We start from the raw sequence: 144,179 nt of genomic DNA, 5'->3' as shown, positions 1-144,179 counted from the left end.
TTGTATGAATAGGAAAGTTGACACTACCTTTTTCTTCAATTGTTATAGACTTCATGCCTTTATCCCATCTTAAATACAAAATTAACTGAACGCAATTTATTTGACGAATAATAAATTAAGTGTAGATTTTTCTTTTTATCTCCTGTACTTCACAAAGTTAATTTAAATAAAGGTATCTTAAAAGTGCGATTTGAGGTTTACAACCAAACTAATCGATGCCAATATTTTACCATAAAATAAATACTTCCATTATAAAACAGGGAAGTCTTTGTTCGAGAACCATATTAAAAAGCCACAGAGCTAACACTTTAACAAGAAGCTGCAAATAATCATATCAACCTTAAAGACTTTTAAATCAATATGTGGTAAAAAAGTTTAAAAAGTTCGCATGAACTTATCTACATAGTGAGTAAATAATAGTACATATTACGAAAGTTGTCCAAAATAAGTTCACAAAGGTTGGATATATATAAATGATCTTTTCTTCGGTGTTTAATTCAATAGGGAAATAATGAAGAGTAGCCCTTCGTGAATAACTATTGCGATCTAAATGTACAAAAGACAAAAGTGGTGTACATATCGTTTAATCCCTCGTGTTATTTTGCAAGTGATGATGGAAAGCGTATTAAAAAGAAAATCAAAAGACATCGGAGTTGACCAATACTGATCGCAAGATATTGACTTTTATATCTACCTAAAAAATAATGAACATCTAAAATATATATCTAAGAGAAAAAAACCAAATGAACGTGACGCCTTTTCCTATTGTTAATTTCCTTTTCTTGATTGTTATCTTTCGTTGACTCGTACATTTGTTAGGTTTTTTAGGCCGTTTTTTATGTATGTTCTTGCAGTGACGTTACAATGAACATTGTATTTCACTGGTTAATATCGTTAATGGATCATATGATAAATGTTATTGCATGAATGTACGTTTTTAAATGATGGTTAGACTGAACTTGCAGAAATTGAAAATACATGTATATTTTACTGTTTACTGCATAAATCGAACACATTTGGAGATGTCCCCAAAATCTTTATGTTTGGCTTATTATACGTATAAGTAAAAATTCAAAGTCTACTGCTGTTAACCTTTTACGCTTGAATTTTTCGGGAGTAATATAAATTCGCTTATTTCAAGACCGGACATATTTTCCTGATAAGTTTGTTTTCATTAATCAAACTGAACACATAAACAATGGACATTATACAAAACCGTGTGTTCTTGTATTGTTTTGACAATTAATCACAGTTTTTTGTTGTTTTTTTGTTGTTTTTTTTAATTACTGCTTGAGATCCCATTGACGTAATTTAACGTCATTATTAAATATCTTATTAATAATAATAAAAAGTAAAAAAAAAAAAGTGTGTAAATATATGACATTGGTCAAGCTCAATTTCAAATGAAATGTTTCATTAAACCAATTCAGGTACGTTTATCAGCCTTGATCTACGTTTTAATCATAAAACCAGTTAGTAACAGTGGTGTTAGCATAGGGCACAAACCAAAGACTGTCACATCCTGGATTTCCGTGTAATCTTTTACGGTACTTATACATAAACGAAAATACATATCAAAATGGTGCTTGGGTTGAAACAGTACCAAAATAAGGTGATTGTAGTTTACAAATGTTCAAATCACCTAAATCGATTTAAAAGAGACAAATCAGGGTCGCAAACAGACACTAGCCTTAAAACATTATGTACACATACATATATATATATAGATTTCAAAATAACTTATACACTAGTATTAGATATATTTGCCAAGAACCATTGGTCCCCATTTTACGAAAACACATTGAAGTAAAGTGTACCTGTAGAATAATGAGAATTTACTTATATTATATTAAGTAATATGTTAATGTCAATACAACCATTGCCGTCATAAATTTACATTAGTTTTTAAACCAAATATTTCGCCCTGTTTCTTCATTTTCTTTTCTTAACGCTTTAACACATTAAGTAACTAAATAAATTGATACTATTGTAAGTCATTTATAAAGTTTAGAAGGTAAAAAAGCGATAGCTGTATGTTAATTTGGTTACATGGTAAAAAGCCAGTTTGAGTGAAAAACGCGGAAACTGGATCTGAATTGGAATTGATGGTATTTTCTCTCAATTTGTTTCTTTGCTGTCTCGAAAATCATATCAATTGCAAAATAAAGCTCAACTTTCAAGACAAAATAAACCGCTTTTTTTTTCTTTTTTTTTTATACAAATCCCTGACATTTAACCAACTAAAGTTTATGGGAGCAGACGTCAGTGTCTACCCTGTTATAGGTTCTCCCATTAACACATTTGCTCGCCATGTCTACAATTATAAATCATTTGTTTAAAGAAGGTCTCAGAATTTTAGGTGACCTTCAGACACCGTTATCAACTGAGAAGCGATAGTGATGGGTAATTTCATGTCTCAACGACCATTTTATGCGTTTTAGATAGCCATTAAATAAAAAGTGCCATCGAAAAATTACGTAAGCGGCAATATAAACAGCAGGGAGAGCTCATTAATTGAAATAATAAATTTGTTTAATATACACGATCGTCGTATTAATGATAAAGAATATCAATGTTTTGTAGATGCCTACATTTGGTACTTGTACGAATTGTATTGCGTAGTTTGATTGATTGTTGGTTGCTCCACTCCAGTGGCAAATATTTCATACATGAGGCTCCCACAGGGTACCCCCCTCAGGTCGCAAGGTCGCTTTTAAATTCGTCGAGAGGTCGTTTTTAAGGGAAATGTACAGGTCGCAGGTCGTTTTTCCCAACACAAGAGGACGGAAGTCTGTCGGAGGTCGTTTTTTCCAAATTTTACAGGCCCTCAGGTCAGAAGTCGCCTCTAAAAAGCCCAGAGGTCGCAGGTCGTTTTTGACCCTGCGGGAGTCTCATACATGTGCAGGACGCTGGAGAACATATTAGCACATATCTTAGGTATATGGGTCCTATTATAGAGGCTGTAATGGATAAAGGATGTGGCAATTTGGACTGCTACTGAAAAATGAGAATTTTGGATAGGGGAGTGCTTTAGAATGGCTACAGGGCGCCTAATGACCTCTGAAATAGTGTTTGCACAGTTTCTCAACGTTCAGAGAGAGAGAAATACTAGTATAGACGGGATATTAAATAACTTTGATACAGTTCTGTCTTGATTAAAACAAATAGCATATAAACTCAAATCTGGGATTTTTTTCTATTTGCATATAGATGAACAACAAAAAAGGAGAGTTTTACAACAGTACTGTGTTTCAAAGGTTAATTTGCTTCGAACGAAGTCTCCAAACCCGTTGACTGTGTTCGCATTTATTATCTGGTAACAACGGCAATGTTGCAAAAGCCGTGTTTTCTTTCTGCTTTTATCTACTAAAAAATAAATCATGTTTTAAGGCGAAAACGCGAATTGGTCACAACCGGTCACCGTAGACTGAGACAGCTACCAAAACAAAGTTTTATTGAAAAGTACGCTTTGACTTAATCAATACGGACTATATGCACACCATCTCTGAAATTGACTATTATATAATAATTCTAATTATGCATTTTCAAAAGTTAAATAAGATTCTATTATTAGTTACGCCAGCATCATGCTCAGATAATTCCGAAAGCCTCACGAATTTTATGGCGTTCCATCACATAGAAATGTAAATTAATAACCAATGATTTTACTTGCTTGCTAAAAAAACATGTATTATCTTTCCAAACATATCAAGTTTATTTTGTCAACATATTGTAAAGTATTTAATAATTGCCAATTTTTGTACTATTTATGTTCCAATAAAATCAAGTATAAATCTTTTTATAGCCAATAATATATGGATGCATTTTCAGTAGACAATAAAAATGCAATCATTTACTATTGAAAATATACTGTAATGGTGAAAAATTATACCCCAATTTCCATAAAGTAGACGTTAAAATACCCGGATCAAAATACAAAATAAAGTATGTGGTAATTGTCAAGAATTTAGGTGCGTATTCCTATGTGCACTGATGAAGTAGGAATATTGGCACCTAAAGTATAAAATTTCATGTATTCAAATATAATTTATTTATTTATTTGTTAACTTGTCTTTTTTTTTCATTGTGTTTGATTGAGTGTTTTTAATCATTTTGTTGTCACGTCGACACGAAGGGTGTGTGTTTGTGTTCGCGATGTCCGTGTTGTGTTTTGTGGTTGGTTTGGTATTTTGATACACTTCACGTCATTTACGGGTATCTGCTTAACCGGAAGGTGTACTTTCGTAAACAATTTTTTTTTGCTTCTTCAAAAGACGAATGTCTAAACGCTTTGCTCGATCTTTATAAAACATAATAACGTGTTTCTGTCATTGATGTTTGGAATTGGCTTTTGAGGGGATAATCTCAATTTGAATGCTTCCCAACTGGTGACACTGCATTTATATGTATTGCCTGTACCAAGTCAGGAATATGACAGTTCTTGTCCATTCGTTTTTGATGCGTTTTGTTATTTGATTTTGCCATGTGATTATGGACTTTCCGAATTGATTTTCCTCTGAGTTCAGTATTTTTGTGATTTAACTTTTTGACGTACACCTGTTACTGGTTCAAAACGTCATGTCGACCTCTTGGTCGATCGATGTTTGTTTATTTTTTGTGTAAATAGGTTGCTGTCGTACGGACGTATACGTATATTACGAATACGTATATTACACACCACGCCCTTTTTGTTTATTGTCAACAACCATCATTTAATGGTATACATGTTTTTTTTCGAAGTTGAATAAAAGATCCATGATAAAAGGCCAATATGAAAGTATGTTTAAATCTTGATAAGTGTCCTGTTCGTATGCAGGGATAAAGCAAAGTTTGGATCACTGTTTAAATGGTAAAACTCATGCCATTATTATACAAACTTATTGTATAGTAAATCCAAATAAGGTTTATAGAAGAACCAGATTTATCATCTAGATCAATGTCAAGCTGAGGTCATGAGATCAGGTCAATGTGACACAATTTCAATCTTCATAAAAATAAAAGTTTATTGGAGCTAAAATGAAGTGGTTCTTGAAAAATGAGCGATACTGACAAGACACCTATCGAATTAAAGTTATTAATGGTGAGATTAAAGTCATCTGTTCCAAGATTGTACATGTACCAGTGTTCATAAGTCGACATTTTTAGAAATACTTGTAATGACTTCCAACCATCCGCTTGTTGATGATTTAGGGAGCAACTTCAAGGGAGTTATGGTTTTTCGATAGACTTTTTGTGGCGTGAACATTTTTATTTGTTTTTTCAACGCCATCGATCAAATTATTATTTTCTATATTCAACACTAACTTTGAAAATATGGGGAAAATATGGATTCAGAATATTTTTTGGATATCTGCTAGAAACTCTTGAACATATGTGAACGTGATGCATGGGATATATGCTGTTAACTGACATGTACAAAGCATATAATCTGATTTGAAAATATATTGTACGCACAAAGCAACACTAAAAGGGGGGAGGGGCTAGGATGAAATTTGAAAAAATAGGCAGGACAGGAGTTTTGAGTAAAAAAAAGGGGCAGGATGAGCAACTTGGCACTTGGCAAAAAAAAAGGCAGGATGACAATTTATGTAAAAAGAGTCAGGATAAACTCATTAAAAAGGCAGGACAGAGATTTAAACTAAAAAAAAATGCAGGACAACATTTTTCATCCTAGCCCCCGCTAAAAAAAATCAAATGGTAGCTCCCTAGTAGAAATTCAAACATAACAAAACGAAAACAACAACAACAAAATATTAATTCACATGCCGCTAGACTTAATTATAATTATTCTATTATGAAATAATGAAAACAAAATAAAAAAGAACTTAATTGGTGGTCGATCGTTTATCTTATCAATGTTAAGATGATAGAGTGAGCTTTCAAATTTGGTGACAGACGGATAAAAACATATATCAGAATATGTCAAAAGGCAAAGACCATTTACATTTTCTGGACAAAATTTACATTTGTTTGAAAATGATAATTTGAAAAGGCATTATAGCTTTGCACGACATTGAACCAGTCAAGGCTACACTATTTTATGATGACCATTCAAGGCTACTCGGCTAAACGCTTGGCCTGGCGATGAATTTATGAGGCCCAAAGAAGTCAGACAGTACATATTTATTGACAAAATACTAGGTACATATGTATATATGTATACATATATGTGTAAGAAAAAAAACGGCAAGTTCTAAGCTAACACCTCTACAAACAGTTATACTGCTGGATTTTAATCCTTTCTATATTTTCAGCAATATTTTTCAAAATTTTCAATCTTGATATGTACAACAATTAACTTTGTTAATCCTGTTTTTGGTCTTCTCAGCGAAATTTAAATAGCAGATACAATAATCATACAGTATGACTGTAGAGCAGTCTATTTGGTTTGTTTTAGTTTGTACTTTTTTATTTGTTTTGTATTTGAATGTTTTAATGTTAAGATTTTGTCAACTACACCCCAACCTAGCCCCAATCTCCGTTAGCTATGCTTATCATAGAAGTTTAAACGTCTATGTTCCTTTTAATTTAAAATGTGCTTGAGTAGAATGATATGATGGATACACGACAATGTTGCTGCAACCGCGAACGAAGCCATTACATAAGACATATAGATGTCAAAACAAACACGTGTATGTTTAGATTGACTAATTCTTGAAAAATACCTTCCCATGTAATGGTACATTTATTTTTTAAAGCTTATTGCGATGCTTATAAATATGACTTTAAATGATGGGTCGACCTTATGTTTATCTAAGCACGAAGAGAATTTAGTAGGTGAGTAAATATAATAAAGAAGATTTGGTATATATGTTTGCCAATGAGACAACCCATAACTAGGGACCAAATGACACAGAAAAAGAAAAAAGTTATGAAACACAGCGACAAACGACATCCACCGAATTACAAGCTACTGACTTGGAACCGAATATGTAAGTAATTATTGATGGACAGCCTATTGTTGTTCACATCCTCGGCCTTTGTGTTCTCTTATCGACATTTGTTGCTTATTGCCATATTGACAAACATACCTCACATTATGTTTTTTTGTGTCTATCTTGAAGGTATTTATTGTATCTATTTCATTTTCTTAGTATTCTCATCCACCAACACACATTTATATTTGTTTGTTTTCTAAGTACTATGGGAAAATAGAGAAATAATTATACCTGTTTTTAATCAAATTAAATTTGATGTCAAAAGTATTATGGTCATTAGTCTAATGGTCATTAGTCTAATGGTCAGGAAACACCTTAATGTCCACTTGAAAATTGATGACCAAAATTATCAACCCTTGACTTATTTTATGGTTTAACACATAAGCGACATAATTTAGACAATGCTTTGAAGAAGTCAAACTTTTCAAGTTCAAAAGGAAATCCCTCTTCCATACGTCTTACTCACATCTTTAAGTGTGATTTTCAGACCAATCAAACACTCTTCAGCCTATTCTGAAGCATTTGTAAAAATCGTAAGAAAAATTTGATAATTGAGTAAAAATGATTTTACAACGAGAAAAGTACCGGATGATTTTAAGTAAATTTACAGTCATTTCAGCAATATCACTTTGATCTGAAGAGATGTCGTTAAATCATAAATCTCGCTACGTTAGACAAATATACAACAAGAGAATTAAAACATGATTAGTATTTACATCGTACTCTTGACGTAGCTAGTTTTCTTTAGTATTGTCCTTTCATAAAATGGTAAAGAAGGGATATCAGTATCATTCGTCAATGTATTTTTAACCAATATTTTTCTTATTAAATGGAGTGATTGCATGAGTATGAACGCACTTAGAAAGTAAAGCTACAGAAATCAACCAACTATTGTGACATTAACCCAAAGAACGCATAATAACATCGTTTAAGTCACCTTATACTATTTTTAATAATGTCATTGAATTAGAAGGGGGAACGATGATCTTCCGATGATGTAGTAAAGTGGTTTTATAGCAATTGGGACAAACTTATCAACAAGAGGGCGAGGGTGTTAACATCTGTAGGACACGATACGAGCTTCAACAATGAACAAAAGATATTGATCAATCAACAGGTTTCTACATGTATGAGGATCGTCCTCTAGCTTGATTCTAATTCTGTAAACCAACTGTTCTTTGTTTTCCTATTGTGCATATGCCAATACATCGTTGCATGAATATTTGAGTTATGTCCTTGTTTAGGTTGTCTGTAAATAAAAGGTTAAATGTAACGTTGTAATTATACAACAAATCAACGACACAAACCAAGAAAAGGGCATCTACGAGTGATTCCATTACCTGTTGAAGCTACCACGATTTATTTTGTCAAATAAAGGACGAGTCTATGTTGTTCCTATTATTGCATTGTTGTCTTTAAATGTCTTTGATAAAATGAAACATTTTGTGGCTGACAAGGATATAAAAATAAGAAGATTACTAATTTCCTTTGGTTTTTTTCCTTTATCGTTAGGTTGCTGTCTTATTGACTTATACCGATATTTCTTTTTGGATGTTTTTTTCTAAAGATTGGCTTCTCTTTTTCAATATTTAAATGAACATCTTAATAAAAGGCTATTGAATAAAGGTAATTTAACCCAATACATTATAGCGCACATCCGCCGTGCCTTTTACAGATGATCATGGCTATTACAACTAGCTATATATCAAAAACGTGTAAACTTCAATTGATGAGTCTATTACTAGTAATTCAATTTGATTGGGGTGGTCCAGTTGCTATAATATCATGTTATATCCGGAACAATTCAACAACTTCGGAATAGACATATTGTCTAGATAGAAGTTACAATACAAATAATAGAATCTTCTTTCAAAATTGATAGTTTTTAACTTTCGGACCGTTTCCCACGAATATCCTTTAAACAGAAGCATAATTTGATTGTATCTCAATAAAATTTACAATCTTAGCTAATATTTGTCAACGAACTGTTAAATTTAGAAAAGAGCTAAAAGACGTACATCAAACATCCGGCTTAAACTTGGTAAACACATTGATGATTTCGAGCAATTTGATCTAGTACGCATTAAAAGTCATGCATAGAAAATACACCATATTGAAATAAAATTTGCGGATTTTTTTTGCATAATCTATATAAGCATTATTATAATTACATTAATTTTGTATAATTTTATAACCATATATATATATTTATATATGCTATTAAGATCGTACGGATAAACAAGAACTCACTCACCTCGCATCGTATACCTCTTCATAAAAGTGAAAAGTAATAAAACAGACAAAAAAATCAAAACCTGAAAGTCCCTTATCAAATGGAAAAATCAAACGCATGGAAAACAACTGCCATATTCGGGCTTGTTACTGGAATTTCTCTATCTATAGAAAAGGGACAGGTTGAATGCTCACGCAGAACTCAACTTTTTTTTTCTTATGAAGAAAGTATGATACAACTGATTTTTTTTAGACCTGGTCAGGTTTATCATATTTTAGTTGCCTCTAAAGAAAAGATTTTTTTTTATATTGTACAATAACGTCCCAATTAGGTCCTAAGAGTATGGTCTGCTTTTGCTGAATTTGAATGCCGAAATATAATTTGAAAATCGGCCATATCTACATTTATAAATTGTCCGAAGACAAATAATAATACCATTCCTTCATTGATGCTTTACCTCTGTGTTGATTTTTAACGGTAGTCATGGAGGTAGGTTGGTTGCATGATTTCATACAGTTTTAGAATAAATGATGAATTGATGTTCATCAGACTGACAGTTACCTTAGTTTGGTCCAAATTCAGAAGAGGTATTTTTAAACAAAGTTGACTCCGCAAGACGGACACAAAGTGTTTATAATAGCCCACATTTGCTTTTTGAGCGAGCCTAAGATGCATAGAAACTCGATTGTAAGCTTCCGGTCGTTTTAAAGTGAATAAATTTAAAATTTGCATAAAATAATATCATTTATTGAGCTTCAAATTTAAAGTATGCATATAAATTAAGTAATTTCATAACCTGCAAACTGACCCTTTTAAAAGATGATTATATTTATGGAAATTTCAATATTACCGTATCTATTTACTTAAACTACCTGTAAATTTTACACCTTATAAATGCACATGCACTAATCTGAGTCATATCAATCGTATCTTAGCATTGTCACTAAAAATAGCGTAGCTACTCAAAATCTCAAGATTTGCTAACTGTGGTTTATTGATTTTGAAAGGAAATTCATTCTTAAAATTCAAGGCTTGATAAGGCAAGGTTAACAATTATGACAGGAAAACTTAACCTTTAATACTCTGGTTGTGAAGGCAGTAGAAATAAAGACCTTGGAACACGTGTTAAAGAATATAGCGACCTTGCCACGAGCGGCAGATACACCCCCCTTTTTATATTAATTTTATTTGAAGGTTTAGTGAACAGACAGCATTTGACATATCGGTCATTGATACGATATCTGTATGATGGATTTTAAGACAGAACTAGTTTCACATCGAGATATATACACAGATTAAAATTAGATTTCACCATAGATGATTTGACCAAGGATGTTATACAAGACTTGACAGACATCCAAAGGCCTGCCATCAATCCCAACTTAATTGTTTACCAGTAAACAAAAAATCCAGTATAAATACAATATGAATTCGTAGAATATTTAATTTAAACTTGAGTCAATGAGTAAATTTGGAACTAGGGAACATACGTTTTTTCTTGATATGCCATTTGAATACACCCTTTAAACGGCGACATGTAGGAATCTACAAGAAGCAATAAACAGTTACAAGAAACAAGCCGAAATAGTAACACCGCAGCTAACACTGAAGCATGGGAATTTATTTTTCTTATAGGCCACTGTACTTATAGTGCACTTTTCATGACAGTCCCTTGTATAAATTGTATATTAGCAAAGGATAATAGGAAGACGAATATGAATACCCATCAGATCCAAATAAAGTGCCCGTTTCCGAGCATTAACATATACTAGTATATATTTAGGGAGCTACCATTTGATTTTTATGGGGGGCTAGGATGAAATTTGAAAAAAATAGGCAGGACAGGAGTTTTGAGTAAAAAAAAAGGCAGGATGAGACACTTGCAAAAAAAAAAAGTCAGGACGACAATTTAGGTAAAAAAAAGTCAGGATTAACTAAAAAAAAAAAAAGCAGGACCGAACAGAGTGAAAAATAAAAAGGCAGGACAGAGATTACAGCTAAAAAAAAATGCAGGACAAAATTTTTCATCCTAGCCCCCCCCCATAAAAATCAAATGGTAGCTCCCTTAGTATTAATTGTACAGCAATTTAATTTATGAGAGTTAAAGAAGAGATTGTAATAAAATGAAACCTTGAATTTTATATCAGTTTTTTTTTCAATTAAAACCTTGTTGAATAAGGACATGTCAACTTCTTATGTAACACCCTATTATTCTTTCCTTTTCTTTTAAGTATCATAAATATTATGTTACCCCAATCCCACTGTGAACAATAATCAAAATAAACTAATACTATTCACAACATTAAAACTTTCTTAAAACTTAATTATAAGACCATTTTTTCGTCAAAATGATTTTAAATGAGATTTAAATACTGTTTAAAATCAATTAAGTATACCCGCTCTGTAATTACGGATAGTGTTTATTCTATAGACTTGGAGCCAGTTTAAAACCTTAAATTGCTACCGGAAAAGCAATTATAGAATTATCATTCATGTTTTTACCAAATGGATGGACAATGACAATATTGAGACAAATAATATAGGGGTCACCAGAGATCGATACAATATTTTGTCATTCAGTTTTGTTACTGGGTGTAATTTTCAAAGTACAGTTAGAGCCTACAGTTAATATCAAAGGTACTGTTAAAGTACCAAAAGCTTGTGTAATTCGATAGGACTATATTACAAGTCAAAATAATCGTATCAATTTTCAATGTTTTTCGCCAATTTGCGTTCATTGAAATAAGCGAAAGTCGGAAATGAGAATGCTCTAGATTCCAGATTAACCTTGCTGAGACAATTCCTCAAATATCAAATTCGCAGAGTTTTTATGATAAAGGGACGACCCTTGGGGTGTAAGTAGGACTTTTTTGTCGATTGAACATTCAATTTCATTTGTTGTCCCTTTTTTTTTTGGCCGCGCGAAAATATATTTGTTTTTTGTACTTACTTGTTTTCTATATTTTTGTCTTTCAGAAGAATAAAATTGAGAAAGGAAATAGGGAATTTGTCAAAGCGACAACAACCCGACCATAGAGCAGACAACAGCAGAAGAAACATTTTTATCAATTTGTTTTCAGATTATTACTTTAGACCCCCTAAAAAGGTTGATAGATAGATTTAGTTATTGATGACTGTTTGTTAACCTTCAAGTTGAAATATGTTTTGCGTATTCGGGACGATGAGCAAATTTCTTTATGTGAAAACTCATAGATCTACAAACGAACAATATGGGAAAGTGTCCACAATAATGCCCGCGTCACACTGTCCCGATTTATATATACGATGGACACCCGAAAGCGAAAATTGTAAGTTCGTACGAAGTTGGTTCCGATCTCGTTAAAATACCAAAAAGTGACCGAAGCAAGTACGATGAATAACGATGTCTATACGATGGTGCCGAAATTATATACGATAGCAAAAGATGGACATACGAAGGTTAACCGAAGACGGGTATTTAAGCTTCATATCTCAGCCGAAGCCTATACGATGGATCACGAAGGCTACACGATGGATTATGATGATGCGCGATGGCCATACGATGTCTAAAAGACGTCGTGTACAGCTTACTTTTTTTATGATACGAACAGAATTTCTACAACATATCGTTTCTGTACAAGTCTGCCATGCATGTCGGGAAATCGATCTTTTTTTTTCTAATTCTTATAAAACTTAGTTTATTATCCCCTCGCCTACTACATGTAAGTTGCGTGTAAATAAAATTGTTATGGACACTCTAGAACCAAAATGCTCAAAACTTTGTATGGTGTTACTCATTAAGAATATCTTAAGCGCTATTGACTTCAAAGTTCAAAGGTCAAGGCCACAGTGGCAGTTGTAATACAAGGCAGTATCACCATTGTGGACACCCTAAAACCAATATGCTTCAAAAGATTTTAACCACATTTGGTATATTATTCCTCCTTGTAATGATCTGACATTTTTTACGTTCAAGGCCAAAGGTCAAGGTCATGCAGATGGACTTGTTTTTGCTCCTTGAAATAGCATAATGCACAGGAAATTGGTTGCTCATTTTTTACCTGCTGGTTCTAAAGACAATATTAAAGGTATTTCCAGTTACTGAATGTTTTGGTTGATTTCTAAAAAATAGTTTATGTATCAAATATGCATATTCAATTTACCATTTTCTGCATGTTTCATATACAAATATAGTGTCCATATTTGTCCCCAATATGTTACATACGAGGGGATGCCACGCTCGGCATTGCCTTGTTTGAACTGTAAAATGTGTGCTAGTCTGAAAAATCACCCATAATTATGCCCATGTTTACTGATCGGTCTTAAAGGTAAGTTAATGGGTTCGTTGGTCACTTTTATTCAAAAAGAGCTCTTTCCAGGAGAATATCATAATAATATAGACAAAAGGAAGGATGTGGGGAAAGCAGCAAATGCGGCAAAATATGACGTATAGAAAACAAAAATGGTTATGGAGTAAACATTCGTGTGACAACAACTCATACGATAGATAAAAAATCAGAATAATGAAGAAAAAGTTGGTTTCCCTACATACATTTTTGTACGTGTACCTGCAGTGTTGATGTACGAGGCGCGTTTAAGATTTTCATTATGTTACTTGATATGAAAAATTGACAAGAAATAATATTTTACTTGTAAAAGTAAATCCTGAGCCTGTAATAGCTGCTATTCTTGTTCCATTCGAATTAATAGAAACAACGCTGTCGCCTTTCTTGTTCTCATAGAATCAGATGATATGAGCTCCATGTTTTGTGAACGTCTTTCTTAACTGTCGTATTAGACTGACCAGTGCATTTCGCGCATGGCACTTTAAATGTATTTTAGCGCGAAAATTAACTTACATTTAGCTGGATTTATTGCCGTCGTAGTTCCATCTTGTCGCCTTCGTACTTTTATTCGATGGCAACACGACTGGATTACGAGGTCTTCACGAAGTCGTGTTGCCATCGTAAGACCGTCGGGTAGCTTCGTGATTCATTCGTGTAGACATCGTAATGTCAAAACTGCCCGATGGAAACGATGGAAACACGAATGCAATACGATGTTCAAAGATGCATTCCCGGTGACATTACGATGGTGATGATGGTGATACGAACTCAATACGAACCCTCAACATCGGACGCACCTTCGGGGATTTTTTAACATGTTAAAAAATTTAGAACCCTTCCCGAAGTTGTCCCCGAAGGCTAGAAAAGGTGGCCGATGGTTCTACGATGGTTAAAGATGGCACTACGAATAGCCCGATCTGCATACGATTAGTCCCGATTTTGAAAATTTCCATAATCGTGTTGCAATCGGCGTAAAAATCGGGACAGTGTGACGCGGGCATAACAAAAAATCCTGCCGAATCCGGCACTGAGTAATTTTGTGATACAGTGATTTTTTTGGTGGAAAATGGAAAAAAAATATGATCGTTCTATATATATATAATGTGTTTCTCGTTTTTATAGATTAGACCGTTGGTTTTCCTGTTTGAATGGTTTCCCCCTTCTAATTTTTGGGGCCCTTTATAGCTTGCTGTTCGGTGTGAGCCAAGGCTCCGTGTTGAAGTCCGTATACCTTGACCTATAATGGCCTTTACTTTTATAAATTGTTACTTGGATGTAGAGTTGTCTCATTGGCACTCATACCACATCTTCCTATATCTATCATAGAATGGTTTTTGTCGTAAAAAAAACCTTGATGTTTTATTCAACAGGTATTTTGAAATGCCTTTCTGTCTTACTAAGCAAGGAATGATCACTTAAGCAGAATTAAGCGATCTTATTGTCAAATATTAATTATGGATAGAAAGGTATTTTTCACCCGTTATAGTGTTTTATCATATAACTTTTATTTTTAACCCTTATAAATTTCACAAGTACTATTTGTTAATGTACAGCTCGTTGAAATGTCTTTTCCCGTCCCCTCAACGTCCACAAATCATACATCTTAGGACAGCAACAATATTGTATAATATAATGTGCATGCGTCATTACGTTAACCTGTTTTAATCTTTTAATCCATAAAAAGTTTGTTATCAAAGGGAATATCATTCAGTCTAAGTTGGCAGCAACTTAACCATAGGTTTCTAGGGTTAAAACTGCATTTAAAACGAGTACCACAATTTACTTTACCGCATTAACTTTTCATATTCGGGTGAAAGTTTTCCATATAATTTTCAGTTAAATCATTGCCTGATGAAAGCCTTTCTTTAAGCTACCATTACTATTAAAAACATTATATTTCTGTAGCGATAAATAAGATTGGTACATGGCTTAATGGACAAGTTTATATTTTATGAACGTCTTATAGTAATTTATCATAACTATGACACACGTGGTTTGAAGGCCGTATACAATTACCTTTTAAATTACATCTGCAGGCATGAATTCATTAAACGTATACTTTCAAATCCTTTTTATAAAAATAATGTGATTTCATGTTAGTTTTATGATAGTTTCAGCAGCTTTTTGGAGATTCATAGCTTATACTATAATAATAAGAGTCGAGGTAGGAACAGACCAGTACGAAGCCTCTTTTGAGGTTTTTGAATTACGTGGCGTGATTACGGAATTTATTAATTTTACATTATCTTTTTAATATTTAATAATGAATTGATTACAATAGCACAATAGCATCAATTAACATACTTTTCGTAACCAAGATTTACAATATGTTATAAAACAATTGAGTGTGGCCGTTTTTTTTTTGTATTACATTATTAAATGCTGAACTTAAGACGAATAATATATGTTCAAACCATAATCCCGACCTCTTTTCCTCGAAAGTGACAAAAAAAAAAAAAAAAGACTGACCACCGGGTTTGACAAGAGCAACACAACAGGTACCACCGGTTGAGCAGGATCTGCTAATCCTTCTCCGTTTTAGGTGGGGTTTGTGTTGCTCAGTTTATATTATCCATGGTGTGTATTGTGTACTGCTGATTGACTTTTTATCGTTCCGTTCTTGTCATGCATTGTCAGTTTGTTTTCGAATTAATTTGTCAACTTTGGTATCTTTCGATCCTGTTATCAGTACCAAATATACTACAACCCCATATGGCATATACTTAGGAATTCTGATAAATGAACGTTCTCCTTTCCAAATTTTAAAAATTTGCTCCACGTTACTAGTTTGTATGTACTTGTTCACTCTACCAACAAGTAAATGTAAACTCTCACTGGTTCTCAATGGCAGCGCAGAAATTGTAACATACAAAATCTGTAACGCTTACAATTTCTGGTCCGGAATCACTTGCGATTTCATTACGATTTTTTAATAAGTAGCATTGTCATGACATCTTCGAGTGGGGTAAGGCATTAACGCATCTTTACAAACACTCGAAAAAAAAAAAAAAAAAAAAAGAAAAAAACAATCGGACCAAAAAATATTATTTTATCAGTTGTAAGAACTTGAATTATTACAGGAAGAATGTTTGCTTTAACAACAGTTTTTGATCAGTTCATCAGATATATACAATTTCAGCCTTTGATGTCGTGATTTGACGTCCATACATCGTTTCCGCTAAAAAAATATCTGATTTACCAACACGTTAGTATAGAAGATGTAATATTATGAATAATACAAACCACAGAATTTAAATTACAAAAGAACAATTTGACAGAGAGAAGAACTTGAATATCAAGATATGGCAGGAGAAAGGAGCATGTTTATAAATAAGTGTTGAATACAACGATTGACAGATAATAACCGTAACTTTGATGTGGTATTATAACAATCACAATAGATTAAAAAAACTCAGGCAAATCAGTATCTCATTTTAATCTATGTATAATTAACAAATTGACCTTGTGTGGTCGTCTTGTCTGAAGTCAATACCTTTTTTATATTAATATCTAACCAATTCTTTAATGACTGCTCTGCGACGATTAAAAGCTAATTTACTCAGTAACTGAAACAACTCCACTATCCAACAGAACAAACCACAGAGTCGTTTTTCTTAAATCTTTTATGTGATTTTATTTGTACGTTTCACCCCCTTATCCCTTCTATCAATAACAAAGCAAAGTCCCTTATATCAATAATAAACCACGGCAATTATAGAAGTGCGATCTTTTTAAGTAATAATTATTATTGTGTATCAGTAAATATTTGAGACCAATTAAACTTTAGCAATCATCTTTCTGATGACAATGGTACGGTTGTTATCTATAAAATTACCGCTAAATATAGGACTTCATCAAAATGGTTATAAGTCATATGCTTTGTAAAAGATCAACTCGATTACGAGGTATATTTGTAATGCAAACAATAAGAAAATTGCACCCTGAAACTGCAAACAATGCGTATATTCTTCTACAAGCACACCTGTACTATTCGTTTCTATTAAAAAAAACTCAATCTATAGTATTATTTTAGGACTTAAATGGAGTACTAGGCGATCGTCTTATCTTTCAGAATGGTCTGAAAATAAACAACTTTGAAGTACGAATGAATTCTTTCAAAAAAATATACTATCTCTCAAACGAAGTTAAGACATCATTTAAATGGTTTTGCGTAAACTGGATGAAGCGTTATTTCTGATTTCTATCTTAAAGCAATAGACCCAGCAACACGAACCCCACCATAAAACCAGAATAAAGCCAAGGAGCTCTGGAAAAGAAAGTCTAGCTGTGAATTAGACTTAACTGTATCTATAAGGTATGATCCTTAATTTCAAATTCAAAGGGATAAATTAGACTAACATATAGCAACCGAGCTTTAAATTATTTGGAGAATCGATCGCCATCTGTATAGCATGCAATCTACATTGAAAAGGGAACAATTCGAGATAGAGGAAACAACCGGTTTCCGCTAGAATGCCGATTGTTTGTTGAAAAAAAATCTTTTTACGAACGTAACATATATGCTGAAAATATTTATAATCAAACTATTCCTTACTCAAACAAGACACTAGTTTATTTGCGTTTGCCATTCTTCTTTTTTTATTGAAAAAATATGTCATTAAAGTTTGAACAAGGAATGCGGCGTGTCCCGATGCGCCAAGATAATCTAGTTATCGGCCACTTTCCGGATTCCGAAAATGTTTTTTTTTAATAAATTTACTTTATCGGTGAGAAACCTGCCCAAATGTTGTTGTTTTTTTTTCGTGTTTATTTCTGTATCGGTTGTTTTAACTTAAGTTATATCAGCGCATTCGAAATCCATTAAAAAGATCTTTATCTGGTATTGAAAAAGTAGTTGACAAAACTATACCATTAACTGCGCACCTGAAACAGTGCAACATCCGCTTTATATTTAATTTGTACTTTTGACAGAAGTAAATAGAGAAATTTAGTCAACATTCTGTGACCTGTGTCGCCTGTTTACTTTGTGACGGAGGGTAACCACAATCGGTCTTTTTCATGCTAATTTACTGAATAAAAAGGTAGATGACTTAAAAAAAAAATTGTTTGTCTTGTATCTGGAACATTATCTGCTGATAGAAATTCTTAAGACTATCATTAGAGCAACATTTCCTCCGTAAAGACAAGATTTTGTAGAAAGAACCGTACAGAAAATCTTCAACAGGGGAAAAGACAGACTTGTTGTGTAAAAAAAACACATCCTGCACATAAAGATTAGTTGAGAAAGAATGGTGTATTGAATAGGAAGCTTGTCATAATTGTCCAACTGTGATATGCTTGTTACATTCTATAGAAAGTGCTGCTATTTGAAGGAAATATCATTATTCTCAATCTTTTTTTGGCATATTTTTTACTTTTTTTTGTAAACCCACGTGCATTCCCTTCCATATCCATTCGTATATCAATGATTTTCGGGAAGTGATGCACTGAACAAAATCTGTTTTCTTTTGGTTTGCATGTTATTTTTTCAAGGTGAGGAGAGATGCCACTTTCTGTAAGACAAAGTAACCCTATATCCACTTCCGGTTCCTATAGAAATTGGTGAGTAATATAGATCGCTAACTATGATCACTCCAGAAACGATTGTGGGAAGAAGTATTCGAGTTATGGTGGAGGATAATATACTGAAAACTTGTGTGTTCACTTATCGCTACACTTCAGCTTCGGTGCGGAGATTAAGATGAAGTAGTGTACCAGGTTATGTGAATTACATGATACGTATCCACCTTCTGAAAAGTATCATAATATATATTTATATTGTTTAACTACCTGTAATAGATTGTTTTTGTTATCATTTATTTCTTTTTTTTCTAAATGTTGTTTGATTGATTACCTATGCCAACGTTTGACAAATGATTTATTTAGTCCATTAAAACTTAATTAAAACACAGTGGTCAAACATTTTCCCTCTATTTCTAAAGTAAATAATAATACTACACTATAAAGCAAACTCTATAAAAAGACACTGATGTCTTTTTGTCATGTAAGACATTAAGTCAATAATACAGAACGAACGGCCATTTACGTAGATTTTTTCTATAGATTGCGCTAAATTACAGTTTTAACGCATAGGCGATAATAACTTGCCATGGAGCCAAAATCCCATTAGCATCTCTACCTACCTTTAAAAGACAGGTAGATAGGTGAAAATATCAGGTAATTAAATGATCAAATGACAAATTATCACGTTTTCTCTCATACCTGTTAATGATACTAATTGACAGAAATGTCAAAATTAAATATCAAGTGAAAATTCTCAAAAGACTTTAGGCACATCTTCTTTCATTCATAGTATAATAAACAAACGCAATAGCCCTTTCAAGTTCGAAACTAATGCACTTCAACAAAACTTATTATTTTTGGTTGTTTCACAATACAAGATTGTTGTTAAAATGTGACTTTGATCATTTCAAAACATATACTTATTATTAGTATAAATCGATTTTTTTTAATTTACTTTGATTTCAACCCTTACAGTAGAGAGCCTTCAAATGAAAAAAAAAGTACAAACACAATCGTAAATTATACCTGTTGGAGAAGAAAATGCGCGAAACGATAGAGATTCCGTTTTTTATTCCAAGACCATGTTGTTATTTTACGAGAATTTCGGAACATAAAATATTAATTTGACTATCAGAACAGGAGATCTGCATGCACCATCTGAACAGAAGACATACATTGCACTGTGGAACACCGTAAATTGGTTAACATACGACCTTCAACAATGAAAAAACCCAATATATGATAAAGTAAGCTATCATAGACCCTGAAATACAAAAAAGATGTAAAACAATTCAAACGAAAACCCCAACTGATTGACTTCTACGAGAGACAGATTACTGGAACTGGAATCAGTCATACGAACATGTGATCACGTCACATTGTATCTTATGTATATTGTTATATCTAGTATAACCAAAGGTTAGCAAAACTGTCTCGTTCTTTGGCCAAAATATACAGTATACAAATAAGGTTTGTATTAAATAAACTTGTACAAAGACGAACTGTATAATCCTATATTGAAACATACACATATAAATTGGCAAAGTTTCTACCCGATATAATACTCCGTAGAATTCGTCATGAACAGTATATAGTCAGAGTATTTAGACACCAAATTTGAGGTTTTAATACTTATTGAAAATATTGTATAGTATTCAGTTTGTATCAATGAATGGCAGTTGTAATGTTTGATAGACTTTTAAGCAACCTTGAAGCGAGACCAATGCGAAGTTTGACTAATTCAAGGTTCTAAAGTTTAACTAACGACAATTTAAACACCTATTTTATATATGTTATAAAGCCATTTATCTGATGATAAAGGGACATCTTATGACAGATATTATTTTTGTGAATAATCCTTTTATATATAGGAAGCCGCAACCGATTTTTTTTATTGAAACTCGAGTTGCAGTTTGACTGACTTTCATTTGACCTTTACCGTAAAATCAAACCCAAAGAACGACTATTTGACTTCTTCTGTCAGATGTACATTTCTCATTCAAACGAGGCTATCTTTTAAAAATAATAAAGACACTGAAATCTATGAAGACTGTGGAAATGTATAGGGTGCTGTTATAGTTTTTTAAATATTGAGTACAAATGTCATCACTTTTGAAAAAGAGGTGTGGTATGATTGTCAACGAGACAACTACACATCAGAGACTTGGCGTATGACCTTCAACAATGAGAGACACCCCATACCGCACAGAAAGCTATGAAACTACACTGTACTACAACTAGTAATGTACTTTCCGATCATTACAACGTATTTCAGGAATTGAAACTCAACCGAATTATATTTGGTCAATAATAAATACACTTTTACATACTAATTAATTTGAATATAATTAAGGATAAATAGTTTATTTCTATGATGTCATCCACGAGTTTGTTAAATGAGAAAATTCAAATTTAGGAATACTGTATTACGTAATAGTATTGTTTATAGTTTTTTGTGTTTTATTTTGGTGATATATATTTTGATTAAGATTGAGTTCTCACTGGTTTGAATTATTAAAATGTATTTTAGTGCATCTCTCAAAATGATCAAGATTAAAAGCGGGTTAAGTTATTTAACCCTGTCATATATTTATGCAATAGCAAGAAGATGTGGTATGATTGCAAATGAGACAACTATTCATTTAAGACCGAGGGATAAATATATGAACAAACAAAGGTCACATTATACGATCTTTTAACAATGAGTTAAACCTATATCTTATACTTAACCATAACAAGTACAGTGATGTCATACTATGACACAAAACAAAATAGAAAGTTAACGTCCTCATAAAACAGTTACGACAGACAGCAACAACAAGTTCACAAATAGAACATGGGTTCCTGACTTGGGACAGACACATATACACCCATATTGAGTCAAGAAACTCGTCTATTGACTGTATATATAATTGTCTTTTTAAGATTTTTTAAAATGAAGATTTTATGTTGATGTCAATAATTTTTGTCTTATTCTTTCTGTTTTACATTTCTATTGGTTCAGTATGATTTAGTACTTGGAAAAAAGCATTGGTAATTGGTGATGACAGTATATGGTGACCTGTAGATGTCAATTGGTGATGACAGTATATGGTGACCTGTAGATGTCTATTGGTGATGACAGTATATGGTGACCTGTAGATGTATATTGGTGATGACAGTATATGATGACCCCTAGATAATTTATGAATACAGTCTATGGTGACAACTGGATATTTATTGGGAATGGCAGTATATGGTGACCCTACATGTTCATTGGTGACGACAGTATATGATGAACTCTAAATGTCTTTTGGTGACATGTGGTGACCTCTACATTTTTATTGGTGATGACAGTATATGGTGACCTCTAGATTTTTATTGGACACGAAAGAATATGGTGACCCCTTGACTAGATGTCTACAATACATGGTGATCTTTGTGTCAACCACACTAAGAACAGTGAATTCATTGTTTTATAATGCTAGTGTCCTCCAATTTTAACATTTCAAGATGAATATCAACAATAGAATTTTTTTAGATGAATTACGAATCTGTACGCTGGGTGTTTACTTTGAACGTGGCATTGCTAATTTCTGTTGCATCGTGGTAAATGTCATGAATGGGAATTAATCATTCCAAAAAATGCACTCAGTAAGAACCGAATTTTGTAGGCGGTATAAACACTATATATGTTTAATAATCTAAATTGTTACTTTTTGTCAATGACGTTCACCTTTATTGATATATCATTAAAATCAAAGGACAGCAAGGTCGAGTTTTAACAATATTGCTGAATATTAATAAATACAATTGTTAAGTTCTGTTTAATCTATATCAAATGAATAAAACTCCTTGAAAAATGTTAGTTTATATTCAAATAAAGAGTTTTATCTTTAACGTAAACAATATGCCTAATATTTGGATAATATTGTTCAAATTTTTTTTTATGTTATATCGCATTATTTCGGTACAAACAAATGTGAGCAAAGAAATGTCATTTAAAAAAACCTCACAATCAGATCAAAGTAACTTTTAATTTTACACTAAAAATAGATAAGAGAAATTGAAATGTTTTGTTCAAATTAATATTTTAATAATTAGTATGATTTTGACACGAAAATGATATAAGTTATCCAAGGTTCATTTTATATAGAATAATCAAGGTTCAGCGAGGTTACAATATCAGCTCATCTTACTGAGTACACAGTAATGTACTGACTTCAAAGATACAAAAAAAAAAAACATTTTGACTATTGATAGAATGGTCTTAAGACTCGATCATCGATCGGTTCTAATTTGTGGCTCGTTTAAAACTAGTATATCATGCTTTTTTTTATCAACAGACAAAATCTTGAGTATAAGACCAATTAAGTACCGGTTGGCCCCAACCATAATATGTCCGCGGATATTGTAAGTGTGACTATAACATAGCCGCGTGACAGTAAAATTTGGCTTACAGTTTCGGTCAAGAAAATATATCGGTACTAGTATATTATACAAAATAAGAAAAGCTTTCATTAAGGGCCATAAGAAATGAATCTCAGTTGCTGTTACGTATCAGTATATATTGTAACTTTGGAAAAAAGAGTTTTGTCTTACGAAAGTAAGGACAGTCTGAGACTAGGATATGGTCCCTCTTTGCTGTTAGCGAAGATGGCCCATCCGGAACCCAAAGCGGCAAACCAGTCTTCAAATGTATACTCATCATACACACCCTATATTGTTATGGTCATCTGAATGCACTGACTCTAGTTATTCAATAATAAAATAAGAATTAAAATTGAACCCGCATAAATCATAATAGCAGCCAATCAATTCGGGCGTTTCTTGAAGCTTAAACTATCTAATGACCGAAAAGTTCAAGTTAGTGTGCTGAAGTCATAACAATTAAATTAATAAACATTGTGCATTAAATGAGGCAAACACATCAATACTTTTAAATATTGTCCTTCTGATTTTTATGTTAGAGTGTGACACGCCCGATTCAGAAAAGTAACATTTGCACTCAGTCACCTTTTAAAGTTGACATAAAAAGTCAGCTGATTCGCGGTAACTGATATATTTTTCAATACTACAAACATTTTTCATGTTAAAAAAGAATATAATATCCGTGTAAAGCCGCAATGTACTTTTATTGTTTGAAAATTCAATTACCGATTCATTTCATTACTAATTTATCTTGTTTATTTTATGTATTTGAACGAAAAACCTTAAAATGAAACAGCCCAAGTTTAAGCTGTTACGATAAAAAGTGCTTTTTAAGTTCAATATAATTATAGTTTTGCAGTTAAATTAAAGAAATAGTAAACATGTATTGTTTTTTGGTACAGGCCCGCGGAAACCAAGAATAGACAAACTCTTCCAATTGACGTCAAAATCACATCACGAGAGTAAAAATTACCGAATTAATAATTGTACTCGCTCACGTTAAGATTGGTTACTGAAATGACTGAATGTACAATGTACTCGCTAACGTTACGATTGGTTACTGAAATGACTGAATTTACAATTCAGCTCGCTCACGTTACGATTGGTTACTGAAATACCTGAATTTACAATTGTGCTCGATCATGCTACGATTGGTTACTGAATTGACTGTGAATTTACAATTGAGCTTGCGCACTTTAAGATTGGTTACTGAAAAGACTGAATTTACGATTGTGCCCGCTTATGTTAAGTTAGGTTACTGAAATGACTGAATTTATAATTTTGCTCACTCACGGTAAGATATGTTACTAAAATAACTGAATTTACAATCTTGCTCGCTCACGTTTATAGATTGGTTACTGAAAATTCTGAATTTACGATTGTGCTCACTCTCGCTAAGTTTAGTTACTGAAATGCTTGAATTTATAATTGTGCTCACTCACGGTAAGATTGATTTTCTGAATTTACCATTTTGCTCGCTCATGTTAAGATTTATATTGGTTACGTACTGAAATGACTGAATTTACAAACCTTATACAATTGGTTGCTAAAATGACTGAATTTACAATGTTCACCACTATAAAAGTAAATATAACTGAAATTTGAACTGTTCTCGGTCACGTTAAGATTTATTCTTGAAATGATAGAATTTATCATTTGTGCTCGCTTGGTTACTGCAAAGGTTAAAACTAAGATAACTGTAGTTTGCAATGTACCCTCTCACGTTAAGATCAATGGTTACAAACCGTCGAATAAACCAGTCGTTATATTCCTTTTGCTCTACGATGGATACATCGTTATTGGCAGAGTAGATCACGGGAAGGGAGTGAATTATTTTCGGGTTAAAGGGCAACTTGAATACTGCTAACTGTTAGGAATTTTACGAAAATTTAATCATTTTTTGTAGGTGATTGTTTGTGTTTTTAAGTTTTTTTGTTATCATCCGCTTCATTACTTTTTTTTTTTATTTAAAATTCATAAATTTTCTGTGATAGAGAATTGATCAAATAAACGGCCAAAGTAGGAACAGAAATCAGAATTTGATGTCTTTTATAGGAATGAGTATCAGGATTTTAAATCCTTTTATTGGAAAGAGTGTTAAAATTTATGTCTTTGTACAGGAAAAGGTTTTGGAAATATACGTCTTTTTATTGGAAAGAGTTTCAGAAATTTAAGTCTTTCTATTGGGAAGAGTTTTAGAAATTTACGTCTTTTATTGGAAAGAGTTTCAGAAATTTAAGTCTTTCTATTGGGAAGAGTTTTAGAAATTTACGTCTTTTATTGGAAAGAGTTTCAGAAATTTAAGTCTTTCTATTGGGAAGAGTTTTAGAAATTTACGTCTTTTAATGGAAAGAGTTTCAGAAATTTAAGTCTTTTTATGAGAAAAAATATCTTTTTTTAGGAAAAAGTATCAGAAATTTACGTTAGATTTTTGTAAGTATAGTATTATGTTTTGAAGATCTAGTGGATGTCATTTGTTTGTTAATAACAAATAACAATGCACAATAGAAACAAACAAATATCATAGGCTATGGGATAAGTCAAACGACTTTTAATAAGGCTTGTATAGGAATTCAAAATCCCTACCACAAATTAATTTGCAGTTTCCACACACAATCCGAAACTTTCAAACTCAAATTAATGAAAACAGAAAAGTACAAAATAATTCAAATCATATTAAAAGCTATGTTCCGGTTATTGTAAATGGACAGTGGGAGTATCGAGTGCGCCATTAAATTCAAGTTCAACCGGTGCATAGTGATGGCTGATCTTTGAACGGTGTTGACAAGACCTGGTTATCTCAATGTACAGGGGTGGACTCAATTTAACAAACTAGAAATGAAAGTAAATTTTGATACATACATTGACACAATAGAAATGGTTTGACACCACAATAAATATACAATAAAAGATTTAAAAGTCTATCATTAAAATCTAAATTAAACTTAAATTTCTTAATTAAATAATGCATCTCAAAGATCAATAAGTTCAAGTACTAATTTTTTTTTTGTGAAGCTCTAGTTAAGTGCAATACAAAACATAATTTGTGCTGAGAATAGGGAAAGCTTGAGCCAATTAGTTCTGTAAATAAAAAGTCCTTTGTTGAAGAAAATGTCACTTGTATATATTTGTTGCACAGTTTAATAAAGTCTGATTGCATCTGACCTCAAAGATTACTGTTAATTTCTTTCACAATTAATAATAATTTCTGTACAATAAGAAGCATTGAACTGCATTTTCTAAACTGTTAACCCTTGCATGTAGCTCATATTTTTTTGCCATTTTCAAACATTCGAAATTCATTTTACTTCTTCGTAGAAATTAAAACAGAATAAAACTTCCATGCTACCCAAAACATTACAGTTTTTCCTCCTTCGTTTTTTTTTTCTCTCTCTTTTCGGTTTAAAAAAAATAAAAAAAAAATATTAACGATTATTAATTTCTGGAAAATTCCAGATGGAACCAGTTATCTTGGGAAGGTCTTCTAGTCGACGACCTGCAGCCCTATATTGCGACACCTACATGTAACACCTGCTGCACGACCATTTTGCGTCATAAATTCTTAATTAACAGTTTGAGCGGGAATACCTCACTGACCAGTTTTGTGTAGGAAGCACGGGGGGTCAACTTCCTATTATTGGGTATACGGGGATGTGCCAAAAATATGGGTCATAGTTTTGCGAGATTTTATATAAAAATGACCCTCCTTTTTAATGACATCTTATATTAAAATGCATTTACGTTTGATAACTATATATTGATTCGGGGTATGATCTACATATCATATATAAATATGCTATTGAGAATCATACATTATTAATGGTCAATTATTATATTAAATTAAATCAATTCATTTGAAAGTTCACCTTTCAAACAAAGTGCTTTTAAATAAGTTCCCAAATGAACCCCGGTGAGTTGGTGCTTATATAAGCATGGGTCATATTTTAAATATTGTATATAAGTATGGGTCATTCTTTCTTAAATATTTATATAACTATAGGTACTAAATTTCAGTGAATGTTATATTAAAATGGGTACGTTTTTTGAGGCAAAAATGGCACACCCCTACCAAGAAAATATCGAAGTTACCCCCCCGTGGTAGGAAGACTTCACAGTTTTAGGAAGACCCCACTGATATTATTTGCAATCAATTGCTTTCTCCAGCATTTGTTGCCAGAACAATTTATTACACGTGTGATAAAAAATGTGTTGTTATTTTAACAATTACTTTAGTACATGTACCATACAATTGAGAATGGAAATGGGGAATGTGCCAAAGAGACAACAACCCGACCATAGAGCAGACAACAGCAGAAGGTGACGTTTATTCGTCATTTAAGGGTAGCTAAAGCATGCTCCGGGTGCGGGATTCTTTGGCTGACTGTTGACGACCCAATGGTGGCCGTTGTCTGGTTTTTTATCTGTGGTCGGGTTGTTGCCTATTTTACACAGTCTCCCATTCCATATCTATAATATCAAGATAGGCTAAGAAGAAGACACGTAAAACTGTGTGTATGCAGTCTAATTTCCACTACGGAGTTGGTTGTTGATTGTTGTCGTGGTTTGTAATATGGACCATAATTTGGTATTCAGCCTTTGGTTTCTTTTTGTATCCTTTTTTATAAGTTCTAAAACTTTAACTTTTATTCTGTGGGTTGTGTTGGTGTTAGAATAGTATTAATGGAACAATTGAGTTTTTCAAGAAAAAAATAATACATTTTGATTCACCGTTTACATGACAGGAAACCAAACAGGAAACCAATCTTTATTTTCTTTATTTTGTACAATACATTTCAAAAGACATAAATGAACACCATTACTAGTGTTACTTGCTTCATGTTAATAATTAAAATTTATTTTCAATGTTTAATTAAAAGTTTTTTTTAAACGCGACAGGAAACCATAAGAAACCGAAAGCATTTTTTTAGTTTTATTTTATTGCAAAATCTGCTTAAAATAGTCTGAACAGTATACTTTTTCTTAAAATCGTTCTTAAATGTAACAGTATTATAAAACTCCTAAATATGTGCTTGTTTTGAAAACAATTAGTACAATTTATTCAGAAATTTCCATATTTTCTTCATTGATACAGGATACCATAATTGTTGTATCTTGATGTTTTAGCCAAAAAAATGTATTTATATTTGGTTTTGAAATTCCAGTTATATACAATTTATTCCAAATCATTGGCAATGTAAAATTCTTTAAATCCAGTAAAAAAAAAACTTTTAACTTGGAATTAAAATCTTTAAAATAGGCACCATGTGATATTTGTGACCTGTACACCATCTACATGGTTTCTACATTTTAACCTACTTTAGTGGGCTAAAATCAATAAAGTACTTCCTTTCAGGTCATGCATGGTAATAGTTTACTTCTCCTTTGACAAGTTTATTGCGTTTCTGAAAAGTGTTTGCAGAACATGAATAAAAAAAAATAATTAAAAATTGTGACAAAGATACCAACTTTGTACATTCCAAGTGTAACGGTATATTAACATGTATTTTTTATTAAGTTATCTTTATTCACCTAAAATATCCAGTAATATTTACTGCTGAAGCAAAATCAATCCAACGAGCATCGTCACAATGATAAGAGACGTAATGTTGATTGAATTTTCCAAGGACCCTTTACATCATTATCAGGAAACAAAGTGTGTCATAACGTCTGTCAAATCTGAAATCGATTTTGTCAAGTCATTGGGCATTTATTTTCACACAAGATCGTATGTAACATTATGCACATAGGAAAAACAATAGACCCCCGGTGCAATCTCTTTGAAAATTGTATTTTCCTTTTTTAAACAAGACAAAACAAGTCTACAGATTATGTTTGCTAACATCCCGTTGGAAACAAAAACAATGTTTAGACCTAGTATTTCATACATCCGGCCGTAAGGGCGTGATCACATGTTAGTCACATGTTTCACGTATGACCGGAAATGATTAGAACTTAACGACAAAAACAATTTTAATAAAAAAAAGGAAATAACTGGACTTCTGTTTCGTTTGAAATGTAACACATAACGATAACGTCATTTTCTAACTTAATTATTATGAAGAACAAAACTAGAATGTAAATCATCTCTGATTTACCTGTTTGAACATTTCGCGAGAGTTCATATTTGCATATTGTTATAAAGAATTCTATTTCAACAAAGCAGATTACATCATCTAAAATTTGCGTTACGAAATTGGAAACCAAAGTAACGCTAATGTTCTTACACCTGCTACAGAAATACTTATAGTTCTCGGCATTTTCTTCTGACTATTCTTATTGGTCAATGTTTTTTATTATTTGAAAGCAAAAGTTACGAATTTGCCGGTGACGATTATCTATAAATCAGTCAGCATTATGCACTTCGGAAGCGAAAAGTAACGCGAGAAACGACACAAAAATACTGTTGTATAATCTTTGAAATTTGTAAATTTCAATTTTTTTTCTAGGGAAGAGTAGCATACACTTGTATGCTGATAAAAATAAAGGTGCATCTTTAGATGTAGTTACAACTTTTCTTACAGTAATACACATTTTTATCACTTTTCTATCGTTATAGGAAACGAGCCCAATAGCAAATTATGGTCCATATATATACTGCATGATATGTTTGGTGATGCAGTGATGCACGTATATTTCACTAGCAGTAAAGTCGAAAGATATCAAAGGGACATTCAATCTCACAAGCAGAAAACAAACTGAAAACGCCATGGCAAAAAAAAACCTAAACACAACAGAAAGACAAAAATATAGTGCACAAAACACAACACATAAAACCAAAGACTGAGCAACATGAACCCCATCTAAAACAACACATAAAATCAGACTGAGCACGTGATCATCTCAGGCGGTCCAGGGGGTAATCAGAGGATACTATACATTTGACAAATGTCGTAACTATTCTATAAGACGTTAGCTATCGTCGCATCATTTTTACAAGACCATTTAAGGCAATCACCTATTCTGGATGGGGTTCTCCATTTTATTGTTTCCTTAATCGTTTAGGCTATTTTTCTCCATTTTATTTGTTTTGGACAGTTATTAGTTATATATATATATATATATATATATATATATATAACTCGTCTAAACATCAACCCAACAATGTTAGATCTGTAAATTTGCTTTCGCAAATTTTTGGTTCTTCCCTCGCCGGGATTCGAACCCATGCTACTGTGATATCGTGACACCAAATCGCCTGCACTGCAGCCGTCCCGCTAGACCACACGACCACCTGGGCTCTCAAAAAAAGAGCTTTCGCTGGTCGTGTGTTACCTTTCCTCGTCAGTTTTAATCTAGCGGCGTACTACAGTACATGATATATAAGGCATGAAGATGTTATTGTTACAGATCAGCTAAATTATCTATAGTAAAGGATCCTACAAATTAATGTAATATACAGTCACAGAAAATAATTATATTTATAAGTACGTCTGAGTCAGTGACAACTCTACAACAGATGATACATCTGTTGTAGAGTTCTCTATTTTCTATTATTTGGCATATTTTTCTCTGTGTTTTATTAATTGATCCTTTTTTCTGTCTTTTCCCAATTATCCTCTATTTTTTTAATTCGATCAGTTCCTCTTAAATGCTACTTTTGTTTTCAACTTCATGCACATATACCATGCGTTCTTCTCCTAAATTTATCCAACGAAAGTATGGAAATAACCTTTAAAAAATGCATTTTGGTTTTCATCACGTAATCCCAAAATTTGAAAACAACAAATCCGAAATAAACATAATAATTGCTCAACAATTCCCCTTAAACAAGACAGGTGTGCCATATCAAACACTATATACATTCAAAAATCGTTTAAATAAAATGTAAATAACGCGGGGTCATTCGGTGCGGAATACTCAATGACAATTTTTTTTTTGGTGTAATATTGTTATTAAATGAAACTGTCAACACGATAGCGGAGTGATAATATAAATATTATAACAATTGCTATAATTTGATTTCGTTCTTCAGACCAAGGCAGAGTGAACTTTGGTAGTGATGATTCTTCGTCATGTAAAGCGTCATTCGAAGTCAATAGATATTTTTAATTAAGTGTCAAAATAAATTTTTGTTCTCTTTTTTTGTTGGATTTACTTATTGAAAAGAAACAGGACATCGATTTTTGAAATATAACAGAATGGGGCGTTGGCTTGTTTATTTGAACTAAGTTTAACTTTCAGTTCCTTTATTGTTATGCATAAGAGTGTCTTGGAAGACGACTCATAACTTGAAGGACGTCTTTTGTCACGTGTATAATTTTACTGTCAGTTCCGGTTTTCCTTTTAAATACAGACTATACGTCGATTAGTATCGAAGCTTCCTTTCATACTATGATATACGCTATTCATTCTTAACCTTGGAAGTGCATGCTTCTTAATTTGTACTCTTTTCACCATGCTGGAATTGTCTGTGCATGCTTCTTTGATCCCGTATTCATCAGGAATTGTTTGTGAACGCTCCTTAGTACTATTGTTATCAGGAATTCTTTGAACATGATTCTATAGGCTCGTTGTCAATATAAATTGTTTAAGCCTCCTAGTTTTTTTGTTCCATTTTTCATCAATTGTTTGTAAATGCGCCCTTGGCCTCTCGGATCTCTCGGAATCCCTCGGAATTCAATCGTGTGTGCAATGCTTCTTTATATCAATTGTTATCCGGTTTTGAATTTTTAGTACAAAGCTAATCTATAGCTGTAGCTAGAGCTTTTTAGTATTAGTACTAACACAAAAGTATTCTATAGATGCAGCTAGTTTAAAGCTTCTACACAATACCGACATATTTTTTATTCATTTTATTTGTTTTGAAGTAAAAATATTAACCAACATTCAGTTGCATCATGCAACTGAATAAACCATCTTGTACATCGCTTTCTACTCAATTATCAGCATAGTGTGACAACCCAACAACATAAATGTAAACGAGTACGACACAACCATAACAATGCAAGTGATCTTGAACAACAAAACGAACTAGAAGTGCACATAAAAAATTACAAACCAGCGCAGCACAACAAAACACAGACTAGAACCACAGTACTACAAAATATAAACGAATTCTAAAACGCAACAAAAATGCATACGAGCACAACACAACAAAACTATAAAAGAGCATAGCACAACAGCACAATGTAGTATGAAAAACCACAAAACAGCACAACACAACAAACTGTAGCCACATCAGCAGAAATATAGATGAGGCCCCTCATGGGGGGTCCTAGTAATCACATAATCACCATTTTTTTGCCAATATAATCACATAATCATTAAATATTTGCTTATCTTTAGTAATCAAAAAATCATGAAATATTTGGCTTAATAATCAAATAATCATTAAAAAAACGGCCAAATAATCACATAATCAAAAACCCCATGAGGGCCCTCATAGATAAATACGAGTCAAAAGCAAAACTAAACTACAGATAGCAAAACATTTTGTCTGGATTGATCAATTTTAATGTTTTATTCAAACCAAAGTTTGACTATAATTATCAAATGCAAATGTAATATTAAGTAATGGCCTTCGGTCTTTTGGTTAACAATTCACTTTCTCTGTATCGATAAATATTTACTTTCGACACGACCTTTTGGTACTAAGCGTCTCTGATCAGAAGCCATCCGAATGTAAACCAGTATGTTACCAACGGTCAATATCAATAATTTCATCGGTGAACAACCGATCATTTAATATTTGATATTAAACAATGTCCATTGAGAATAAGAAAATTAGAGAGAGAGAAAAATCCATTGTATTTACTTATATAAGTAATGGTTAGAGCAAGGTTAAAATCCGATAAATGCTTCACTATAAGGTATAATTACGGACATATTAAATGCTACGTCAAAGTACTATGACCGTTCGTATGAAAACCGAACTCAGCAAGGGACAAGCTTTGTAATTTAATTCAGTAATATTTACCATAAAACAACGTTAAAATTTTCATTTATTTAAAACAAAATCAAACAAATGATGTGACAAATTGAATCTTTGCTTCACCCTTTGAAGTTCACCTGCCCAGGTGAGTATTTACACATATTTGTTGACATTTCTGGTATACGTTAGATGTACGTCAATGACACAAAAAAGTTCTGATTAAACATGGCGAGATAGGTGGAATAAACTTATCACTGCAATTCTCTTAACTTCAAAGTATCTCTTATGAGCCAAAATCACTCTAAGCTCTAACGTCGAATTGTTGACTTTGGAATTTTCGTATGAATGGCATAAAAGACGGAAATTTTTATATTAAAGGAATATACTCCCTGCAACGATTTAGCATTTTGTTTTGATTAAAACTTATTTGTCAAAAGACCACTTTATTTGCTATTGAACGATACTATGTTTACATGATTTGTACCACATAGGCATTATATATCCGGTAAATTTGGCGCGAAAACGTTTTGTGTTACACGCATGTTGACTGGGTCGTCTGCAGGTATTACGATTTCATTGCATTTTGTAATAACTTTATTCAGTATTGCAAAAAGGTAAATCCCTATTGGGTTAAAATTCAAATATTACATGAACTACAGCTATGTAAATGTACATAAGAAACAATCAACACATGAATAAAGTCTAAAAGAGTCAAATTAATAATTCAGGGAAGCCGTCAATACATGTGATTCATGTGGAATATACCAAAGCGATGAATTTAAAAAGGAAGAAACAAAGAAAATCAAACCTTGAAGAAAAACGTGAACAAGCGAAAACAAAGGCTTAAAAATATCGGCTTTTGGCAAAGTGACATTTGAAGAACGGCTATCCATTCGCGGATCCAGTGGGTGTTCCGGGGGTTGAACCCACTTTTTCTTAAATGATAGGATCCGCGCCTGCAATAATATTCCTATAAGAGGTTCAAGAGAGGGTTTGCAGAATAGAAAGTATAATGGGCAAAAAATGCAGAATAGAATCCTATAAAAATACACAATAGAAAAAAATCAAGCAAAAAACAAATAATTAAAGAATAGACTCGGAATAATAGAGAGGCGTATCATATACTGAACAGAGGATAATTGGCCAAAAAATGTAAAGAAACGAAAAATATGGCTTAAAAATAAAAAAAATTTGTAAGGGTTCCACGGAACCCAGTGTCTCGCCCTACTTTTGCTGTTAATCGCAGACTCAACAAAAATGAGGAAAAACATCAATTAAAATTTCCCTCTCGATACTGTCTTTTGATTGAAAGAAGCTTCCAAGTTTGGTAAAAAAATCCAGGATAGTTTAAGAATCTAATAAATGTTTTATAAACTTTAACTGCAGACTGTATGTAATGTTAACTGGAAGAAAAACTAAGTCCATTTATATGTAAAATACGGAAAAAGTGAATTTTTTTTTCACAAGATTTACTTCTGAATAAAATCTTATGATCAGAAACAAGCTTTTGTCTAAGTTTGGTAGAAATCCAGGATAGTTTAAGAACATTATAAAAATTTTAAAAACTTAAACCAGAGTGAATGTTTTGTTTCTGGCAAAAAAATAAGTCCATTTATAAGTAAAATACGGAAAAGTGGAAATTCATTTTTACAAAATTTTCTTCTTGATACTATCTTATGATCATAAACAAGCTTCTGTCCAAGTTTGGTACAAATCAAGGATAGTTTATGAAAGTTATTAAAATTTTAAAAACTTTAACCACAGAGTGAAAAACTAAGTCCATTTATAAGTAAAATACAGAAAAGTGGAAATTTATTTTTACAAAATTTTCTTCTTGATACTATCTTATGATCATAAACAAGTTTATGTCCAAGTTTGGTACAAATCAAGGATAGTTTATGAAAGTTATTAAAATTTTAAAAACTTTAACCACAGAGTGAATGTAATGTTTCCTCGCAGAAAAACTAAGTCCATTTATCACTGGTGGTAAGCGGATGGTCGTAACTAAAAGTTACGACCATCTGAATATGGGAGACAACTCTAGGGATAAGTTTTTCTTTTCCGATTTTCGTGCAGTAAAAGGTTCATTTGAGTCAAACCGCTTGTCTCATATACACATATCGTGAGTGCATTCTTATTGAAACCAAATTTGACACATAAAATCATTCAAATTTTCGTAAAATAGTCATTCAAAAATTCGAGCATGATGGTCGTAACTTTAACTTGTGATGGTCGTAATGTCAACTATAGTATTTTGGATGATGGTCGTAACCGACACAAGATGGTCGTAACTTTGAAAGATGACCTTAACTCAAGTATTTAGACGAACTTTTATCAAGCTACTTTAAAAGTACTGTGCACATGCATAACCATGTTAATAAACTCAGTTGTTATATAAAGTTTACTACAAAAAATATTATTTCATTTGTTACTCTGATAATGGTATGCAGAAATTAAGTTAAAGAATTATCAATCATACATTTTTGATATGTTCCAAACGACCATCCTTTAGGAGAAACAGTGAAAACTAATCAACTCGCATTAAGCCAAATAGTATGTTAGGGTTGAGTATTAATATATTTCTACTGTACGTTAAGGCATAAAATTGTTGAATATTTGCTTTCAGATTTTTTTTTATTTACGACTTTTTATTTCCTGCAATCATGTCGGCAGATGAAATTATTGAACGTACAATTTTGAACAATCTTCTTTAATTTTTAATCAGCTATTGCAGTTTTTATAAACCATTGGCTTTCAAATATTCGGCTTTTGGTGAATCATGATTAATGAAAATCCACAAATGCCTGGTGTTTTTATCGTGTTGTCTTTATTTGTTATCTATTGCATGACGATCTTGCGGTATATCATTGATAATTGTTCTAAGTATTGGTTCAGAATAAAAACTTAATCCATGGTATCGCAATGAACATTGTGTTAACCTAGTTAAAGTATGAATAAGGTTGAGATATTTTACAATGCTACACGCGTTGAATTGAAGAGTAAGATCAGATATCAGTAGTTTGTAGACAGGCTTGTAGCCAGGATAATATTACAAGGTAAAACTAAATGTACTGCGGCAAATATTACATACATATATGCAGGTATATATTTTACAATGATACACGCTTTGAATTTAAGAGTAAGATCAAATATTAGTAGTTTATAGCCAGCCTTGTAGCTAAGATAATATTACAAGGTAGAACTGAATGTACTGCGGTAACTATCACATACATATGCAGGTTGAAAATAATATTTATGTTATATGTTTATATTGTATGAATGTACTCAGATTTAAAAGACCAGCACGCTGAGTTGAAGCAAAAAGATCTATCTTTTAAATATTATCCTGGCTACAAGCTATGTATGAATACTGTTTGCTGGAGTCCTTTTGCTGAAATTCCAAAAAAATACATTATCATCAGCATGTAGTAAACAATGTAAATTGCTGACCCCTTTAATATTCTTTAGAAAGAAATTTAAGGATCCATTATGTGAAGGAATTTTTAACTCGTGTAGTAATTTTGACTCTAAATATGCCTCCTCTAGTAGTGGAAAGATGATACCAAATTGTCAAGCCTGTGCCAGTATCTGATCATAGACTTTGCAATGACAAAATACAGAGTGAATCTACCGAGTTAAGAAAGATTGGCAAAATGTGTTTCTCTTTTAGTAACACCAAGTAAATGTTTACAAAATTCAATGCGTAGTCTTTCTGAAAGAATCTTAGGATAAGCCTGATCTACATTTGTGGTCATATTTTTTTTTTTTTTTTTTTTTTTTTGAAAGGGTTGAAATATCCCCAAATTTTAGTACTATATAAGAGAATAGGTTTTATTGTATGCTCAAAAACATGAAGGCTGTTTTTTAAACTTGGATTCAGTGACAGAAAGTCCTTGCGTAGCTTATGGTAGGCTTTTAACGCCCGTTATTAAAATAAAAATCATGTTTGATATGTCTGCCTGTCTTGCTAAATACTATGGCTTGGTTTTATTGGGATTAATTTTCAAACACCGATCTTAATCCATCAAGATTACTTTGAAGTCCTTTTGCTGAAGTTGAAAAAATGGCAAGATCATCAGCATATGTATAGTAAAGAATAGGCTGGTCGTGAATAAACAACAGCTGGATCAGGGGAACTTTTAACACAATCAGGAAGTTCATTTATAAAAATTTTAAACAAATTTGGACTCAAATTGTCTCCCTGTTTTATTCCAACTTTAGTTCTAAAGAGATCTCTTACCATACTCTCTAACTATATTCAATAGATTAAGTTTTATCCCTGGGAGAATGACAGTATCAAAAGCCTTCTGGAAATCAAAAAAGCAGGCAAACATTCTACCTTCTTCTACCTTCTTTTGTATTACAATACTTATTTATAATAGTTTTTAGAATGAACATATGGTCAGATGGGCGTGTTTTTTTTTTTTTTTTTTTTTTTTTTTTTTGGTTAACCCAATTTGGCTCTCATCAATGATATGATATTTATCTAAGGATTTACACAGACCTGTATCAAGTATCTTATTAAAAAGGCTTCCCCAGTGAATCAGTAATTGTAATTCCTCGATAGTTATTAAGATCGGATGCATCATTCCCTTTATGAATTGGGAACTTAAAAAACGTGTGGTCCAGGGTTCATGGTATTTTCCATAAGAAAGACAAAGATGTATAACGGATAGCATGGTACCAATAGGCGTATTCAGAATTTTCTAAAACCACGGGTAATAATTATACCTGAACTTCGAATTTGCACCTTATAATCAGCTTGACTATATACCAAATGACAATACGACTTCTCAAAATCCAGGCTAAGAATAAGATGTATTTTGTTTAATTCGATTACGGACCTGCGAATTTGCGGATATGGTCTTCAAGTTGTCTCCATAACGATCCCCATAACATTATTTTGACTCCTCACTTATGGTCTTTCGACTTAAAGTATCAATTTTAAATTGTAGATTTTTCTTTTAAATTCCACCTAGTAGGTACATACTAGTTTTTAAAAAGTTTATCTTTTCAATACATACAAAATATAAAGAAAATAAATCAGGATACTGTTATTTCATGTGAGGTCAATTTTGTTAAAATCGCCTTTTCTTAATTTGTAACTAAGAATGATCATAACCAGAGCTGTGTGTTAAAATGAATTATCCACTTTTGAGAATTTATATTGTTATTAAACTTAACAGCTTATAATTAGTTGCCTCTTGGTTAATTTTATACATTATATTTTAAGTAACAGTGACTGGTCATTTCATTTTGTATTGGTTTTTTTTTCGATTTGTTCCAATTTTCTTTCCTTTCGCACTTTACAGGTATCCCTCTCTTCACCTCTTTTAGTTTTTATCATTTAGTGAAATCAACTTCACAAATATATCATATAATATATTCATATAACAAAAGACACGTTTAAAACTATTGACTTGTCTTATTAGGTCCTATTTAATAAAGAGTTACGACCATCACAATTTTAAGTTACGACCATCCATAACATATTTGTTTTTTTAGTTACGACCATCATGCTCGAATTATGGAATGATCATTTTACAAAAATTGAAATGTTTTTATGTATCAAATTTTGTTTCAATATCAACGCACTGACGATTAGTATGTATGAGACAAGCGGTTTTACTGAGACATTTGTTTTACTGCACGAAAATCGGTAAAGAAAAATGTATCCCTAGAGTTGTCTCCCATCTTCGGATGGTCGTAACTTTAAGTTACGACCATCCGCTTACCACCAGTGATTTATAAGTAAAATACGGAAAAAATGGAATTTTATTTTTACAAAATTTACTTCTGGATACTTTCTTATGATCATAAACAAGCTTCTGTCCAAGTTTGGTAGAAATTCAGTATAGTTTAAGAAAGTTATTAAAATTTCAAAAACTTTAACCACAGAGTGAATATTTGTGGACGCCGCCGACGACGCCGACGCCGACGCCGACGGAATGTAGGATCGCTTAGTCTCGCTTTTTCGACTAAAGTCGAAGGCTCGACAAAAATAAATAAAAAAATCTAGAGCATTCAGGAACCCCCTTCCAGACCCTCTTTTATAAAATCATGCAAATTCTAGTTTTTCAAATTGTCCTTTTGAAATGCTGAAGTGCAAAAAATGTTGTGCGATGAAGAACGACGTGTTACAGGCAAACCACTCAAGACACCAAAAAAACACGAGTACTATCAAAAAAATGTTTTGGCATCTTTACAATGACTCACGAAATATGTAAAGTAAGAACAACTTGAATTTGACCTGTGCATAAACCTTATATACAGGGGACTGTTATATTTTCTTTGATGTCAAGTATATGCTCTCAAAGAGAGGCCTAGTTTCAAGTGTAAGAGTGCATTAGTAAAAACCCCGACTTAATGAATATTGTTTTTATAAACACCTTACTTATCATTATTTGACTATGATAGAGTCATTTCTAGTGACACGAAATAATAAAGATCATTTATTGACAAGAGGATTTCAACACAGAAGACCCGCACTCGTAGGTCAATGCTTTGAAGTTGTAATATACCCCTCAAATACCGTCAAGATAATGTTTATTTTACGTGTTTTGATTGTGTACTCCCATCAAAAAATAAATTCGATGTCACTTTCTGTCAACTCTAGGGGGTAAGTGTGTACTCGTTTTATTGTGTTCTTTTGACCTGAAGATTTGTCCACAAAAAGATTTGTCGCTTGTTACTTGGGGGCCTATTCGGTTATTCTGAAACTTATCGATCGTTTCCCCGTTTTCCAATCTTTCCTTTATCCAAGGAAATAAGAATCATAGTTTTTTTTCCCCAATAAAATCCACTTGTCGATTTTCAGTGATTTAACCAAAAGTCAGATGATCCAGGCAAATCATCGGTACATTTATGAATGTAGAATAAACGAAGCCAAAAATACAACTTCCGTCCTCGTAAACGCCATGCCGTCTCAGCGTCCTCAAAAATGTCATATTGACTAATCAAAACGCCAAAAACCAATGACGTACCATGTCTTAAATGGTCAATAAAAAGCGAACATCCTGCAACCGAATCTGTTTACTACCATAAACCGATTTAATAAGTTTTCTTGAATGAATATCCTTATTGTCCTTCAAATAAAACTTAAAATCATTGACGTAAAATGTTACCTTTTAGAGGTTACCTGAAATACGATATACTCTCGTTATACTACGCTAACAAGCATTTAAGGTTACTGCAGATAGAGATACATGCAGGTTTCAATTACTCGTACTTTCTAGTGCAATTTAGATAATTATTACAATGAATTCTGATAATAAAACTGGAATTTCACATCCCCATATTTTTTACGTCCGAAAGTGAAATACTTTAAAAGCTGTAAATAAGTCGCAGAAATTTCAAATTTGCATTTTCAATTGCTGGTATTTTTTTTATGAATTCCTCCGCAGCAATGTCTTATTGACACAGGTGGGTCTAATTGCATCGTATCAAAAATCAGTCACTCTACCTGCTATTAGCCAAACATTGATTAAATAAAGAGAAAATTCCATTGTCCCCAACTCATTCAATTTAGCTTAGATACTAGTAACATCCCACGAAAACGTCACGCAAAGAAATCAGTATTATCCGGCTGTCTTGCATATGACTGATGGGATCTGAGGTTTGAACAAAACAGCAAGACTCCCTCCTTCTTTTGACAAAGGGGTTACTACTGCAGTACAAAAGTCGACCTACAAAATAGAAATGTTACTCAATATTTGAAGACTTAATAAGTGTAAAGCCTAATTAAGGGGCGTAACTGTTACAAAGAGCAGTATTAAAAGATCTTAACACTGATTAGTTGCCGTCCCATTTGAATACAAACACACAATGTTATGTTTGAGTTTGTCATTTCCGGGGTACTTTCACCTTTTTGATATGTTCCGTTAACTCTTACTGCTCAAGACCGGATGAATGGTGTTTTATAAACTTTTTATAATTTACTTTGGAAACATTTCGGGGTGTCCTATCTTCGTTGGTAGCCATGTTTTTTCTTTCTCCTGGATGATTGAGAATCTGCACTGAAGAAGATTTACACAATACTAAATACTGGGGGGCCTGAAAAAGAATAGAGAAAAATAATGGGAACAAATGAGAACAGATAATAATCGGATGTTAGCCTAAAATAAAATAGAGAAAATGGCCTGAAAATTAAAGAATACACAACTGAAGACCATCAAGTTTGTTTAGTGGGAAATGTGCGTGCTATTAAGCAATTATTATAAAGATGTAGTTTAATCTTGTCAAGTAACTCTTCATGACAAGAAAATTAACACCATGCATGCTTTGAAACAAAACAAAACCTACACGAAAGAAACAACACACAAACAACAAAACGCCAGCTCTGCGTGATTTTAATACAAAACGTCAACACAATCTTTAATGAAACCTAGTAAAACCTTTCCCCTAAAAAAATCATAATCAAAGTGTCTGATTGCAACTGATAAGAATGTACCCGGTTACAAACTCTGATTATTTGTCACAATATAATGAGTCATAATTTGGAAAGACGAGCCGTTAATATCATGTGGATGACACCCGAGAGGTTCCTAACAATACAGATCAGAAACCTTACCGTACTATACATTGTTATTTATTCGCAGTTATCTAACGACAAATTATAGGGTATAATATTTTGTAATTTATGACCGAACGGATTAAAATATGCACATTTCAACCCTGCTTCAGGGGAAACCAGAAATATTAAACTGGAATCAATATTTTTGTAAGGAATTCCTGTATAAATCTGTCTTCAGGCGAGATTTGTCATAGCTATCAATTTACCTACTGCGAAGCAATGCGCGTTTGTCATTTTGAAACAGAATATTTTTTGTTTTGAAACAAGTTCAGGACAGAAAACCATAGACCACATAAGTTAAGAAAGATACAATAGAACTAGTGGTAGTGGGGTGGACAGGCAGCAAAGTTGACCATGTTTGACCATGCAAAGGACAAGTGTAAACAGTGGCAGAAACAGAAATTAAAGTAAGGTTGCTTATGGTCGGTCATTCGCTGTGTTCTTTCATTTTGATATGATCAATTTAAAAGGCATGTTGAAGCGAAAGCAAAGGAAATGTTTTATTATGCCTAACGGCCAACAGTCCCTTTGTCAACGTATATTTGTTCCCCCTAACAGAAGTTCCACTGGAAACTTTGTTATAAACAATGTCATAATACCTATTCCTGTTGGAACAAATATTCTATACTATTTATTCCGTTAGGAACATATACTGTTATATTTATTCCTATGGAAATAATATTCCCGAGAATATTTTTTCCTTTTGGAACTTATATTATGAAGGAACTTATATTCCGTGACACCTTCACTTCCAAATCAAGCTGTCTCTGCAACCATAATCCGAGTACTAAACTGACAAGAATAGACCAAAACTAACTACAATCTATACATTTCAGATGCATACACATCACAAAGTTTACGTAGAAACACTGGAAATCGCGCTTAATCTCTTAACCAAGCTTAACCTCTAAACCGGAATAAATATTCTCACTATCATGAATGAAAAAAAAATCAAGATTAACACCTAATTGTGACAGATTGCATCGAAGCTGTGAAATGGCTTTGAGTCGGTAAAAACATCCGATATATATTATATTGTATAGCTGTTAGCAAAATAAAACGTCTTGTGGTATAATTTTCAGCCGTTTTATCATACTTAGTTTATTGTATCCTGTGCAAGAAACTGAGGTAAATTTGTCAAATGAAGAAGTTATATACATATACATACTACAGTACTGATTTCATACGTGTTGATAATGACAGGAAACAATTTAAGTCATTTAAAAAGTTAATATTTTTTTGACAGTCAAATAGTAACAGCATACCCACGCAGTGTAAACTAATTACTGTCTACTGACTAATTTTCAAATGTAATAGCTACATACATTAAAATCAAATTATGAAAAAAAAGCGTTTGATATGAAAGGTGAAAAGCGTATAAAGGTATTTCATTCAGGTGTCAAACATTAAAGTTCTTACAACCCTGCTGGGTTTAGCATCATTCATAAAATCATTTCAAATACCGTTACAAATTTAAATGTTCAATTTCTCCGTTCAGATAATTGTCGTTTACTTTAATTGCCACTAAAGTTCGCAATAAGTCATGGATTTCTATTGTGTTTAGTCGTTAATCATGTCATAGTTCTGAAAGTGACCGCTACATCACATTCACTGACATCATTGGGTCTGATAAACATTATCCTTGTAAACGCATTGGTCTGAAAGCATTATATCTTCGCATATCCATAAAATAATCAAGCAAATTCTAGTATATGTGAAACCAAAAACAAATTATTTCAACATGGGGTCCGTTTTTATTCTTTCGGCTCATATTAAGCAGTGGGCACAACAACCAATAAAATCTTAACAATACGTACCCACTTTAAAACATCAGTTTGATACAAGACTTCTGATCACTGAAAAAGAAAATGACTCAGTGAAGTTATAAGTGACATTCGGGATTAAAGGCATTTTTTCTGTATCTCACTGTGTTTATAACTTTTGATTTCTCAAAGTCTTTACATTCGATTGAAAGACTCAGAGAGTTAGTCAACATTATTAAAGAGCCAACTTTTAAGGGGATTTCCCACTTTAATTTTACATAATTCAAGAGTAATTACTTAATTTCTCTCCTTTCATATTTCCCAGACAAGGTTGTCTTTAAATGTATGGTATAGTAGTATTTTTTTGTTACGGCACATTTTTTGTGTGAGTGTGTGCACTTTATTTCGATGTTGATGGAAGATCTTTTCTAGTCACTCACATTTTTGTCAACTCGGTACAAACAGTTGAGAATTATTTTATTGTCGGGCTTGTTTAACGTCCAGTGGCAAGTGCTTCGTTCTCATTCTTGATTGCCGAACGTCCAGTGGCAAATATTTCTTAGATATTAAAATGAAGAATTATAATTGTTGATTGTTTAACGTAAAATGATAAGTATTTCGTTGATATGATTGATTCATTTTTATTTGATTTACGTTCAGTATCAACTATTTCATAATTATAATTGGTTGATATTGATGATTGTTGCTTGCTAAACTTCCAGTGGCAAGTATTCTAAGTGAGAAGATAATGCATTTTGATCGACACTTTTATGTCGAACGCGGAGGCGATTGTTGTGAGGTTTGCTGATTTGTTGAATCAGTTTTCGACAACCGTTGACTACGTATATCAAATATTGTCAATCTTGCATCAGAAAATGACACGTGCTGAGCTTAAAGAAATCACCATCGACAGAACTTTCACAATACTATGATAAACACTACTTGGAACTAATAATATATTCTACATTATTAACCGACCCCCAACGTTTCGCCTAAACATCAAAGCACTCGAGATATCTTACTGGCTAACCTTGAAATATTAAAAGTATGACGTATTATATCTTACAAAAGGAAAGAATTTCCCAATGTTGTAATACGTGCAATGAAAGTAATAAACATGTTTACGTATCGTTTTTAATATTCTTTTGTGACGTAAAATGAAACCGAATGCGGTTGTCGTTTAAATGGATAAGTGTCAAAAGGTAAATACTCCTAATTCTACATCGAACTTAGCTAGTAAAAGATTATGTGACCCTTGACCAATTAGAGAAAATTTAAGTGTTTACTTAGTTTTTTATTACCATTATTTTTATGGGTATTGTTCGGTGTAGTTTATTAGACTGATAGTAATGCACAGAAGAACAAGAACAATGGCGTCTCAGACCCACCACGATAATCTATAGACTAGTTTTAAACTTTTCACGAGAAAAGCTTTTTTCCTCCGCTAACTTTGATCAACATTCGGCTCAATACAATACTTGTTTATGCTAATAAATATACTTCTTTTAGAGGACATCTAGTTATTACCAGTAAAGCCCTTTTTTTATTTCTAATATGATAATACTCGGCTCAATACAATACTTGTTTATGCTTATAAATATACTTTTTTTTAGAGGACATCTAGTTATTACCAGTAAAGCCCTTTCTTCTTCCTAATATGATCAATACTCGGCTCAATACAATACTTGTTTATGCTTATAACTATACTTCTCTTTATAGATGACATCTAGCTTTTACCAGTAAAGATATTTTTCTTTCTAACTTTTCAGTGATCAATACTCGCCTCAATACAGTACTTGTTTATGCTAATAAATATACTTCTCTTAGAGGACATCAATATGTACCACAAAGATAACGTAGTACTTCATAAACAATAGAGTTTCGATCGTTTTTTCAAGTGTTTACTATTTTAAAAACTTCAATGTCAAGGAAGATATTCAGGGCCATTTATAAAATAGAACAGTAAAAAATGGATGTTAATAAACTCATTAGTGACACATGTTGTATAATTATAATAGGCTAATTGGTCTAGCTTTCTTTACGTAGGTTTGAGAGAGAGAAAAAAAATGGAGAGAGATATACGTAGTCTTTCTTTTCGTCGTCCATTTATTTCAGGCTGATTCGTCATCAAAAGTCAGTATGCAAGAAAACACAAGTTTCCGTTAACCCTTAAAACAAATGAGATTTGTATTTGGGGCTTTCTACAGTTGATTTAAATCAAAATCATTTTTTTTCATGAACAAGACGCCGTATTTCACGACTGCAATTGCTCTCTATAAAAACTGCTCTCTTAAAAGAGCCTAAATGTGGAGGAGTATTTGATTACCGTTACACCCGGTTTTGTTGGCAGTCGTGTTGCTCAGTATTCAATTTTGTATGTTGTGTTTTGTATTCTGTTGTTCGTCATTTCGTTACTTTTCAGGTTCTTATTAAGCCATGGCGTTGTCAGTTTATCATTGATGTCAAATAGTGCGTGTTAAGGTGGTACCCAACACTACAGGGAGATAACTCTGTAAAATCAGCTAAACGTTTTAATTACGTTGTGTTGTTAGGGAAATATTAAGCTTCTCAATGATCAAAATTAGTGTTTGTCAAACTGCTATATAACCAGTGTATTTTTTCTGACAAAACGGTTGGTTCAAAATTTTCAAAATTTTTATATTTTTGTTAAAATGTCAAAGTAAATACTTTGTCAAAATTTTATGAAAATTAAACGAGCCAAATTAATTTTAGCAAAAGTGTTGGGTACCACCTTAATGCACGACGCAATATAAGTCAATTAACATTTACGAAAATCTAGTTTTTACAATCCTATGCACTTTTGCTCCTTTAAATGTGTCTTAAAAAGACGTTAAAAGCGATTTGACATGAAAGGGGCCAACACAGAGTTAATATCAAATGTCCACTCGGTGTTGCCGACCACCCCTATTCGTAAATATAAATGCCAAAGTTTTTATGAGACTGGTACAATAATCATAACAAAAATACGTTAATCAAAACAAATATATAGCAAATGAGTCGTTCGAAACTCATACCACGCACGTTGTTTATACGAAGTTGAGTATTTTCCAAAAAAGATAAATTACTGTACCATGGGGACATTTTACATTAACCAGTAATTAAAGATATGACACCATTATCCTTGTCTGACAATTAAACAATATATAGGGTGACGTAATGGATTTAAACCGTTAGATCATTGGCATTACCATATATACTTTGGTCTAATAGTAACTCGCAGGTATGCTTCACGCCAATCAAACTTTTAAAACAAAAGACTCTGCAGATCAAAGGGTCTTTATACCTTTGACTATTGTGGGAGGAAGACTATCTACCGTGATCATAATAAGATATAAAAATATTGTGTTAATGAATCGGCATTTATAAAGGGCTATCCGGTACATAAAAACTATGTAATTAACTGATAGGAACATATATGTTGTTTGTGGCCTTGAAGACTATAGATTAAGCAAAGGTACATGCATGACAAATCAAATTCATGTACGTTTCAAGTTGTAGTGTTTTGTTTTACATCTAAGAGATCTGCTTACAACACTTAAAGCGATTTGGACACACTAAATTAATTAAGTTTTTTGTCATTGTCTAGAACTGGGTGTACTAGTAAATCGTTGCAGGCGGATTGTTTGTCCCCATGTGTATCACCAGCTCATAAGTCGGAGCTTTGCCTCTGATATATAATGTATAACATGAGTTTATGAAATTTAACATGATAAAACTTAGAAATGATTAAGAAGGGATATAAATCCCGCCGACCAAGTTGGCCTTAGATGTTTTTTGTGGCTATTCTGTTCATGACCAAATTGGTCATAAAGCTCCGTAAAAGAGGGGGGAGATATACCAGCGGGACATTCAAATTCATATGTCGAATATAAACAGACGCCATTGAAAAATAAAAAAGAATAGACCAAACAACAGTACACAAAACGCAACATAAAAAAAACTACAGATTGAACAACACGTACCCACCCAAAACAAGTGGTGATCTCAGGTGCTCCGGATGGGTTCATACAACGCTTCTGACGCACCAAACGTTACATACTTTAAATAAAATGGACAATAGGCACTTCAAAAGATACCAAATGTGCTTCTGTGCAAACTGATTATTTTTTGTACTCGTTTGACTTAATATAGCTAATACAACAATCGTGTATTCTATCTCCACGTCGTTTTCATACTAAGAACAATTTTGCATAAATGATTATACCATAAATAAAGGCAACAGTAGTATACCGCTGTTCAAAGACTCAAACTTAGAATCTATGACAAATTGGATGATTCATTTTCCTATTGTCCATTTCCCATTCTTCAAATTAACAACAAACACACAATATGTCCAAAATATAACGCTAACCTTGTCCTAGGACTGCGATCATTAATTTTAAGCTACCGTTTCATTGACAATGAATACTATTCTTATACAAATTAGATAATGTGACAAATTCAAAATAAAGACCCACTTCTGTCAGTCCGAAATCAAATGAATTTGACAAATTCAAAATAAAGACCCACTTCTGTCAGTCCGAAATCAAATGAATTTAACAAATTCAAAGTAAAGACCCACTTCTGTCAGTCTGAAATGAAAAGTAGGGCAACACTTTCTAACAGTAGAACGTGGTCAAACAATATAATAACAAATCTCATTATAGCAATTTAATATCATTAAGACATTCCAATCGTAATTCAAGTGTTTGCATCGGTATCTCAAGTCAAATGTTACAAAGAAAATCTGGCACAAAAGAAGATGTAAATGGGTTTCAAATTGACAAATTCGGTTGTAATCCATAATGTTTATAAACATTAAGGTGACGGGGACCAATCAACACGGCCATTCTTAGTCATAGTTGATCTAATTGTTAGTCAAATGAAGATTAATGATTTCAAGGTTATAGACATTGATCGAATCGTGATTGAAATTTCTATAACATTTTCCGTTTGAAGTCTTCTACTGTTGACATTTGAAAAAAATACTATCAAAAATTCTTATCCATTAGCAATGACACGGGAACTTGCTAAGGTACTGACTATAGATATGATAATAAATGCGATTATCAAAGACTCTTATCCATTGGCAGTGGCGCAGGAGCTTGCAAAGGTAGTAACTTTAGATATGAAAATGAATAATAACAATGAGATTAACAAAAGCAAAGAATAGTAGAATTAATATATGAACTAAACGCACTTACTATCAATAAAAATAACAATCAAAACTCGGACAAACAATAAATTATTCAATTAACAACTTATATCAGGGTACAGCTATGCATACAGAGAAAATATTTTTGAAAAAAATAAAAATATACATTTGGGACGAAAATTTGCTGCAGCCGTTGTTGTGCTATGTTTGTCTTGCCCAGTATTGTCCTTTCGTCTTTTCAAAATAAGTACAATTAATCAATTTCAGACAAATGTGGTTCCTGTGCCATCACCACGTGGCCATCACTTTATCAATAGGATGGAAAGACAATGTCTCTGATTCATCAGGACTAATTAATAATTTAAGATTAATGTAAAAACATTGACACGTGACACGAGATCAGATATAAGGACGGACGTTGTAAAAATACCGTTAGACTGAACCAAGATAACTTCCCCTGATTACAACACCAAATGGACAATTTACATTAGCACGAGAATCTGAAATGGCTCACTGGATTCTGACTTCACTTGCGATTAAAGAGTTACGTGTTCATCCTACTTTGCGGAAACATGCTTTGCTAATTGTGGCTAAACCCGGTTGACACTTTACTTCTTGTCAATATAACCATTTTAAAGAAATGTCAACCAGTAATTAACTTGTGGTCAAATCTATTGATGCTTCAGTGAGTCTGACTTGGGTAGTGCACGAAATGATACACATATGCTATAAATAGACATAACATCATTTATTGTGGTAATAAAAAAAACGTCAACCCAAAGGTATTGACAGGTTCATACAATGACCAAAATTTAAACAAAACAATAATAAAATCTACTGATTTGGTAACAAACATGCAAAATATATATGACAAAGTGAGCTCGCGTGCAACTGTTCAGGTAAGCCGGCAAAATCTAATGTGTCAAAATGTGAACAAGACAAGGAAATGGAAGACAGATAGATATATTGTATAGATTGCGATAAAAAAAAAACGTGACAGCACAATATGCTTACTCTAGCAGAGCACCTGGTATAACTGCCGATTTCAATAGGAGCTAGTATTGTCTAAAAGCTTAAGTTAGTTTTATATTCGTATATAGTTGCAGGATTAAATTTGTGCAGGTCTTCCCTCGCGTGGATTCGAACTGATGCTAGGTGGCCTGGTAGTCTAGAGCGTTGGACTCTGTGTAGGCAGTGTTGTCTCGATATCCCAAAAAGCATGAGTTCGAATTCCGGCTTCCGCAAATTTGCAGATTTAACATAGTTGTTCTGATATTTAGAGTAATTATAAATGCAATATGTGTTTTCAGCACTGTATCTCAAAGTATATATGTATGAATAAGACAAGAAAAAATTGTGAGACAAACGCCAATAAAATCTCAAGTCAAACAACACAGAAAAAAAAGTAATCTGCTATTTTCTGATGGAACGCTTGTTTCATTCGCTTTTTATTTGGGTGGTTTGTGTTCTCTGGTTTGAACTGCACCCCTCCTTTTCGTCATAAATGGTTCTACTATTGATCTTTTATGAGATTGTCTTCCCAAATGTACACCATTTTTTTGCGATCAAATGTGTTCCCTAAATACGCACTGAACACGCGGGAATAAGTTATATATATATATATATATATATTTTGCATTAATGTTGTTTTTTGTTTTTTAAATCATACAGAAAAGTTATAGTATTTCACATGACAATTAAGGATTGTAGTTTCGTAGTGCCAATTTTTTTCCTGTTTTGGTTACCCTCGCACGTTATTTTTTTAACAAGGACTTGGCACGTGTTAATTTTGGATCGATAAATCTGCGCCGGAATGTCGAAGTTAAAAGTCAAAAACTAATACAATATACATTGTGGTTAATTATTTTCAAAGCTGATATCTATCCTTTAACTATAATTAATATTTCTCTTATTAAAATACCGGAAACAGTCAATACACAATTAGTAAAATATGAAATTCTATAACCATATATAGATATACTACTGACAGATAGTCTTATCTGATGAGCACAGGAATTTTGAACTTAGTACCCTGTCACTTGTACAAAACAAACCAAATTGCTGTATAGACATAAACCATTACACCCTGGGATATGCATATTAAATATAACAATGAATCGTTGATTCCTTTCAGAAAACTCATTGCTTTTCAAAAACATGCCTTGTTTATTCATGTGAAAATTATCTGCCCTTCAATATCACATTATCATATATTTTCTCGATTTTCTTGGTCGAGTCAACTTGACCGTAATAAACAACTCGACAATGAAAGTCTTTCCAGCGTGAAAAAGATAGAATTGGCGAAAGGTACGCCGTCCAATTCGACCTACCCTTGAACTATGAGAATAATAATAGAAAAACGTATTAAAATGAATAAAACATCAGAACCATGTTGATCTTTAGTGAGATAGAGATTGGGGATATTGATTGTGAACCGTCAAGGAATCATGGCCTTCGACCATAAAAATAAACCAACAATTGTCCTTTTGACTCGGTTAAACAGTATTATCTATCTTTTCAATTCAACATGTCCCCTAGTTTCCAATTTCAAACTTTAGCATACAAATTGGTAAAAAGAGAAGTTTGAATACACTGACTACATGTTGAGCATGTTCAATAATTTAAAAAAAAATTGATCTGGACGCCACTTTAGATCTTAAAATAGACAGGATGTTTGTATTCGTTGAATAGCATTTCGTGACTTTCAATAGAATAAGCAATACCTGCAAAGAAAAATTGGTTTAGAAAGACTGACTTTGATGTTAAGAGTAGATTTGATATAAATATACCCCAATAATGTAGAAAAAATCGTAGAAATTACTCACAGTACAAGAGTTGGCTTTTTTTAACATGAAATATTATTTTATATGTTCATTTTCTGTAAATTTACTTATAAAATGTTGAATTATTCGAAGTACTGCGGTGTTTCTACCCCCGGGCTCAGATTGTTTAGCCTATCTTTTCGGTCTTCGTGCTGATCAACTGTTTTGATTCGAGCACAACTGATGTATTTGATGTAAACGAAACGAGCGTCTGGTGTTCGTAATTATAAGCCTAGTATGTCTAGTATCTTTAATAAGCCTTTTTTACAATGCCATAATTTTTTCTTGAAAAAAAATTACTTAAATACTAGTAGCACTTCCCGTTTAAATCGGTAAAATTAAATTTTTACCCTCATTAACATATTGTATTTGAAATACAAAATCCGCAGCAATCTATACCATTATCTCTCTTGAATTGTTTTCATTGGGAGTCAAATAAGATTTTTTTTTCGCTTTGCATAGGTACTATTTCTGTACCAAAAATATGTAGTACTGGAAATCTATTTTTAATATTCGGTACTATTTTGTTACTTGAGAATTATTGTAATATTTAGGTACCTGCATTTTACAGTACTTGATTTGTACTTGAAATTTAAGTACTACAGATTTTTGGTTGCACGGTTACATTTTCAGCATTTTGAAAGTTTGTCTATTTCAATTCTCTTAAAGTAATGATGTTCAAACATGGAATACTGTGATCATTTTTGGTATTTTTTTTTGTACCAATATTTTAAGTACAAATCAAGTACTGGAAAATACAAGTACCTGAATATTACAATAATTCTAAAGTAGAGAAATTGTACTAAATACCAAAAGTAAATTTCCAGTACTACAGATTTTCAGTACAGAAATAGTACAAAAATAGTACCTATGCAAAAGTAGCTGTGTATACAGTACTGCGTATTTGGTTGCTGGTATATTTTCACAACCTCACAGAAATCTATATCTTCAGTATTTTAATCTATTTCTATCAGAACACCCTCATCATAAACTATAACAACTGCCATAAGAGAGGGAGGTTTAGCTAGCTATAAAACCAGGCGTTACTAACCAGTTAATCACGAAAAGTATGTACCAAGTCAGGAATATGACAGTTGTTTTACACTTGTCCGTTGATTGATAACGTCTGATTTTGACAGTTTTTATTGGAAACCTCTTTTGTGAATTTGACTTGGAGTGCGGTATTTTTGTTTTACCATATTTTTTTTAACTGTACCAAAGTGTGCATCAAATCATGACTTGGTGATTCTACGCCATCGAATGTCATGACAAATATATGATGTATCAGAAATCAAAATTTACGGTAAATTAGCTGTCCCGTATTTTCTTAAAATTTTATGGTAACATTTTTTTTAGTGTCACCATAGGTATAGTTACTTCAATTCTTCGCAGGCAGTTGTTTCCTTAATAATATCTAAATACCGTCTCACGATAACGCTATGACAATTGCGTTTTTTTTTTTTAATTTCGTTACATTGGATTTCAAACTTAAGTCATTAAATTATTCAGTTTACAGACCAAAGGGCGATAATTCAAATTCATCAGCGAAATAAAAAGTTAAATATTCAAAAGCTTTTCTACTCAAAACTTTTCTTCATACAAAAAGAAATCTGATTTCTTACTACGGAGATTTTAAATCTGCATTTATTTTAAAACAATAGCGTCAGTTTGTAATATGATCAATTTGAGACCTCCCATAATTAACAGTTACAATATTCTTACAAATCGGTAAAAATTTCCAATACCAGTTTAAAGATTTTGTATAGATTACAGTAACGTTAATTACTTCAAACAAAGGGATAGATAGATGGTACACCTGGTTGAGACCGAATGTAAAACAAAAACTTGGTTTAGCGTTAACGGTATTGAAACACTTGAGTATAGAGTTTATGTTGTGGAAACTATCAAGTGTAGCGTTTATATTGTTTAAAACAATAGATAGGGAGTTTGAAATTGAAACAATGGAAGAGAGATTTGTTGATGTTTACACTGACCTTTCTGATAAAACTTCACTTTGATACTGATAGGAGCGAGTATCAAGATGATTCCTAACGACCTGTAAATACCAAGGATTTTTGTTTACTTTTTATAACAAAACAAAACGATAAAAGAGAGGAGAAATGATATAGAAATGAAACATAAGCAGATAAAGTGCTACAGTTTTCACAATGTTCGCTTTGTTGAGAAGTTACCGGTGAATTTCTACTGATACAGCTTGATTGTTTAGATAAGAAGTTTACATTTAAATTGTTTTGTTTTTATTTGCAATTAAATATCATGTTTTTACTATAATGTTACACTTAAACCTCCGCGAAGATGAAATTTATAGTACCTTTGTTCCTTTTAACGCAATTAAATTTTACGGGGTGACAAAAAATTATAATATATTTCCATTTTACTGAACATGGGGAACATAAAATTAGAGATTTTATCATTGGCAATGAAAGACATTAAAATTTCTTTTTCAAATATTTTTTTTCCTACTTAGTCTCTTTTGCTTCTTTTATAAGACATAACATTGTGAATGTATTTAAAAGATAATTGTTAATGTGTGCTGAGGCATTCGGTTCATAAGAATTAACTTCCCTCTGATAGCAACCTTTCTGTGTACGACTTTAATTACATATATTAGAAATATTGAATGCGGAAATGCCAAAAAAAGGGAGATGTTTATATGTGTTGGTGCAACGAGGTCCATAATAAAACTTTTCCACATGTTATCAAATTCAACTTCAACTATGCCGGAATGTATTGAAAGAATGGGTTGACATCATATACACTCATACATGTTCATGTAAATTAAGGAAGATGTTTATTTGTGTAGGTGCAACACGGTTCATAATGAAACGTTTCCACATTCGGAAAGTATTGAAAGAATGGGTTGACATTTGATACACTCATAAATGTACATGTGAATTAAGGAAGAAAACATCGGTTTTTCCCTTTTAATATTTTCACTTTCCTTTCACCCTTGTAGGTCACTATAATCAGACGGTAAATATAAAAAGATGAAATACTTATCTTTTTAATTACCACTAATGTCTTTTATCCCAAGTGTTTCAGTATGTTTATAACACAGGCTAAGTACAGGCTAAAATAACGACCTTTTATCATGTCAAATTTGACGAACACCATGACCACTTCAACTAGCACGTGTACCGTACAACCTCCGAGTTTTATGATCTTTTCATCAAGCATTAAACTTTTTATTAAATTTATATCTAATTTTAGATGACAACATTAATGACCACGAGCTGAAAACACGCACGGCACCTGTAAAATAATCTTTTTAGAAACAATTACAAGCTCATTAATTTCAGTAACACGAACAAGCAGAGAATATCAAGACAATTTATAGCAACCACTGGCTTATGGGAAAAAGAATTTTATAGTTTGCTCCGATGATATATGTTTGTTTATGTTTATATGTTTATTATTCGTTATTTGCATTGTGTTACATATCACTACATGATTATATGACAATAAATTATTTAATTTTCTCTTTAAAACTGTTTACTTAGATTCAGACACTACCTTTTGTTATATTTTCAACTAGTTTCTTATTCGTATACGATTTCGGCTATTTTTCATTTGAGCGCCACCGACGAGTCATATTTTACAAACGTGCATCTTGCGAACTAAATTATTAGCCCAGATTTTCGGCTATTTTATTTTTATCAAACATGCGACTGGTATATTTTATGATTTTATTAAACCTTTTGATTTTTTTTTGTTCCACAAGATAATCAAGTATTGCATGACAATACAATATTGATATTGAATTGAATTGTATTGGTATTGTAACTACTAGTATATGATCATTTATCATTCCCGATGAATTCACAGAATTATTGGACTTCTCATTGGTTAATCTAAATTGCAGATTTTAAAACTTTATTAAGTGAAGGAAAATAACACTTTAAATAAATTGAGTAAGACGACGAGTGCCGCATTTGGAGCAGGATCGGTTTACTGCTTCTGGACCACTTGAGATCAACCCAAGTTTTTGACGGGGGTTTGTGTTGCTCAGTAGTCTTCAGTTTTCTTTGTTGTATTTTGTATTCTTATGTTTGTCATTTTTAGCCATGGCGTTTTCAGTATTGTTTCGACTTTTCAGAGGGACATATCTTTCGCATCTCTTTCAAAAAATCCATGCATCCGACACGCTGGCAGCATATGAATATGTATATTGGAAAAAGACCGCATGCAATATATGACATACATAGTCGGTTTAGTGTTGACTTCAAGAAACTTAACCACGCCCAATAAAAGAGTTGCTCATCCGATGCCAAAATCCGATCAATGATTTATTTTATTAAGTAGATCAAATTTAATCTAAATTACTTTCTAAATATAAATAATTATAAAAAAAACCAACATTTATAGCATTAAAATTAAGTATTAATATAAGTATATATTTAATGATAAAAGTGGATAAGGAACTGTTATCCCTTCCGGAGCAGATGATTTCCTCCCCAGTGTTCTGATGCGGTTCTTGCTCCTATTACTTAAGGAGGTAGACCTAGGTTAAGGGAAATAACTCTTTAAATCATCAGTACGTTTGTGTCAACCCTTTTCAAAAATATATTCTAAGCTTCTAGGTTACATAGATTATTTTCAATCTGTTTCAGGTAAATGCTTAAAATACATTGATGAACTTGACTTTTACAAACGTACTGATGATTTAAAGAGTTATCCCCCTGAACCAAGGTCTACCCCCTTAAGTTTTACGTGTATTGCTTTGTTTTGTCTTATAGTCTCAAGTTTATTTTTGGACATGACATTGTCCGTCTTTCTTCGATTACATTGTTAATTTTTTTTTCTCTACTTTCCATTTGAATGAGAATGCACCAATATGTTATTACAGACGAAAATAACGCTTCCAAAGTGGCTACAAGTATCATTGAAAATATAATGTTGTAATTGAACGAAAAGTGCATAACTACGGAGATCTCAACATTTACATAAGTTTCTTTTTTATAAATTTTTTTTTACATATTACATCGTAAATAGGAAACTAAAAAATTGTAACAATGCAGTCATTTATTTCTTGTCTAATACACATGACTAACAAATCAATTTTGGTTGTGAAATAATAAACATACTTCCCCGTGCAATTAGATCATATTTTGTACATTATTATTTCAAATTTAATTAGTGTTGGCAATTTAACAAAATGCACAATATGCAGGAAGAAGATAAAACAGAAACTCTCATTGAAATTTAAATATAACCAAGATTTACTTAACATAACAGATAACATTTATTTGACCTCGGCACTATAGAACTTCTCAAGTTTGTCGTCAGTATGTTTGATAATAATGTAAAATATTACATCATATGGTGCATAGGACATGAGAAAACTATCGATATTCTAAACAGATGATGTTTATAATTGCCGAGGCTTTAACGAGGGAGATATATATAAAGATAAATGCAGTCTAGAAATGTCAGTAGATCATTGAATTTCAAATTAAGACTTGCATAATACCTAATATACAAATGATAAAAATAAGTTTATTAATTATTAGGTCTACAGTGAGGTTTAATTACTGATTATGATAGAGAAATAGAGGTTCGATATGCTAACCTCGGCACAGCGCATAGGCGGATCCAGGGGGGGGGGGGGGGGGGCTGGGGGGCCCGGCCCCCCTTTCGTGGGAAAAATTTGGTTGATTATATAGGGAATCATTGAAGCATGACTGGCGCGGCCCCCCCCCCCTTCAGTCAGTCAGCGGCCCCCACCTCTTAGGAAAAGTTCTGGATCCGCCACTGCAGCGTAAGAGGGAAACTTAATTGTAATTGATTCCAGAACTACCAAGCTGACATTTTCTTAGAGGAATGACTGCATTGTCATTTACAAGGACGGGAGATACAACATTGCATTGATCTATGTTTCTTGGATAATCCTCATAAAGAACGCTCTAGAAAGCCAATATTTTGGGAGACAAATACACTTCTTTGTTTTAAGTTGTAGGCAGTTTCAGTCCTTTTGATTTGGTTGGATTTTTAAATAAGAATCTTAATCAATAGCTTTTAGAAAACCTTTAAATACCAGGGGCGTAGCAGCCGGTACGGCAGGTACGGCAGCCGCCGTACCGATAATTTTTGTTGGTACGGCATGCCGTACCAATAATTTGCATAAAAAGTTTTTTTTTAAACCAAGTTTTGCATGGAAATAAAGAAAACAAGGTATTAAAGGAAATAAAAAAGATAGAAATCCATTTATGAGTCGTAAGTTATTTACCGTATACATTCATTAATAGAAATAAGAAAATGGAGTTTGAGACAACTATCAATCCAAGTCACAATGTGTTAAAAAAAATTATTATATAATTATAGCATGTATAGGTAAAATTATGGTCTTCAGTACGGAGCCTTGGCTCTGCCACATCGAACAGCAAGCAATACAGAACCCCATTATAATTGACTAAAGTAAAACAATTAAAACAGGAGAATCAACGGTAAAGTCTAAATATAAAAAACGAGAAATGAGAAACACTTGGGGGACGACCATTAAATAAATAACTCAGCCTTGATAATCACAAAAATAAATGGTTTGTTCTGTTGTAGTTTGAAAATAAATTACCTGACTTGCAATGTATACAAAATAAATAACTCAGCAGGTCTAATCGAAAGTATGAGATGGCACCAGATTCTTCATAAATTCATCTTTTTTTCCCCAAAAAAATCGGGGAAACACTTCCCAAGGTTTTTAATAACAAAAGTATAAATATTATTAAAATATACTTGAAATGTCTGAAAATTGGTTTCATTTTACTTGAGGTATATTGTCTCAGGAAACCTTACCTCACTTTTATTTTAACAGGGCCGTAACTACATGTAGGAAATTTCAAAACCAAATGCTTGTCTCCATATCAAATTGTGTTCACGGCCTTGCAAGAAGAAAGTTCTGTTTTCCCTCAGACTTATAGCCCTGATTTTTCAGGATCAATGTTTCTTATTTATATGTCTTTTGTTCATTGATTGCCCTTCTGTATTCTGTTAGTGTTGCATTCTTTTTGTAATCTAGTATTTTTGTTATAAAGTTGATCATGAGTTTTAAAAAAAACAGCAGCCCCAGACTTAACTATGTGAATTCATTTTTGCTTTATCATGCACATTGGTCTTTTGATGTTGTCCATAGAAACTTCAGTCTCACACTGAATTTATACATTTTGCTTTGAGATCAAAATATTGTAAAAAAAATTATTAAAACAAAACTTCATTTTCAGATTATGAAAGGGTCTTCGGAACACCCAGAAAGCATCATTTTGCATCATTTGTTCTATAGCTTCTTGGGCCTTCAGTGGTTCCAAAACCCTTAAAAAAAAACTACCCTGACCAAATACTTTAACCTGAAGCGGCCACTATCATTTTTCTATATTCATTCATTGGACCGTAAAATTGGGATCAACACTCAACACTCTAAGTCGGCATGATGATTAGAAATATCATATCATAGGGAACATATGTAGAGTTTCAAGTTGATTTGACTTTAACTTCATCAAAAACTACCTTAATTGTCAAAAACTTTAACCTGAAGCGGGACAGACGACCAGACGAACGGACACACAGACCAAAAACATAATGCCTCTAAGATTAACATATAAATTAAGAAAAAAGAGAATGAAGCCAAGGTGTTTCTTATGAGAGTTACAAACCCGTTTATTAACATTTAATGAAGGCAAATGTTATTGCATTACTAGTATATTCTCAAAACACATCCAACTCTTTGCATTTCTTTCCCAAAACCAATTTTCTCCCTTGAAATCAGGTTTTATATTTAATTAAAAAAAATACCGAAAAACACAAATTGAAAGTATTAGTTTTAGCTGGGATATTCCGTTTTTCCTATCCAGTTGGATTGTTAACTTTTTTGACACATATATATCATGCACGGTTGTTTTTTTTTTTTGTATTTTGAAGTTTATCCCTTAAAAAATGGAATTTTCAGGAGCAAAATTTCAGTGTCAGAAAAGGGTCAGAATGCAGGATTTTGCACCATTTATTAAAAAAATTCTCGGGGCCTTGAGCGCCCCCGAACCCCTGCCGAGTAACAGCCTCTACGAGGCGGGATGACTCGCTTCGCGACTCATAAAATTTTCTGCCGTACCAATATAAATTTGGGTGCTACGCCTCTGAATACGGAACCTTGCAATAAATACATATTTTCGTTCTTACAGATATTTAACTACAGATATTTAACTTTATATCAAAAAAGGTAAAGACATTTTTATAATGTTCACGAATCTTCTTCGTCCACCAAGAAAAAAAGTGCACGAGTTTAAATTCATTCATGAAGTTTACTGTTAGTAGGCAATCTGCCTTTTAATTCTTTTTAAAATAGAATGAAAACTTCGATTAGGTATTATACAAGTTGCATGACTTACACGTTTGCATCCCTAGTGTAACCATCTGTTGATTTGAAACACAATTAAACATGCAAAGGCGATTCTCAGACGAAAAGAAGAATCATTGAACTTGAACTCAAAACTTGAATGAAAAGTTATTTTCATCCATCAGATTTGTTGAAAAAAAGATTTCAACATTCATACATTCATCTTAATAAACTTAATTAGATTACAATGCTCGTGATAAATGGTTACATTAAAACATGGCAAATGACCAAATGATGAGTTATTTTTTCTCGAGCACGTGTATACAGACTGGATAATGACGGGTATTATTTGCAGAATCAGGCTATTTACTAATAATTCAAACCGAGTCCGATAACCTTCAATTTGACCTTTGTACCGACCCTTGACTGAAGTTTTTATTCTTGATGTGTATTGCGCTATAAAAGACATGTAGAAGATATGCATCCTTGGGTAAAAAATTGGCAGGTAGTCTACAACGTACCTGGACAAAGGTGTTCTGGACTTCATCAGCAATATCGTCTCAATTATGTTTTTCTACCTTAGATAACGTGCAAAGTGATAACGTTCCCAGGTGAGATTGTGAAGAAATCCATCTGACTACCAAATCGTTTTACAAAGCATTATAGATGAATGTACGTGTTAGGAAAGAATGTTGTGTTGAAGACCAGACCAAATTCCAGACAAATAATAAAGCACCATGCAGACTGTAAGCCTATGATGGGTTCAATCGAACTACGAAAATAATGCTATTAAATCCTATAACAACAAAACAATAAACATAATAATGAATATTTGCTTTCATTTTGAAGAAGTCATGTTAATATTCTAGTTTACCTCAGGCTCTGATAGTCAATTGGTATAAATAGTACTAATGTAATTGTTCTTTACATCTTTAAAGCAATTTTAATAAATGTTCTCCTACCAGACCAAGTGTCTAACCTGTACCAAGTCAGGCATAATTAGTTGTTTTCCTTTCGTTTGATGTGTTTGAGCTTTTGATTTTGCCATTTGATAAGGGACTTTCGGCCGTGTTTTAAATTTTCCTTGGAATCCTTTTTCTAGCAAGGTGTGAAAAACTAGAAGATCCTTTCAATCGCAAAGCATGCATTTTTGGATAGAGACATTGCCATATAAGCGGAAGGTTCGGTAAGTCATAAAACCAGGTTCAATCTTACATTTTTCTTAATATGTCCTGTACCAATACAGAAATGGGAGTTATTATCACATACCGATAGTCAGTTTCTATGTATGTTGGCGTTTGTTTTTGTTGCAGTACAATGTTTCTGATGGATGTGTTATCCTCAGTTTTAGGGAGTGAAACAGATTTTTTTTTCAGTTAAATCGATTTATGACTATTGAACAGCGGTATACAACTATTGTCTTTATCTATATGATAATTTCGGGGAAACGTGTTTCAGTAAATTTCTGCTAATTTCACACGTTTTAGATTCAGAACAAGAGAAATACCCTGAATGGACTAGTAACTGCGTGTTGCATTGTCGTATGATAATGATGCAAGCAACGAATATAGTTTTCTACATAATGACGAGAAGAATAGTAGGACTGATGGCTAGGCGAGCTTATTCTGTAACCAAAACTGTTTCTCTAATACTACTTAGTACAGGGAGGTTCAGTGGCGGATCCAGAAACTTTCATAAGTGGGAGCCCACTGACTGCCTAAGAGGGGGCCCGCTCCCGTCACGCTTCAGTGATTCCCTATATAAGCAACCAATTGTTTTCCCAAACAGGGGGAGCCCGGGCCTCCTGCCCCCCTCCCCCTAAATCCGCCTCTGAGGTTGACGATCAATTCTGGTGTCACTATCGGATAATTCATTACCAATGGAGTTAGCCTTAAGATAAAAAAAAGTAGTACTTTAGATACCACAAGTGTGCTTGACATTGTTGTTTCCTAGTTCATGGTGAAACACATACAATCATGACATTATTACCAAACAAAAATAACCAAGAATGCTAAAAAGGCAAATTATGTTCAATGAAACTTCACATATAACCAGAAGCGAGCAAAAAACCGCGTGAAGGGCAAAATCTTAAAAACGCAGTCATTATAAATCATATAAAGTGCATTGTCAATCACTTTAAACAACAGCAATTAAATGGAAGTGTGTTTGTCAATAGCAGTCAGACACTGCAACAAACTTCATTCATTCGTTTACCAACGGACCTTGAGCGTCAAAGAACAAAACGATGTACATGTCTGTCTTCAGAAAAATTGATAGGGAAACGAATTTAAGCTGTCTGTCTTCAGAAACGTTGAACTTGTTTAAAATTGATAGAAAACGAATTTAGAATGAAAATCAAACCATTTGTAGTGGTTCACTGACAAGACAAGCAAATCAATTTGTGTTATCAAAAATACATTTATCAAACAGGTACATCTTTTATCAATACATTAGTAAATACTATACGCAGGAAACGTTGGCATTATAAATGGTTGCTAAGGATGAAGGGTTTACTAACAATGATACAGGTGTCTATATTATCGTACTGCATATGCACAGATTAGATGCAAAAAATAAAAAGAATGTTTATTTACAAATGTGAAGTACTAGGCAAACATGTTACCACCTTGGAATTAAACTAGATATTTAAAATTAGAACGCTACAACCTTGTAACGCAACAGACATGAGAAATTTCCGAGTCAAAATCCTACCGATATATGATTAAAATCAATCAATAATTAAATTAGAGTATACAAAATTTGATCATGTCTTACATTTACAGATATGAAATGTCTAAATATCTTTGTTATACAGGAAGGTCTGGTTACAATGGGGTTTACAGATCTTCACAGAATAGAAAATAATGGGGCAAAAAGTGGTTCGTTAATGAAAAGTAAAAACACAAAAATACTGAACTCCGAGGAAAATTCAAAAAGGAAAATCAAAAATCAAAAGGCAAAATCAAAAGTCCAAGCACATCAAACGAATGGATAACAACTGTCATATTCCTGACTTGGTACAGGCATTTTCTAATGTAGAAAATGGTGGATTGAACCTGGTTTTATAGCTAGCTAAACCTCTCACTTGTATGACAGTCGCATCAAATTCCATTACATTGTCAACGATGCATGAACAAAACAAACATACTCAAAGAGTAAAAATGTCAAAAATAGGGGTACAACAGTCAATGTTGTGTTATCATCTTAATATCACTACATAAACAACAAATGTAACAAAGTAGCACAAAAAGGCATACATCAAATTCAACATTCTCATTTTGCTTTTCCTATACGGCTGAATTTATCTATGTAAAGTCTACCCATAAATGAAAGAAGGTTTTCATTACTGGTGTAAAATTGCGCGTTTGAAATTCGCACAGGTAGACATAAAAATAATTTTGTCGTATGACGGCATACATAAATGCAGACTCACGTAAAGTAGATATAACAAAAAACAGACTTACAGTAAAAATAATAAATAAAATAATGGTGTGGTTCAAAGTATGACGGGATACATAAGTACAGTTTCACGTCAAATACGGCTGAATTTATCTATGTAAAGTCTACCCATAAATGATAGAAGGTTTTCATTACTGGTGTAAAATTGCGCGTTTGAAATTCGTACAGGTAGACATAAAAATAATTTTGTCGTATGACGGCATACATAAATGCAGACTCACGTAAAGTAGATATAACAAAAACCAGATTTAACAGTAAAAGTAATAATAATAAATAAAACAATGGTGTGGTTCAAAGTATGACGGGATACATAAGTACAGTTTCACGTCAAATGTATATCATAAAAAACAGACTAAACAGAAAAAGTAGTCTTATTGAATAAAATAGTTTTGTCATTCATAGTATGTCAAGATCCTTAAGTAAAAGTAATATCAATAAATGAAATAATTTTGCCGTTCAAAGTATGTGGTTTTACATAACCACAGAGTCACTTCAAAAGAATATCTAAAAAAGACATATAAAAGAATACTATAATACGTAATTAAGATGATAACAAACGTCAGTACGCAAAATCTATACTTCAAGACCATCTTGTATTATTTGTGAAGTTGATACGGAATATTTATCAACAAGTTCTGGGTATCTTCCGATGAACTTTTTTAGAAAAAGGACGAGACGTTCTTTGACATATCCCTGGTTCATCAATTTTCTGCTCAGACACTGGTGACGTTTTACAAAGTCTGAATAGGAGCTGCAAGCTGAATTGATTGGTGTTAACGCCACTTTCAGCACTCTTGACCATTTCATGGAGGTCAGCTATTATTTGTATGGTTAGCTGGAGTGCCGTGAGGGCGCAATCGACCTTCGGTGAGAAAACTCACATTCCTAATCAATCAAGAAATCAAGATTGACTCGAACTTACAACCTCAGTGTTACAGTAGTTCAACTACTTAGACCACCGGGCCAAAAAATGCAGAAATGAAGACCCTTCCATTCTGAGTCTCAAACCGATTACATCGTGAGATAACATAACAACGCCTGTTTCATGTACTTTGTAATAAAACGAACGGTAAAACGTATGTTTTACACATTGTAAACATGAGTAAAACGTGTTAAACGTACGTATTACACAAGTCGTTTTCATAAGGATATCGTGGTTCCACTGAACAGGAATTTCATTGGACGTCCATTTTACATCAATGATATTCTCTACTGAACAAAATGTATATGTTTATCGTCGTTTAACTTCATGTTCGAAAAACACCCACTTGAACGTATGTTAAACACATGTTTAACTGTTAAATATGTGTAAAAAATATGTTTTGAAGGTTTTTTTATTGTTCGTTTCCCATGTAAAAAAAACGTCAATATATATACGTATATGTCTTCCTGGAAGTAACCATATACGTCGAATGCCCCACGGTTTCAGAAGAAACATCAGTACAACGCTTGTTGTTATTCATATGTACATGTGTATACTAACTCGGCCGACTTTTACTGCAATTTCATCAAAATAAGAACTATAAAAAGTGTAATTTGTCAACTATGCAAAAAACATGAAAAAAACTACAAGAAACGAGAGATGACCTACATGTGTACAAACATATCATGTTACCATGACAAAACATGAGGAAGAGCAACGGATGTCACCAAAGTGTTTAATTAAGAGTATTTCTGGACTGCAACAGCCATAACAGAAGAAAAACAACCAAGAAAAGATACCATCGAGTCGGACCACCAGATCTTTGCAGTTTGTAAAGGATTACGGTTAAATGTCCAGTATAAACTTTTACACGCAAATCAAACAATCGTTTTATGTGATATGATATATGAATTAAACATGTTTAGCAAATATAAATATATAAGTTTTTCAGATTATTTTCTCTTGCACACAGTAACGTCTATCTTATACATAGTGAAAACGCACAAATGACTTGCACGTGCAAAAGGAAGTAATCTTCATAAAAGTATAAATAACGATCTGCAACTTATCCATCCATATATAGACAACCTTTCATTCTATTTATACACATATCTCGCGTGTATGGAAAAATTAAGATGTTGGGGGAAAAAAAAGAACGCAATTAATAAACTAAGGTCTAAATGTATAGATAATTATCATTTACTTAAAACACAAGAGCTGCTTGGAATTTCCGGATCCGGCCCACATAAATGAATAAATACATGATAACATCAATGACTCTGGTTTGATCTACTTAAAATTGTAAGTGGATTTAGTTATAGTGACTGTGAATAATAGGTTCGTCTTTTGATCGTCCAGTCATGGACTGATTCTACGATATATCACCTTTAATAGTATCATTCTATCATGTTACTGTAGTAAAAGTACAACGAATATACCATCACAATAAACTGTTATGATATAGTAATAATAGTCATAATTATATGAATATTTATTTATTTTGAAACATAATTTTGATGGATAGATACAGATCGCAAACTTGATCATTATTTTTTCTGACAATAGCATTTTTCTAACATCTGTGATTAAGTCTTTTTTAAATAGGGTAATGTTTTCAAAAAAGTTCACATATACAAATACTAATATGGCAATATAATATAACTACTGGTTCACAATGCTTTCCATTTCAACTTTGTACTTAACATAACTTTAAATTCCTATAAAATGAACGAGATATTCTTCAAGATTCTGAACCTTTTTGTAGACATGACCGGATCACATTTCTAGGAACCTGTTATATTCAAAATTACTAATGATTAGCATATATGCATTTTGCAGCAGTTTTGTCAATTAAACACAATTTTTTTAACTACTGTCATGATTTGAAATTTCCTTTGATATAATGTTTTTAAAATAATGAATTTTCTAGTACCAAATCATATGCAAGTACATTTCCAAGGATATGATAAGGTTTATGTAATCATTTTCGAAGGTTCAGGTCAAATATATCAAATTATTCCTAAATACAGAATTTTGATAATATGCAACGAACGTTATGCCACATGTTAAGCAGGATTTGTTTACCCTTCCGAGGCACCTGATATCACTTCCGGTTTTGTTGTGGGGTTTGTGTTGCTGTCTATAATTTTCTATTCGGTGTGTTGTATACTTGGTCGATTTTCATAGTTCGCCATGCCTTGTCAATTTTTCACCGACTTATGAGTTTGAATATAGTTTGGTATCTTGCATCTCTTATTTTATGGTCAAACGGATGGACAAGGTGATTGCAGTTGACCACCCATTCAGTAGTGTAAATTTGCATTGAAATATGGAGACGCGGTATTATCGTCAATGATACAATTATTCATACCACCAAAAGACAAAAGGTGTGAATAATTACAGGTCCCCCAGAGCCATCAATAAACATTGAACAAAACCCATAACTCATAGCAAGAATGACAAAATGCGAAAGATCAAAAAAGAAAACCAACAGACTGACTTAAACAACAACAATCAGCGAAAAAACATGGAAGATAATGTATTTCCATGGAAAAACAAATATAGTTGCTGACTTCTAGTTCATTTGGTCTTCGGTGGAAGTTGTCTCATTGGCAATCAAATTTATCATACCGTATCTTCTTATTTCTATATAGTATAAAAAACGGCAAAAAAAGAGAACTATATTGCTATATAATTTTAGGTACAATATTGACCTTGTTTGGTTCTAGCTCACCGCCAAATATAAACCAGCGACATTTTTTTGATTTCTGCATTTTTTGTGTGGAAAAAAACGAAAATTTATGAATACAGATACCTTTTTCTGTACGTAAAAAAAATGTTGTTTTTCAAATCTATATGATTAACGATATTAAACGTTTCTTTATTGGTATGATACTTTTAATTATCAAAAACATCATCAAAGATATAGATAACCGTGACATAAAATATTAATCAACATCAAAATAACTGTATGACCTGCTATCATAATACTAGCATTTTATTACAGAGATTTCATTGATTCTAAAATTGTCAGCAATAAAAAGAAAATTTAGAAATATCTTGTCCACTTTATTCATTAAGTTAATGGTCTAACAATTAGAGACCATAGCATGTCGTCGAATACATGTCACAACATGGGATAAACTATGGCAATTACTTTAATATGACATTTCAATGACGATAAAAAGTACAAAATATCAATTCATTATTGATATTATACTCTCAACCAGCGGTAAATATGTCTTAATAAGGCCTCAATCGATATGGTTACAATTATAATTATATTAAAAAACATTTCAAGGTCTTCATGCCCTCTTGGTGAACCCTTTATTCCGATTGTTAACAGACCATGGGGGACGTCACCTATCAACAATTGTAAAAAGATAATATTCAATGCATTGGCGTTGAAGTATATCCTTTGACCATCGGTCATTGTGTAAAACAATATGCTTATGACAAGGATTCAATTGTTCGTATATTTTTTGTCGGTATCCTGTAATTGCTATTTGACACTATAATTATTGTTATGGAGAATAGAATATATTTGGTTTTTTCCTGATAAATATTTACTTTTTCTTTATGACTAATTGTTGAACTTTTGGCACTGGTTTACAAGTATCTTCTTGATAATTTATAATTATTAAAATATTTTCAATATATAAGTAAAAAATATTTACATTTTGCTTCAAAAACATTTTCATTTCAATAGTATTTTCTATAATTGCTATGAACTTTTGACATTGCAAGTTATTTCATGCCTTCAACACATTCGAGCATTTTTTTCTTTTGTGATATTGGTACTCCCTTTTTTCTTTTTTTTAAACTGACAGTCGCAAACAAACATAATCACTGTTTTATTCATTGAAAATACACACATTTGTATATGCAAACAATCGTCTGATAGCTTGTAAAACAGATTAAAATCCTTGTTCTCATAAACTGAAAATTTCAAAATAAAATATTCATATTTAATGAAAAATTTAGCAAATTCATATTCATTCATTTACAAAAATGAAGATTACTTTTTTTAGATAAAAGTGATGTCCTTTTTTGGTGAATTCAAATCGATGAGTGTGAGTTGTTCAGCAGTAATTGCTTGCCCTAAAGAGAATGTGACTTCACTGCTACTTTATTGTAAGGTTAATGTTTTTCAACTTTTTTTTTCTTCATTTTTTTCATTATGTTAATCTTTTATCATAGTGTTGTTTGTTCATCTTTTGTCTGTGTTGTGTATTCATCTTTTATCTTAGTGTTGTTTGTTCATCTTTTATCATAGTGTTGTTTGTTCATCTTTTGTCAGTGTTGTTTGTTCATCTTTCGTCATTGTGTTGTTAGTTCATCTTTTATCATAGTGTTGTTTGTTCATCTTTCGTCATTGTGTTGTTTGTTCATCTTTTATCATAGTGTTGTTTGTTCATCTTTTGTCATTGTGTTGTTTGTTCATCTTTTATCATAGTGTTGTTAGTTCATCTTTTATCATAGTGTTGTTTGTTCATCTTTCGTCATTGTGTTGTTAGTTCATCTTTTATCATAGTGTTGTTAGTTCATCTTTTATCATAGTGTTGTTTGTTCATCTTTCGTCATTGTGTTGTTTGTTCATCTTTTATCATTGTGTTGTTTGTTCATCTTTTGTCATTGTGTTGTTTGTTCATCTTTTATCATAGTGTTGTTTGTTCATCTTTTATCATAGTGTTGTTTGTTCATCTTTTGTCAATGTTGTCTGTTCATCTTTTGTCAGTGTTGTTAGTTCATCTTTTATCATAGTGTTGTTAGTTCATCTTTTATCATAGTGTTGTTTGTTCATCTTTTGTCATAGTGTTGTTTGTTCATCTTTTGTCACAGTGTTGTTTGTTCATCTTTTATCTCAAGTGTTGTTAGTTCATCTTTTATCTTAAGTGCTGTTTGTTCATCTTTTGTCACAGTGTTGTTTGTTCATCTTTTATCTATTGTCACAGTGTTGTTTGTTCATCTTTTATCTTTTATCTCAAGTGTTGTTAGTTCATCTTTTATCTTAAGTGCTGTTTGTTCATCTTTTGTCACAGTGTTGTTTGTTCATCTTTTATCTAAGTGTTTTTTGTTAATCTTTAATCGTAGTATTGTTTGTTTATCTTTTGTCATAGTGGTGTTAAATCATCTTTGTAATAGTGTAGTTTTCCATCTATTATTTAGTGTTGTTTGTTCATCTTTTATTTAGTGTTGTTTGTGTATCTTTTGTCATAGTGTTGTTAGTTTATCTTTCATCTTAGTGTTGTTAGTTCAACTTTTATCTTAATGTTGTTAGTTCATCTTTTGTCAATGTTGTTAGTTCATCTTTTATCTAAGTGTTGTTAGTCAATCTTTTTATCTTAGTGTTGTTAGTTTTTTTTTTTATCTTAATGTTGTTTGTTCATCTTTTGTCATAGTGTTGTTTGTCTGTTCATCTTAGTTCTTTTTATCATTGTGTTGTTTATAAAAAAAAAATGTTGTTTGACAATCTTCTATTTTTTGTTCATACAGTATTTTCTATCTTCCTATGACTTATAGTTGTTTAATGCTTCTTGTATTTTCTATTTGAATAAATATTTGACTTGTGTTGGTTTAAGGGGGTAGACCTTGGTTAGGGAGATAACTCTTTAAATCAGTTATGTGTTTGTTAAAGTCAAGTTTCATCAATGTTTTTTAAGCATTTACCTGAAACAGATTGGAAATAATCTATGTAACCTAGAAGCTTGGAATATATTTATGAAAATGGTTGACACAAACGTACTGATGATTTTAAGAGTTATTTCCCTTAACCTAGATCTACCTCCTTAAATCAGACCCGAACTTAATCAAATTGTTAACTTGATACTTTTTAACTCAAAATTGTTAGCTTTCTGTCTTGTTTGATAGTTGATAACTTTTGAGAGGATAATTCTAATTTACAAGAGCAAATTCTTAATGTTTTTTTCATTTTTCTAGTTCTTAGCAAGGGGGTTGTATAAGATTGGAACCACTTAAAAACCTATTTGTAAAAAATAAAGAATGAAACTCATTGCTGGTAGATCAAATAAAACTGGAGGTTATACAATAACATATAGGCAATAAAAAATTCCTTAATCAAAAGGACCAAAGCTAGTCAATCATTTTGTTCTGTTTGATAGATCAAATGCGCAGGGTTCCATTCTTCTTCATAAAGTCAAAACACTGCTGTATGGAGTGCGTCTTGAACCCATGGTAAATAAGTGGTGTACACAAACTTGAGTTATTGCAAAACATGCGCTAATGGATGGTACGCCATAACTCACTCTTATAATATAGACAATTTGGCCTTAGGAAATCAGTTAATTGGTAGCTTGTAGCCATTTTCTACTAAATTAACAATGGTTCTGGCTATACATTTCCTTAAATGGCTGATCAAGGTTAACAAAATGATTATTACTGCGAAAACTTATAATTTTTTTTCTGAAAACTGATATCAAATTTGTCCTTCTGACTAATTATAAGTTAATGTTGTAGTAATTATAAGTAAATCTATACCTACTACTTGAAATACTTGTCGTACAAGTGATCAAATTCACACTTAGCCTAATTCTTAAAATTAATTTTAACGAAGTCCACTAAACAAGGTACTATACCTAACCACCAAACCGGATCCGGACAATCCAGGTCAAATGTACTTATGTTAGTATCCTCAGAAATTTGAAGCCTTAGATGTAGATATCATCTTTAACACTCAGCAAACTAGGCAATTCAGATGTATTGGTTGAGGAAATTGTATTGTATAGATAGCCAGCTTTCCATTGATACAATCTCAATTGTCTACCAACACACAATTTTATAAGTATCGGAGAGAAGTACCAGGAAGACAAATAATTCCAGATTGGGACTTGAAATTCAAGGTCTAAAACGCAGAAGCAAGGATAAAATTGAGAATGGAAATAGGGAATGTGCCAAAGAGACAACAACCCGACCATAGAAAAAAACAACAGCAGAAGCAAGGATAACTATACAAATCCTTGGCAGAAGTCATGAATATTATATGTCTACAGTCCTAGCAATTTACAATGTGGCTTATGAAACAAACTGTTGTCCATTACTGAGGAAAAAATCCCTGCTAACAGTTGTGAATCAAGATTTTTTATAAGAGGAGGCTGCTGGCACCACCTCCTGCCTCAAATCTGCCTCTGAATAACTCGGCAAAAACTTCCCAGAAAACTAAGGGCATATCTAATGTTGATCTGATTTAGATTAAGTTTAGGGGATAACACAGGCTCTGGGCTCCATTCTAATTTTATTGTTGGGCTCCAGTCTTCAAATTATGAGTTCCTTTGATCAATGTTTTTGGGCTTTGAACTACATTGATAGGGCACCGGCCTACACTTATAAGACTCCATACTCTGATGATAAGTCTTATAGGTATGTTACAATGAATCCAGGCTCCCAAGGAATTGTAGAGCCTATGTTTTTACTCCATTTATGAAGGTGTCATGCATTATGTTCAGTGAGGTTATCTCAATTTCTATCAAGATTTTAAAAGACAGCCTTCTTAAAAATCTTATTAAACGATCAAAGCCTGATTTAAGAATGAAAACTTTATTTAATACTATATAGTAAAAGGATGTAGCATAAGCTTCTACAAGACAGGAACCCAACAATACATCAATGATAAAGTTCTATATTATGTGGCTAGCTATAAATAAGTGTCTTAACTAGATTGATGAAGTCTAGTGTTTTTTCCCTTATATTTCTTTCAACATTTCAATCCAAATCATTGATATGTGATACACAATCACATTTTTTATGTTCAGGCTTTTAAATCTGGTACACTTTTGAAATAAAAGTTTTAATACAAAACAAGACAATTTGATAGACAGAAAACTTAATGCTCCTCTTCTATCATGGGCTTATAAGCATAAAAAATTGATCCAACTTAATCCAAACTATTTCTTAAGTACTGGTGTACCGATGATTTGTCTGTAAAAGTACAATTAGAAATGTGAATATGAAACAGATGTAAAACTATGAAGTACACTTTCTCAGTGACCACAGGCTAAAAGGTTACTATATATATATATATAACTAGAGGCTCTAAAGAGCCTGTGTCGCTCACCTTGGTCTATGTGCATATTAAACAAAGGACACAAATGGATTCATGACAAAATTGTATTTTGGTGATGGTGATGTGTTTGAAGTTCTTACTTTACTGAACGATTTTGCTTCTTACAATTATATCTATAATGAACTTTGCCCATTAGTAACAGAGAACTATATTTGGTAAAAATTTACATAAATTTACCAAATTAATGAAAATTGTTAAAAATTGACTATAAAGGGCAATAACTCCTTAAGGGGTCAATTGACCATTTAGGTCATGTTGACTTATTTGTAGATCTTACTTTGCTGAACATTATTGCTGTTTACAGTTTATCGCTATCTATAATAGTATTCAAGATAACCAAAAACGGCAAAATTTCTTTAAAAATTACCAATTGGAGGGCAGCAACCCAACAACCAGTTGTCCAATTCATCTGAAAAATTCAGGGCAGATAGATATTGACTTGATTAACAATTTAACTTCTTGTCAGATTTGCTCTAGATGCTTTGGTTTCATAGTTATAAGCCAAAAACTGCATTTTACCCCTATGTTCTATTTTAAGCCGTGGCGGCCATCTTGGTTGAATGGCCAGGTCATCGGACACATTTTTCAAACTAGATACCCCAAAGATGATTGTGGCCTAGTAGTTTCAGTGGAGATTTTGTAAAAGATTACTTAGATTTATGAAAAATGGATAAAGATTGACTATAAAGGGCAATAACTCCTAAACGGGTCAACTGACCATTTTGGTCATGTTGACTTATTTGTAGATCTTACTTTGCTGAACATTATTGCTGTTTACAGTTTATCTCTATCTATAATAATATTCAAGATAATAACCAAAAACAGCAAAATTTCCTCAAAATTACCAATTCAGGGGCAGCAACCCAACAACCGATTGACCGATTCATCTGAAAATTTCAGGGCAGATAGATCATGACCTGATAAACATTTTTATCCCATGTCAGATTTCCTCAAAATGCTTTGGTTTTTGAGTTATAAGCCAAAAACTGCATTTTACCCCTATGTTCTATTTTTAGCGGTGGCGGCCATCTTGGTTGGTTGACCAGGTCACGCCACACATTTTTTAAACTAAATACCCCAAAGATGATTGTGGCCAAGTTTGGATTAATTTGGCCCAGTAGTTTCAGAGGAGAAGATTTTTGTAAAAGATTACTTTAATTTACGAAAAATGGTTAAAAATTGACTATAAAGGGCAATAACTCCTAAACGGGTCAACTGACTATTTTGGTCATGTTGACTTATTTGTAGATCTTACTTTGTTGAACATTATTGCTGTTTACAGTTTATCTCTATCTATAATAATATTCAAGATAATAACCAAAAACAGCAAAATTTCCTCAAAATTACCAATTCAGGGGCAGCAACCCAACAACCGATTGACCGATTCATCTGAAAATTTCAGGGCAGATAGATCTTGACCTGATAAACATTTTTATCCCATGTCAGATTTCCTCAAAATGCTTTGGTTTTTGAGTTATAAGCCAAAAACTGCATTTTACCCCTTTGTTCTATTTTTAGCCGTGGCGGCCATCTTGGTTGGTTGACCAGGTCACGCCACACATTTTTTAAACTAGATACCCCAAAGATGATTGTTGCCAAGTTTGGATTAATTTGGCCCAGTAGTTTCAGAGGAGAAGATTTTTGTAAAAGATTACTTTAATTAACGAAAAATGGTTAAAAATTGACTATAAAGGGCAATAACTCCTAAACGGGTCAACTGACCATTTTGGTCATGTTGACTTATTTGTAGATCTTACTTTGCTGAACATTATTGCTGTTTACAATTTATCTCTATCTATAATAATATTCAAGATAATAACCAAAAACAGCAAAATTTCCTCAAAATTACCAATTCAGGGGCAGCAACCCAACAACCGATTGACCGATTCATCTGAAAATTTCAGGGCAGATAGATCTTGACCTGATAAACATTTTTACCCCCATGTCAGATTTGCTCTAAATGCTTTGGTTTTTGAGTTATAAGCCAAAAACTGCATTTTACCCCTATGTTCTATTTTTAGCCGTGGCGGCCATCTTGGTTGGTTGACCGGGTCATGCCACACATTTTTTAAACTAGATACCCCAATGATGATTGTGGCCAAGTTTGGTTTGATTTGGCCCAGTAGTTTCAGAGGAGAAGATTTTTGTAAAAGTTAACGACGACGGACGACGACGGACGACGACGGACGACGGACGACGACGACGGACGCTGGACGCCAAGTGATGAGAAAAGCTCACTTGGCCCTTCGGGCCAGGTGAGCTAATAATGTTTAAATATGGAGCTTAAAAAATATAAACTCCTTTGATAAACTTGTTTTATAATAAGGATTCAATATAAACATATATGATAGCGATGATTTAGACAAACTTTGATGTGAAGTGTAATATTAGATCTATTATTCCATCTCCAGGATACTCGGATCAGTCTCGATAAGTGTCCAAACCTTATATCATTCAACAACGGACTTATCTTCTGTCCATTGTGTGGGAAAAACCTCCGTACCAAAATTACAATCATAACAGACCACTTGATCTTAAATTATGAAGAAAATAAATCACCATTTTTGATACATACAGGTAAACAATCAGGTGTATAAGCTACCTAGAGACAGGTAAAACTGAACATCATTACGCATAAATAACAACACAAACAGAATAAATCAAGTTAATACTATTGTCCTCAATATGGCTATCTTATCTAGACGTTATTTACTGTCAACAGTCCCAATATAAATACCACGATTTATAATTCCACTGTCGCAGATTATTTCATGCAAATTTACATATTCTACATTCCATGTCGTCATTTTTCATTTTTATAGAATCGAAGTTAATGACTTCAATTTGCAAGTTTATTGCCGATTTTCGTATATTGTCCATTTGGGAAAGTACAGAAAAACTTGGAATTTGTGATTAATCGTCTTATTACATGGGGTAATGGGACGGAATTTTATGATAAACTTTCGTAATAAATTTATGCAATAACAATATGGTTATAATCCAACAAGGATTTAAAAAAAGAAATGTGAGATCAACCTCTTTGATGTAGCGATGAAATTGATGATCAATTTTTCATCTTTTTCGTTATCTCAACAGTAGTTGTAATAAAATAGGATTAAATATCTGTTTTTAATGAAATGGTCTAATTTATATAAAAAATAAATGAGATTTATTTATATATTCTTTTGTTAAAAAACCCAACAAACACTATATATGGTAAATATAGACATATATCTTGTAACAGCTGTTTATTGTGCTGCTATAAATAGAATTGGATCATCATAGTACTATTGTCTATCAGATAAAATTTCCAGACATAAAACCATATCAACTTAATTGGTTTGTGTATTGTAATATTATCCTACTATATCTACATATGCTGTCTTTATTTATATCATGTATGCATAAATTAGGTCAACGACACCAAAATTATTATAATAAAGAACATGTTTTTTAACATCAATATGTTGGCTTCTACTGATTTTGGTTATGTTGACATGTTTGTATATCTTATTTAGATGATAATTTATGCTTTAAAAAAGGTGTTATTGTTATTCTTTACCTAATACAATTCCAAGAAAAAGCTAAAATATACCAAAAATATTTGTAAGGGTTCCACGAAACCCAGTGTCTCGCCTACTCTTTCTGCTCATCGCAAGCTCAACAAAATTACTCTTTCTGTTCATCGCAAGCTCAACAAAATTACTCTTTCTGTTCATCGCAAGCTCAACAAATATGAGGAAAATAAATTAATAAAATATTCCTGTTGATACTATCTTTTGATTGTAAGAAGCTTCTGTCTAAGTTTGGTAAAAATCCAGGATAGTTTGTGAATCTAATAAATAATTAAAAACTTTAACTGCAGACTGATTGTAATGTTAACTGGAAGAAAACCAAATTTCCTTCTCGATACTAGCTTTTGATCATAAACAAGCTTCTGTACAAGTTTGGTACAAATCCAAAATAGTATAAGAAAGTTATTAAAATTTTTAAAAGTATAACCACAGAGTGAATGTGTTGTTTCCTGGCAGAAAATCTAAGTCCATTTAAAAGTAAAATACAAAAAATAAGATTTATTTTTTTTACAAAATTTGCTTCTAGATACCAGCTTTTGATTATAAACAAGCTTCTCTCCAAGTTTGGTACAAATCCAGAATAGTTTAAGAAAGTTATTAAAATTTCAGAAACTTTAACCACAGAGTGAATATTTGTGGACGCCGCGGCCAGAATGAAGGATCACCTAGTCTAGTTTTTTCGACGAAAGTCGAAGGCTCGACAAAAATGAACAAAAGTTGTCATTCATGGGCAATAACTCCCAAGGCCATAAAAAAGAATAGGTTTGTTTGCCCAAACCCTACCTACCCAGAAAAAAAGCTGCCTACTCAAATTCTTTTATTGTCCTGATTTGAAGAAGTTTTTTTTTTATCAGATAGGCATGAAGACTAATAAACGCCCGATGCTTCAATTTCTTTTTTTGAAAAAAAAAAAGAAAACGCCTACCTACCTACCCACTATCTCAACCTTGGGTAGGGTTTGGGCAAACCAAAATATTTTTAATTGTTGCCCAACAGGGATAGATTGCCAAGTTCCTTCTTGTTTTAACACTTATTTGTACATCTTATCTTGCTGATAATGTTTGCTCAATCTTCAATAGACTTTCTTCAATCGATTTGCTGTAGTTTTCATCAAAATCACCCACCAAAAAATAGGTAAAATGCTTCAATAAGATAGCATCCAAAACTAAAAAATACCAAATAAGATTTTCTTCAAATGAAGACCAGATGCTCCGCAGGGCGCATTTTATACGACCCCAGAGTTTGAACCCTGAACATTGGGGAAAGTATGGACACAACATTCAAGCTTGATACAGCTCTGAATTTGGATTGTGATTAAATAGTTGACACAACACAGGTTTCTGACACAGAATGAATGTCGTCTAAGAACTTAAACTTAAAAACTTTAAATTTTAAATTGGACATTACCTATGATGGTCCAATATCCTAAATCTAAATACATGGTTAGATTCAGCATATCAAAGAACACAAAGGATTCAATTTTTGATGAAATCAAATAAAGTTCAATTTTGGACCCTTTAAACCTCAATGTGGAACAAATATCAAAAATCTAAATACATGGTTAGATTCAGCATATATCAAAGAACCCCATATATTCAATTTTTGTTGAAATCAAACAAAGTTTAATTTTGGACCCAAATTTGGACCAACTTGAAAACTGGGCCTATAATCAAAAATCTATGTTTAGATTCAGCATATCAAAGAACCCCAAGGATTCAATTTTTGTTGAAATCAAACAAAGTTTAATTGGGACCCTGATTTGGACCAACTTGAAAACTGGGCCCATAATAAAAAATATAAGTACATGTTTAGATTCAGCATATCAAAGAACCCCAAGAATTCAATTTTTGTTGAAATCGAACAAAGTTTAATTTTGGACCCCGATTTGGACCAACTTGAAAACTGGGCCAATAATAAAAAATCTAAGTACATGTCTAGATTCAGCATATCAAAGAACCCCAAGAATTCAATTTTTGTTAAAATCAAACTTAGTTTAATTTTGGACCCTTTGGACCTTAATGTAGACCAATTTGAAAGCAGACCAAAATTAAGAATCTACATACACAGTTAGATTGGGCATATCAAAGAACCCCAATTATTAATTTTTTGATGAAATCAAACAAAGTTTAATTTTGGACCTTTTGGGTCCCTTGTTCCTAAACTGTTGGGACCAAAACTCCCAAAATCAATCCCTATCTTCCTTTTGTGTTCATAAACTTTGTGTTAAAATTTTATAGATTTCTATTTACTTAAACTAAAGTTATAGTGCGAAAACCAAGAAAATGCTTATTTGGGTCCCTTTTGACCCCTAATTCCTAAACTGTTGGAACCAAAACTCCCCAAAATCAATCACAACCTTCCTTTTTCGGTCATAAACCTTGTGTTTAAATTTCAAAGATTTCTATTTACTTATACTAAAGTTATAGTGCGAAAACCAAATGTCTTCTGACGACAACGACAACGACGACCCCAACGTGATACGAATATACGACCAAAAATTTTTCAATAATTCGTATAAAAAGTAAAGAAAATTTTGGTTCATGCACCTCTATGTTTTTCTTTCCTTAAAATTTAAAGATCTTAAAAGAGATCTTCCACTGATGTGGCCTAATTGAACAGTTAATAGACTATCATTTCTATATAGATTTGTACAACATGGTCCCATAATAGTAAACAAACTATGCGCTATTAACCTAAAAATCTGTCAGACAAAATAATAGTAGTATACTAATGCTAAAGGCAAAACAGAAATAATAGATGGAAAGGTTATTCGTTTATTAATAACAAAGGCCATAGTGTCATTTAACTTTTAAGTCTGTCTCTAATCTCATGATTTCTTAACATTAGAATACACATAGACGCGAGATTAAAACATTAATCCCCCTCTTAAACAAAGATCTTGACTCTTTCTGTCGTGTTTCATTGTAGTAAGATTTCATAATACGTAGAAAAATTGTCAACAAACATATTACAATCAAATATTTACGATGCCTCAAGACTTCTACCATACTTAACCCACATCTATTAATCTGATCCCTAGTTTAGATTAAGTCTTGTTCTTTGTCCCATTACAGCAGGTATCCCTGAAGTTATGACTCTGTCCGATTATTTCTTCGACTTAGATGTAACGTACGTTACTTAATTAAATCTTCTCCTCACGTTACTCTGTTGGAATCCCTGTCTTTAGGTCCTAAAAAATAACAAAACATGACGTTACTACAATAGAAGCCTAAAGTCAATCAAAAATAAAATTCTTCACATAAGTACTCTACTACAATAAAGTTGTTTTTTTCTTCTCACTTTATTACTTTTCAGCAATAAGTTTCCATCAACATTAAAATAAAGTTAAATACAGCTTGTGACAAACAAAATACAAGTTACATAAAACAAATAAACAAATTCTACAATCAGTTTATCAAGAGTCTCTACTCCCAGTTCCATCAACTGTTTTAGAAAAGGAATCTATGCTCTGTACCAGTTAAAATCTCCACCCCCCTCCCCCCTGAAAACTCCCAATAAAACACAACAAAACCATCTGACAACTAGAAAGAAACTTAATCAGAGAAATTTGGATTCTAATAGTGAAAGTTAAGAAACAGGTAAAATAAAGTTTTATATTGATAGTAATTGTCCTTGTATTCATGAATATTCCTCAACATGCACGAACTATTTGCCACTGGATTGAGGATTACCCTTCTAGAGTTAAGCAGTTCACACAAGTTTTTATTTTAGTTAGTGCTCTATCATTTGTTTTTCTCTATCCTGTATTGTTCGTTTTTATTCCTTTATTTCCTTCCTATGCGACTACTACATGTTATAGTAGTCTTAGATTTTGTCTGACATTTGTTTGGCTTAACAATTATATTTTTCTGAACAGAGTTGTATTCACTGTAAGCTACTATTAGTGGTTTTGACTGGTGGTAGGATAAATGTACCTAGAAAACTATTATCACAAGACATTAACAAAATTTCATTCAGCAAAAGGGTACACAAATCTCCCGTCATTATTAAATCTAGGGGGACTTGTAATTATAATAATTTACTTTTGTACCAAATACCACCCTTTGGAATATAATGATAGAAATAACAACTCACTCATCATGTGAAAACCTAAACTGATATTTTGACATTTAAAATTGTAAATTGTTATGAATGAATGATGTCAAAATTTCAAATAATCAATTCTGAAAATGTCATTTTCATTTGTAGGGTGACAATTCCTCTCCCTTGTTGTGAAGACAAAATCAGATTAGTTTAATTAGTATGAAAAGAAAAGTTCATTAAGATAATGATCTTGTATCTTCCACATGAGTGATCATGTGATTAAACATATGTGTCAGGTGACAACTTTCTATTTCTCATGAATATCACATTCCTCCACACGATTAGTCAACAAGAATCGTCATTACGGCACATAAATATGCATGATATCTTATTATTCCATAAGGTCAAATATTTGTTAATTAACATCAGTTATTTTTGCTAATAATTGGTCTCCACATTAAAAATTGGTATAATTTTTTATTTTACGAACGATAGTTCATTTTTGGTAATAGTAGTTCAAACAGCCATCATTAATAATTTGGAAATGTTAATTGTGTAAGATCAGATTGTTTGTATGAAATTAACCCCCATAAAGAAATGCAATAAAAACTCTTTTTATTAATATGACAGACGGATTCTTAAAGACAGCTTTAGTTCCCAAGAGAATGTGGGCTCTCTTCAACAAAAATGGTTGTAACTTGAATATCTTAATCCTGAAAGTTCAGGACTTAAAAGAGTATTTTTTCTCATAACTTATTTTGGTATAGATATGACACAAAAATTGAATCGACATGATTTGATCCTTTGATCAATTCAAAGAGCCTGCACCTCAATCCCAGCATCTAATCCCATTATAAACAGATTGGGGGGGGGGGGGGAAGGTTTTATGGTAAATTCCAAGGTGTTGGTCTGAAAAAACAAAACTTGTTATTGGATTTGAATCACATTGGAGAATATATAGCTTCTTCGTTAATTCAACGACACACAATTCTTTTCATTGGTGGTCATATATATACTGGATAATTATCATACAGCAAAAACAACATGTTATAAATACACTAAAATCAAAAAAAAGTTTATATAAAAAGAAGATGTGGTATGATTGCCAATGAGACAACTCTCCACAATAAATTCTTACTTTATTATGATATTTTACTATTAAACAAATGAGGTGCGATTGAGTATAAATATATTTCAATGTACAGACTTATCATTTATCTCTTTAAACCTTTTTTATTTATCTATTTCAGTTCATTTCTCTATACTGTTTGTATGAACTATATGGGTCAGAAAATAGTATGATGCTTTGTAATGTATTGGTAAGGGGTATGTAGAAAAGAATGAGATATTTCAGTATGGTTATATGCAGTTATTTATCATTGTCTATTCATTTTTTTGCTGTCAGTTTTTATTTACTTTTAGTAAGGGTTACATTGTAAGAATTTCAGACCAATCAAATTTTTCAATTGACAATTTGTGCAGATTTATCACTTTATCTGATCTAACCACAATTTAAAATTTCATCAACTTCTTTAAACCTATTTCAATAAAGTACGGAGCGACCGAGCCAAGACTATATTTTTTTCGAAAGCACTGTCTTACTTAATTAGTGATGAGAATTCACATAGAATTTTTTTTATTTTAACACTTCAAAGCAGGTTCAATTTAAATATAAATATTAAGTCCTGTAATAAGCAGCTTAAACTTCTTAAGCTTAAGCATACTGATGTACGAATGATGTTAAATTTAAGTCCATTAATGAGATATGACTCACAGGAAATTAATGGTCATATTGAGAATTCAAATAATCTCAGGTTCCATCTCATAAAAGATAAGTGGATGACCAGTTTTATTGGTCAGTTTACAACTGGATGATTTTAATGGTCAGTTAAGTATTGTCCAGAATGCATACTAATTAAAAACTACTCTGGCCAAGAAAAATGGGTGTACTGGAGCTTAAATCCTGGCGTTTGTTAATAATCAGGGTCTACTTGTACTCCTACGAGATGAATGGATAATTGGGAAAAACCCAGTAGTATAAATGAGAGATATGCTTTAAAGTTTTAAACTCCTCAAATTACATTTTTAACTTCCGGCTTTTTTTAAGGATTTTAATTTTGTTAACAGGTATATAAGTAGTCAATTGTGTCTAATCAGACAGACACCTGCATTGTTTTGTTTATGTGCAAAATCCAAACCGATTCTTGGAAATGTCCGATTCAAGGAAATAATCCAGAGTTCCCAATATTCTAACTATTTACCATACAAGTAAATTTCCATATTGAGGGTTGTTCTTACTAAAGAAAGCATATGAATGTGAAACATGAAATGAAAATATTTTGTTATTAAAAGGTATTATTTTTCTTTTGTATTTTTCAAGGTTATAATAAAGGTTAATTTTCAGATTCGTATACTGAATGCTAGTCAGACAGACATTGTGTTGATTTCTTCTTCACTGCTAGGATTTCTAAAGAAAATATTGGAAATTTGAATTAAATATCAACCACAAATCAAAACTACCCGCAGTTATTTGCATTTTCTGGAAAATCACGGGTGTCAGTATTTTATCAGACAATATATTAAAGGTTATTTTCATAAATTACAAAATCTTGATTTTTTTTTTCCAAGGTTCAAATATCCACAAAATATTTAAACAGAAGATATATTGATACTCATTGTACAGTACAAACTATGGGTGGCCAATCACCTAACTGACCAGTGGTCAATTTACTAATGATAAACTTCTGTATCAACATAACAGACCTTCAGTAGCCAGCCTCCCGATGACAAGCCTCTGTATCAATTCCTACGCCCAGGTGGTCAGACCATGACAAAACACATTAGCCAATCTTCAAAGACCTATCAAAATTTTTATCTCCCGTTAATAGCTTCCCAATACACCTATAAGACAAGAATAATACTTTGGTTAATGTTCCCTAGTAGGCCATAAACTTTACTGACATATCAGTGTTAACTGACCACAGTCCACTGACCCATCATGGTTTATGGCTGTTTACATAGATACTGACCGCTATTATGTGTTGACCGGTATATATAGATTGTCAAAACATTGGTAGTATTCAGTCCAAGATGATAAGTGGTGTCTCCTGTGCTATAATAATAGTAACATGACTTTTATGGGCTATAAGTCAATCAAGCTATTTATGTTCCATGCTTAGTAAGAAAACACACAATGTCAGTGATAAAACCATTTGAAAAGTTCTGAGAGGCCAAGATAATAATTAAGTTTGTTAATGTTTGCCATATTCTAAAAGTATTTCCTCTATTTTGTTTGTAAACAGTCTCTCCCCCACTCCCAATCTTTTCATTTTTTATAAGAGATATTGGAATCAGTCAATTTGACAGCAACCTAAAATAACATGAATGGAAAATAATTGAGGCTCTTAAAAGTCTATTTGGCAGCCTTTGATGAGCAAATTGGGGAAAAAACTCAGTGCTTTTTGGGGGGGACATACATTGTATATATTTCCAACTTTCCTTTAGACACCAGACCATGAAGTGAACCCCAAAATTGGGTAAAAACCCTTATTTGGGATACATTTTGATAAGACCAGCTTCATGTTAACTTCCTTAAGCCAAAGTTTTAAACTGAAATGGGAAGGGAAACTGAAAGAAAAACAGATGCAGTCAGTCCAGACTATCAAAAGGTATAATAAATACCATACCTATAAAATTGAACAGAACACATATCAATACCAACATAGGGAAAGGAGTACAAATGCACTTCAAAAAATTAAAACCTTTATCCTTATATATTTTTGTTAGCGTCTTGGTTTGAGCATACCACAAATAAAGACAAAATCAATGTCTAATATAATTCTGTTACAAAGGGACATCATCTGACTATCATTCAAAATTGAAGGAGAAAAGGTGAGGTGTGGTGTGGAAATATAACTCATTTTTGAAAAATTATTATTTTCAATCTGTCGATTGACCTGGGGCACTTGCATGCCAACCTCATTTTAAATGCAACAAATCCATTTGCAAAAGTTGCTGTTTCCAGAAAATATGGGGGTGCACATTTTCCAAATCCAACTTTATTCCCCACTTCCCACTTTATTTTACCCCTATATCCCCTGGCCAACATCCCAAGAGCATGTCAACCCTCTCACAAAAGAGTTAGGTTAATAATGACTTGTCACGATACAACTTTTCATCTCTATCCATATTGTCGGACAGTTAATGTGTATTATCTGTCATAACATGGGTTTTCACACAAAAGGTATAAATGTCGCATGTAAGAGTGATTGATTTCATGTACTTCATTGATATACATAGTTGTGGTATAGGGGGGAGGTTTTATGTACTGATTGAGGGAGGGACATTAAATTGATTTTATACAAAATAATATGTTAGTTGTCATACTTATCGACCATTTCAAAAAATATCTCGACACAAGTTTCCTAAGTAATTAAATCAAAAGTATTTTTGACTTTTTGAAAGAAAAAAATTGCACCCTTTTTGGACCTCAAACTCTTTATCTACATGTTATGTCTATATAAAGACAATATACATGCTGTCGGTTTCGGTTTCGTCATTGCCACAAATTCTTGGCTGCAATACAATAAGGGTGTAGAAATATTTTCTCAACATTCTGTAAACTTTTATCAGTAGTCATCAGAAGCAGGCCATTGTTTCAAATCATGAAATAAGAAAGAAAAACAGATAAAAATCATAAGATTTCAGATCTGCCTAGTTATACAAGTATTTTAAGGTGCAGCTACATTTTTTCATGAATGACAGAATACAATTTTTTTGTGGTTTATTCACTTTTATTATAAAACATAACCAATTTATTATTGTATGTACTTTTGAAATTATTTCATCTGCAACCGTTCAGGGTCAATTTTATGACAAACTTCTAAACCACAAAAATCGTTTTACTATTGAGAATGTGAAAATGTTATATCTAACCGGATGTCATGGCATAAGATGCAAAAATAGAATATAACAAATGTACTAATGCACTAATAAATTGTTGACACAAAGATAAGTCTTTCCTGTGTGAAACATTATGATATAAAATTAAAATTGCAATACATGTACTTTGAAATGAAAACTAAGTATTCAAAGTCAATAGACCATGACCAGAAGGGGCAGGGTAAAATAATCACTATTGAAATGAGATGTGCCAATTTTACTACAACTCCATACTTTACAAAATTGTGGATATTGGCCCTGGAAACAGCAGGCTTATTATGTACTACCTGAGATGTTTGGTATTGGTGTGCAGGCTTATTATGTACTACCTGAGATGTTTGGTATTGGTGTGCAGGCTTATTATGTACTACCTGAGATGTTTGGTATTGGTGTGCAGGCTTATTATGTACTACCTGAGATGTTTGGTATTGGTGTGCAGGCTTATTATGTACTACCTGAGATGTTTGGTATTGGTGTGCAAGAACCAAAGGTAGACAGTTGTCAATGTCTAGATGTCGAAAATCTGTTAATTTTTGTGGTAAAAATTATGATTGCAACAACTAGAATATACTGTCATTGCTTGCAATTGCACCAATGTAAGTAAACCTAACATCTTATTGATGTAGTCCAAAAACAATGTTTTATTCGGGATTACCAATCAAATGCATAACAACTAGCAAGTAACTATAATTAAGTGCTTGGGTTGCTGCCTCACTGATGTAAACCTTGTTTTAGTAGAATCCCTAGTTAGTGCATTCCCCATTCCTCAAGTGAGCCAACACATAAATATCTGACTAGTCAATACCAAATAGTATATCTCATTTTCATGTAAACATGATAGTGTCCTGAATATGTAATATTTGCTACTGGGTGAAGTCATCAATCAATCAATTTGTAATAACAAAATTATTTTTTCTAATTTTTTTGAAAAATTCTTTTTCAGTTTTATGTCACATTCATTCAGATCACAATTCATAATAATTCTCATTTTAATGTTTATGTCAATTCAGTTTATCAATAAAACCACAAAATTATCATTTTTTTATTTTACAACTAATTTTTTCAAAACCACAAAATCTGACACCCATCTGTCTTATAAATTACCCTGAGACCATATATGGAGTAAACAACAAATAAAAATAACATTCAATGGGAGATAACTCAATGACTAAAATCAAACTTAATCTTAGTAACCAAGATTTCATTAAATGGTGTTAAATACTTTATCACTCGAGGTAATAAGACTTTTATCACGACATGGACTTAATTATGATTGATTTAGTATTTTTTCATGTCTTCCCAAATCATAATACAGATATTAATAAAAACCCTGAACAAATATGGACCATCCTTGTTATCATAGCGAACAAAGCGGTTACAAGCTTTCGCCATAAAAGGACGAGATTTAATGACGACTACGACTAAAATTCATCTAACTGAAAATCAACAACATTTTTAGATCGCTATAATGAAGTAACCTTTCGTGGCAAGGCTGACAAAACTGTCAATTTAGAATTCAATAAGTAACGACCTATCGACTACTGGACAGAAAGTAAATACCCCATGTCACCATGTGTAACGCTGTATATGTTTTACAAATAAAATTTAAACAATGTGTTCTAGGGTGTAGAACAAATACAAACATATCAATCAGTCATTAAATATCCATTTAAGCTGACATTAATTTCGCTGTTTGTCGTCAGTTTCGACTTTTTAAAAATTTTATAATGTATTTAATCAATGAAATGAACAACAGGCCTTGCGGTCATAAAACTTTCGAGCACAATTTTTGTACTCAGACTCAAGAATCAACCAATCAAGTTGCTGGATTTTACATTTCGAGCATGATTTTTGTGCTTCGAGCACTGAGCAAAGTTTTATGCCTTCAAGGCCAGGTCTAAAATTACCAAAATTACTGTGAATTACTAAATTGTTGTTAATTTCTGTTTGTACACATTAATCGCCGTCTGCTTGTTAGTGTAATTCTACTTCTTGTGCTTCTGTGTACAAGTGTGTTATATAGTGACTATAAAATTCGAAAAACAATTGACTAGTTTAAGTATATTTCCTTAGCCTGGGATAAATCTTCTAAACCTTCAACTTAAGTGAAACTTGACAAACTTTGCATTGTGATCTAAAAAGGTCTGGATTTGGATTATAGAATAGGGAACAACATTATAAAAGTGCAAAATATAAAAAATAGTGAAAAATGGTTCAAAAAATTAAAGATATAAGAAATAACAGACCACCCATCCAGACACTCATAAATATGAGAAGATGTGGTATGATTGCAAATAAAACCACTATATCCACCAGCGACCAAACCACATAGATTAAGGAACATTATAGCACGCTTTAATTACTGAATTAATTAATAGTTTGAAAAGGTTAATGAAATGTATGTCACTAATTGGTAAAAGTTGTACATGTGTACCTTGATTGTGATTAACAATTAATTAACGTTAACTAACGCATGCAGTAATGACAATGCATGTTACATTAAATCTAACATTCACACCTAAACAAATGGTTTGTAAGTACATGTTCCCTGAAATAAGCAGATAAATCATGGAAAATGGTCTGTACTTAGTTTAGGGTTAATAAACTTGTTTAAATTATTTATCATCATGGTTAGTTGCATATCTATGCTTTAGGACAATAACATTTCTCTTGTTATTACACCGTATATATAGTTTTCTAATTTTTTAAAAATTTTCATTTCATATAAGTGGATCGTATTTGCTATTATGTTTTCATCATAGAATCAGTCACAAGTTATCATAACATAGATATACATCTACTAAATACCAAATTGATAAATGTATAATGTACACATACATAGCCATGCAGTAACAACATGTAACAATTATATAGATTTATGCAAGAGAAGTTTCTGCGACTACAACAACCAGACAATAGACAACCTTAATATAACGGAGAATGACCTTATCAATAAAAATTATCATTCCAAATATAAATATTCAGTAAGCAAATATGTAAGGAATATTATAAAGATGTTTATGATGAATAATATACAGATCAGTATGAACTGCCACATTTATAGGATCTTGTTGAGCTTCACAGAATAGGGAATAAAAGGTTAAAAAAAGATCCTCATCCTAGCCATTCTTTTATTCAGTAAACTAGCTTAAGAAAAACTAAACCAAATTTTGCAACTTGAATTTACTTCTATTATTAAAACTGTTCCCAAGGTTTTGTTTCATGTTTTTCTCTTCCCTAGTTTCAATCTTCAATAGATATATTTAATGAGCAGAGGGATATTTTGCAATTTTAATCTGAACTCTAAAATTAGCAAAAATGAAATTTTACAAAAATTTCTCATTTACAGTTTTCTAGAGTTCAAGGTAGTTCTCAGCATTTTCATAGCAGTAGTTCCTGTTAATCATTGATAAAAACTAAATGAGTTTCATTACATATGGTTTTTTTTTATTAATCAACATATATATGCAGGAGTACGGTATAATGCTATCAGGAACCAGACAAGGATCCCTGGTAACATATAGGTGGGATTATGCAAGAATTTCTCAATGAACAGGGGAAAAAACTGCAACATGTTGCACTAAACCTCAAAAACTGGTTCCTTTCTTCAAAATCTGTTTGCTTCTTTGGTTGGGCTAAACGTGTACTGTCATTTCCTCTTACAATGTCTGCTCTCAAAGATATGACCTTGAGCCGAAAAATTATCAAGAAAACTTATTTTAAGTACTAATCAGCCACACACACAAACACCTACGATTTTAATATGGTACATTAACGCTTCATTTTTATTGAATGTACTAAAATTGAAGCATAACTAGAGTTTTTAACATTCTTACATGAATTTATGTGAATCATTATATGAAGTTTAGCCAAAAAACTGTACTATAAACACAATTTTGTTAATTTCCAGATCCTGCCCGGGGAATCTGAGAGTTCTTGAAAGTGTTAACATGTTTAACCAAAGATATGCAATCCTAAAATTGATAAAATCATTTAAATTAATTAAAATCTCTTACTTCAAGCCTATGTTTAAAATATCATGAATCAGACATATTTTATGGAGAGGAAAACACTCATTCAACGTTGTATGAGAAATCAAGTTTAACTGTAAGTTTAGGAAGCAGTACTTCTCATATCAGTAAAACTGACACAACTCTTGAAAACATTGGGATAAACATTGTACCCTCGTCAAAACAAAAGATCACAGATACACCAAGATAAAACTTTGTGATTAACAAGATGAAAACTTGCCAATGGTAGAATTCAAACAACTGAAATATACACCATTATAATACCTATTTTTTTTTAAACTTCAGACGTGGGTGGCAGTCAATTAAAGGTCAAAGGTCAAGGAGAGATTTTTTTTATGTAAAATAATATCATATTTAACCATCAGACTGACACTTTAAAGGTAGCATTGTATAACATTAACTAATTTATTAATGCTATATGCATTTACTGATTACATTTTGTAAATTAGTAAAAAATGTCTGTTACATTCTAGTTTATTGAGATACATCATCAACATGCATTTTTGAAATTGGTAAGAATGTGTGTTACATTTTAGTATATAATACATGTACTTTTGAAAGTTCTACTTCAAATTAACATGTATGTAAAGTTATTGTAAAAAGAAGAAAAAGTATAAACCATAAATTGATGTAAATCTAGTCAATAAGATAGAAACAGCAACTGACATTCATACAGACCATACAAGAGATAATAACCAAATTATATACCAGAATGAAAGTAATAACATAAAACAATTTGGTAACAACAAACATAACTATATAAATACACATATTTCTTCACTCCTGCCAAAACAAAAGGGGTTGATAGGTAGACAGTTAAAAAAAGTCCATTAACACAAGAGTAAAGTCCCTTCCCTAAAATAAAGCTGGTAGATTTTTAACATACTTGACACAAAGTCATATGACCTTGATTATGGTAAAACTAAATTGTCAATATTTCATATTGCAATGAAGTAATTTGTTAAAATACTACAATTTTCTAATTATTTTCTCATTAAGAACAGGAAAGAAATCTGACAACTATTTACTAATGATTTCATTCCTCAACAAATACAATGCCAAGAATTGTAATAATAAGGTCACAGTGACCTACATCAATCAGGAAAGCCAACTGTTAAATGATGTTTCCTTGTTCTTCCACAAGACTAAGCATTCAGAGTGTCAATCCACTTTTTGAATAAACATAAGTTCAACAACCTTTACTGTAGAACAACAAAAATTTACTAATCACATGTTAATGTTGATGAATTACGACATCAAATTTAACCAAATTGTTCATTTTTTACATTCGGTATTTGACAAAATGACGCAAGGCATCAAATGATGAATGACCCTCATTACAGCCTCGGGATTATTATGGTCTAATTATAGATTTTCTGTCCATTACCAGCCCTGCATCAATAATCGGTGAATTATCAGAAATATGATGATTTGTTCAATACTTGTAATTAATTTAATAATTCCTGCCCACTAATTATATAGAAATAATAAATGCAATTTGTTTGAATTAAAGGAGATTTTTTTAGGGGTGTATGTCAATGTCAAATAAGACAGCAATCCAATGACAAAAAGAAAAAAAAGACATCGAAGAAGTCAAAATATTGCAGATAGGTGTAACGTACCAGTTGTGCATTTAGGTTAAAAAAAAAACTATTCAAAGATCAAACCAAAATATCCAAATAATAATTAAAAATAAACAAAAACAAAACCTCAAGATTTGTACTATTCTGTTTCTATTCAATAATCTTTAAAACTTTTAAACTGTAACCAAAGAAGGAAGTTTAGAGACTATATAAAAGATTCTAACTAATGTTTTCTGTTTGATTAGAGAGTACTTGAACTGGACTTTTATGTAAAGTTTAAGTTTATAAGTGTTTAAACTTATCATGTTTTTAGTTTTGCCTATAAAGGGAAATACATAATTGAAAATTGCAAATAACTTAAATAGAAATAGGAGATTTGACCCATCTAAAATTCCTAAAATATGCTTCCCTGTAATACAATGCAAGTTGGGAACAGACTTTTCTTTTTATTTGTTCAATAAGTTTTGACATTTCGCCAGTGATGAAGGACTTGTGATTTTCAATACTTTCTCCACAGTAAAGTACATTGCAACCTATTCTCTCTACCATATAACTTGCTATCATTCCCTAACCAATAAATGTAATAAAAGAAAAAAAACATTTATCTTTTAGAAAGAGATTTCATTTGATGTTTTTTTTCGTTAACTTCCATTTCAAAGGTGATTTATTTCTTTCAAACATCTTTTAACATCTACATGATAAATTCTGCAGTCTTTCACAAAAAATTCTCCAACTAATACAGTGGATTCTTTATACTGGGACAATCAACGTTATCTGTTGAAGTAACCCAGCATTTGTATCAAGCACTGAAAATACATCTAAACAAAACTCTCATACTATTCATAGGCCTATCATACAGGATTACAAACAAAGCGCTGTATTGTGAAAGAAGAAATCTCGATAAAACACTTGAGGTTAACTTATCATTCGTATTCACATCAAGGTAATTGAAAATGCGTGCCAAATTGACGAAATCTACTTTGATAAAAGGATGATTTCAAGTAAATCTTTATCTTCGATAAAATCAATTTAAAAATCAGGCCTATACACCTAGATCACATACCTGTAAGCCTTGACAATAGCTCGATTATAGAGAATGCTCATAATTATCTGTACCTAAAAATCTTGAACCACAAAGTCAAGAAAAGATCCATCTACTTTCATAATTCATAATTTACAAGTTTGTATCGTGAGATGTTAATAATTTTTTATATTAAAAATCTTTGTACTTATAGTACACTGGTCCAAATTATATCAAGACTATACTGATAAATTGGTTTTCAATTTAATATAAAGTGTCCTAATTTATGCATGATATTTATAAACAGATGTCAATTTATAATAACATGTTCTAAAATCGTAGATTAGAGTCAGCAGGGGAGAGAAACGCTGACGCGGGGATAGTCAAGCACAAGTACTGTGGACGTCAAAAGTACAAATTAAAATCTAAACACATTGTTATTTGATACTATAATAAAAAAAAAACTCTTCAATCTTCTTGTTTGTGGGCCTTACATCTTTATGTTAAAGAATATATCACCTTTTAGACTTTACCAAATCAAATGTTAGAAGACACTACACAAAAACCATTCTATCATCTTTTTTTAAATTACACATATAAAACACAAAATACATTAATTTCAATGTATTTTTTAAAATGCACTCTAAATCTTCAACATAGTTGATTTTGATACTTCCCTCTTTTTGTAAACCAACTTCTTGAGTTGAAATAATGTGTTCTTCAAAAACATATCAAAGATAATGTTATGAATATATCCAAATATATTGTGGAGAGAACATTTTCAAGTTTGTATAGAAGTTCTTTTGTTCATAACCATTAATTTTTTTTAAACGAAAAAATTCCCTCCAAATTAAATGTTTGATTTCAGCTGCTTTCATTCTTACAGAGTAATTTGCCCTCTTTTACTTTAGGGGTCCCGTCACATGAAGGTAAGGCTTCATTTTTGGATGGGTTATGCTTTAAGGTATGTTTTTGGAATAAGCAGAAGTTAATGTTAGTAGGTATGTGTAATAGTTAAGGTAATTTAAGTCCATCTAAATATTGGGTTGAAACTGCTTAAGTAAAATAAGACAGAGAGTTTGGTTTTAAATGTCAATTAATGGCATTTGTGGGTTTGTTGGGCGTAAAAGATATGTCATAATCTTGAGAAAAGGAATTAACATCTTACTTAGGATAATTTCCATATTGTGGCTAACAAAAATATGATAAATGATAAAATTAACATATTTGTGTAGGTAGAGTTGAATAAGTAACATGCACAGAGATGCTTGTGCAATTCAAATTGCAACAATAATCTTTTCAGTCTTAGAATGCATAGATCCAGTAAGCCATAAAAATATAATGACCTAAAAAAAATCTTAGTATGGCAAAATTTCTTTTTCTGGTAAAGGAAATTATATGAATTTGATGTATTCATGCAAAGCATATTTTTCTTCTTGCTTACTCAGAATGTACAGCATTTTGTTTTATAGTAGGAAGAGTCTAATACAATTGTCCTGGAAATTGGTAATAATTTGGGTCAAAGGGGGATAACTCAATTATAAAAGTTTTTAAATCATTTGGACAATTTTTTCTCTATTTCCTTTATATTTGTTTGCAGTCCATGCAGCAAGATGTTGAAGTTAAATATTTACAAAAAACAACCAACCATATCACCAATGAAATAGGTGGATTTAAGAGTAAACAATTAATAAAAAATCATTGCCAACTTTAGTTTCCCTAATGTTATTTTTCAAAGTTTGTCATGCTAATATGTAGAAAGACCCTTCTCAAGTAATACAAGTAATATCAGGATTCTAACTTGCAACCTTAAGTGTTGACTGATTAGAGATATAGAAGTTCACCTACTTAGACCAAACACCCATCGTTACGGCCCCTGCAGTTTTAAAAGATAATGTTTAAAAATTAAATGGCCGCTCAAAATCAAGGCAAGACAAGATAATGATGATGATGTCATATGAATATGAACCCTACTCAGTACTAGACCAACATTTCGAGCAAAATTTGTAACATGCTAGTTCACATTTAGATTAAAAACAGTAGGAAGACATGCTACTCTAGTTAGAGGGGGTCTCATTGGGGGGTTCCCATCCCTGATCCCGCTGACTGTTTTGTCAGATTCCTGTATCCCGCTTACACTGTGTACATAAGCAATTCTCATTTTTTTTTGTCATTTCCCAGGTCCCGCTAGACCTCATTTCCCGTTTTCCCGACACAATAATTTGACTTTCACGTGTCACGCTTACAAAAATCGGCGAATCCTGCGTCCGTGCTTAGACCCCAATTAGACCCACCTTAGACTCATTACTGGGGATTCCTTATTATTTGTTGGATACCAATTTCATAAGTTTCATTGGTACAGGTAAACCACAAATTCAAATATTCAACAGTGTGGATACCAATTTCATAAGTTTCATTGGTACTGGTAAACAACGAATTCAAATATTCAACAGTGTGGATACCAATTTCATAAGTTTCATTGGTACAGGTAAACAACGAATTCAAATATTCAACAGTGTGGATACCAATTTCATAAGTCTCATTGGTACAGGTAAACCACAAATTCAAATATTCGACAGTGTGGATACCAATTTCATAAGTTTCATTGGTACAGGTACACCACGAATTCAAATATTCAACAGTGTGGATACCAATTTCATAAGTTTCATTGGTACAGGTACACCACGAATTCAAATATTCAACAGTGTGGATACCAATTTCATAAGTTTCATTGGTACAGGTAAACCACCAATTCAAATATTCGACAGTGTGGATACCAATTTCATAAGTTTCATTGGTACAGGTACACCACGAATTCAAATATTCAACAGTGTGGATACCAATTTCATAAGTTTCATTGCTACAGGTAAACCACAAATTCAAATATTCGACAGTGTGGATACCAAATTCATAAGTTTCATTGGTACAGGTAAACCACAAATTCAAATATTCAACAGTGTGGATACCAATTTCATAAGTTTCATTGGTACAGGTACACCACGAATTCAAATATTCAACAGTGTGGATACCAATTTCATAAGTTTCATTGGTACAGGTACACCACGAATTCAAATATTCAACAGTGTGGATACCAATTTCATAAGTTTCATTGGTACAGGTAAACCACGAATTCAAATATTCAACAGTGTGGATACCAATTCCATAAGTTTCATTGGTACAGGTAAACCACGAATTCAAATATTCAACAGTGTGGATACCAATTTCATAAGTTTTGTTGGTACAGGTAAACCACAAATTCAAATATTCAACAGTGTGGATACCAATTTCATAAGTTTTGTTGGTACAGGTAAACCACAAATTCAAATATTCAACAGTGTGGATACCAATTTCATAAGTTTCATTGGTACAGGTAAACCACGAATTCAAATATTCAACAGTGTGGATACCAATTTCATAAGTTTCATTGGTACAGGTAAACCACAAATTCAAATATTCGACAGTGTGGATACCAATTTCATAAGTTTCATTGGTACAGGTAAACCACGAATTCAAATATTCGACAGTGTGGATACCAATTTCATAAGTTTCACTGGTACAGGTAAACCACGAATTCAAATATTCGACAGTGTGGATACCAATTTCATAAGTTTCATTGGTACAGGTAAACCACGAATTCAAATATTCGACAGTGTGGATACCAATTTCATAAGTTTCATTGGTACAGGTAAACCACGAATTCAAATATTCAACAGTGTGGATACCAATTTCATAAGTTTCATTGGTACAGGTAAACAACGAATTCAAATATTCGACAATGTGGATACCAATTTCATAAGTTTCATTGGTACAGGTAAACCACGAATTCAAATATTCAACAGTGTGGATACCAATTTCATAAGTTTTGTTGGTACAGGTAAACCACAAATTCAAATATTCAACAGTGTGGATACCAATTTCATAAGTTTTGTTGGTACAGGTAAACCACAAATTCAAATATTCAACAGTGTGGATACCAATTTCATAAGTTTCATTGGTACAGGTAAACCACGAATTCAAATATTCAACAGTGTGGATACCAATTTCATAAGTTTCATTGGTACAGGTAAACCACAAATTCAAATATTCGACAGTGTGGATACCAATTTCATAAGTTTCATTGGTACAGGTAAACCACGAATTCAAATATTCGACAGTGTGGATACCAATTTCATAAGTTTCACTGGTACAGGTAAACCACGAATTCAAATATTCGACAGTGTGGATACCAATTTCATAAGTTTCATTGGTACAGGTAAACCACGAATTCAAATATTCGACAGTGTGGATACCAATTTCATAAGTTTCATTGGTACAGGTAAACCACGAATTCAAATATTCAACAGTGTGGATACCAATTTCATAAGTTTCATTGGTACAGGTAAACAACGAATTCAAATATTCGACAATGTGGATACCAATTTCATAAGTTTCATTGGTACAGGTAAACCACGAATTCAAATATTCGACAGTGTGGATACCAATTTCATAAGTTTTGTTGGTACAGGTAAACCACGAATTCAAATATTCAACAGTGTGGATACCAATTTCATAAGTTTCATTGGTACAGGTAAACCACCAATTCAAATATTCGACAGTGTGGATACCAATTTCATAAGTTTCATTGGTACAGGTAAACCACGAATTCAAATATTCAACAGTGTGGATACCAAATTCATAAGTTTCATTGGTACAGGTACACCACGAATTCAAATATTCAACAGTGTGGATACCAATTTCATAAGTTTCATTGGTACAGGTAAACCACCAATTCAAATATTCGACAGTGTGGATACCAATTTCATAAGTTTCATTGGTACAGGTACACCACGAATTCAAATATTCAACAGTGTGGATACCAATTTCATAAGTTTCATTGGTACAGGTAAACCACGAATTCAAATATTCGACAGTGTGGATACCAATTTCATAAGTTTCATTGGTACAGGTAAACCACGAATTCAAATATTCAACAGTGTGGATACCAATTTCATAAGTTTCATTGGTACAGGTAAACCACGAATTCAAATATTCAACAGTGTGGATACCAATTTCATAAGTTTCATTGGTACAGGTAAACCACGAATTCAAATATTCAACCGTGTGGATACCAATTTCATAAGTTTCATTGGTACAGGTAAACAACGAATTCAAATATTCGACAATGTGGATACCAATTTCATAAGTTTCATTGGTACAGGTAAACCACGAATTCAAATATTCGACAGTGTGGATACCAATTTCATAAGTTTTGTTGGTACAGGTAAACCACGAATTCAAATATTCAACAGTGTGGATACCAATTTCATAAGTTTCATTGGTACAGGTAAACCACAAATTCAAATATTCGACAGTGTGGATACCAATTTCATAAGTTTCATTGGTACAGGTAAACCACGAATTCAAATATTCAACAGTGTGGATACCAATTTCATAAGTTTCATTGGTACAGGTAAACCACGAATTCAAATATTCGACAATGTGGATACCAATTTCATAAGTTTCATTGGTACAGGTAAACCACGAATTCAAATATTCGACAGTGTGGATACCAATTTCATAAGTTTTGTTGGTACAGGTAAACCACGAATTCAAATATTCAACAGTGTGGATACCAATTTCATAAGTTTCATTGGTACAGGTAAACCACGAATTCAAATATTTAACAATGTGGATACCAATTTCATAAGTTTCATTGGTACAGGTAAACCACGAATTCAAATATTCGACAGTGTGGATACCAATTTCATAAGTTTCATTGGTACAGGTAAACCATGAATTCAAATATTCAACAGTGTGGATACCAATTTCATAAGTTTCATTGGTACAGGTAAACCACGAATTCAAATATTCAACAGTGTGGATACCAATTTCATAAGTTTCATTGGTACAGGTAAACCACGAATTCAAATATTCAACAATGTGGATACCAATTTCATAAGTTTCATTGGTACAGGTAAACCACGAATTCAAATATTCAACAATGTGGATACCAATTTCATAAGTTTCATTGCTACAGGTAAACCACGAATTCAAATATTCGACAGTGTGGATACCAATTTCATAAGTTTCATTGGTACAGGTAAACCACGAATTAAAATATTCAACAGTGTGGATACCAATTTCATAAGTTTCATTGGTACAGGTACACCACGAATTCAAATATTCGACAGTGTGGATACCAATTTCATAAGTTTCATTGCTACAGGTAAACCACAAATTCAAATATTCAACAATGTGGATACCAATTTCATAAGTTTCATTGCTACAGGTAAACCACAAATTCAAATATTCAACAATGTGGATACCAATTTCATAAGTTTCATTGGTACAGGTAAACCACGAATTCAAATATTCAACAATGTGGATACCAATTTCATAAGTTTCATTGCTACAGGTAAACCACGAATTCAAATATTCGACAGTGTGGATACCAATTTCATAAGTTTCATTGGTACAGGTAAACCACGAATTAAAATATTCAACAGTGTGGATACCAATTTCATAAGTTTCATTGGTACAGGTACACCACGAATTCAAATATTCGACAGTGTGGATACCAATTTCATAAGTTTCATTGCTACAGGTACACCACGAATTCAAATATTCAACAAAGTACAAATATACTAAGCAGAGATTGCAAATATCCACGAAAATACAAGTTTTCACCAATCCACGAATATTGATAACACACAAAAATAAATGAATCCACAGGTTTATATTCAAGCTTAGCTGAGAAGCAGAAATAAATTTTCATGTCTTTTCTTAAGACCTGTCCGGGATCAAATTCATGACCTCTATCAGTTGTGGCAAGCACACTACCATGACAACATTGAGGAGGTTATATATACAGTAATTAAAATAGGGGTTATCATAGATATATTCTTTTTAACTTGTTTCTTACTTACTAATATATGATGAATGAACAGTCACTAAGAGTTACATTAAGGTGGTACCTAACACTACAGGGAGATAAGTCTGTAAAGTCAGCTGAACGTTTTAATTACGTTGTGTTGTAAAGGGAATATTAAGCTTCTCAATGATCAAAATTGGTGTTTGTCAAACTGCTATATAACCAGTGTAATTTTTCTGACAAAACGGTTGGTTCAAAATTTTTGAAATTTTTATATTTTTGTTAAAGGGTTAAAGTAAATACTTTGTCAAAATTTTATTAAAATTAAATGAGACAAATTAATTTTAGTGAAAGTGTTGGGTACCACATTAAGCCACATTGAGTACCTACATGTACTTCTGTCAAAAAAGTGGTTATTTTGATTATAAATTTAAATGCTGTATTAACAGTGAACATTAACAAAAAATATAAATGTTCTAAGCTTGCATATAGTGGGTTTTTCTTTTCTTCAAATTATTCATATCTTTCAAAAGCACTTATACTTTAGATTTAACTTTGTATCAAATCTGTTTAAACTTTAAATCATACAATTTGAACTTCATGTTAGTTCATCTCTTGTCCGCTTATTCAAGGGGATATTTTATTTCCGTGGGTACAAATTGAAACAATATTACTTAACTTGAAGTATTACAAAGGGGAGAAACAACTAAACAAAAGATTATTGCAACCCCTACACAAAAACGTCATCATCAACAAAAACCCAATTCAAAATGGGTGTAAAAAGTTGAAAAAAAGTTGTTCCTATAAATTTGTTTTTAAAATATAATCCTCTATCAAACAAAGACAAAATTGACACTATATAAAATATTTATTCAGTTTAAGAAGATTTCAGCTTGAAAATCTTGAAGAATCACTAGATTTGACATATATAATCTGTTTATTTACTGATCGTGAATATCAACTCCTCGTAAAATTGATAAAAAAAAGCTTGTGTAACTTGCTGGGGTGCTTGGTAGATATCGTTTAATCTTTAGGTACCCACAATGCAAACAAACATATCATATGACTCACTCTATTGTTTCCGTCAAATAATTGATACTAATGTTTACACTGATTAATAATTTTTACCGTTATCTTCTCCTCACCAGGAGCTGTCATAATTTTTCTTCTTTAAGTAACAACATTTTTGGGCAGGTAAAGTAGTAGATTATAGATAGACAATAAAATGTCAACAGCCGTCCAGTCGTTTGATTGGTCAATGATTCACACTTGTACCGTAAATTTCTGTACAGTATAGTATACTAGGTATTTTCATAGTTCGCCAACTTGGTTTCATCTTTACGATGGAATTTCAAACGTCCTTATGCCGATACACAGATAAGGGGAAACAATCCCATGTTTATTAATGCCTATAAAATAAATCTAATTAACAAATTACATACAGGAGAGATTGTTGGCAAGACCTAGTCAATTTCTAAATCTTTTCACGTCTGCAGAAACGTTAGGGTCATCAAAGGTCATCTAACATGTGTTTTACATGCACATTAATCAAATTTTTAAGTATATAATTGTACACAGAGAAACATTTAAACAATTTAATATTACAGAATTTCATTAATAAATCTTCTTCATTGTTCCTTTGATGTTGGTACACTTTTAAGCCGACTGCTATTTCTGGTAAGCGTTGATCAGTTTTGGATTAAACAATAGAAGATTAATGTCAAATTTTAATGATTTTTACAACATTGATGCACATGTGCAGTGGAATGTTACAGTCCAACCCAGAAATCGGTGATTTATATGAAAAAAAATATTATGTTTTTTAGAAGAAACCTGTTGAATCTATAAACTCTGAGTAACATGAAAACCTGTTCTGACAAATCAAATTTGGGGGTCATGTATGGCTCCATCAAAACACATTGTTTTTATAAATCTTTATTGCAAAGTTCAAGCAATAATGAATATAAAACATTCAGAATACACGTAAGAATACAACAAGCAAACAATTAACTTTTACTTTATATTTGCACGAATAAAATAACTGAAAAAAAAACCAGCAATCTGTTAATAGCAAATTCTTTATTTAGATTTACTATGTATATGCTGGGGTAATTGATAAAAGGTCGCAGAACATCAGATGACAAAATGTCATGGAAATCTAATAACAAGATCAATAAAACAGTAACCCAACAATATCAGCAAGACCAAAAGGTAATACAGACTGGTCAATAAACACCATTCTTTGATAATTCAAAGCTTTCAACTCTAAATCTGAATAGTATATATACTCCTTATGAATGAATTCTATGGAAAAACATTTCAATATGATATAATTGGAAAATTAAATGAGTGTTGGAACAATACGAAATTTTATTATAATTTTACAAAATCAATTCTGCTGCTGAGGTATCACATGAGATGACGTATTAGGTCAGGTGATGTCAGGTTTGAAAGATGCCGATGAATGTGTTTAGACAAGTAATCTGGGTGGGTCTTGGGTGGGCATGTGATACCTCAGCAGCAGAATTGATTTTGTAAAATTATAATCAAATTTCGTATTGTTCCAACACTCATTTAATTTTCCAATTTTACAAAATCAATGCTGCTGAAGTATCCCATGAGATTTTAGAGCAACACATGAATTGGCAACAGAACCAAGTAATCATGAAAGCTCGGTACACCAACATGTTACGTGTCCATGAATATATCTGAAAGTCCTAAGAGAACAATTACATATAGACCAGATTTCTGGCGGGTCCATGTTAATTAATCTTTAATCTAGTGTATGGTGTTAAGTTATTGTTGTTTGTCTTGTCATCTTTTTGGCCATTATTGTTTTTATTGGACCTAATAATAATGATTTATTTGTCATCCCCCCTACCCCTTTTTGAAAAGTGCTTCTTCAAACTCTTTTTTTCTAGTTAACATTTCAGTATTCTATATATAGCTACTACATTAATGTACATGCAGATAGCGTGTCCTGCATCAAAGAATGGCAACCTCCGCAAATATTTGTAATTAAAGTATTTAAGTTTTTATCATCAAAGCATGATTAATGTCAAGTAATATCTTTAAAAGCAACTAAAAAAGAATGCACAATTAAGGTATCTCGTAGAATCAAGAAACATTTTATCAACCTACAACTTAATTATTTTTTAAGAATTTTACATGATTGAAATTAAACAGAAGAGGGCCCTCATGGGGTTTTTGATTATGTGATTACTTGGCCGTTTTTTTAATGATTATTTGATTATTAAGCCAAATATTTCATGATTATTTGATTACCTATGACTGTATTTTTAGTTTATGACTATTTGATTACTAAAGATAAGCAAATATTTAATGATTATGTGATTATATTGGCAAAAAAATGGTGATTATGTGATTACTAGGACCCCCCCCCATGAGGGGCCTCACAGAAGAAAAAGGGGTGCAATTCTGTATCTACCAATGGCCTTATATAAAGACATATGGAAATCAATTTCACATCTAAAAAATAGTATATAAGAAATACCCTTTAGAAAAGGAAGTCACCTTTAACTTGCTAAAACGAGGACAATCAGTTTCAGGTATTGAAATTGATTCCGTAATAATACACTTGTATAATTCATGTTGATATCATGAATTAATTATATCTATACCCCATAATAAACACTTTATAATTCAATGAAAATAAAAGCTATGTAATAGGTTTTATAGTTCTATGGCATCATTTTAATGTCACCTAATATCTTATTCTAATCATTTCAATCTTTTGACAAGATATACAATCTTCCTGCATATAAAACCTATCACACTGATAAAAGAAATAAGCAGTTTATTTTCAACCGAGTAACATTAAATTTTTAACAATGGCCTCTTTCTTCCCTCTCTGCACCAATTTTTAAACATAATTTTTTTTTTCAAATTTTAAAAATAAATTGTATTTCTTTATTTATTTATCAGTATGAAATCTGTACTGTAAGCTTAAAGTAAAACTTGGCAAAGATCTGGTCAATAAATTTTTCATTGGATCTAGATGTACTTAAAAGTATCCGAGTACTTAACCACAAAACCAGAGGCTCAACTTAATAAATTTAAAGTAATAATTTTTCAATGCATGAGCTGAATGGATATAAGAAGATGTGGTGCCAATGAGACAACTCTCCATCCAAGTCACAATTTGTAAAAGTACATCATTATAGGTCAAAGTAAGGTCTTCAGCATGGAGCCTTGGCTGAAACTCATTTATAAAGAAAGACTACAAATGTCAGTACATGATAACATGAGGCTCACCTGATCTCAATTCAAATTAAAACCTTATTGTCTTCCAGTAGTATCTAGAGAGAAGGGTCTCCATGGAGTCCACGGAATAAATACCGTATGAATAGGCCACAAAAAAATCAAGCATAGTGAATAAAAGAACCTTAGTGAGCACGCTCACATACCCCACATCCCCACATTGTCGCTGGACGAATAAAATAACTGTAAGCAAAAAAAATTGTATCATAATTTCCTGTCGATATGCACATCTACATAGTATGTCCTTATTATCTACAAAGTTTCATGAAATTATGTTGTGTGGTTTCAGAGTAGTTGTGATGACAAACTGTCCCAAAGGTATATTGAAGCAAATAAGTTCAAAGGGGCATAACTCCTAGAAAATAACTTGAATCGTGATTTCCTGTTGATATGCACATCTACATAATATGTCCTAATTATCTAAAAAGGTTTCATGGAATTCTGTTGAGTGGTTTCAGAGAAGTTGCGATGACAAGAAACAGGACTGATGGATGGATGGGTCAAAAGCATTATACCCTCCGCAACTTCGCTGCATGGGGTATAAAAATGGGCAAAGGCTCTGTATTGAAGACCATACTTTGGCCAATGATGGTTTACTTTTACAATTTGTGACTTGGATGGAGAGTAGTCTCATTGGCACTTAAATATCTATCTATACAAAAAAAATCAAGAATAGAGAGTGATGTGGAACTAAAAATAACAGAATAATTGGTAGAAAAAAAGAATCAAGAAAAATGGCTAATTTTTTTTTTTAGCAGACAAAACTGAAGACCCTCCCTAATCCAGACTGTCATTGAGTATGACAGTAAAGGTGCCCACAACTATTTCCAACCTTATCATATGATAATATGTTGATCTCTAGTTCACAACATTATCATTTGTCATTATATTAAAATCTTCGTAAAACATTGAACTTTGTATTTATATAGTGGATGTAATTTTATAAGTGTAATATATCATGGTATGAACACTTGCATATCAAAGAATAGACCACTTTCGAGTTTATGGCATTTCTGTCAAAAACTTTGGTTTTAGCAAACATCATTCATGCATTTAGGGGCATCGTCAATTCCTTTCTATGTTGAGAGAGCGGTTGAAAAAATGTGATGCGATATTGTAAAAATAATTTGACTAATTAAATTTTTATAATTAATTATCAACACTGCTATCATTAGGGAATTGTAATTAAGTACCTACAGAACAATAATTACGATCACCTAGAAACTTGATGAACTTTAAAAGTGCAGGGATATGAACAGTCCCCTCTTTCTGGTTAATGAAGTCATTGAGGCGCGCATAATTATTCAACTTTTCAGGTGTTGGACACAACTCAAAATTGGTCTATTGTCTTTCAATGAATATGTTGTTCTCTGTATTGTTTTTGTATTTGTTTGATTATGTTGTGTTTTTAGGTTGCTGTCTCATTGATGTTTACCTCATATCTATTATTTGTGGTGTAGCAAATGTCAAAGACTTCATTTAATATTTACTGGTTATCAACTTTACATCGAAATACACTGAGCTAAGGCGAAGAGGCAATAAGGTGCAGGAACATCTTAGAAGGTTTTGAGAATAAATTGCATAGAATCAAGAAAATAAACTTATTACATTGTTAATATTCAAACAAAATCTCACCAGATTCTAGGTTCAAGTTCTCAGTACTACAGAGCATAACACATAGAAAAAAAATACAATCATTATTTCCTGTCAATATGCACATCTACATAGTATATCCTTGTTATCTACAAAGTTTCAATAAATACTTTAGTGTGGTATCCTAAAAGTTGTAATGACAAGAACAGGACAGACAGATGAGAAAGTCTGACAGACTGAAGACTGTCCCCGGTCAAATTCATTATACCCTATGGAAATTTGTTTTATTTTGTATAAATAATATCCTGTATACAAATTAAGATTTATAATATATTTAAAATACAAGTTGCAACGAATTATAAATGATCCTTATTGGTCACAAAAATTCAGAATTTACATGTATCTTTTTATGGTGATAAATGTCATTTTCAGTACATTTGTCAAAGTTCATAGCGGTCAATTAATTGATGAAGGAAACAGGAATTACCTTAGGAAATACAAAACCTTCAGCAGCAATTTTTTTCTCCAAAGTTAACCTTTCAAAGTAAGTATATGAATAAACTATGCTTTGAAACATTATACCTTTGTGTAATTAATGACATTATTGTAATCAGGTTTCACCTTACACAATTAGTTCAAGTATTCATATACAGTGAAACCTGTAAAAGCAAAACTTTGCATAACATTGCATATATATATTATAGTGGATATTTGTTGGTATTCTAACCAGTGTTCAAAGAAAGACAACTCTGGAACAGTAACAGCTGCAATGTGAAATTTCAAAGTCTCTCTTTTAAATTAAGAATTTAAAGCTTTTTTTGGTATTTTCCTCGGGATGTTAATTGACCAAAGTACATTTTAATGAATCATGGTAGCACTTCATACTGAACATGTGTGCATGATTACCATTTAAAAAATTCACAAAAGAAAAGGGAGCATTCAATTCTTCTTATCACATTTACATGCTACAACAATGAAATCACAAGTTGTATTAAACTTTTCTTATGATTCTCTATAAAGATATAAGAAGATGTAGTATGAGTGCCAATGAGAAAACTCTCCATCCAAGTCACAATTTGTAAAAGTAAACCATTATAAGCCAAAGTATGGTCTTCAACACAGAGCCTTGACTCACAACTAAAAGCAAGCTATAAAGGGCCCCAAATATAACAAGAGTAAAACCATTCAAACAGGAAAACCATTGTTGTGTAGCACATCAATTTATGTAAACTGTAAACCAACTCATTTTCACGGATACTTAATTTCACATTTAGCCATTACTAGCCCGTTTTGGGGTGATTTAATTTCGCAATTTTCTAATTCTTTCATTTAGTTATATATATAAGGAAAGATTCCTTTTTGACATATACACGTTATTTTCTATTCTCAAAAGTCATGAAAGTTTGTTGGTCTACTGTATTGCTTTATATTAAAAATGTAATTTGATTTTGGAACCCCTCGGATAAGTTGCCAGCCAATCAAAGAAGATTCTTATATGTAACATACATGTATTAAATGGTTATGTTGCAAATGCATTAAGTTCTATTTTAGTTACAATAGGCTCTTTCTGGATTTTAAAGGATCTATTTGCCATCTTTAATAACTTTAAAGACCAGAAGCCCAGCAGTGAAAATTTGAAAGGAGGTTGATTTTTTAATTTAAAATAAGGCTGACTATGCGGTATGGGCTGTGCTCATTGTTAAAGGCTGTACAGTGACAGGGGTTCAAATTAACATTTGGTACTGGAAGGTCCAGGACCTTTGACCCTCCAAACTGAAAGGTCCACAACCTAAATTCCAGGTCCTACTTTTACTTGAAATATTTCCGAACTCAGTAAGATACAAAATTGATGACATGCTTTTAGATGGTAGGTTAATTTTAGCTTGTTTCACTGTCAAAATCACTGTTGCATAATATGTTTATTAATAAATGTAATAATCTAAGCTTGTATTTTATAAATTCAAATAATCTTTTTAGCTCACCTGACCTGAAAGGTCAAGTGAGCTTTTCTCATCACTTGGCGTCCATCGTCCGGCGTCCGTCTTCCGTAAACTTTTACAATCAAAGCCTTAAAGGCTGTAAAAGCAATTGCTGCCATGTTAATGTTTGGGGACTTTTATTTTTCATCCACATATATACAAGAATTAAACCTGACATGAGTGTTGTCTAGTTAAAAGTAATAAGGTTTTAACTTTATATAAATAAAAGACTTTAGCAGAAAGTCATTTTTAATATGTTTTATATTTCACAAGGAGACAACACGTTTACCAGGCTAAAGTTGGGGTCAAATATACATGTGCTGAAACATATAACTCAAAAAGAAATCATCATGGATTATCCCCTGGTAGTGTTTGTAACTCTCTTGGCAATAATTTCCTTTATTGATTTAATTTTAAAAATTTTCATTATTAATTTATATTTAACCATTAACACAAATGATTAAGTTAAAACATTTCAACTTTCCAGACGCAAATGTTAAAAAACGGGAAAGAAATAAAATATCTTACAAGACATAAACATGTAAAGAATAAATGTATATTTCAGCTTAATAAAAATATTTTCATAATGTTACTTTGTCATCATTTTTAAAACTAAGTTCCAAACATTATTGCTCAGTTGATGTGTCCTTCTGATGCGGTACGAGCACAGGCACTTGTTTCTATCCATAGGAAGGTCGATTATCCATATAAATAGTTTTATATGGATAGTCGACAATCCTATGGATAGAAACAAGTGCATGTGGGTATGAGATAACTACAATTCTCATGCAATCCCGAAAAGGGGGGGTCATCACAGACAAACATGACATTAAATCGTTATCACTGAACAAGTATATATATTGTATAGGGGCCAGCTGAAGGACGCCTCCGGGTGCGGGAATTTTTCGCTGCATTGAAGACCTGTTGGTGACCTTAAATTAATTCTGCTGTTGTATGTTTTTCTATGGTCGGGTTGTTGTCTCTTTGACAAATTCCCCATTTCCATTCTCAATTTTATTATACCAACAAGAACAAACAGCTCTACGTTGCTTTGATATTTATCAATTTTCAGGAAACATTGCGAAAAATGATCTTCAATATTTCGAAAACATGTGAAATAAAATTGCTAACACGGTGGACCGTCGAGTGTCAACAAACGTAGTAGACTTGTTCACTGAAAAGACGAGGATAATGGTTTCATCTGACATTTGTTATGCAAACCCAGTTTTGATCATGATATTTAAAAAGACGTACTTTTTTTCAATCTATGTATTAATAAACTAGAAAATTCCAAATTGTAAATATCTCTTCATCTGGACCGACTTGGCATCTACTACGTTTGGACGGGTCCATTTCATTAGGAAGGTGATCGATAAATATTACGGAGTTTTGACAGAAAAGGAAAACGAACTTATTGTTATGTGTTTTCAACAAGGGTTTCGTTCCGCTAAATTATTTGCGCAAATAAAGTTTGTCTATTTTTAGATTACAGGTAATAATTTGACACTACGCATTAACCTGTGTAGTGATTTTGATTTTACGATAAATGTATGAATGAACGATAATTTTATGAATGAACAAGAGCACCTGACCTCTTAAAGAAACACAAATTAAACATAAAAAAACGTATTTATTAGGAGATAATTCAGTTAAATTTTCAATACTAAATCAACAACTGAAATGAATCCATATTTTGTTGAAACATAGTACGAACGGCGGAAAACGGAATCGCATTTATAAAAATGTACTTTTTTTCACTCGGACTTCTATGTTATTTGATAGTCAAACGGTTGACCCTTTAAATACAAAAATACATCTACAAGAACATATTCTGAAACTTCTTAAATCCGCTAACTTTTTTTTAAAGTTTCAAGCTATGTATTGCATTAGAAAACATACATAGGTGTTAAAGAATGACTGACCAGGAGCCTGTTTAACAAAATACTATGGCTTGATCTGGGCGGAGTCTCTGATCTGGGTCACAAAGATGGCCATACGCGACGGCATAAAAGCAATTGCTTTAAAAATCTTCTCCTCTGAAACTACTGGGCCAAATTTAACCAAACTTGGCCACAATCATCCTTGGTGTATCTAGTTTAAAAAATGTGTCCGATGACCTGGCCATCAAACCAAGACCGCCGCCATGGCTAAAAATAGAACACAGGGGGAAAATGTTTATTTTGGATTATATCTTTAAAACCAAAGCATTTAGAGCAAATCTGACATGGGGGTAAAATTGTTGATCAAGTCAAGATCTATTTGCCCTGAAATTTTCAGACGAATCGCATAACCTGTTGTTGGGTTGCTGCCCCTGAATTGGTAATTTTAAGGAAATTTTGCAGTTTTTTGTTATTATCTTGAATACTATTATAGATAGCGATAAACTGTAAACAGCAATAATGTTCAGCAAAATAAGACCTACAAATAAGTCAACAAGACCAAAATTGTCAGTAAACCCCTTAAGGAGTTATTGCCCTTTATAGTCAATTTTAACAACTTTTTCGTCATTTTTTGTAACTAGTACAAAAATCTTCTTCTCTGAAACTACTGGTCCAAATTTAAACTTACTTGGCCACAAACATAATTGTGTTATATAGTTTTAAAAGTGTGTCCGATGACCCCACCTACCAAACAAAATGGCCGACATGGCTAAAATTAGAACATAGTGGTAAAATGCAGTTTTTGCGTTCTATCTATGAAACTAAGACATTTAGGGCAAATCTTTTAAGATTTAAATGTTCATCAGAATAAGATTTATCCCCTCACAAATTTTCAGACGAATCGTATAACCTGTTGTTGGGTTGCTGCCCCTGAATTGGTAATTTTAAGGAAATTTCGCAGTTTTTGGTTATTATCTTAAATACTATTATACATAGAGATAAACTGTAAACAGCAATAATGTTCAGCAAAGTAAGATCTACAAATAAGTCAACATGATAAAATTGTCAGAGAACCCTTTAAGAGGGGGGATAGGAGGGGTCCTGATCCCGAAATCCCGGACTTAAAAAAACGAAATCCCGAGGTCCCGAATTTAAATAAAGTAAATCCCGACGTCCCGAAATCTGAAAAAAAAGGATTCCCGGATCCCGAAAGGGTCAATCCCGAAATCCCGAGCTTAAAAACACCCGATCCCGGAGTCCCGATAAAGGTCCTATCCCCCCTCCTTTAAGGAGTTATTGTCCTTTATAGTCAATATTGAACAACTTTTCGTCATTTTTGTTACTTGTACAAAAATCTTTATTCTAAAACTATGGGCCAAATTTAACCAAACTTGGCCACAATAATTACTAGAGTATCTATTTTAAAAAAGTGTCTAATGACCCCACCTACAAACCAAGATGGCCGACATCAGTAAATACAGTAACAGGTGAGTGACACAGGCTCTTGAGAGCCTCTAGTTTAGTTATTTCGGAGGATGTCACTGTTGGTGGGTGTGCTGTCTCTACTATTGGTAATTTTATAAAATACTAGTTATACTATTATATTAGACAGTTCAAATTCAAAGCTGTTTTAGTGTATCATATCAAGTAGCACTACTATATATATATAAGTTCCACTGTGAACAGTAAGAAACTTCCAGATGTTTACTGGCCCTTCAAATATTGAAATTTATTACCTCTTGGAATTGTAGTAATATTTTAACACTATGAAAACAATCTGCATGGAATATCAACATTTACTAATGATAAAGAAAATTACTGTCACATTTTTTTTTTTGATTTTGACATGAACATTTGTGAACTAAAAGTAATTTTGAGTTTCTGTATAAAATATTTCCTGCTTTTTCTTTCATTCAAGAATTGTATCTTTTGGTTTTCAATTCTAGTGTTTATATTTCATCATCATAGATGTGTTTTTTCCACTGCCTAGAAGTATTATTTTTTCCTTCTATTTGATCGGTAAACCGGGAATTACCCCCGGAATCTGATCCGGTATTGTAATATTTTTTATGGCATCCATTGTTTTTCAACGTTGTTTTTGTCAGTCAGATACGATTTTACTCGGATTTACACATTACTGGTTGTCGATTTTCGGTATTAACCTAGCGGTTGAATAAAATGAACATCACTGTCATGAATAATAAAGATGAAAATAAATTTTGAGATCGTTTGGAAATTTTGGTTAAAAAGGTCGGCAAAGTCAAATTTTATTTTCTTTCAAATCAAAGGTCCGTCGGCGTAGGCAGTAATCAAAACGAAGGTCCGATTGCAAAAGTGGAAGGTCGCGGACCTCGGACCACCGCTAATTTGAACCCCTGAGTGACCTATAGTTGTTAATGTCTGTGTCATTTTGGTCTCTTGTGGACAGTTGTCTCATTGGCAATCATACCACATCTTTTTTTTTATATTCATATATCTCTTTAGATGTTATTTCTTGATCATGAAGAAGTCTCTGTCCCAAATTTCTTTACCTTCCAGAAAAGTTTGACAAAGTTATTTAGATCTTAAACAATTTTTAAGGTGTTTCTAATAATACAAGTTAGACGAAATCTTATATTATTGGAAAACCAATATAATGGCAATATTTCTGCAAAAAAAATGGCTATAGGCAGTGTCAAAGCCTTTTCCATTCTAGTATTGTATCATATTCTATTAGTATCATATCACAAATTTTGCTTATAAAATTTTATACATTTATGTTGTTTTTCTTATATTCTTGTACAAAATACAATGAGATATTTTCAGTTGGAAAAGCCCAGAATATTTATGTACCGAATTAAATCTTTATCTGATATCTAAGAGATGGTTTATTACCGGGTAATACATCTTTATCTTTATTTTTAGGTTTAATATTCTGCCGTTCCTATTACAGTAAACAACTGCCTTATAGGTAGTGTGGGAATCGTCTGGACAATTATCTATTAATCAGTGCAACTATACAACATGCACGGATTCTTATTCGATTTTAATCAGTTTTTAATTTAAATGCAAATGATGTAGAAAATTAAAAAAAAAACACTATACTTTTTGAAATTATGTAATAATTGTGCAGTCATATAAAGTTACCAAAATATACAGATGCATAAATGTACAAAAACATATAATTTATTGGTGCCCTAAGGCGTTTATAACAATAACATTAAGATGCCAAAAGTTTTAATAAATAACAACATTTTAAAGTATTTTTTTTTTAACTTTTTCAATTAATGAGACTTATAATATTTTTTTTTATCTATAAGCTATCTATTTTTGGATTAACTTGATACTGGTATTTGAAACATCCCTACTTGTTGATCTTGTAGCAGTTTGCATTGAACAAGTGCTTGAGGTCATAGGTTCAATCAAATTTATACTATAACATTGGTATTTTCTGCTTCTATATAAAGTATGCAGCCTTAAGGTAGCACAATACAAAGATTTTATAACTCCAACTCCTAAGTTTTAAAATAAATTAACTTTCTTAATAATGCTTGAAAATTTATAAAAGTGGTAATTATGGATATCTAACAGATTACTCTTTCAAATTAATGCAATGTTAGTATTATGCAACAATTATGTAGCTTTAAGGAGTCAGATTTTACACATGCTGGTGTGGACACAGGATAATAGGGTGGTCTAGCAGACTGTCTTGTGAGCAAGAATACTAAATATCTGACTTGGCTTGTCTGTCTAGGAACAAGATACACCTAATGATGATTCAGGCTAAGTTTGGTCAAATTTGTTTAAGTAGTTTCAGAATTTTGTTTCGAAAAAAAAAACCCAAATGGACAAAAGACAACCAATACCAAGTGATAACAAATGATGACACGGTTGTTCAAAGACTTCGTCCAAACTACTGAATCAAATTTCAACGGAACATACATATTTTCCTCAATGCATGAAAAATTGATATTACCAAAAATAAAAGAATATAGTATTTACTATAGAAAGATTAACTCACAGTAAGTATGGTATTTATCATTTCTTCGCGGCATACTTAGAGGTAAAGATGATCTGACTCGTATATTCTGTATCCCTGGATCTGTTCCATGGTAATGCCCAGCTCCATCAACTGTTAAATAATATTATTATTCAATTACAATTATCTAAATGATCAATATCTTAGAGCATATTATGTTGTATGAAAAAACAAGGCCCATACTGAATGCTTAACAAATTAATGAATAATGTTGTGTACTAAGGTGCGATTTGTTATATTTTCATAGTTGGGTGGTTCATGTTGTAATTTGTAAAATTTTATAGGATTTAGTGATTCATGGTAGGTGTTGAGAATATAATGCAAACGTTAACGTTATGTTTCCTGTATTTACGTCTTATGTTTATGACGTTACTTTGTACTTTTGTATGGGCGCCTTCGATATAGATTTTGAGCATAAAAGTAACACAACACAAAGTATCAAGTTTTAGTCGTTTATTACAATACATTTTGGTGCCGTGACGCCATGGAAAGTAAACTAAAAGCGGTGAGAGCAGGCCATAAATGTGCTGTAACAAGACTTTTGAGAAAAACGGAAGAAGAGCAGGATTTGGAGATAGAAGAAAGTACAGAATTATTAGAAACACTTTCGCAAAAACAGAAGATTATTAGTGCTTTGGATGTAGAAATTCTTAATTTAACAAAGGATGAGGATGTTGAAGATGAAATACTACAGACAGATGAGTATAAATTCTTTCTGAATACTAAAACTAGACCCATACGTAAAAAGTACTCAAATTCACCAACTTCGAATATAACCACCTTGCCTAATCAATCAACGGAAAATACGAACAGCATAGTTCAGTAGAAATTACGTTTAGCTCTGTTCAACAACAAATGTACCATGTTCCGCCCAACGTTACACAAAATCACCAACTTCCGAAACTCACCTTACCTACATTTACAGGAGAAACACTCATGTGGCATACTTTTTGGGACTCGTTCGAATCATCTGTACACTATAATCCCACACTCACTGACATACAGAAGTTCACATATTTGAAATTGCAACTTAGTAATGAAGCTGCTCGATGTATTGATGGACTACCGCTCACAAATAATAATTATACGGAAGCTATAAAATTGTTAAAAGAACGTTTTGGTCAGCCACACAAAATCACGAATGCCTACATGCAAGCCCTGTTAGACCTTCCCGCACCACAATACAACCTTATTAGCCTCCGTAATTATTACGACAAACAAGAAGCATATATAAGAGGCCTAGAATCGTTAGGCAGATCGGGGGATTCATATGGGGCACTGCTCATCCCAATTATCTTGAATAAGCTACCGTCAGCTGTAAGACAAAACTTAGCTAGAGAAAACAGAACCGATAATTTGGAATTAAAAGGATTAAGATATGGGCTATTGAAAGAAATCACAATTTTAGAAGCCGGAGAGAAACGCACCGATGTATTTATTGACACCTTACCGTCTACATCGTCATTTTTGACTATCGCCAATAATAGAGACTACACGCAAATACAAGATAGATTTGAAACCGATGAAGTAAATGAACATTTACCGTCTATAGCGTCATTATTGACAAGCGCCGATACGAGAGATTACCCGCGAACACAAGATAGATTAGATTACCGCCAAAGCACAAACATTCGTCAGAAACTTTGTATTTATTGCAACGATATGCACGACCCCGCAAAATGCTTAAAAGTTCCAGATTATGAACACCGGATAACAATTATTAAACACAAGCACTTATGCTTTAATTGCTTGGGATCGCACCGCGCATGTGAATGTAGATCTCAATTTCGTTGCAGATTCTGTAACAAGAATCACCATACTAGTATATGTACCCAAAATACCGACAGATCGTACTTTGATAAAACCGCTAATGTAAGTAGATATGATACGTCAGTTAACGTCGTAGTCAACAATGAAATTGTTGCCACTGCCACAAGTTTTTATTCGTCCACGATGCAATCCCGTTCTAGCGTATTACTGAAAACCGCCGTAGCACCCGTTTGGAGTGAACATCAAGGAATGAATACGAATATATTGTTCGATGAAGGAGCACAGCGTTCTTTCGTTACTGAGGAATTAGCTTCAACACTAGATATTAAGACAGAAGGTACCGAAGTTATTAATCTTTTGACATTTGGAAATACAAGCACTAAAGTTCAACACTTACCGAAAGGAATGATATACGTTGAGTCAATAGAAGGAGTAAAAATACCCATTGAAGTCTTAGTAGTCCCAACCATAGCAAGTCCGATCACCAATTATAGTGAAAATGATACCCGAAATTGCAAACATCTGATAGGATTACGATTAGCACACCCGATCACAAACGACGACAAGTTTAGTATATCATTACTGATAGGAGCAGATTTTTATTGGGATTTTATAGAAGATACCGTTATTAGAGGAAAAGGTCTGACAGCTGTCAAGTCAAAACTTGGTTACCTGTTGTCTGGTCCGACATCACCAGAAATGAATCGTAAATGGGGAGCCATAGGAATGTTCAGCATTTTGGCAAATCAGAAACCGGAAGAGTTTAAAGTAGAGTCACTAGGAGAAGTCGATACACAACATGATGAAGAAAATATGTACCAAAACACATCAGTAGAATTTCATGAAAATAGATACGTACCAAAGTTGCCCTGGAAACATGATCACGATACCTTACCAACAAAAGTAATTACAAAACAGAGAACTGATAACGTTATAGAGTTACATAAAAAGGGTAGAGACAACACAATCAACATCCGTTTCGGAGTTATTGGGCAAGTTCGTGAAGAAAAACCACGAACTTGGTGGAAAAAAGAAATTTTCCAAGATCGTCAAACTTTATCCGCTAGAGATCAACGAAAAGGAACTACCAAATACAGCAGATGAGACGAATGAAGTTGATACCAGAAGAACAGTGCCTCTGCGAAAGGCAGCTATGCGTGCAAAGGAGAACATTAAATCTTGGACAAATTCTTAGGAGACATTAATTTTGTATCCGATTTTCAAATTGTTATAGAGACTGTTAATTTTTAATTTCATCATAGTGATTTCAAGAGACTGTAATTACCCATCACATTTTAACTCATATTTTTTCGTTTCAATTATGGACATTTAAAGAAATATTTGAATTTTATACAAAGATACACTTTTGCGGCCCCCCAGTATGTTGAGAATATAATGCAAACATTAACGTTATGTTTCCCGTATATACGTTCTATGTTTATGACGTTACTTTGTACTTTTGTATGGGCGCCTTCGATATAGATTTTGAGCATAAAAGTAACACAACGCAAAGTATCGAGTTTTAGTCGTTTATTACAATACAGTAGGATTACTTCAGGATGTGATTTGTTCAAAGAGTTGGATTTGACTTTTAAGGCGAAGTGTACGTAATTGCACGCCTCTAGCGGAATACGGGATTAAAAACGTTCGTCGTTAGTTACGCAAGTTATCTCCCTTACTCCAAGAAAGGACACACGAAACAGAAACTACTTTCTGCGGTCTATAATGAATCCACCAAGCACGCCTGTGCTGTCTTAAACCTCATAGAAATTATCTAAATAACTCCAATTAGAAATCACAGCATTCTGTACGTTGTTCTGTGTGCAGCCTGACTTAAAAACACTGGGTTTTTTTTTGTTTTAGACGTGTAGGAGAAGGCATTTTGTGTTTATGATATCAACAGAAAGAAAAAAAAACGCCTCGCAACAAAATTATAAACAAATAAACAAATAAACATGTAACAATTTTTCTTCTATTGATATCAAATTAATTAAAATGAAACCTGAATTGACCCAACAATATCGTTTTAAAAAGCCGTAGTCTTGAACGAAAAACACAGTACTCAACGTAAAGTTTTATAACAGGTTACAAATAATTAATGAAAGACGTGTGAATTTAATTGTTTAATTAAAAAGACGTTGAAATGTTCGTATTTTGTGCAATTAAAAATTTAAGGACATGATTTATATTCATATAAGAAATCAGACGATACCAAGAGAATAATTTGACCACTAGTGCAAAACTTTCCAGAAGAACAAAGACGGAAAACAAACAAAAAATAAACAAATTATGCCCCAAAAATTACTCAGTAACTTAATAATTGTCTCACTCTAACATTTATCTTAAAATGAGTAAAAATTATGTCATTCAACTCCCAGTTTTCAACTTTTTCTACATGTGCAGAAAATAAACAGGTGTCTTCTATTTCGTCCGAAATTTATGGGAAAACTAAATCTAAATTTAGAACCATATTGAAATTGAAAGTACACGTGTAAGATAAAATATAACATGTCATTTCTTCTTTCACAAATTTCAATTTCGAAGAGATATATAGCGAAATCTGTTTTCTTTCATTGTGCCTGTGTGCATCATTCAAAATTAGAGAATGTAATTTTGAAGTATCAAGTCTCAATTCAAGATTATGAATGAATAGAATATAGAATTACGGGGGGGGGGTGGGGGGGAGGGGATAGGACCTTTATCGGAACTCCGGGATCTGGTGTTTTTAAGCTCGGGATTTGGGGATTGACCCTTTCGGGATCCGGGAATTCTATTTCCGAATTTCGGGTAGTCGGGATTTAAATTTTTTTTAATTCGGGACCTCGCCGGATTTCGTGTTTTTAAGCCCGGGATTTCGGGATCTGGATCCCTCCTTCTCTCCTCCCTCTATTATGGTTAAAGAAAAGAGGTCAGGGAAGTTTTGTGATACTTGTAACTGCAATTTAATATTTAGTGGAATGAGAGGTGAAATGTGTTCAGACCATTACATTTCGATTTTTTTTTAAAATTTAACCAAAGTTTACTGCAAGGGGTGTTTAACGACCTCAATGATTATCCATGATGATCTCGCACTCGGTCAGCTCTAGGTTTTCACCTAATTCATGATCATACAAGAATTGAGAAGCCTGTGGTTTACTAGTCTTATTATATGAGACTTTGGAGTTCATATTATTTACATTCAACGTTTTTTTTTCAAGGCTTTTTGACTATCAATGTTGACCCCCCCCCCCCCTTTCCAATTGATTGGATAAAATGATTGGATTGCCGCCCCTATTTCAAACTGAAGTCCTATAAACTGACTGGTATTCGAATTTGTTAAAAGAAATAATTGGTATCTCTATTGATTCAATACTGTAATGCCGAAAAACAATCATTTGTTTCCGCGAATTCCGAACAGCTTGAAATATATTCCCGAGTTTCAATTTGAGTAACTCGAATAATTCATGCCCTTTCCATGTCCGATTTTCTCCCACACGAGAAATGTAGCATTCATACATCAGCTGAATAATACGACTGAATTATTTGGGTTACAATTACAATTTGTGTAAATCCCGAAAGCACATAAAAGTAAAGGTCCAGTCCGACTTTCGGAAATGGACTGTTGTAGATTTCAGATTGATTTCCAGAAATAAAAATCATACAAAAATGTTTCACGCAAATATTCGTCTTCAGACGTGTAAAGTTATACAACGGTTACTAGCCGGTCTGGATTGTGATAAAAAGAAGCGCATGTGATGCATAAAATATATAATGTCGTGGCTCAGGGATGTGTTGAATTATAGAGATGCTTATGCGGCACAAAGATAAGATTAATTTACCAAAATGTACTAAGAATTACCACACAACTTAAATTTACTCAAATATTGATTTGTTATCCTGTGCCAGATAGATGGCTGATATTCTGAGAAGAGACCTTGATGAAATGAAGTTTTATGGCAACAAAGATTTTGAAAACACGTCGCAGTGTTTAGATTTTAACAAAAAATAAGGCACCAAGGTCGAAAATAGTTTTAGTTCATAATGAAGAAAATGTCAACCGTTTTCTAGCTTGGCGATCTCCGCAAGCACCCGAATATAATAGACAAATACAATACAATAGTACACAAAACGTAACATAAAGAACTAAAGACCGAGCAACACGAACTCCAACAAAACGGTATATATTTCATACAAGTATAGGACTATATGAAACGTCGTAACTGTTGCGGCGACGTCAATAACGTTGTCGTTGTTTTTTGTTTTTTTACACTCAAGATTCAACTTTAACAGGGTATAGCTTGAAAAGTAGCACGGTTGCTAAGGACTTTCTTTGCACCAATCGATTCCTCAGACATTTTAGAATCGTCTCATAAATTTTAAAAAAAATCGATTGTCTAATATAATAGAAAATCTTGGAAATGTAACAATTCCTGCCAAATTTCACGATTTTCCCTATATATCCTTTGTAATTTTGGTGTATGATGCTGTTAACTTCAACAGCTCGTATCTCAAAAACGAAAACGGTTACCCCCTTTTTTTATTTTATTTTCCGATTTATTTTTACAAGCAGAATCTACATGTAAAATTTCAAAAATATCCATTGTGTAGTTTAATTACGTACACTTCGCCTTAATTTGATTTTTGGTGTTTAACACCACTTTTAAGCACCATATTTAGGCTATTTTGTGGTGGCCAGTTTTTATTGGTGGAAGAAGCCTGTGTGCCTGGAGAAAACCACCGACCTTCCATAGAAAAACTGACAATCCCAGTCAATTAAGATTGGAGTCGAGTGCACACGCATGAGCAGGGTAACTCACAACGTCAGTGTTGACTGGTTAATGATTCCAGTGGACCAGTTTAGACCACTTGGCCAACGTGGCCCCTTATAGGAGTTGGACGTTCATAGTGTGATTTGTTCTATTTTAATAGGAGTTGGTGTTTCAAGTTGTGATTTGTTATATTTTCATAGGAGTTGGACGTTTAAGGTGTGATTTGTTATATTTTATAGGAATTTGCAGTTCAAGGTGTGATTTTTATATAATCCTAATAGATGGTGTCATTTGTTTTATTTTATTATATGAGTTGGTGGTTCATGGTGTGATGTTAAGGGTTTTATTTGTTATGTGATTTGTTATATTTTCATAGGAGTTGGTGGTTAACGATATTATTTGTTATATTTGCATAGGAGTTGGTGGTTCATGTTGTAACTTGTTAATTTTCTATAGAAGTTGGCAGTTCATGATGTGATTTGTTATATTTTCTTAGTTGGTTGTTCATGGTGTGATTTGTTATATTTTCATAGGAGTTGGTGGTTCATGGTATATTTTGTCATTTTTTCTGAGGTGTTGGTGATTCATGGTGTTATTTGTTATATTGTCATAGTTGTTGGTGGTTCATTGTGTGATTTGTTGTATTTTCATAAGAGTTGGTGGTTCATGGTTTGATTGCTTCATGATGGGTTTTGTATTATATTTTCATAGAAGTCATTGGTTCATGGTGTGGTTTGTAATATTTTTATAGTTAGGTGTTAGCATAATCTGTTGTAGTGTCCATTATTTGTGGCAATTTCTGCTATAGATATATGAAGATGTGGTATGAGTGACATGTAATCCTTATTCTGTATTTTGCTATGCTGAACAAATATCAATGTGTGACATGTAATCCTTATTCTGTATTTTGCTATGCTAAACAAATATCATACATTTTATAGAATTAGTATTAAAAGTGATATATTTCAGACACTTTCCAAAACAATGTTTTCAGGTTAAATGAGAGGAAAAGTGCTACCACTATTGACCTCTAACCTTTACATACCTTCTTGTACAATACCTGTATCTTGTATTGTGTAGGTAAAAGATGTAAACGGCGCAACTGGTGATTTGGCTACCAACACCTGGTGAAAGAGAAATTACATATCAGTTAAAATGTTTCCATGGTTACCAAAAGTATCTGCAAATGTTTGTAAGGATTTTCTCACAGTGCTGAAGTCCCATTGGTGGCATTCAGCGGTGTTCTTTGGTTGGGTGATGTCTCACGGACAAATTCCCCATTTTGTCTAATTCAGCATTTTTGCAACCAGATAACAAAACAAAATTCTTTAAAATGACCAATATTTACTGCATTTAATTTCAAATTGAGAGAATGGGGAATGAGATTGTTAAATATATTCTTAAAATCATGCATTAAAAACTTTGTCAATCAGTTTTGAAAATTAAGAATATCATTAGGGAAAGGGAGATAACTGTATATACATAACCAGAGAAATTTTACGAATTTTAAGACGGATAATTCTTCTTCCATTTTTTCAGCTGCCAAAGCTTTATTAGTAAACAATATCAAATGCATGATTATCCTATTGTGGATTTATTTATAATATAAGTGGATGCATACAAGTAGAGAAGATTTTAACGTTGCTGCACATTTTAATTAATGGTTAACCTATTCTAGTCAAAATTTGTATCAATGAATAATACTGAACCAACAATACTTTTTATATACAACTGATTAATCTTCAATAGACCATTGTGATATTACCAACTTTGGCTCCAGAATTTACATTTTTTCCAAAGGTTACCTTCTCTGGTTCTGGAAAGAAAATATCACTGTTCTACATCAACAAACCTGTCTTTTTTGTCCTTCAAGGTATTGTAGAATTAACCTTGTGTTAACATTATGACTCCAGGTATTCCCTAAGGCTGCAGTCACATATCCACTATCTGTGTCTGGTACAATTTCTCCTGTCAAGAAATTAATTAAATCAAAGTATACATAACCATGATAGGAGTACAAAATTATTTTTTTTTCTAGATTTACACAAACCCCTTAGGAATTTCATGTGACATTTTTGATAAAAACTGTCCTTCTTTGTCAGATGAGCATATTTTTATTAGTGTAGTTGTGTTGTTGGCTTGTTGTCTAATTGAAAACAATTCAGATCTCAATTTATGATACAAGTAGTTCCATACATGTAGGCATTTTCAGACAATTGGTCATTATAAAATCCGGTAAAATTTTTGTTAAGACTAAGACAGTTAAATATCTGCACCAATCTTTGAAACAGACTTTTCATTTGTTCAGCTATCAAATGACAACCTTTATTTTATTGTTGTGAGGATTTCCAATTTTACTGCTATATATATGAATACGTCACTAATGGACCACAGGCAAAACCTTTAATTTGATCAAATATTGTAATTAAGGAGGCTCAAGGGTACAAAAATTTCGGCAAAAATATGGACATTTTTTTTCATTACACATAATATTTATTACACTCAATTTGATTTGGCCCCAGATGACTTTTAAAATGTTTATATCATTGAAAAAGCTCCAAATTATCTCCCTTTGAAGAAAAAAAATGGCAGTTTTGGCATTAAAAATTGAATTCTCTTTTTTAACTAACCGGTGACCTATATTTTTAATTGTTATTTTCAAATAAGCTGTATTTAAACTAAACTATTGTAAAATTTAAGCAATTTCTGTAATTTAGTTCTTTTTTTATTTTGACTTTACCATTTTTTCTCCTTTTAGTTCAACAGAAAAAAAAGTAACTTAAAAAAAATACATAAACTTTCGAAGGCAGGTTGTGAGCTTAAATGGAAGGTGACCCCTAATATTTTTATTTCTATTTTTCTATTTTGTATAGGATAAAGGTCATTAAAAGAAAAAAATACCGAAATCCTGTATTATATTAATTTATACACGCAAGCCACCTTAAATAAATTGTTACCTCCCTCCTCCAGATCAGATGGTGTGGGATTCTGACCAAATCTAGTTGTAATCTGATTGGTTACCACAACCTGTAAAAGGCAACATATTTTTATAATGCATTTTTATCTCTCCTGGTCTTTTAATTTTTCAGTAATTAAAAAATTATGAATAGAAATGGGTAATATGTCAAAAAGACAATAACCAAATTAAAGAGCAGATAACAGCCATGGGCCACAAATGGGTCTTCAACGCAGCTATAACTTCACACACGATGCATGTGTTGTAGTTGCTTTGCATTATATGTAAAGCCAAATTATTACTTAAGCTGATTAAAACTCAGTGCTTTATAAGAATTTGGAATATGTTGCTTGCATGCGCCACTGTTTTAGTGTTTGTTTAATGTTTTATATATTAGGACGAAAGCTCAAGTTTTACTATTTTATTCATTTGGAATCATATAAAGTTTTCTTATCTTAAAGCCTTCACTTAATATGAAATGATATATGATTTTAAGTTCCTCCTTATCTTTGAGACACAGGATTGTGAAAACATGGTTTAGATTTCTGTTTTTGTTTGGTCTTTTAACAATAACATTTTATTATTTAATGCCAAAGTATTGTTCTAATAGGTCATTTCTGTAATCATGTCCTTCATCTTAAAAGATCGTCAATTCCACTCGCCTTCATGACATCATTTATCAGATAGAAGGCGCGCCTGTATCCCTGCTCTTTTATAAGTTTCCAGCACTGTCATAATCGTCATTCTGTAGGGTAGCATAGAAATAATTAATGTTCTGTAGGTACATAATCGTGATTGCCGTATGTCTGAGCGAGAGTTACCATCCTCTTAGATTTTATATCAATTTCCCAAATATTTTGTGCAGTATAGAATAAAACTTTTTCACCTGTTTGCTCAACATGTGTTGGAAATTTCTATGCATACATTTTTGTCATGTGGTGATGGAAGTCACATGACAGATTCGTCCGAAACCGTATCCCAGAACTGGCCTATACTTACAGGAATACAAAACACTTCTGCCAGATATTTCAAGATGGCTGCCTGCTGTGACAGGAAGTTGGTTCTGTCAATCAAACTTTTCCCACCACTCCCACTGTATTCCTTCCTGACCAATGATGCAATAGAATCTACCACTATCAATTTTATTTTCCTAGATATTATCTCCTCTTCCAATGATGTCAGTCTAAAAAGAACAGCAAGTAATCCATTCATGTAAACTTCAAAATCTCCATTGAGGACATAGTGCATGTTTCATACATGTCTAAAGTATATTTAAAAAGAAATGAATATTTGCTTAAATGCTTTTGAACGCCTTTGAAAATGAATTGAGGCATTCAGTTCATAGAAGAAAAGATTTAAATAGTCAGGTCAATCCCTCCCAGGGGGACATCTCCATGAATCTGGATTTTTGGCAAGTATGGTAATTAATTTAAAATTGACACGTTTACATTTCTCAGATGTGTTCCTGGAAAATCCCTTAGAATGAACAAGCAAAGTGCTTTTTAATGACAATCTTTTAACATTTCAATAAGGGTTAAACAATGACAAGTACGTTATTAGTTAGCTGTTTTAAATACCCTTCCTCCTTTTTAGCATTTTTTGTTACCTTTTGATAAGAGAAGAACACGTCTGTTGAACATCAACAAATATACTCCTTGTAAGCTGTAGTAGGCTGTCTTCCTGTCTGAAGTATTCTGGGTACTTACACTGTGCTACCTGGACCAGTCTGAAAGAAAAATGTCTAAATAAATATAAGTATACAGTACAAAAAGGGGGATTCAGCTAAAAAGTAACTTTTTGTGGGAATAATTATTATAAAAGAGTAAATCTCATACATGTGATTCTTCCGTTGGGAGTCAAAATCTCCCGCTTTTTAGACCCTCTTCCATTCCTCCTGTTAAAATTTGAAATCTTCCGCTTTTGAAAATGTCAACCTCGTAAAATTTTCAATACACATTTTTGTTTACAAAATCAATAGGGACAGAGAAAAAGTCCGAGAAACTCGAAATTGACATGGGAAAAGTCCAAGAAAAACAGAAATTTCCTGTTGTGTCAAAACATAACATGAGGTCATAAAATAGGTGAAATCGGCCTGAGGTGTTTAGGATTAAACTGTTTATACAGCAAGAAATTAAAGATAATAGGCAATTACCTGGTGACAACTAGCTAGTTTAAGACACAAGCCTGTTTGATTAAAAGTGAAATACCGAAAAAGGATTAAATTGACTTAATTGTACAAGTTGTATAAACAACGATGTAATTCACTATGTTATGCTGTTGAAAACATGGAACATTTACTGAACCTCAAAGACAAATGAAATCAACTCAAATATGATATTTATGGCTAGTTTTCTAACCAAGCCAATGGAATACCTATATAAGTATAGTTGACTTGGATTATTCTTTAATTTTAGAATTTGACAAAATGCAAACTGTTTTTTATCACCCAATACCAGCAGCATAATCTAATATGCGCACCAAACCATGGCAGTATAATCAGTTCGTTGATTGTGGCAATTATCTGGCAGAGGTAGAAGCAGAAGCAAATAAAAGAAGACCAAGTATCTAGCCCAATTCAACTCTGTCTTGAGATTTGATTGCAAATGGTGCAGATCCAGTACCAAGGGTCAAGACCATGCTTACTACAGGTCATGCAAAGCAAACTATGATGGCCCTAATGACTTGACCAAACTTATGGAGACAGCTACCAACCAGCAAGCCTACATATCTATCAATTTAAACCTTCTGTTACAAGCATGTTCAGTAGAGGTACCAAAGTTGACAATTTAGCTTTATCAGAGATACTTTTTGCCAACTACGGATGATGGCTGATCACTTTATCTTGAATTATACATAATGAATAAATATTTGAAAACCCCTTATCTTCTATTTTTACCAAGTAAAAATGGATATGCAGGTGTTTAAAGGTATGGAATAATTGTTCTTTTAACCAAAAACAAAAAGGAAGATATGCAGTTTAAACACAAAAAAAAACATTGTGTACGTTGATAAAAGGCCGATAATAAATCTCCAGTTATGAGACCCAAACTCCAGCTGAAAATTTCCAAATCTCCAGTTGTGGCTTGACAACTCTGTCACATGTCTGAAATCTTAAGTCACACAAATAATTCAATTTATTTGTAAATAATCATGATAATGTATTAGTTGAGTTCAAATTCTAACAAAAATATAACTGTGTGCCTTTTTGAGGGAAGACTCTTGAGACAGAAGATTTACACCTTCTGAAAATAATCTATACTGGCAATTTTTCCCTGGACTATTTTTTGGAGGCAGCTGCAGTGTTTCTTCTGTGACAATAATTACACTTTAGCAATCTTTTTTTTTACTTCTAAGCAGAAAATACAGATTTACATAAATATGGAGATGCACTAAACTTTTACCTCTCAGCTGAGAATGCAGATTCAGTATCTATGTACATCACACAACCATCTAGACCTCCCATGTTAGTAGGCAGTGTGGCTACAACACTTAACATCACACAGAACTGGGTTTTACCACATCCTGAAGGGCCTGCAATCTACAAACAAAAGCATTTTTATTTTATACACTTAAATAGAAGCATCTTCATTAACTATTGTGTAGTGTAAACAACATTATCGCTATTTGTGCATTTTTCATTTGATATCTTTTTTGTGATAATTTTCATATCATGCCACTTGCTTGAGATGGAAAATTATCGCTAGAAACTAAGAAGGCATGTGGCTTTGCTAATGAAATTAACATGTAGTTGACAACTTCGTCATAGGTAAAATAGCAATAAACAGATTATCATTGGTCATCTCAACTCTATTGCTTTTCTCACTTTTGTCGTACTGGCTCAAGTAAGAAAATAAATCTCGTTGAGATGATCAACGATAATCTATAAATGATTCATTGATGTACCCCCATTTTTAACAAAATTTAAATATTAAATCTGTTTTGTTCACACATCTTTCATTTGTCTTTGTCATTAAAATGGAATTTTAAGTGACTGACAAATAAGTGAGAGGTTAAGCTAGCTATAAAACCAGGTTTAATCCATAAGAAAATGCCTGTACCTAGTCAGGAATATGACAGTTGTTATTCATTCGTTTGATGTTTTTGAGCTTTCGATTTGAGCTTTCGATTTGGCCTTTTGATTACAAACTTTCCGTTTTGAATTTTTCAGTATTTTTGTTATTTTACTTTTTTCATAACTAAAATCTTAATTTTATTGATATTTGTATAACTGATATTATTTTTATAGTTTCACCCTATCTACTGGTCTATACTTTACCAAAAAGAACTCACTTTTTATATTTTGATAGTATTACTTTAAATTGCAAAAAGTAATTTCACATTTAATTTCTGTACATTGTTCAATATTGCATGTAAATATTTTTGAATTTGCAGTTCACAAACCTCACTCACTGTACCCATAGGAATACCGCCATGTAAAACTTTGTCCAGGTCTGGTAAAGTTGTCTCAAAAAAGTTCTTTGACTTTCTTCTCGCTAGAAGCTCTAATGCCTGTTAATGTTTTAGAAAACTGATCAATAGCTAGAAAACCGGGAACCAGTACAATGATTATAAACTACGAACTGCAGTCAGGTTTTCGTTTAGGATCTGGTTTTTCAGACTGCTACATCAGTCAGAGCTCTGACATAAACAAGTCAGAATAAAATGACTTCTTCAAGTCAGAAAATGTTTTGAAATTCTGACCTGTACGGGTCAATTTTTGTTTTGCGTAGTTTTCCATCGAGTCCGTCAAACCAGAAGATATTTTGAATTTGCCGCCGATCTAAGACATATACGATCACGTGGTTTTTTGCGAGAGATCACGTGTTTGAGAGTCGTTGTTTTGGGAGTTTCTCGAACGAGAAGTTATTGAAAATATAGTGATTATTTACGTTTTTTTAGTGCAAATCTAGGTCAATGTGGTCATTTTCAGAAGGTAATACATATTACCTCCGTATTTTCTTGGCCATTTTAATATTTTTTGCGTGTGAAGAAGGTCTTTGCAAGTGATTTTGTTGCTGTTTCATGAAGGCGCGTGACCTGTAAATACGGATGCGTGGCCTTTGAGATGACCGGGTGTCTGACAATTCTGACTTGTTCAGGTCAGAAAATGTTGTTATGATAATGAACTGTTATTTTCGGGAGACAACTCGTGTTGTCTTAAACAGTATTAATTTTAAAAGTAAAATTATTGCTTCGAGCTGAACATCATCACATGATTTTTCTATTTTTAAACTCAATCATGAATTGACTTTTTAACCTTTCCGAGTTTGCGGCTTATAAATATATTTGTTTTTTCGTTTCTCCCAATGAGAAAAACGATCTTTTGAATATTGATATTAATGAAAATGAAATGAAATCGGAATAATTTTAATAAAGGTAAAGGGAAGGGAGGGTTAAATAACTAAAGAACCGAAATATTTTTTTATTTTAATTTTAAAAATGATTTTAACTTGAGAACATTATAAAGAGATTCACAAAACGGGTTTTTCAATTATGAACATGGAATATGATATTAAAAACAAATCAAATGAAATGTAGGGTAAGGCTCCAGGGATCACCCTACCCCTGTCATTTGACAATGTTGAACAGTCGAGATCCCCTCAATTTTTTCTCGCTGTAAAGTATAATGAAATATACCAGGCTACAGTGGCGGATCCAGAGGGGGGGTTCCGGGGGTTGGAACCCCCCCTTTTTTTTGGCCGATCAATGCATTTGAATGGGGACATATAGTTGGAACCCCCCCTTTATCCTGGGTTGGGACCCCCCCCCCCTTTTTAAAATGGCTGGATCCGCCCCTGGGCTAGTCTCTATGGGTCGCCCCACCCCTTGTAATTTGAGAATGATCTTATATCTTGAAAGAATCCATGACAAGTCGCCCCACTGGCAAGTCGCCCCACTCCTAGTCGACCCACTTTTTCACCAACTCGCCCCACTTTAAAAAAAAACCGCCCCAACCTGGATCACCAACTCGCCCCACTTTTTAAAAAATCGCCCCACTTGTGAAATGTGTTAAATCCCGTTAATATTACTCCTGAAAACTCGCCCCACTCAATGGAAAACGATAAAATCTAGATTAACATATTATTAACCAGGATGAATGTAGTAAAGCCAACTCGCCCCACTCATGGAAAAAGATGTTATCCCGTTGTATATAACTTAAATTCCGTAAATATTACTCCTGCCAACTCGCCCCACTTATAGAAAACGATAATATCTAGATTAATATATTATTAACCAGAATGAATGTATTAATGCCAACTTGCCCCACTTATGGAAAAAGATGTTATTCCGTGAATATTACTCCTGCCAACTCGCCCCACTTGAAAGAAAACGATAATATCTAGATTTATATTATATTATTAACCAGGATGAATGTAGTAATGCCAACTCGCCCCACTTATGGAAAAAGATGTTATCCCGTTGTATATATAAGTTAAATTCCGTAAATATTACTCCTGCCAACTCGCCCCACTTATTTGCTATCCCATTGAAAACCTTATAGAAACTTCTTATATTATTCCTTTTTTTTATGCAAATAACTAATCTTAAAAAAATACAGTTATTTTGCAATAATAAATTATTTTTAAGTGGGGCGAGTTTTTATATTTTAATTTTATATCTAAAATATTACCGTTTTCCATTAAGTGGGGCGAGTTGGCAGGAGTAATATTAAACATGATTTAACCAATTTCACATGTGGGGCGTTTTTTTAAAAAGTGGGGCGAGTTGGTGATCCAGGTTGGGGCGTTTTTTTTTAAAGTGGGGCGACTAGGTGTGGGGCGACTTGCCAGTGGGGCGACTTGTCCTGCTTCCTCTTGAAAATGGTCGAGATCCCCACCTGTAAACCATATATATTCCTTTTTATAATGTCAAATTGATTTGAATGAAATATACCGGGCTAGTCTCTGGGTTTACCCACTCCCCTGCCATTTGCGAATGTTCTTATATTTTGTAAACGGTCGAGATCCCCACCCCTAAACTATATATATTCTTGCATGGGAAAATAAAACAAACCCAATGTAATATAGGGGAAGTCCCTTGGGGGGGGGGGGGGGGTTCACCCCTACTGTGTGAAAACATGTAAATGGTCAAGATCCGCACCCCTGAACCATATATATATTAGTGTAAGGGACAACAAGACAAATCAAATGAAATAAAGATAAAGTCCCTTGGGGTCACCCCACCCCCTCATGTTGGAAAACTTGTAAACGGTTGAGATCCCCACCCCTTAAGCCTATATATTATTATATGGGACAATACAACGAATCAAATGAAATAAAGGGAAAGTCCATGGGGGTCATCCCCATCTCCCTTTTTGAAATGGTTTGGATCACCACCCCTAAACCATATAATATTCCTGTTCGTCATTTCAAGAAGATTTGAATGACATACAGGGTCAATCCCTAATTATATGGCATATATGTTTTCCTATGAAGTTACACATCTATAATTCTTACCCCAGATGCTTAGCCACATAAAGCATTAACCTTTTATTTGAAATATAGATAGTCTTTGTTTCTACAGAAGTGAGAAGAACATTGGAAGTCAGTATGTTCTGACTTATAAAAGTCTGAATGGTCTGACTTATGAAAGTCTGAATGTTCTGACTTTAATTTAATAAGGCCAGAAAGACTCAGAATGATCTGAAGATAATGACTTGTTTTTAATGTTTAGAGTATTTAAGAATATGAATGCTCTTGTCATGCTAGTACCATAAGAAACCCTGACAAGATTTTGTTCCCAAAAAAATATATATTAAGAATAACAAGTGTACAATTGAACATAAATTACAAAGTTATAAATGTTGCTAAAAAAATATATTTAAAAAACACCCAATAGATAGTTGTAGTGAAAATATTATGTATTTATATGTACCACTTCTTGAAGGACAACAAAGTCACCAAACTTAGTCTGATTTTCTAAGTATGTTCTTCTCAAAATTTTGTTTACAGAACATGATTTGACCTGTTTAAGTCAGTTTATAGAAAAAAAATCCGATCAAACTAGGTTTCTTCATCTTAGCCCCACCTTTTTTCTCCTTATCTGAATCGACTACTGTTGGGATAATTAATTTTTTTTTAAGAAACAATTCAGTCAAATGGTTTTTAGAATAATGTTTTTTACAACCAAAAGTTCTATATGTTAACTTTACAGAAAAAAAGTCATGAAAATACAGAAATAAAATAAATTTTTAAGATACAAATTTGATGAAATTTGTTAAAAAAAATACATTTTAATATAAAATATACCAAATACATTTTTTTTATAGTCCTCAATATTATGACTTGAGGGGACCATATTTCATCAGTCTTTTATCTGGTTTGTCATACATTTTAAAATCAATATGAAAATCCTAGACTTAAAAGTTGACATAAGTTTAGTTTTGACTGACTCTTTGAAGTCAGAACATGATTTGACCTGTTAAAGTCAGTTTACAGAGAAAATTAAATCCAATCAAAACTAGGTCTTCTTCTTCTAAGCCCCCCCTTTTTTCCCCTTTTATCTGAATCTGCTACTGTTGAGTTAATAAATTGATAAGTTTATTAGAAACAATTCAGTCAAATGGTTTAAAATAATATATTTTACAACCAAAAGTTCCATGTGTTAACTTAACAGAAAAGAAAGGTCATGAAAATACAGAAATATAATAAAATTTAAAGATGATTTGATGAAATTTGTAAACAAAATACATTTGAATATAAAATATTAGTTCTCATCATTGTGAATTTATTATTGGGTGTCTTTTATCTGATTTTCCCATACGTTCTTAAATGCATATATTTATGACAATGCCAGACTTAACAGTTGTAATAATAAGTTAAAGTGAAGTTTTTGACTGACTCTTTGAAGTCAGAACATAATTTGACCAGTTTAAAACAAAATACATTTAAATATTGAATAATCAATATGCAAAATAAACTTTTTTATAGTCCTCATTAATTATTGCGCTGTATGGGGACCTTATTTCCTCTGTCTTTTATCTGGCTTTTCCGTACATTTTTAAATTAATATGAAAAAACTAGACTTAAAAGTTGAAATAAGTTTAGATGGGACTGACTTTTTGAAGTCAGAACACGATTTGACCTGTTAAAGTCAGTTGACAAGAAAAAAATGTCCTATCAAAGTTAGGTGTTCTTCCTCTAATCCCCCTCCCCACTCAACATCAATCTGCTACTGTTGAGTTAATTAATTACTGATTTTTTTTAGAAACAATTCAGTCAAATGGTTATTAAAATATAAAAAAAATTTGCAACCACAAGTTCCATGTGTTAACTTAACAGAAAAGAAAAGTCATGAAAATACAGAAATAATACAATATTATTTTTTTTTAGATAATTTGATGAAAATCTAAAAAAAACAAAATGCATTTGAATATTCAATATATCAAATAAAAATGTTCCATATAATTTAAATCAATATGAAAATCCTGGACTTAAAAGTTGAAATAAGTTTAGTTTTGACAGACTCTTAAAAGTCAGAACATGATTTGACCTGTTAAAGTCAGTTTACAGAAAAAAAAATCCAATCAAACTAGGTTTCTTCATCTTAGCCCCCCCCCCCCCCTTTTCCCCTTATTTGAATCTGCTACTGTTGAGTTAAAAAAAAAAATTAAGAAACAGTTCAGTCAAATGGTTTTTAGAATAATGTTTTTTACAACCAAAAGTTCTATTTGTTAACTTAACAGAAAAAAAGTCATGAAAATACGGAAATAGAATAAATTTTTAAGATATTAATTTGATGAAATTTGTTAACAAAATACATTTGAATATAAAATATACCAAATACATTTTTGTATAGTCCTCATTATTGTGACTTAAGGGGACCTTATTTCATCAGTCTTTTATCTGGTTTCCCATACATTTTAAAATCAATATGAAAATCCTAGACTTAAAAGTTGAAATAAGTTTAGTTTTGACTGACTCTTTGAAGTCAGAACATGATTTGACCTGTTAAAGTTAGTTTACAGAGAAAATTAAATCCAATCAAAACTAGGTCTTCTTCTTCTAAGCCCCCCCCCCCCTCTCTTCCCCTTTTTCCCTTATCTGAATCTGCTACTGTTGAGTTAATTAATTGATAGGTTTATTAGAAACAATTCAGTCAAATGGTTTAAAATAATATATTTTAAAACCAAAAGTTCCACGTGTTAACTTAACAGAAAAGAAAGGTCATGAAAATACAAAAATATAATAAAATTTAAAGATGATTTGATGAAATTTGTAAACAAAATTTATTTGAATATAAAATATACCAAACACATTTTTTTATAGTCCTCATTATTGTGACTTTATTATTGGGTGTCTTTTATCTGAATTTCCCATACATTCTTAAAGCATATGACAATGCCAGACTAAAAAGTTGTAATGATTAGCTAAAGTGAAGTTTTTGACTGACTCTTTGAAGTCAGAACATACTTTGACCGGTTTAAAACAAAATACATTTAAATATATTGAATATGCAAAATAAACTTTTTTATAGTCCTCATTATTGCGCCGTATGGGGACCTTATTTCCTCTGTCTTTTATCTGGCTTTTCCGTACATTTTTAAATCAATATGAAAAAACTAGACTTAAAAGTTGAAATAAGTTTAGTTGGGACTGACTCTTTGAAGTCAGAACACGATTTGACCTGTTAATAAGTCAGTTGACAGAGAAAAAAAAATGTCCAATCAAAACTAAGTCTTCTTCCTTTAAGCCCCCTCCATATCTGAATCTGCTACTGCAGAGTTAATTAATTCATAATTATTTTTAAGAAACAATTCAGTCAAATGGTTTTTAAAATAATGTTTTTTTAAACCGAAAGTTCCAAATGTTAATTTAACAGAAAAAAAGTCATGAAAATACAGAAATATAATAAAATTTTAAAATAATTTGGAGAAATTTGTTAACAAAATACATTTGAATATTAAATAATAGTATACCAAATACACTTTTTTATAGTCCACGTTTTTGTGACTTTATTATTGGGTGTCTTTTATCTGAGTTTCTTATACATTCTGAAATGCATATGACAATCCCAGACTTAAAGTTGCAATACTTGATTAAAGTATAGTCTTTTACTGACTCCTTGAAGTCAGAACATAATGTGACTTGTTCAAGTCAGTTTGCACAACAGGATTTACCTCAATGAAATATTAAGATACAATGTATCAAAAATATACCAAATTATCTTTTATATATATAGTTCTTATAATTGTGACTTAATTTTTTGTGATTTTTTTTCCTACTTGTATCCATACATTCTAAGTTAACAATCACATCACAATCATGATAATGCACGACTTTTACAGAACTTTGCAAGCCATTTAGTTTTTGACAGACTCTTTTAAGTCAGAACATGATTTGACCTGTTTAAGTCAATTTGTCCGAACATGCCCATTTGACCTGTTTAAGTCAATTTGTCTGAACATGATTTGACCTGTTCAAGTCAGATTGCAGAACAAATTTTCCAATCAAAGCTAGGTGTACTTCCTTTAAGCCCTGCTTCTGAATCTGCCATTTGTGAATTTATTTGATAAATGTTTAGAAACAATTAAGTCAAATGGTTATTTATTTTAGGGGATCTTACATATATTTCTTATGTCTGACGTTCCCATACTTTCATTTAATATCATATGTCAGTGCCCCACTCTAAAAATTTCAATAAATTTAGTTTTGGGCTGACTGTTATAAGTCAAAACATGATTTGACCTGTTTAAAAGAAAATGCATTTAAATATTGAATATACCAAATATTTTTTTTTATAGTCCTCATTGTGACTTTAGGGGACCTTTAATATTTTCTCTGTCCTATATCTGGCTTTAAATCAATATGACAGTACAAGACATAAAGGTTGAAATAAGTTTAGTTTTGACTGACTCTTTCAAGTCAGAACATAGTGTGACTTGTTTGAGTCAGTTTGCACAACAGTATTTACCTCAATGAAATATTAAAATAATAAATGTTTTGCTCTTGATAAATTTAGCTAAAAGTGGATGAAAATAGATCCCTTATTTTTTCCTTGGAAGATTTGAAGTATTGTCATGGTACTAGTAAATGTATCCAATATTGTATTTTGTAAATCTTTTGATATTGACAGAAAATTGTATGATCCATTTTTCTGCTTTGGTTTTTGTTTGTATTAATTTTGAAATGATCGAATTTGATGAGATAAATATATTATGTTAAGATTCTGAAAAGAAGAAGGTATGACGAGCCCCACTTTTTAAACTCTTTGATTCGAAACTAGTAATCACTATATTTTATGGAGATTGATAACAAAGTGGTAGTAATGACTGCTTCAAGTCAGAACAAAAATGACCTCTCTAAGTCAAAAGGTATTAAAAAGGGACATACATCTTATTAGAATATGAAGATATTAAGTCACAATATTTTATGCAAAAGCTGACCTGTGGAAGTCATTTTATGATAAATTAAAGTCTGACATAAACTGACCTGTACAAGTCATATTCTGTTGAGTGCAAGAAGGGAGACAACACTTGCATCAAATTATATCTGACCTATGGAAGTCATTTTATTCTGACTTGTTTATGTCAGAGCTCTGACTGTACATGTGCTTTTGTTTCAGATAAAGGTCCTTTTTAAAACAGTATTTTAATGAATACTTGCTCATTAGTTTGATTTTAAAGAAACAGCACTATTTACTTCCAAAGTCATATATTTTTGAAAAATATAAAGTACAAATTTTTTAATGCAGATCGCACCATATTTGTTTTTTATTTCTTAGTAGCTATTCAATTCCTGTTATGAAAAATGCGACTTTTTGAACTTTTCCTATGTTTATACTTTTTTGATATTGAAACATTCTATACTGTTTTTGAATTAACGACATACATTTCTAGCTGCAATTTGATTTTGGGAATAGGCATTTTCCATGGTAATACCACAAACAATAGCAAATGATTTGAATTAACAGAGTTTTACTATACATGTAAGTTTAACATTTTCAACACATGACAAACAGTTTTCTCTCTGAATCCTATTAAATATTATTTTAAGAACAAACATATTTTTGAATCTTGATCTTGGCAATGAAAGATAGTGAAACCGTACTTTAACTTTTAGTTGACTATTATTTTTGTTTTAAAAGGTTCTTGGACTTGGTTTAATTTTAAAATCTTTGAAATGCAGCATAATTTGATCCATGTCAAATCTTCAATTCATTCAGACCTTAAATTTTATTCTTAAAAAGTATAAATGTGATCCATCGATTTTCCCTGAAGTCTCCCTGTTGGGGCCGTCACTTCTCCCTGTTGGGTCTTCACTTCTCCCTATAATTATGAAGTGAGGTGACCCCTACTATAATGGTTTATTTTTACAAATTGTGACTTGGATGGAGAGTGTTCTCATTGGCACTCATACCACATCTTCTTGTATCTAAAGACTGGAGCTTGTGATCAGTGTTGGTCACACAATCCCAATGATTGGATGGTCTAAATTGGGAGGTTCTAAGATCTAGGACTATCCAATCCTCATTTTTGTCGAGCCTTCGACTTTAGTCGAAAAAGCGAGACTAAGCGATCCTACATTCCGTCGGCGTCGGCGTCGGCGTCGTCGGCGGCGTCCACAAATATTCACTCTGTGGTTAAAGTTTTTGACATTTTAATAACTTTCTTAAACTATACTGAATTTCTACCAAACTTGGAGAGAAGCTTGTTTATGATCATAAGAAAGTATCCAGAAGTAAATTTTGTAAAAATAAAATTCCATTTTTTCCGTATTTTACTTATAAATGGACTTAGTTTTTCTGCAAGGAAACATTACATTCACTCTGTGGTTAAAGTTTTTAAAATTTTTAATAACTTTCATAAACTATCCTTGATTTGTATCAAACTTGGACAGAAGCTTGTTTATGATCATAAGATAGTATCCAGAAGAAAATTTTGTAAAAATAAATTTCCACTTTTCCGTATTTTACTTATAAATGGACTTAGTTTTTCTGCGAGGAAACATTACATTCACTCTGTGGTTAAAGTTTTTAAAATTTTGATAACTTTCATAAACTATCCTTGATTTGTACCAAACTTGGACAGAAGCTTGTTTATGATCATAAGATAGTATCAAGAAGAAAATTTTGTAAAAATAAATTTCCACTTTTCTGTATTTTACTTATAAATGGACTTAGTTTTTTTGCCAGAAACAAAACATTCACTCTGTGGTTTAAGTTTTTAAAATTTTTATAATGTTCTTAAACTATCCTGGATTTCTACCAAACTTAGACAAAAGCTTGTTTCTGATCATAAGATATTATTCAGAAGTAAATTTTGTAAAAAAAAAAATTCACTTTTTCCGTATTTTACTTATAAATGGACTTAGTTTTTCTTCCAGTTAACATTACATTCACTCTGTGGTTAAAGTTTATAAAACATTTATTAGATTCATAAACTATCCTGGATTTTTTACCAAACTTGGAAGCTTCTTTCAATCAAAAGACAGTATCGAGAGGGAAATTTTTATTGATGTTTTTCCTCATTTTTGTTGAGTCTGTGATTAACAGCAAACGTAGGCGAGACACTGGGTTCCGTGGAACCCTTATGAATTTTTTATGATATACATACAGTGATTGATTCAGGAACACAAGCTTTACAACAAGTCTTCACAACATTTTGTAAACTGTAATATCCTAATCCTAGTAGTTTCAGAAGTTCCAAATTGTTTTTTGACAAGAAATCCTGAAATTAAATGAAAATTTAGTACTGCTGGTTTTTCTTTTATAAACTCTTTTATATGTTATGTGTTTAGTATTCAGAGTGAGGGCCCGGTCAGGGAAAACCTGTCTAATATTCATATCAAACTTTAACTTTATACATGTTAGATACACAATCTTTTTATTAGTTATTATTGCCATTAATTATCTTTTAGAAACTGTGAATACTCTCATATATCCTTTCTATATATTTGTATTTGTGCTTCGTTTTGATCTGATGAGTTGGACCCTTTTCGGCTGATTTTTATAATTTTTACATGTAGTTCTATATATTACACCACTGTCTAAAGTTAGGAAAAGAGTTTGCAGCAAACATGTTAAACCCCTGCCAAATTCTGTGTCTGCCTATTTGAAGTCTCACGATTGTTTTCTCGTTTGAATTGTTTTACATCTTATCTTTCAGACAATTATGTACAGATTACACCGTTTACAATATTTCAGAGTTTAATGTCAAGCACACAAATCATAGCAGAATAGTCAATGATGTCTACGAAAATTAGTATGAAAAGGTTCAGATAATATGTTTATTAAACTAATTTGACCATGGTATTAGTCCTTGAAACTGTTGATTGGCATGTGAAGTGTGAAAACTAATTGTAATTGTATTATATGTCTATGCCTCTGGTGAAAATAAAGGGTAGTAAATGTACATTGTAGCAGTGATATTGTTGGCTTTTTTCAAAACTACCTCTACCCTTTTTTATTGGGAAAATGTGCGTCATTTTATCAAATTGGGAAATTTATAATGAAAAATGAATTTGACTGGAACTTCAATTTGCAGACCGCCTTTCAAGTGGTAAACCCCTATTTGAAATAGGACCCCTTATTGTCAGTGATGATACATACATGTAAGTAGACCCTCAAATCTGCAAATATAGTCATTTTAGGCATGAAAATGGTTAAAATGATTGTTTTTTCAGTTTGTATTCATGCACAATTACTACTGAGACTGCACTGTTTAGGAAAAAAGTTGTCTTTTTTGGAATAATTTTAAGCCATTTTTTTTTCAAATTGGGATTCTTCTCCAGGGGAAAAAGCATTTATTCTCAAGTAATTCAAGGCAAACAATATCACTGTGTAGGTACATGAAACTCACATAAATAAATAGAGGCCCGATTTATATGGTTATGATGCCGTGGCATGAGTCAACTACAGAAGCAGCCGTTGGACACCAGAGTAATTATATTGGAGTAAAAGATCAGGAACAGGGAAAAATCTTCAGCAAATTATACGTAAAACAGTAAAAAAGGGGGGGGCTAGAACAGTTGTAGCATTTCATAATTCTAGATAGTTTAAATATATGAGTATAAAACCTTGCACGTGAACACGTTGTTGACAGCTAATCTTTCTGTTATATCCTTTGATAACCCAGCTCTTCGCAGTTTCTTGTTTGACATTTTTCAAAACTGTCCCAGCGGAAAAACGCGCCAAATTTATTCGGAACCTCTCCACCAAAAGTATAATACCGATGCAAGGACGGACAAAATTCGGCACACGACGGACCTCAAATAATAATATTGATCTTATTTATGATATAAATGGTAATGAGCCACATGTTTCCATGGTACCCTAATAATTATAGCAGGATAAACTGAATTTGATGAAAACAACTAAACATGAATTTCCGGGGTTACACTAAAGACCTGAAAGTGGACCTGAAAAGACCTGAAAAGACCTGAAAATATACGACTAAAATTATTCAAATTGCAATAACTTTTTTATTATTGGATGGAATTTCTTAAAGTTGGAATTTTATTTATTGTAAATATTTATATTTCATTAAAATTTTAAAAAACTAATTAAAAAACAATTTTTTGATGCCAAAAGTTGGACCTGAACGGAGAAATGAAAAGACCTGAAGGGACCTGAAAATCTATGTCGGACTAATTCTAACTACAATAACTTTTTTTAATATTCAATGGATATCTTTCAACTTTTGATTTTGTGACACAAAAAGTTCAATATAATGATAATATGAAAAAAAATATGTGAAAAATATTGTTGGGGTGTCAAAACTCGGACCTGAACGAAAAATTCAAAATCTGAATGAGCCTAAAATTCCACATTATTTTAAAACAAAAATAATAAACGTAGACGAAAAATATGATTGATAACTTTTCATGTTCGATGTCATTTGGTCTCTTGTAGAGAACTGTCTCATTGGTATCACACCACATCTCTCTAATTTTTATTGACAGAAGATACTAATATGATAAAGATTGAAGATACCAAAGAATAATCAAAACTCGGATGTCAAAACTTATAAGTCAAAGAGATATACCATAGAAATAAATAATTGAGAAAAGGGTTTGGTGTCTTTAAACTACAATAACCCCGTCACAATTTTGTGGTGTCCCAAGTCTGGAACCTGCACTTTTTGACAAACGTCGGACCTGTTGAATGAAAAATGAAGTCCTGTATGAACCTGGATATATAAAGTTAATTCAACATAGCTTATAAAACATTTGCATTTTCATTCAAGAAGAGTCAAAAGCAACTTGTGATAAAAATATTTAATGTTAACGATTAGCTTAAAATGATTTTTTATCAGTTACACATAATTACATGATTATACACAATTAAATCACATTATAAATAACAATGAAAACACTAATTGAAACAAATATTATAGAACAAATTTATTAATTGTCATGTAATTACCCTTATAAAAACAAAATGATAATACAAATCTAAAAAAAGTTTAATCCTTGATATTCATCAAGATTAATATTCCTCTTAAAACCACTTAAAAAATGATTTTTGTTCATTAAAAAGAAAACAAAGTGACTCAACATACTGTAAAAGTGTTAATATTTTAGAATAATTGCGTATTAAAAAATACTTAATTAAAATATTGAATAAAAAAAACTGCCTTTAGAAAAATGCGTTTACATACTGTAAAAGTACACAAAACTAAAAAAAACATTAAAATGCAATATTATTCACAGTCTACTTTAACCACATATAACTTGACTCTGACTCTAATATAATATTTGTATATTCATGAAGTTAAATACACTGCCTATGTTCATCAAAAAACAAATCACTGGTAACCCCTCCACAAGTTTGATGACTCCATTTGCTACATGTAACTCTTCCTCTTTTTGCTTCGCACCATATCATATTTTCGTATAAATCGGGCTTCCCACATAAGCTAAGATATAGTGATTATCCAATTAAAAGATTAAAGTGAAATGTTTATTTAGACTAATGACCTAATATCAATACAAGGTGTGAATTACAACCGGCACACGTTCATGTAATTAAAACATTCCAATCGACGAACTCTTTAAATTACATATGGTTTATAGGGAAGCAATACTAATACTTTCATTTTATGAATAAAGCAGTTTACGACCAGCTTTAATATAGAATAAGAATAAAATATATTTTAATGTAGTTTAAGCAAGTTGTATTAATATCAACGGACAATCTCCCTTTTTTCCCCCCTTTAGGTTCAGGATTCATCAATAACAATGTACTTTGTTTTCAAATATGTTCCTGTATAAATATAAAGTCATACGTTCTCTTCAATAGACTTTTGTCTAAAATAGAAACAAATAGGAAAACAATGTTTTGCGAGTTTAAATACAACTACCCCTATAATCCATTCATGTCTTTTATTTCACCGACAAGGTCCGAATTTTGTAACTAAATAATTATATTTTCGATAAAATTCTTTATAATTTCAATGATATATTATACCTTTCCTATAACAAAATTCATATTTCAAGGAGAATGATTGAAAACAGTTAAAGATATTGAATAAATCTGACCGCAGTCTTTTCAAGCAAATTTATGTTACTTAATTTTCCGTTCAGTTCCGAGTTTTCACACCCAAATGGTATTTTTCATATTTTTTTTAAAATTTTATCATTATATTGAACTTTTTGTGTCACAAAATCAAAAGTTAAAAGATATCCATTGAATATTAAAAAAGTTATTGTAGTTAGAATTAGTCCGACATAGATTTTCAGGTCCCTTCAGGTCTTTTCATTTCTCCGTTCAGGTCCAACTTTTGGCATCAAAAAATTGTTTTTTATTTAATTTTTTAAAATTTTAATGAAATCTGAATATTTACAAAAAATAAAATTCCAACTTGAAGAAATTCCATCCAATAATAAAAAAGTTACTGCAATTTGAATAATTTTAGTCGTATATTTTCAGGTCTTTTCAGGTCTTTTCAGGTCCACTTTCAGGTCTTTAGTGTAACCCGAATTTCCGGGAATTAAGATTCTTTAATTATGAAATCTTTGTTTCGTCATGGCAAGGACGTATATTATACGTCCTTGTAAACTGTAGGGCCTACTTCGATTCGTCCAACTCGGGTTAGTAGAGTCTATCGAGTTTACTCAACTGACAACCGAACCCCCCGAGTTTGACCTTTTGAACCTACCCGAGTTAACTCGACATCAACCCTGGGTAGGGGCAGGTTTAGTCGAGTTTCAAGATGGCGTCAAGTAGTTGCAACAAATAAAAGTGATACAAATAAACTGGTATTTGACAAAACAGCCGAAGAATAAAGCTGACAAGGGGAATTTATTATTGGATGTATTTCGGAATCAGCCAATATTGTTCATGAATGTGTATATTTGGTCCTCAAATCTCTTCAACTTCGTACTTTATTTGACCTTTTATAACATTTTTGATTCGAGCGTCACTGATGAGTCTTTTGTAGACGAAACCCGCGTCTGGCGTAAATATTAAATTTTATTCCGAGTATCTATGATGAGATTATTATCAGCTGTCGGTGGTGGTTAGAAATAAAATAGAAATTAATTGTTTTTCTTTGAACGATTTTTTTACATTTTTTTTAACTCACTAACAAACTATTTTTCAAAAACAAACAGGATCAGGACTTTTCTTTGTGAAACACTATGTAATATTTTTTTATTTTAATAGCTCAGCAAAAAAACAATTTTTTCACCTCAATTATAATAGTCAACTCGATGGAAGATTTTGGACTTCGATTCGGAACGGTTGCGCACATGCGCATTAGCACTGACCTTTCAACTAGAGTTAACCCGAGTTGGACGAATCGAAGTAGGCCCTAGTATATCGCTTGACATCCTTGAATAGACATATATATATATACAAATGATCTTGTTAAAAGGAGGACAATTAATAATAGTTTGTAAGAAAACAAAAAAACAAGGTCTGATTCAAACAAACAAAACACTGAAACTGGCAATATCAAGATGCTTGATATTTTTTTACTGCACGAACATTATGCATTCATATGGTCACCAGCTGTGTTCCTCTTCTTTCCAAATTGTTCAAATACCCATATTTCTGGACAGATTTTATACAGGAGCTTATTCTAAAGTATAAAAAAACGTGTTTGCCTTGTGTCTTGACTTACATATAGAAATTAACATTAAAGAACAAAAAAGCTTATGACAAAAGAAATGATTTCAGCTTACCAATTCATACACCTCTCTATTTACATGCAGCAGTTGTTCAGCAGCACCTACATATGGAGTATATATCTCCAGAACTATAAATTAAAGAAACAACAGACACGACATAATCTGCCTCATTCTTTTACTTATACTTCGAATGCCACATTAACGGTCATCTCAGTACCATAATGATTTATAACAAATGAGACGATTTTAATTTACAAATTATCAGGTCCGTAAAAATTGAAAATGAGGGTAGGTTGAAAATAAAACTTTACAACAAAAGAGATGAATTCAGCTTCCCAATTGTGAACTTGACATGTCTATCATAGCAACATACCAGCAGCGCCTAAATACGGAGTATATGTCTCCACATTGGTACGATATCCCCGGGTATGTAACAGTACCTGTATTTCCTAACGTTGTTTTCTTGAAAGAGGGTTGATGCTCACAAGGAAGCTATTGAACCAAAAGTTCCAAATAGTGCATGAAATCATTTCTTCGTAAAATTTAAGGACGCCATCACGAGTTGGATGCCCGTCAGTATGCTGGAATATCCGTTTCACAGATGATATCGGATATGTTCCCTTTTCACGAATGTGACCTACCGAATTATACTTTTTACCGGTTTGTAATAACACGAGCTACACGATGGGTGCTACCCAAGTTTTGTTGGGGTTTATGTTGCTTAGTCTTTAGTTTTCTATGTTGTGTTTTGTATACTTTTATTTTTCTGTTTGTCTTTTTCTTTTTGACCATGGCATTGTCAGTTTATTTTCTATCTATGAGTTTGACTGTCCCTCTGGTATCCTTTGTCCCTTTTTATGTCTAGCGAGAGTCAGTGGCATAGCTAGGTCATTTTAACGTGTACGCCCGAAGCTTGGTGGGGGCCTGAAGGCCCAAGCCGATCCAGGCCAAATAACCAAATAAGTTTAAGAGTTATCGAGAATGACCCATTCCATTCCCGTCATTGAAAACTCATCAATAACAACATTCTTTAGATTCAAAATTGTTTCTTTTTTATGTTTTATCTATTCATTGTGCTTATTTAGAATTTAATAACGGTCATTGGCATTGGAGTAAAACGTCCATACTAATCCCATACCATTTATTTTCAAATATGATTACCTTAGGGAACTGTGGGGTAAAGCACTCACTCAACAAAAACATATTTTCATGTGCAAATTTCGCAAATAAGTTATTCAGGTGAAATATGAAAATTTGTAAAGGGTTCTCTATCACGTAAATTAACTCATCATAGATACCAGCATATACATCAATGTCGCTCGAAACAAACGTGACAAAAATTCCTGATCGCCTGTCGGCCCTGATTTAAATTGCATAAAGATGAGTCCGTCTGTCAGTATCACACTGCTAAATGAACGAAAAAAAGTTGGCTTCTGAAATTAACCATGAAAAAAATCTTTAAGAAGTTTCATAAAATTCGACGAATGTTTAACAAAAGTATAATTGACATGTAACAAATTTTAAACTCACACTGTAAATGCAAAAAGAAATTCCTTGTATCCATAAAATACGGGAAAACTTCGTTATTATTTTTTGGTTAGTCTTTTGACCATCAACAGTTTTTGTCCAGCTACCGTAAAATTTTACTGTGACGAAGGTTTGACAACTAAAGTTATTGATATCTTAAACTTTAACAAAATACTGATACTACATGTACAAAATTGTAATATTGGCACCGCTGACGAAATTTAGGATCGAAATGTCTCGCTTTCGCTACAGAAATGTCAATGGATCGACAAAAAAGATGAAAACCACATATCGAATCTTAGCACATAATGAATCGCTCAAAAAAGAAAAGGAAAGTAAGTATATAGAATTCACGGCATATTTATACTTTGATAGAAAATGAACAAATATATCATATGATAGAAATATTCGCCTCTTTTGTCGCAATTACAAGCCATTGGAGAAAGACTTAGAAGGTTGATGTACTGTTATTCAATTCTTTTAATTTAATTTAGATGAAAATTTTTTTTTTTGCCAAATTCAAGTGTACGCCCGGGCGTTTTGACGTAAACGTAGCTACGCGCATGAGAGTTATGCCTATCTAAGTGTCTATCATTTAATAAACTGTTAAATCAAAGAACATACATTTCTATTTTGTCTGTGACACTGTGAATTAAATCATTTTTTTAATTTTTGAAAATGGTCTCTGGTGTGAGATAAATTTTAGGAAAATTGACCTTATCTTCCTCTTTGCAGATTATTACGTATAAAAAAAGGTGCAGTTTAAAGTACGTATTTGTGGGAAATACCAACGTTTCTCCAAACTTCAAGATCTGATTTTTCCAGAGTGATCCGTGATGCATGTTCTACAGTCATTGTTTCTTAGTTGTTTGTGGCCTTATTTTCCAGTCATTGTT

At 32.2% G+C, this 144,179-nt stretch overlaps 1 protein-coding gene and 1 long non-coding RNA gene across 4 annotated transcripts; one reads left to right on the top strand and one right to left on the bottom strand.

Annotated features, from left to right (window-relative positions):
• Positions 1 to 76,731: 76,731 nt before the first annotated feature.
• On the bottom strand, positions 76,732 to 137,831 carry LOC143069739 (DNA repair protein RAD51 homolog 2-like). 3 transcript variants are annotated; one of them, XM_076244512.1, is made up of 11 exons: positions 137,701 to 137,831; positions 136,239 to 136,352; positions 126,086 to 126,193; positions 125,086 to 125,222; positions 123,291 to 123,410; positions 122,684 to 122,867; positions 121,686 to 121,755; positions 120,581 to 120,696; positions 119,774 to 119,852; positions 112,193 to 112,303; positions 76,732 to 79,179 (listed from the first exon to the last, which is right to left on the bottom strand). In XM_076244512.1, coding segments are annotated over exons 1-11 (1,125 nt in total). In that variant the 5' UTR covers positions 137,785 to 137,831; the 3' UTR covers positions 76,732 to 79,177. The 3 variants fall into 3 exon arrangements, with proteins under 3 accessions (XP_076100627.1, XP_076100629.1, XP_076100628.1); XM_076244514.1 differs by lacking the exon at positions 119,774 to 119,852; XM_076244513.1 differs by lacking the exon at positions 136,239 to 136,352 and having other exon boundaries at positions 137,701 to 137,823.
• LOC143069740 (uncharacterized) lies at positions 100,545 to 111,370 on the top strand. Its single transcript, XR_012976472.1, has 3 exons — positions 100,545 to 100,670; positions 104,766 to 104,877; positions 111,097 to 111,370. It is a non-coding gene; the product is annotated as an uncharacterized LOC143069740 (long non-coding RNA).
• Positions 137,832 to 144,179: the final 6,348 nt, after the last annotated feature.

This window comes from Mytilus galloprovincialis, chromosome 3, assembly GCF_965363235.1.
Source record: "Mytilus galloprovincialis chromosome 3, xbMytGall1.hap1.1, whole genome shotgun sequence".
NCBI lineage: Eukaryota > Metazoa > Mollusca > Bivalvia > Mytilida > Mytilidae > Mytilus > Mytilus galloprovincialis.
The sequence above is the reverse complement of the archived record's forward strand: the minus strand, read 5'-3'. Positions and strand labels throughout refer to the sequence as shown.

Bases quoted from the DNA above. Each gene is read 5' to 3' on its own strand.
- LOC143069739 (XM_076244512.1), bottom strand. From the start codon at position 137,784: ATGTCAAACAAGAAACTGCGAAGAGCTGGGTTATCAAAGGATATAACA. The intron at 121,756-122,683 runs GTAAGTATAGGC...TGCCTTTTACAG, and splicing joins CAGAAGTGTTTTGTATTCCT to GTTGTGGTAACCAATCAGAT. The intron at 120,697-121,685 runs GTAACAATTTAT...ATTTCTTGACAG, and splicing joins ATCTGATCTGGAGGAGGGAG to GAGAAATTGTACCAGACACA.